Source organism: Carcharhinus amblyrhynchos, chromosome 7 (genome assembly GCF_965287045.1).
Source record: "Carcharhinus amblyrhynchos chromosome 7, sCarAmb.v2.hapA, whole genome shotgun sequence".
NCBI lineage: Eukaryota > Metazoa > Chordata > Chondrichthyes > Carcharhiniformes > Carcharhinidae > Carcharhinus > Carcharhinus amblyrhynchos.
Genome location: NC_137330.1, coordinates 1,975,105 through 2,119,283, shown reverse-complemented (window position 1 = coordinate 2,119,283; position 144,179 = coordinate 1,975,105). Strand labels below are relative to the sequence as shown.

The 144,179-nt window shown below is 43.3% G+C and overlaps 1 pseudogene; it reads left to right on the top strand.

The window, feature by feature from the left end:
* Positions 1-47,154: 47,154 nt before the first annotated feature.
* Positions 47,155-124,474, top strand: LOC145345298 (uncharacterized; annotated as a pseudogene).
* The last annotated feature ends 19,705 nt before the right edge of the window (positions 124,475-144,179 follow it).

Sequence of the window (144,179 nt, the reverse complement as noted above, 5' to 3'; positions counted from 1 at the left end):
AGGACTAGGGGGCACAGCCTCAAGATAAAGGGGGGCGTTTTAGAACGGAGTTGAGGAGGAACTTCTTCACTCAAAGGGTGGTGAATCTCTGGAATTCTCTGCCCGTTGAAGTGGTGGAGGCTGCCTCGCTAAATATTTTTAAGAAGCGGGTTGATGGGTTTTTGATAAGAGAGGGGATTTAGGGTTATGAGGAGAGGGCGGGAAAGTGGAACTGAGCCACGACAGATCAGCCATGATCTTATTGAATGGCGGGGCAGGCTCGAAGGGCCAGATGGCCTACTCCTGCTCCTATTTCTTATGATTTTGACTTATCAGGAGAGGTTGGACAAAGTTGGCATGTTTGCCCTTGTACCTCGAGGGAACTTCATGGAAGTTGGCAAATTGTGAGCAGTATGAATAAAGTGGATAATCGGATGTCTTTCCCAGGGCAGAAATATCAATTACAAAGGGGCATGTGTAAAAAGGGGAATGTTAAAAGGAGATGTGAGTATCATTTTTTAAACCGATAATGGTAAGTGCTTGAACTGCGAGACCAGAGTAGGTGACAGAAGAAGATTCAATGGCGACATATTATTGATCGCTACAACATGACGGTTTTTGCACATCACGATCTTCTACACCTTTATCAGGAAGCTTCCCAGCCATTGCCTCTTCAAGGAAAACAGCCAGAGCCGAACCAATTCTTTTTCATTACTCCGACCCTTCAGCCGAGAAAACATCATCATCAATCTCCAATTCATAACTGATATTTCAGCACAACATTGATTGAGGAAAAAAATCTCTAACATAAAAATAGAATAAGAACATTTTATTGACCAAAAAAATCATCTCAAGCAGTGGCACTGCTCAACTGCGTGGAACTGGACAGGGAGCTGTGTATAAAACTAGCAGGGGATCCTCACTCCTCCATTTGCTTCATGTTTCTTCGAATAAATTTACTCCTGTATGGATCAGCCTATTTGATTTAAATGCGATTTTTTTCCCTTGTTATCTCACAGCCAACCCTTCCAACCCGTCAATATCTGTTCACCGCCAAGACAAAGTTTATCTGAGAAATGAAAATATTCAAGTTACCTGTGAGGCACCGTATTCATATTCAGGCAGCACATTCTATTTGTACGGAGGACTGCAAAATCAAGCGATTGAAACAAAAGCATCCGGAGCAGAACAGTACAGTGTCACATTTACTGTCACAAATATATGGAACACTGTGTCAGAAAGCTTCTTCTGTATGTACGAAAAGACCGTGTCACAGCGGAAGATAATCTCAGGGAGAAGTAACACCGTGACGGTAACGGTAGTGGGTAAGTTCCGGTTCTTAAAACCCATCTAAGTACATCCAATATCACTCAATGACAGTTGACTGCAAGATAATAAGTGAGAGTGAAAGTAATCGTGCGGGTAGCAATGAAGGTGGAAAAAACTCGACCCCCATTACTGAAGGGCCCGTTAGCTGTTCATCTGATGCAAAATGCGAGCGGAGAGTCCACAGTTCAACAAATTTTTTGCAGTTCAATGATGAGAGACTGTGAGATCAGAACAGCAGACGATGACACACAGTCAGCAACACATTGAGGAGAGTGTGAGAGGAGGAAACCAGGTCAAAAATTAAGCTCAGCAACACATTGAGGCGAGTGTGAGAGGAGGAAACCAGGTCAAAAATTAAGCTCAGCATAGAGGAGAGTGTGGGAAGAGGGCACTGGGGCACTAAGAAAGATTCAAATGCACCTTGAAGAGAGTTGAAAGGAGGACACAGAGAATTTATGCTAGTTTTTAAGTATTACAATCCTGGGATTTAAAGTAGAACTAAGGCCATCCCCTACAAAATAGTGTATTTTTTTGACAGAAAACCTAACACAAAGACCTCTCTAGTTAGCAATAAATTAATTTAATAACCATGTATTTTTAATTAAATTGTTGCTCCAGTGTACAAATGGCAGGCAGTGAGGTAGTATGCTTCTCCTGTGGAATGTGGGGATCAATCACTGTTTAAATGACTCTATTAAGCCCATCTGCAGAACGTTTAACCAGTTGCAACTTTTATCAGACAACGTGGTTACATTGGAGCGAAAGTTGGACACCACGCATTGCCGCCAATAGCAAGCAGTGCTTTGCAGGCTTGAGTTTTATAGGCGTGGTGACACATAACTCGCAGGCAGAGAGTGACTGATCACTGGAAGGCGAAGACAGACCACGGTCTGAAATCCTTTTTGCTTTCCCCCTCTCTGACAAGCATACTGGTTTGGATACACTTGAGGGGATCACCCAAGGGGAAGGGCGACAGCAGCTTCCAATGTGCTGGCAACGCAGCTGCCTCTATTTTAAAGCAGGGCATGTCATAATACAGTTGTTCAGTAATAATATGGGACCCTAATGTTCGGGGCACATTTAGGCGTTTCTAGGGCATCAAAATAGATGCATGGTGCCTGGTGCCAGGGTCAAGGATGCGTGAATGAGTGCGGAACATTGTTGAAAGGGAAGGCGAGCAGCCAGAGGTTGTGTTGGATATTGGTAAGATTGATGTAAAACTGAAGTGTGAGGAGGTCCTTCCAAAAGGAGTTGAATGCATTCGTTAGTGAGCTGAAGTAAAGGATTCGAGGCTCCTAATCTGGAGGCAATTTCCTGTTCCACGTGCCAGTGATAGCACATTTACATAATTGTCTAAATCAACTGTAAAGGGAATGTTTTAGATATCTGGATAACTGTGACCCTTTCATGGCAGGTAGGACCTGTGAAAAAAAGACGAGGTGCACCGAACTGAAGGGGAACAAATATCCTGGCATGCAGGATTACTACTAGTACTCAGGAGGCTTTAAGCTTGTGTGGCTGGGATTGGGAACCCGAGTAATAGGTCAACATGTCTAAATGACCAATAAATTAGAGACTAAGAACAGTAGGGCAAAGAGGAAAAACAGAGGGGGAGGTTATTGAACGCGGCACGATTGGCAATCTGAGGTTTCTTTTTAACCTGAGGAATATGACAGGTGAAGTTGATGAACTTAAAACTTGCATTACTATATATAACTATGCAATTGCAGGTATTACAGAGAATAATTGAGAGAGGTAAAAATGTTGGGAGCTTACCGTTCCAGAATTTAAATGCTTCAGGTGTGATAAAGGTGCATGTCCAATAGGTGATCATACTTAATTGCATTACTGATTAATAAGAATATGATACGTGTACTGACGAAGTACATCATGGAGGGCTTATTCAGCGAGTTATATGGTTGATAAATCATGAATAGAGAGACTGCAATCACTTTGCTGGGGTTATACTACAGTTTTCTCATCATCCAGTGGCAAACCAGGCAAAAGAATTATGGAAAGGTGACGGAAAAAAAATGAAAAATCAACAAGATTGCTCTGGCGGGTGAAATTAATTTTGTCAATTCATACTGGGACTCACTCGTGACAGGGACTTGTATGGGTGGTTTATTTACTAGTTGCGTCCTGGAGGGTTTCTTGAAACAATATTCAAATTGGCCAACTAGTGAACGGGCACTTCTTTTGTATTGAGGAATGAACCTGACAAGGTGTTCACAGGGTCCATGGGGGAACATTACAGACAGTGCCCATAATTCGGTACATTTTTATGTGGACGCATTACACACATTGCCCATAATTCCGTAGATTTTTAGTAGCTTATGGATAACGACAAATATTGTCCTTGGACGAAATAAGCAAACGGGGGGAAGGTTAATGCCAGAGGAAAGTATAGAATAAGTGCGAGAACGCTAAGAAACATTAAACTACAGAGGGATTTCGGCATACAGGTCCACAATTCTCTGAAAATGGCAGCACACGTAGACATGGGGGTCAAGAAGGCATATAGTATGCCGGCCTCCATCGGTCGGCAAATAGAGTCTCAAAATGGGCGAGACATATTGCAGCTGAATAGAACTTTAATTAGGTCATAATTGCAAATTTGCGTTCAGTGATGGTCGCCAAGTACCAGAAGAACGGTTATCAGTGCAGACTCAATGGGCGTCCATAATCCATAATTCAGGACACAGAAAATGTCCTGAAGGATGTTAGATGTTTTGGAGAGATTGTTACTGATAAGGAGAGATTGGACCAAGTTGGCGCGTTTGAACATAGAACATAGAACACTGCAGCACAAACAGGCACTCCGGCCAACAAGTTGCGCCGATCACATCGATACCTACCAAGCCATCTGTAACTCCCAATGCCAATAGATCCCATATACTCATCCAGAAGTATTTTAAAAGACCCCAGCGAGTTCGCTTCTACCACCTCTGACGGCAACCGATTCCACTCACTCACCACTCTCTGAGTGAAAAATTCACCCCTTACATCTCCTCTGTAATTGCTTCCCTGCACCTTAAACCTGTGTCCTCTCGTATCAACCATTTCAGCCCTGGGAAATAGTCTCCGAGAATCCACCCTATCTATTCCTCTCAACATTTTATAAACCTCTATCAGGTCGCCTCTCAACCTTTGTCTCTCCAAAGAGAAGAGACCTATCTCCCTCAACCTATCATCATAAGGCATGCCTCCCAATCCAGGCAACATCCTTGTAAATCTCCTCTTCACCCTCTCAATAGCTTCCACATCCGTCCTGCGACCAGAACTGCGCACAGTATTCCAAGCCGGGTCTGACTAGGGGCTTACAAATTTGCATCATTACCTCCCGACTCCTAAACTCAATCCCTCGATTAATGAAGACCAGTACGCCATACGCCTTCTTGACCATATCCTCCACCAGCGAGGCCAAAGAGTTCTATGGACCCGGACCCCAAGATCCTTCTGCTCTTCAACTCAGCTAAGACTCCTACCCTTGATATTGTACTCCTGCATCCCGTTGGTCCTGCCATAATGGACCACTACACCTTTATCCATGTTGAAGTCCATCTGCCACTCCGCCCAGTCTTGCATCCTATCTATGTCACCCTACAACTTCTGAAATCCCTCCAGGCTATCCACAACACCCCCAACCTTCGTATCGTCGGCGAACTTACCAACCCATCCCTCCACTTCCTCATCCAGGTCATTTATGAAAATGACAGAAAGCAAGGGTCCCAGAACAGATCCCTGGGTCACTCCACTGGTGACCGACCTCCATGCAGAAAAAGACCCATCCACAGCCACTCTCTGCCTTCTGCAGGCAAGCCAGTTCTGGATCCAGAAGGCCAAAGCCCCATGGATCCCATGCCTTCTCAACTTCTCAAGAAGTGTTGCATGGGGGACCTTATCAAACGCCTTGCTGAAGTCCATGTACACCACGTCCACCGCTCTTCCTTCGTCAATGGGTTCAGTCACATTTTCAAAGAACTCAACTAGGCTCATATGGCACGACCTGCCCTTGACAAAGCCGTGCTGACTATTCCTGAACATTCTAAACTTCTCTAAATGCTCATAAATCTTGTCCCTCAGAATCCTCTCCATCAACTTACCAACCACTGTGGTCAGACTCACCGGTCGGTAATTTCCTGGGCTATCCCTGTTCCCTTTCTTGAAAATAGGAACCACATCTGCAATCCTCCAATCCTCCAAAACCTCTCCCGTCTCCATCGACGATGCAAAGATCATCGCCAGGGGCTCTGCAATCACTTCCCTCCCCTCCCACAGTAACCTGGGGTACATCCCATCCGGTCCCGGCGACTTATCTATCTTGGTAGAATTTAAAAGTTCCAACACATCCTCTTTCTTAACATCCACATACTCATTTTTTTCAGTCAGCCGCAAACCTGTAGTACAACCTCCCAGATCACTTTCTACCGTGAATACCGAAGCAAAGTATTCATTAAGCACCTCTGTCATTTCTTCCGGTTCCACACAGACTTCTCTCCCTTCACCTTTTATAGGTCCTATCCCTTCTCTGCTCATCCTTTTACTCTTCACACATTTGTAGAACGCCTTGGGATTTTCCTGAATCTTACCTGCCAAGGCCTTCTCATGCCCCCTTCTGGCTCTCCTAATTTCCTTTTTAAGCTCCTTTCTACAAGCCTTATGCTCATCTAGATCCAAAACTTCTCTTTGCTCTCTGAACCTTTTATACACCCTTCTTTTCTTCCTGACCAGGTTCACCACAACCTTTGTGCACCACGGCTCCTGCGACCTAACAAAACCTCCTTGTCTCATCGGAACGTTGTCGAGCAGAGCTCCAGTCAAATATTCCTTGAAAATCCGCCACCTTCCTTCAGTACTTTTCCCCAAGAACACCTCCTTCCAGTTTACTCGTCCAATTGTCTGCCTGATGTCATCATATTTCCCCTTACTCCAGACAAACACCTTCCTAGCCTGCCTGGCCCTATCTAATTCCAATGCTATTATGAAGGAGATAGAATGATGATCTCCATCCCCGAGATGCTCTCCCACCAAGAGATCTGTCACCTCTCCTGGTTCATTAGCCAGCACCAGGTCAAGTACAGCCTCTCCTCTCGTAGGCTTATCCACGTGCTGTGTCAGGAAACCTTCCTGAACACACCTAACAAACTCATTCCCATCCAAACCCCTTACCCAAGGGATATTCCAGTCGACGTTTGGAAATTTAAAGTCTCCCATCACGACAACTCTGTTATTATTACATCTCTCCAGGATCTGTTTCCCTGTCTGCACCTCAACTTCCCTGTCACTATTGGGCGGCCTATAGAAAACACTCAGCAAGGCTATCGACCCTTTGCTGTTCCTAACTTCCCCCACAGGGATTCCGTAGACAGTCCCTCCATGGCATCCACCTTCTCTGCAGCCAGGACACTGTCCCTGATCAACATTGCCACTCTGCCACCGCTTTTGCCCCCCTCCCTGTCCTTCCTGAAGAATCTGAATCCCGACACCTGAAGTACCCAGTCCTGTCCCTGAGACATCCAAGTTTCTGTAATGGCCACCACATCACATTCCCAAGCAGCAATCCGCCCCCTAAGCTCATCTACTTTGTTCACTACACTCCTGGCGTTAAAATAGACACACCTCAGACCCTCGGACTGGGCACTTCCCTTCTCCATTACCCGTCTAACCTCCCTCTCACACTGTCTACAGTCCTTCTCTACCTGGGAGCTAACCTCCTCGATCTCAGTCTCCTCATCTCTATTCCCTCCCCCCAACGTTTCTAGTTTAAAGACCTCCCCCCCCCCCCCCCACCCCAGTAGCCATGGCCAATCTTCCCGCCAAGATATTGGTCCCCCTAGGATTCTAGTGCCACCTGTCTTTACTGAACAGGACACACCTGCTCCTAAAGGGGTCCCAATGATCCAGGAACCGGAAGCCCTGCCCACTGCTTCAATCCCTCAGCTACGCATTCACCCTCCACCTCATTCCATTCCTGCTCTTACTCTCCCGCGGCGCAGGCAGCAATCCTGAGATTACTACCTTGGCCTTCCTCTTTCTCAGCTGTCGACCTAATTCCCTATAATCCCTTTTCATGACCGCTTCCCTCTTCCTGCCTATGTCAGCGGTACCTATATGAACCACAACCTCCGGCTCCTCACCCTCCCCTTTCAGGATGTCTGGGATGCGTCCAGAGACATCCCGGATCCCAGCTCCAGGGAGGCAAACCACCATCCGCGACTCCGGTCTGCGTCCTCAAAAACGTCTGTCTGATCCCCTCACTATGGAATCCCCTATTAACACTGCCTTGCTGCTCATTTTCTGACTTTTTTGAAGTACTGGGTCAGGCTCAGCTCCAGAGACCTGGCCACCGCTTCCTCCCCCAGGTGAGCTGTCCCCCCCCAGCAGTACTCAGGCAGGAGTACTCAGACAGAGGCGCAGATTGGTTGGTAGGACGGCTGAGGAACAGTGGAGGACCTTTCAGATCTTTTTCGGTGCTCAGCAGAAGTATATTCCAATGGTAAAGAAGGAATGTAGGTGAAGGGATATCCAGCCGTGGTTACGGAAGGAAATAAAGGAGAGTATTAAGTTAAAAGCTGGTGCGTTTTGATTGGTAGAAGTAGTGGGCGAGTAGAAGATTGGGAGAGGTTTAAAAATCAACAAAGAATGACTAAGGAGTTGATAAAGAAAGGAAGGATAGACTATGAAGCTAAACTAGCACTAAATAAAAAAAAGACAGTGAGAGTTATACAAATATATGAAGAAGAAGAGGCTGGCTAGAATGGCTGTTGGACCCTTAGAGGATGAGAAAGGGGATTTAGTGGTGGGAGATGAGTAAATGGCGGAGGCCTTAAATAAGTTTTTTGCCTCGGTCTTCACGGAGGAGGACGCGAATAGTTTGCCGGATGTTAAAGATAGAAGGAAGGCAAAGACAGACCACGGTCTGAAATCTTTTTTGCTTTCTCCCTCTCTGACAAGCATGCTGCGTTGCATACACTTGAGGGGGATCAGCCATGGGGAGGGCGACAGCAGCTTCCAATGTGCTGGCACCGCAGCTGCCTCTATTTTAAAGCAGGGATAGCCATAATACAGTTGTTCAGTAATAATAATATAAAACAAGCAAAGGATCCTCACTCCTCCATTTGCTTCATGTTTCATAGAATAGAATTACTTCTGTATGGATCAGTTGTTTGATCTAAATGTATTTTTTTTCATTGTTATCCACAGCTTACCCTCCCAAGCCTTCAGTATCTGTTAACCGCCAAGACAAAGTTTACATGAATTATGAAACGATTGAAGTTACCTGCGAGGCAGTGTATTCATATTCAGACAGCATATTCTATTTGTACAGAGGGCTGCAAAATCAAGAGATTGGAACAAAAACATCCATACCAGGACAATCCAGGGTCACATTCACTGTCACAAATCTATGGAACACCGTGTCAGATAATTTCTCCTGCGCGTGCAAAAACACCGTGTCAGGGCGGGAGATAATCTCATTGAGAAGTGACACCGTGACGGTCACGGTAATGGGTAAGTTCTTATTTTAACATCTATCTAAGTACATCCAATATCACTCAACGACAGTTGACGGCAAGATAATACGTGAGAGTGAAAGTAATCCTTGTTGCTGGCAATGAAGGTGGAAAAACTCGATCCCCATTTTTAAAGGGCCCGTAAGCTGTCCATCTGATGCAGAACGCGAGCTGAGAGTCCACAGTTCAACAAATTATTTGCAGTTCAATAATGAGAGACTGTGAGACCAGAACAGCAGACGATGAGACTGACAGTCAGCAACACATTGAGGAGAGTGCAAGAGGAGGAGGAAGAAACCGGGTTAGAAATTAAGCTCGACATAGAGGAGAATGTGGCAAGAGGACACTCGGGCACTAAGGAAAATTCAAATGCACCTTGAAGAGAGCTGAAAGGAGGACACAGAGAATTTATGCTCGTGGTTAAGTATTACAATGCTGGGATTTAAAGTAGAAGTTAGGCCATCCCCTACAAAATAGTGTATTTTTTTGACAGAAAAACGAACACAAAGACCTCTCTAGTTAGCAATAAATTAATTTAATAACAATGTATTTTTAATTAAATAGTTGCTCCAGTACAATTGGCAGGCAGTGAGGTAGTATGCTTCTCCTGTGGAATGTGGGGATCAATCACTGTTTCAATGACTCTATTAAGTCCATCTGCAGAACGTTTAAACATTTGCAACTCTTATCAGACGACGTGGGTAGATTGGAGCGAAAGTTGGACAGCACGCTTTGCCGCCAATAGCAAGCAGTGCTTTGCAGGCATGAGTTTTATAGGCATGGTGACACATAACCTGCAGGCAAAGAGTGACTGATCACTGGAAGGCGAAGACAGACCACGGTCTGAAATCCGTTTTGTTTTCTCCCTCTCTGACAAGCATGCTGGTTTGGATACACTTGAGAGAACACCCAAGGGGAAGGGCAACAGCAGCTTCCAATGTGCTGGCAACGCAGCTGCCTCTATTTTAAAGCAGGACATGTCATAATATAGTTGTTCAGTAATAATATGGGACCCTAATATTAGGGGCACATTTAGGCGTTTCTGGAGCATCAAAATAGATTCATGGTGCCTGGTACCAGGGTCAAGGATGCGTGAATGAGTGCGGAACATTGTTGAAAGGGAAGGTGAGCAGCCAGAGGTTGTGTTGGATATTGGTAAGAATGATGTAAAACTGAAGTGTGAGGAGGTCCTCCCAAAAGGAGTTGAATGCATTCGTTAGTGAGCTGAAGTAAAGGATTCGAGGCTACTAATCTGGAGGCAGTTTCCTGTTCCACGTGCCAGTGATAGCATATTTACATAATTGTCTAAATCAACTGGCAAGGGAAGGTTTTAGATATCTGGATAACTGTGACCCTTCCATGGCAGGTAGGACCTGTGAAAAAAATACGAGGTGCACCGAACTGAAGGGGAACAAATATCCTGGCATGCAGGATTACTACTGGTACTCAGGAGGCTTTAAGCTTGTGTGGCTGGGATTGGGAACCGGAGTAATAGGTCAACATGTCAAAATGACCAATAAATTAGAGACGAATACCAGTAGGGCAAAGAGGAAAAACAAAGGGGGAGGTTATTGAACGCGGCACGATTGGCAATCTGAGTTTTTTTTTAACCTGAGGAATATGGCAGGAGGAATATTCAGCTCACGAACGAATGCATTCAACTCCTTTTGGAAGGACCTCCTCACACTTCAGTTTTACATCATTCTTACCAATATCCAACAGAACCTCTGGCTGCTCGCCTTCCCTTTCAACAATGTTCCGCACTCATTCACGCATCCTTGACCCTGGCACCAGGCACCATGCATCTATTTTCATGCTCCAGAAACATCTAAATGTGCCCCTAACATTAGGGTCCCATATTATTACTGAACAATTGTATTATGACCTTCCCTGCTTTAAAATAGAGGCAGCTGCGTTGCCAGCACATTGGAAGCTGCTGTCGCCCTTCCCCTTGGGTGATCCCCCTCACGTGTATCCAAACCAGCATGCTTGTGAAGCAGATGAAATTAAAACTTGTATTAATATATATATATATAAAGCTATGCAGTTGCAGGTATTACAGAGAATAATTGAGAGAGGCAAAAATGTTGGGAGCTTACCGTACCAGAATTTAAATGCTTCAGGTGTGATAAAGGTGCATGTCCAATAGGTGACAATACTTAATCGCATTACTGATTAATAAGAATATGATACCTGTACTGAGGAAGGACACCATGGAGGGCTCATCCAGCGAGTTATATGGTTTATAAATCATGAATAGAGAGACTGCAATCACTTTGCTGGGGTTATACTACAGTTTTCTCACCAGCCAGTGGCAAACCGAGCAAAAGAATTATGGAAAGGTGATGGAAAAAAATGAAAAATCAACAAGATTGCTCTGGCGGGTGAAATTAATTTTGTCAATTTATACTGCGACTCACTCGTGACAGGGACTTGTGTGGCTGGTTTATTTAATAGTTGCGTCCTAGAGGGTTTCTTGAAACAATATTCAAATTGGCCAACTAGTGAACGGGCACTTCTTTCGTATTGGGGAATGAATCTGACAAGGTGTTCACAGGAACCATGGGGGAACATTACAGACAGTGCCCATAATTCGGTACGTTTTTATGTGGACGCATTACACACATTGCCCATAATTGCGTAGATTTTTAGTAGCTTATGGATAACGACAAATATTGTCCTTGGATGAAATTAGCAAACGGGGGGAAGGTTAATGCCGGAGGGAAGTATACAATAAGTGCCAGATCGCTAAGAAACATTAAACTACAGAGGCATTTCGACATTCAGGTCCACAATTCTCTGAGAGTGGCAGTACACGTGGACATGGGGGTCAAGAAGGCATATAGTATGCCGGCCTCCATTGGTCAGCAAATAGAGTCACAAAATGGGCGACACATATTGCAGCTGTATCGAACGTTAATTAGGTCATAATAGCAAATTTGCGTTCAGTGATGGTCGCCAAGTACCAGAAGGAGTGTTATCGGTGCAGACTCAATGGGCTTCCATAATCCATAATTCAGCTCACAGATAATGTTCTGAAGGGTGTTAGATGTTTTGGTGGGATTGTTACCTATAAGGAGAGATTGGACAAACTTGGCGTGTTTGAACATAGAACATAGAACACTGCAGCACAAACAGGCACTTCTGCCCACAAGTTGTGCCGATCACATCTATACCTACCAAGCCATAGAACTATCTGCAACTCCCAATGCCATTAGATTCCATATACTCATCCAGAAGTATTTTAAAAGACCCCAGCGAGTTCGCCTCTACCACCACCGACGGCAGCCGATTCCACTCACTCACCACCCTCTGAGTGAAACACTCACCCCTAAAATCTCCTCTGTAATTGCTTCCCAGCACCTTAAACCTGTGTCCTCTCGTAGCAACCATTTAAGCCCTGGGAAATAGCCTTCGAGAATCCACCCTAAATATTCCTCAACATTTTATAAAACCCTACCAGGTCGCCTCTCAACCGTCGTCTCTCCAAAGAGAAGAGACCTATGTCCCTCAAACTATCGTCATAAGGAATGCCTCCCAATCCAGGCAACATCCTTGTAAATCTCCTGTGCACCTCTCAATAGCTTCCACATCCTTCCTGCGACCAGGAACTGCGCACAGTACTCCAAGTGGGGTCTGATTAGGGGCTTATAAAGTTGCAACATTACCTCCCGACTCCTAAACTCAATCCCTCGATTAATGAAGCCTAGTACACCATACGCCTTCTTGACCACATCCTCCACCTGCGAGGCCGATTTAAGAGTCCCATGGACCCGGAGCCCAAGATACTTCTGCTCTTCAACGCAGCAAAGGCTCCTACCCTTGATATTGTACTCCTGCATCCCGTTGGTCCTGCCAAGATGGACCACTACACCTTTATCCACGTTGAAGTCCATCTGCCACTTCTTCGCCCAGTCATGCATCCCAGATATGTCACCCTGCAACTTCTGACATCGCTCCAGACTTTCCAGACAACAACCAACCTTCGTATCGTTGGCGAACTTAACGAACCCATCCCTCCACTTCCTCATCCAGGTCATTAATGGAAATATCAAACAGCAAGGGTCCTAGAACAGATCACTGGGGGCACTGCACTGGTGAACGACCTCCATGCAGAAAAAAGACCGATCCACAACCACTCTCTGCCTTCTGCAGGCAAGCCAGTTCTGGATCTACACGGTCAAAGCTCCTTGGATCCTATGCCTTCTCACCTTCTCAAGGAGTCTTGCATGGGGGACCTTATCAAACGCCTTGCTGAAGTCCATGTAAACCACTTCCACCGCTCTTCCTTTGTCAATGGGTTCAGTCACATTTTCAAAGAACTCAATTAGGCTCGTAAGGCACGACCTGCCCTTGACAACGCCGTCCTGACTATTCCTGATCATTCAAAACTTCTCTAAATGCTCATAAGTCTTGTCCCTCAGAATTCTGTCCATCAACTTACCAACCACTGAGGTCAGACTCACCGGTCGGTAATTTCCCGGGCCTTCCCTGTTCCCTTTCTTGAAAATAGGAACCACATCTGCAATCCGCCAATCCTCCGGAACCTCTCCCGTCACCATCGACGATGCAAAGGTCATCGCCAGGGGCTCTGCAATCACTTCCCTTACCTCCCACAGTATCCTGGGTAACATCCCCACTGGTCCCTGCGACTTATCTATCTTGATAGAATTTGAAAGTTCCAACACATCCTCTTTCCTAATATCCACATACTCAATCTTTTCAGTCTGCCGTAAACCTGCAGTACAACCTCCCAGATTACTTTCTACCGCGAATACCGAGGCAAAGTATTCATTTAAGCACCTCTGCCTTTTCTTACGGTTCCACACAGACTTATCCCCCTTCACCTTTTATAGGTCGTATCCCTTCTCTTCTCATCCTTTTATTCTTCACATATTTGTACAACGCCTTGGGATTTTCCTTAATCTTACCCGCCAAGGCCTTCTCACGCCCTCTTCTGGCTCTCCTCATTTCCTTTTTAAGCTCCTTTCTACAAGCCTTATACACATCTAGATCCTTAACATCTCTTAGCTCTCAGAACCTTTGATATGCCTTTCTTTTCTTCCTGGCAAGGTTCACCACCACCATCGTTCACCACGGCTCCCGCAACCTACCAAAACCTCCTTGTCTCATCAGAACATTGTCGAGCAGAGCTCCAGTCAAACATTCCTTGAAAATCCGCCACCTTCCTTCAGTACTTTTCCCCAAGAACACCTCCTTCCAGTTTATCCGTCCAATTGTCTGCCTGATAACATCATATTTCCCCTTACTCCAGACAAACACCTTCCTAGCCTGCCTCATCCTATCTCTTTCCAATGCTATCGTGAAGGAGATAAAATTATGATCTCCATCCCCGAGATGCTCTCCCACCGAGAGATCTGTCACGGTCTGGTTCATTAGCCAGCACCAGGTCAAGTACAGCCTCTCCTCTCGTAGGCTGATCCACGTGCTGTGTCAGGAAACCCTCCTCAACACACATAACAAACTCCTCCCCATCCAAACCCCTTACCCTAGGGATATTCCAGTTGACGTTTGGGAAATGAAATTCTCCCATCATGACAACTCTGTTATTACTACATCTCTCTGGGATCTGTTTAACTATCTGCACCTCAACTTCGCTGTCACTATTAGGCGGCCTATAGAAAACATCCAGCAAAGTTATCGACACTTTGCTGTTCCTAACTTCCCCCCACAGGGACTCAGTAGACAGTCCCTCCACGGCATCCACCTTCTCTGCAGACATGACACTGTCCCTGATCAGCAATGCCACGTTGCCACCTGTTTTGCCCCCCTCCTTGTCCTGACTGAAACATCTGAATCCCGGCACTTGAAGTACCCAGTCCTGTCCCTGAGACATCCAAGTCTCTGTAACGGCCACAACATCGCATTCCCAAGCAGCAATCCACGCCCTAAGCTCGTCTACTTCGTTCACTACACTCCTGGCGTTAAATTAGACACACCTCAGACCCTCGGTCTGGGCACTTCCCTTCCCCATTACCCGTGTCACCTCCCTCTCACACTGTGTAGTTCTTCTCTACCTGCGAGCTAACTTCCTCGCTCCCAGTCTCCTCATTTCTATTCCCTCCCCTCAACCTTTCTAGTTTAATGACCGCACCACCCCCCCCCCCCCACGCCCCGCCAGTAGCCCGAGCCAATCTTCCCGCCAAGATATTGGTCCGCCTCGGATTCAAGTGCCGCACGTCTTTACTGAACAGGTCACACCCGCCCCTAAAGAGGTCCCAATCATCCAGGAACCGGAAGCCCTGCCCACTGCTCCAGTCCCTCAGCCACGCATTCACCTTCCACCTCATTCCATTCCTGCTCTCACTCTCCCGCGGCGCAGGCAGCAATCCTGAGATTACTACCTTCACGTTCCTCTTCCTCAGCTGTCTACCTAATTCCCTGTAATCCCTCTTCATGACTGATTGCCTCTTCCTGCGAATGTCAGCGGTACCTATATGAACCACAACCTCCGGCTCCTCACCCTCCCCTTTCAGGATGTCTGGGATGCATCCAGAGACATCCCGGACCCCAGCTCCAGGGAGGCAAACCAGCACCCGCAACTCCCGTCTGCGTCTGCAAAAACGCCTCTCTGATCCCCTCACTATGGAGTCCCCTATTAACACTGCCTTGCTGCTCTTTATCTTACTTTTTGGAAGTACTGGGTCAGCCTCAGCTCCAGAGACCTGGCCACCGCTTCCTCCCCCAGTTGAGCATAGAACATAGAACATAGAACATTACAGCGCAGAACAGGCCCTTCGGCCCACGATGTTGCGCCGACCAGTAAAACAATGGCCCACGAACCTAAACCAACCCCTTTTCGTCCATAAACCTATCCACGGATCTCTTAAACGCCCCCAAACTAGGCGCATTTACAACCGCAGCAGGCAGGGCATTCCAATCCCTCACCACCCTCTGGGTAAAGAACCTACCCCTGACATGTGTCCTATAACTACCCCCCCCTTAATTTAAAGCCATGCCCCCTCGTGCTAGCTTTCTCCATCCGAGGAAAAAGGCGATCACTGTCCACCCTATCTAAACCTCTAATCATCTTATATGTTTCAATAAGATCCCCTCTTAGCCGCCTTCTTTCCAGCGAAAACAACCCCAAATCCTTCAGTCTCTCCTCATAGGACCTCCCCTCCATACCAGGCAACATCCTGGTAAACCTCCTCTGCACCCTCTCCAAAGCCTCCACATCCTTCCTGTAATGTGGGGACCAGAACTGCACACAGTACTCCAAGTGCGGCCGCACCAGAGTTGTGTACAGTTGCAACATGACGCTGCGACTCCTAAATTCAATCCCCCTACCAATAAACGCCAAGACACCGTATGCCTTCTTAACAACCTTATCTATTTGATTCCCAACTTTCAGGGATCTATGTACACATACACCTAGATCCCTCTGTTCATCCACACTCTTCAAAGTCCTCCTGTTAGCCCTATACTCAACACATCTGTTATTCCTACCAAAGTGAATTACCTCACACTTCTCCGCATTAAACTCCATCCGCCACCTCTCAGCCCAGCTCTGCAACCTGTCCAAGTCTTCCTGCAAACTATGACACCCTTCCTCACAATCTACCACACCTCCGACTTTGGTGTCATCAGCAAATTTACTAATCCACCCAACTATACCCTCATCCAGATCATTAATAAAAATTACAAACAGCAGTGGCCCCAAAACAGATCCCTGAGGCACACCACTCGTAACTGAACTCCATGATGAATATTTACCATCAACCACCACCCTCTGTCTCCTATCTGCTAGCCAATTCTTGATCCAATTTCCTAGATTACCCTCAATCCCATACATCTGCATTTTCTGCAGAAGCCTACCGTGGTGAACCTTATCAAACGCCTTACTAAAATCCATATATACCACGTCAACTGCCTTACCCCCATCCACCTCTTTGGTCAATTTCTCAAGAAACTCAATGAGGTTAGTAAGGCATGATCTACCCGCTACAAAACCATGCTGACTATCTCCAATCAATTCATTACTCTCCAAATAACTATAAATCCTATCCCTAATAATTTTTTCTAAAACCTTGCCCACAACAGAAGTGAGACTCACCGGTCTATAATTCCCGGGGAAGTCTCTGTTCCCCTTCTTAAACAATGGGACAACATTCGCTATCCTCCAATCTCCTGGTACTATGCCAGAGGCCAACGACGACCTGAAGATCAGAGCCAGAGGCTCTGCAATCACTTCTCTTGCCTCCCAGAGAATCCTAGGGAAATCCCATCCGGACCAGGGGACTTATCTATTTTCAAACCCTCAAGAATATCCAGCACATCCTCCTTATCAACTGTAATACTGTCCATTCTACTCCCCTGCAACCCAGTGTCCTCCTCAGCAATATTCATGTCCCCTTGCGTGAACACCGAAGAGAAATATTGGTTCAATGCCTCTCCAATCTCTTCCGGTTCCACACATAACTTCCCTCTGCTGTCTATAACTGGCCCTAATCTTGCCCGAACCAACCTTCTGTTCTTGACATACCTATAGAACGCCTTAGGATTCTCCTTGATCCTATCAGCCAAAGTCTTCTCATGTCCTCTTTTAGCCCTTCTTAACTCACTTTTCAACTCCCTCCTAGCCAATCTAAAGTTTTCTAGTGCACTACCCGAGGCCTCAAGTCTCATCCGAACATAAGCTTCCTTTTTCTTTTTAACCAACGAATCAACCTTTTTAGTGCACCACGGTTCCCTAGCCCTACCAATTCCTCCTTGCCTGACCGGGACATACCTATCACGGACTCGCAGTAGCTGCTCCTTGAAAAAAACTCCACATTTCGGACGTTCCCAGTCCCTGTAATCTCCTAGTCCAACCTATGCTTCCTAATTCTCTCCTAATAGCCTCATAATTACCCTTACCCCAGCTAAAACTACTGGCCCGAGGTTCATGCCTATCCCTTTCCATCACTAAGGTGAACGTAACCGAATTGTGGTCACTATCACCAAAATGCACACCAACTTCCAAGTCTAGCACCTGGTCTGGCTCATTTCCCAGCACCAAATCCAATATAGCCTCACCTCTAGTTGGCCTATCTACATACTGAGTCAAAAAATCTTCCTGCACGCTCTGTACAAAAACTGACCCCTCTAACGAGTTAGAGCTATAGCAATTCCAATCTATATTAGTAAAGTTAAAGTCCCCCATAACAATTACCCTATTACTTTCACTCCTAACCAGGATCGTCTCCGCAATCCTTTCCTCAACCTCTCTAGAACTTTTAGGGGGTCTATAAAAGACTCCCAACAGGGTGACCTCTCCTCTCCTATTTCTAATCTCCGCCCATACCACCTCAACAGACAAGTCCTCATCAAACTTTCTCTCTGACACTGTGATACAGTCCTTGACCAATAATGCTACCCCTCCCCCCCTTCTACCTCCTTCTCTACACCGACTAAAGCATTTGAACCCCGGGACCTGCAACAACCATTCCTGACCCTGCTCTATCCATGTCTCTGAAATGGCCACAACATCAAAGTCCCAGGTACTGATCTACGCTGCAAGTTCATCCACTTTATTGCGAATACTCCTCGCATTAAAGTATACACACTTCAAACCTTGCTCTGCCCCACCCCCACAATGTTGAGCTGTCCCCCGCAGCAGTACTCAGACAGGAGTACTGATTTTGAAGGGGGACATACACCGGCGTGCTCTCCGTCACGTGCTCTTTTCCCTTCCTAACCTTTACCCACTTGCCTTCGTCCCTTTGCCCCAGTGTGACCACTTGCCGGTAGCTGTTGTCAATTACCTCCCCATTCTCTCCAACGAGAAGAAGCTCCTCGAGCTGCAGTTCCGGTTCCTTAACCTGGTCCCTTAGGGACTGCAGCTCCACACACCGAGCACAGATATTGAAGTCTGGGAGACCAGGAGCCATGATCACCTCCCACGTATTGCTTTGGCAACAACATACTGGCCTCACACTCATACTTGCCCTTTTTAGAAATACAGAGAAAAAAGTAATAAAAACTCATAAACTTACCTTGTCTTGCCCTTTTCGCTTCAGCCCTGTGAGTCAAAGCCCTTACAGCTCACACAAAAAAAACAAAAACAAACTTACCTGTTCTCATTCGGAGCCCCCTTCTCCCTCTCTCTCTATTTTAGGTTAGAGGAGGTGGAAGGGTCGGATACTCTACCTGTGTGGAGTATCGGGATTCTTCACCAGTCCAATTTATGGTAAGGAAAAAAAAACTACCCAAGTCCCTTTGCAAACTGCTTCCGGTTTCCAGTAGAAAATTTAACGATAAAAAAACTAGCCAAAACTAGCACTTGTACCTCGAGGAAACCTGATGGAAGTTGGCAAATTGTGAGTAGTATGGACAAAATGGATAATCGGATGCCTTTCCCAGACAGAAATATCAATTACTAAGGGGCATATGTAAAAAGAGGAATATTAAAAGGAGGTGTGAGTATCATTATGTAAACAGATGGTGGTAAGTGCTCGAACTGCGAGACAGAGTAAGTGACAGAAGAAGATTGAATGGCAACATATTATTGATTGCTGCAACATGACGTTTTTTGCAACTCACGATCTTCTATACTTTTATCAGGAATCCTCCCAGCCATTGCCTCTCCAAGGAAAACAGCCATCGCCTAACCAATCCTTCTTCATTACTCCCACCTTTCAGCTGAGAAAACATGATCATCAATCTCCTCTTCATAACTGATATTTCAGCTCAACATCGAGTTAGGAAAAATATCTCTAAAATAAAAATAGAATGAGAATATTTTATTGGCCAAAAAATCATCTCAAGCAGTGGCACTGCTCAATTGTGTGAAACTGGACAGGGAACTGTATATAAAACTAGCAGATGAAGCTCACTCCTCCATTTGCTTCATTTGCTGAGAATAAGTTTACTCCCGTGTGGATCAGTCTATTTGATATAAATGTGTTTCTTTTTCCTTGTTGTCTCACAGCCAACCCTTCCAATCCGTCAATATCTGTTCACCGCCAAGACAAAGTTTATCTGAGAAATGAAAATACTCAAGTTACCTGCAAGGCACCGTATTCATATTCTGGTAGCATATTCTATTTGTACAGAGGACTGCAAAATCAAGCGATTGAAACAAAAGCATCCAGAGCAGAACAGTACAGTGTGACATTTACTGTCACAAATCGAAGGAACACCATGTCAGATAGCTTCTCCTGTATGTACGAAAAGACCGTGTCAGAGCGGCAGATAATCTCAGGGAGAAGTGACACCGTGACAGTAACGGTAGTGGGCAAGTTTCTGTTTTTTTTTTAAATCTATCCAAGTACATCCAATATCAGTCAATGACAGTTGACTGCAAGATAATAAGTGAGAGTGAAAGTAGTCCTTGTTGGTAGCAATGAAAGTGTAAAAAATCGGCCCCCATTTTTAAAGGACCCGTTAGTTGTTCATCTGATGCAGCATGCGAGCTGAGAGTCCACAGTTCAACAAATTATTTGCAGTTCAATAATGAGAGACTGTGAGACCAGGACAGCAGACGATGACACTCACAGTCAGCAACACATTGAGGAGACATTGAGAGGAGGAAACCGGGTCATAAAATAAGCTCAACATAGAGGAGAGAGTGGGACGAGGGCACTGGGGCACAAAGAAAGATTCAAATGCACCTTGAAGAGAGTTGAAAGGAGGACACAGAGAATTTATGCTAGTTGTTAAGTATTACAATGCTGGGATTTAAAGTAGAAATTAGGCCATCCACTACAAAATAGTATATTTTTTACGGAAAAACTAACACAATGTCCTCTCCACTTAGCTATAAATTAATTTAATATCAATGTATTTTTAATTAGATAGTTGCTCCACTGTACAAACGGCAGGCAGTGAGGTAGTATGCTTCTCCTGTTGAATGTGGGGATCAATGACTGTTTAAATGACGCTGATAAGTGCATCAGCAGAACGTGTAGCCCGTTGCAACTCTTGTCAGACAACGTAGTTAGATTGGAGCCGAAGTTGGGCACGCTTTGAAGCCTATAGCAAGCGGCGCTATGCAGACATGAGTTTTTAGGGACGTGGTGACACATAAGTTGCAGGCAGTGAGTGACTGATCACGAGAAGGCGAAGACAGACCACGGTCTGAAATCCTGTTTGCTTTCTCCTTCCTGACAAGCATGCTGGTTTGGATACACTTGAGGGAGATGACCCACGGGGAAGGGCGACAGCAGCTTCCAATGAGCTGGCAACGCAGCTGCCTCTATTTTAAAGCAGGGAATTTCACAATACAGCTGTTCAGTAATAATATGGGACCCTAATGTTAGGGACACATTTAGGCATTTCTGGGGCATCAAAATAGATGCATGGTTCCTGCTGCCAGGGTCAAGGACGCGTGAATGTGTGCGGAACATTGTTGAAAGGGATGGCGAGCAGCCAGAAGTTGTGTTGGATATTGATAAGAATGATGTAAAAAAGAAGTGTGAGGAGGTCCTTCCAAAAGGAGGTGAATGCAATCGTTAGTGAGCTGAAGTAAAGGATTCGAGGCTACTAATCTGGGGACAATTTCCTGTTTACATATCACATTTACATACTTGTCGAAATCAACGGTCAAGTGAAGGTTTTAGCTATCTGGATAACTGCGACCCTTCCACGGCAGGTAGCACCTCTGAAAAAAAGACGAGGTGCATCGAACTGAAGGGGAACAAATATCCTGGCATGCAGGATTACTAGTGGTACTCAAGAGGCTTTAACCTTGTGTGGCTGGGATTGGGAACCAGAGTAATAGGTCAACATGTCAAAATGACCAATAAATTAGACTCTAAGACCAGTAGGGCAAAGAGGAAAAACAAACAGGTAGGTTATTGAACGCGGCACGATTGACAATCTGAGGTTTTTTTTAACGTGAGGAATATGACAAGTGATGCAGATGAACTTAAAACTTCCATTACTATTTATAACTATGCTATTGCAGGTATTACAGAGAACAATTTAGAGAGGAAAAATGTTGGGAGCTTACCGTTCCGGAATTTAAATGCTTCAGGTGTGATAAAGGTGCACGTCCAATAGGTGATAATACTTAATCGCATTACTGATTAGTAAGAATATGATACCTGTACTGAGGAAGGACACCATGAAGGGCTTATCCAGGGAGTTATATGGTTTATAAATCATGAATAGAGAGACTGCAATCACTTTGCTGGGGTTATACTACAGTTTTCTCAGCATCCAGTGGCAAACCGAGCAAAAGAATTATGGAAAGGTGATGGAAAAATATGTAACATCAACAAGATTGCTCTGCGGGTGCAATTAATTTTGTCAATATATACTGAGACTCACTCGTGACAGGGACTTGTAGGGGTGGTTTATTTAATAGTTGCGTCCTGGAGGGTTTTTGAAGCAATATTCAGTTTGGCCAATGAGTGAACGGGCACTTCTTTCGTATTGGGGAATGAACCTGACAAGGTGTTCACAGGGTCCATGGGGGAACATTACAGGCAGTGCCCATAATTCGGTACGGTTTTATGTGGACGCGTTACACCCATTGTCCATAATTCCGTAGATTTTTAGTAGCTTATGGATAACGACAAATATTGTCCTTGGATGAAATTCGTAAATGGGGGGAAAGGTTAATGCCGGAGAGATGTATACAATCAGTGGCAGGACGCTAAGAAACATTAAACTGAAAGTGGCAGCACACGTGGATGTGGTGGTCAAGAAGACATGTGGCATGCCGGCCTCCATCGTTCGGTGAATAGAGCCTTAAAATGGGACAGTCACTTTGCAGCTGTATAGCACTTTAATTAGGCCACGTTTGCAAATTTGCGTTCAGTTATTGTCGCTAAGTAACAGAAGCATTGTTATTGGTGCAAAATCAATCGGTCAAATGGCCACCTTCTGCAATGTAGGGATTCCATAATCGATAATTCAGGACACAGAAAATGTTTTCAGGGATGTTAGATGGCCTGGAGAGATTGCTATCTGTGAGTAAAGATTGGACAAACTTTTCGTGTTTGCGCTTGTACCTCGAGGGAACCTGATGGAAGTTGACAGATTGTGAGCAGCATGGATAAAATGGACAATTGGTTTCCGTTTTCGGGGCAGAAATATCAATTACTAGGGGACATATATAAAAAGGGGATAGCTGAAAGGAGATGTGTGAAGCATTTAACAAAAAGATGGTGGTAAGCATTTGAACTGCGAGACCAGAGTAGGTGACAGAAGAAAATTCAATGGCAACGTTTTATTGATTGCTCCAGCATGATGTTTTTGGCACCTCGTGATCTTCTACACTTTATCAGGAACGCTCCCAGCCATTGCCTCTCCAAGAAAAACAATCATAGCCTAACGAATCCCTCTTCATTACTCCGACCCTTCAGCCGAGAAAACATCATCATCAGTCTCCTCTTCATAACTGATATTTCAGCTCAGCATTGAGTTCGGAAAAAAACCTCCAAAATAGAACGAGAACATTTTTTTGGTCAAAAATTCATCTCAAGCAATGGCGCTGTTCAATTGAGTGAAACTGGAGAGGGAGCTGTGTATAAAACACGCAGAGGATCTGCACTCCTCCCTCTGCGTCATGTTTCTTAGAATAAATTTACTCATGTATCGATCAGTCTGTTGACCTAAATGATTTTTTTCCTTGCTATCCCACAGCTTACCCTGACAAACCGTCAGTATCTGTTAACCGCCAAGACAAAGTTTATCTGAGAAATGAAAAGATTGAAATTACCTGTAAGGCAGCGATTTCGTATTCAGGCAGCAAATTCCATTTCTACAAAGGACTACAAAATCAAGAGATTGGAGCAAAAACATCTGAACCAGAACAATTCAGTGTCACATTCATCGTCACAAATCTACGGAACATCGGGTCAGATCGCTTCTCCTGTGCGTACAAAAAGACCGTGTCAGAGCGGGAGATAATGTCAAGGAGAAGTGGCACCGTGAGGGTAACGATAGTGGGTAAGTTTGTTTTTAAAAAGTATCTCTAAGTACATCCAATATCACTCAATGACAGTTGATGACAAGATAATAAGTGAGAGTGAAAATAATCCTGTCGGTAGCAATGAAGGTGGAAAAACTCGACCCCCATTTTTAAAGGGCCCGTTAGCTGTTCATCTGATGCAGAATGTGAGCTGAGAGTCCACAGTTCAGCAAATTATTTGCAGTTCAGTACTGAGAGACTGCGAGACGAGAACAGCAAACAATGAGACTGATAGACAGCAACACATTGAGGAGAGTGTGAAAGGAGAAAACCGGGTCTGAAATTCACTGAACATAGTGGAGAGTGTGAAAGGAGGACACTGAGACACTAAGAAAGGTTCAAATACACCTTGAGGAGAGTTGAAAGGAGGAAACAGACGATTTATGCGATTGAGTATTACATTGCTGGGATTTCAAGTCGAAATTAGGCCTTCCCCTATAAAAGAATGTATTTAATAGTCTTTTTTTACAGAGAAAAACTAACACAGGAGCTCTCTAGTTAGCTGTAAATTTATTTAACAGGAATGTATTTTTAATTAAATAGTTGCTCCGCGGTATAAATGGCAGTCAGTGGGGTATTATGCATCTCCTGTGGAATGTGGTAATCAATAACTCTTTCAATCTCCCTGATGAGTACATCTGCAGAACGTGTATCCCGTTGCAACGCTTGTCAGGCAACGTGGTTAGATTCGAGCGGTAGTTGGACACACTTTGAAGCGTAAGCAGGCAGCGAGCTTCACCAACATCAGTTTTAGGGACACGTAAGTTGCAGGCAGAGAGTGTCTGATCTCTGAAAGACGCGGGCAGACCACTGTCTGAAATTCCTATGTTCTCCACCTCCCACCCACCCCCACCCCCTCTAACAGGCATAATGCTTTGGATACATTTGAGGGGGATCAGCTATCAGGGTAAGGCGACAGCAGCTGCCAGTGTGCTGGCACTGCCACTGGCTCTATTTTACAGCAGGGAAGGTCATAGCACAGTTGTTCAGTAGGAATATTGGACTCTAATCTCAGGGGCACAGTTAGGTGTTTCTGTGGCAGCAAAATAAATTAATGGATGATGTATTGCCTCCGTGGTGCCAGGGTCAAGAATGCGAGAGAGGGCGCGTAACGTTGTTGAGAGGGAAGGCGAGCACCCAGAAGTTGTTTTGGGCATTGGTAAGAACGATGCAAGAAGGTTTCGTGAGGTGATCTCTCCAAAAGGATTCGAATGCATTAGTTAGTGAGTTGAAATGAAATATTCGAGCCCATGAATCTGCGGACTGCTTCCTGTTCCATGTGCAAGTAATAGTGCATTTAAATACGTGGCTAAATCAATTGTAAAGAGAAGACTTTAGATATTTGGATAATTGTGATACTTCCATGCCAAGTTGAACCTGTGAAAGAGGGATAAGGTTCACCAAACTGAAAGAGAACTAATATCCTGGCATGGAGCATTACTAGTGGCACTCAGGAGGGTTTAAGCTCGTGTGGCTGAGATTGGCAACCGGAGTAATAGGTCAGCAAGTCAAATTGAACGATGAATTAGATTCTACGATCTGTGAGACGAAGAGGGGGAACAAAGGGAGAGGTTACTGAACACGGTGGGATTGGCAATCTGAGGTGTACTCGTTTTAACGTGAGGAATGTGACAGGTGAAGCGAACGAGCTTAAAGCTTGCATTACTATATATAACTATACAGTTGCCGGTATTACCGAGAATTGGTAAAGAGAAGAACGATTTTGGTATCTTATCTTTCCAGAATTGAAATGTTTCAGATCTGATAAAGGCGGCTGTACAATACGTGATAAAACTTAAGTTGCGCTACTGATTAAGAAGAGTATGATACTATACTGAGGATGGGCACCTTGGAGGGCAGCGAGGTCATACGGGTTATAAATCATGAATAGAAAGGCTGTGATCACTTTGATGGGATTGCACCACAGGCGTCTCAAAATCCTGTGGCAGACGGAGCAAAATAATTAGAGAAAGATGATGGAAAAAAATTGTAAAACCACCAAGACTGTTCTGGTGGGTGAATTAAATGTTGCCTTTATATACTGGGACTCCCTAATGACAGGGTTGGAAGGGTGGCGGATTTAACAGCGGCGTCCTGAAAGGTTTCTTGAAGCAATATTCAAATCTCCCTCCCAAGGAAGGGGCCTTACTTTCACTCGTATGGGGGAAGCAATCCCACAATGTTTTCACAGGTTCAAGGGGGGGGGGGGGGGGGGGGGCGGTATTACAGGTAGTGTCCGTAATTCAGTACGTTTTTTAATCACTTACGGATAAGGACAAGTATTGCTCTCGGGTGAAAATAGTAAACTGGGGGACGATTAATGCCGGAGGGAAGTATACAGTAAGTGGCAGAACGCGAAGAAAGATTAAACTGCAGAGGGATTTCGGCGTACAGTTCCACAGTTCTCTGAAAGTGGCAGCACAAGTAGATATGTAGTCCAGAAGGCGTATGGCATGCCGGCCTCCATCGGTCAAAGCATAGAATATTAACATGGCCCAGTCATGTTGCAGCTGTACACAACTTCAATTAGGCAATATGTGGAATTTTGCGTAAAGTTATGGTCTCCAAGTGCCAGAAGGATTGCGGTCGGTGCAGACCCGATAGACTGAATGGCCTCGTTAGGCACTGGAAGGAATTCCATAATCCATAATTCAGAACACAGAAAATGTTTTGAAGGATGTAAGCTGGTTTGGACTTAGTTACCTATCAGGAGGGAATTGACAAACTTGGCTTGTTTGCACTTGTACCTCGAGGGATCCTGACGGATGTTGACAAATTTTGAGCAGCACGGATAGAATTGAAATTCGGATGCCTTTCCCAGGGTAGAAATGTCAATTACTTGGGGAACTATGTAAAAGGGGGAAAGTTAAAAGGAGATGTGAAAATCAAGTTTATTTTTTGTTAAACAGAGGGTCGTAAGTGCTTGAATTGCGCGACCAGATGAGGTGACTGAAACAGATACAATAACAACATGTTATTGGTTGCTCCAGCAGTGACGTTTTTGCACCTCATGATCGTTTACACCTATATGAGGAAACCTTTCAGCCATCGCCTCTCCATGGAAAACAACCACAGCCCAACCAATCCTTCCTCAATTCCTCGACCCTTCAGCCGAGGAATCATCATGATCAATCTCCTCTTCATAACTGATATTTCAGCTCAGCATTGGGTTCGAAAAAGCCTCCAAAATACAAATATGATAAGAACACTGAATCGGCCAAAAAAATCACCTCGAACACTGCTGATGCGCAACTGTGTGAAAGTGGGCATAGGCTGTTTATAAAACAAGCAGAGGAGCTACACTCCTCCATTTGTCTCATGTCTCTTAGAATAAATTTACTCCTGAATGGAACAGTCTGTTTGACCTTAATGTTTTTTTTTACCCCCTTGATAACCCACGGCATACGTGACAAACGGCCGGTATCAGTTAACCGCCGAGACAAAGTTTATCTGAGAAATGAAAAGATTGGAATTATCTGTAAGGCACTGAATTCATTTTCAGGCAGCAAATTCTATTTGTACAGAGGACTGCAAAATCAAGCGATTCGAACAAAAACCTCAGAACCAGAACAATCCAGTGTCACGCTTATTGTCACAAATCTCTGGTACGCCATGTCAGATAATTTCTCCTGCGAGTTCAAAACGACCGTGTCAGAGCGCGAAATAAACTCAGATAGAAGTGACACCGTGAGGGTAACAGTAGTGTGTAATTTTTCAAAAAAATGTCTCTAAGTGCATCCAGTATCACTCGAAAACAGTTCACGGTGACATAATAAGTGAGAGTGAAAGTAATCCTTGTTGGTGGCAGTCAGGAAGGGAAGGCCTCCACCGCCATTGTTAAAGGGTCCGTTGCCTGTACAACTGATGGAGAATGCGAGCTGAGATTCCAGAGATCAGCACGTTTATTGAAGATCAATAATAAGAGGCTATGAAACGAGGACAGCCGATCATGGGAGAGACAATCAAAAAACACAGTGAGGTGTGTGAGAGGAGGAAACCGGGACAGCAATTAAGCTGAACATAGAGGAGAGTGGAGGAGGAAGATATTGAGGCACGAGGAAAGATTCAAATGCACCTTGACGTGAATATGAGAGGAGGATATAGAGGATTTATGCTCGTGTTTGAATAGTACAATGCTGGGATTTAATGTAGAAATTCGGCAGCTCTCGACAAAATAGTGCGTTTAGTATTTCTGAGAGAAAAAAAGTAACACAAAAACCATTCCCGTTATCTGTAAATTAACTGAGTAGGATTGCATTTTAATTAAGTAATTGTTCCAGGGTATAAATAGCAATCAATGGAGTAGTATACAACAAAAAGAACAAAATCAGCCCGGGAAACAGACCCTTCGGCCCAACGAGCCCGCGCCGCCATCTCAACACCACCAGTCCACCTCTCTACTCATGACCCCTATCTAATGTTTTATGGCCATCCAGATTGAGGGAAACTGATTTAGGAACAATTTATTCCTGCCAATCAGCCTAACAGCACACCTTTGGCGTGTGGGAGGAAACCGGAGCACCCGGAGAAAACCCACGCAAGCACGGGGAGAATGCGCAAACTCCCACAGACACCGGCCCAAATCCATGTGTCTGCACAGCAATCAGCGATAGTCACTGAGCTGTCGTCTTGCCCAGTATCTTGTCCAGTTTAGGCACACACTAACGACATGAAGCACTAGGCCAATCTCGAACAACCAAGAGCAGCCCCAGTACGACCCATCGCGTGTATGCCCCTCGTTGGACACGAGGTGGACCGACTTAAAACCTGTGAATGAAAGAGAAAAAAAATATTATTATCATACCATACCTATTTACATTACCAGGGACGCCCCAATGCTAATGACCCTTATTTAAAAGGTTCTCCTACATCCACCTATCTCCAACTCAGTCATATGCCTGTCTAAGTTACTCGGACTCTAGCGTGTTTGCCTCCACCACCTTACTTGGCAGAGCATTCCACACCTCCCCTACCCTCTGTGTGAAAAACCTCCCTCTAATATCTGTGTTGTACCGCCCCCACCCCCCCGCCTCACCTTAAGTCCATGGCCCCTTGTCCTACGTGTCTCTATTACAGAAAATACCTTACCTCTGTTTACTCTATCTATAACCCTTCATAGTCTTATATAACTCTATTAGATCCCCCCTTAGTCGGCGTCTTTCAAGGGAAAAGAGCCCCAATTTCTTCAATCTTTCCTCATACCCCAGTCCTTCCATACCAGGCAACATCCTGGTAAACCTCCTCTGCACTCTCTCCAGAGTCTCCACGTCCTTCCGGTAGTAAGGCGACCAGAACTGTACGCAGTACTCCAAATGCGGCCGAACCAACGTTCTGTACAACTGCAACATTAGACTCCAGCTCTTATATTCTACACCCCTTCCTATAAAGGCTAACATACCATAGGCTTTCTTCACCACACTCTCCACTTGCACTGCCACCTTCAAAGACTTGTGCACTTGCACCCCCAGGTCTCGCTGCGACTCTATACTCCTTACGGGCTTACCCTTTATCATATAGCTTCCCCCTACATTATTCCGGCCAAAATGCATCATCTCACATTTATCCGGATTAAACTCCATTTGTCACGTATCTGCCCAATCAACCAGCCTATCAATACCCTGCTGTATTGCCAGACACTGCCCCTCACTGCCGGCCAATCCAGCCATCTTGGTGTCATCAGCAAATTTGCTGATCACACCACCTACTCCCTCTTCCAAATCATTTATATACACTACAAAGAGAAGATGTGTCTCTTTTGAAATGTGGGAATCAATGACTGTTTAAATGTCACTGATGAGCACATCTGTAGAACGTGTATCCAGTTGCAACTCTTATCAGACAACATGGTTAGATTGGAGCGGTAGTTGGACACATTTTGAAGCGTAAGCAGGCAGCGACATCACAGACATGGGTTTCAGGGACACATAAGTTGCAGGCAGAGAGGGCCTGATCTCTGAAAGGTACAGACAGGCCACGGCCTGAAATCCCTCGTTCTTTCCCCTTCTCTAACAAGAATACCGCTGTGGATACAATTGAGGGGGATCACCCACAAGAGCAAGGCAACAGCAGGTTCTATGTTGCTGGCACTGCAGCGGCTCTGTTACAGCAGGGAAGATCTTAGTACAGCTGTTCAGGAGTAATATGGGAAATTAATGTCAGGGGCACATTTAGACGTTTCTGTGGGAGCAAAACAGATTCAAGGGTGATGTACTGCCTCCCTGGTGCCAGGGTCAAGGATGCATGAATGGGCAAGGAACATTGTCGAATGGGCAGGCGAGCAGCCAGAAGTTGTGTTGGACATTGATGATAACGATGTAAGAAGGAAGCGTGAGGAGGCCCTTCCAAAATGATTTGAGTGCATTAGTTAATGAGTTGAAATGAAGAATTCGGGGCTTTATTCTGGTGACTATTTCCTGTTTCACGTGTCAGTAATAGTATGTGTAAATACGTGGCTAAATCAATTGTAAAGAGTAGGCTTTAGATTGTTGGATAGTTGTGATTCTTCCATGGTAAGTTAGACCTGTGAAAGAAGGTGTAGGTGCGCCAAACTGAAGGGGAACCAATGTCCTGGAAGGGAAGATTTATGACGAGTTATGACCACAGAAGGCTAAAGAGGTGTATGATGTATTCATCAATTGGTTACAGTGATAATTTACCTTGTATCGCTGTCCCTACTTTGTTTTCCCCAATCTAAAAAGTTTCCATTATCCGAATAGCCGCTATTTTTCTGCCCTCAGTTACAGGCACATTTAAGCGTGGATATATCAATAGTGAGGGTAAAGTTTCGACAGACTCTCTGCAAAGATTGATCAGGTAGCTGACCAGGAATCTCTCCCGAATTTACCGACAACCATTCGTATATTCTAGGAAGATTTCCTGCTCTTGATACTCAAACCTTTGTCCGTCTTTTTGATTCACCTTTCGCATATATCAAGGCTGAAACTCTAAACGGGATATGATGGATCAGAGGGACGGACCCAACCTATTTAGCCACAACGCCGGTCTTGTCATCAAGTACATATCAAAATCAAGAGTCGCATTCAATCTCTGTGATATAGTTCCAACTAAGAGTGATAAGTGATTGAAGTGAAACTTCCAGGTGGTAGTGTTCCCATGTGCCTTCGTCCCTTGCACTTGTAGATGTACACACGGCTGCCACTCTGTTTGGAGAGTGAAGATAGCCAATGCCGGTGCTGAGGTTTAGCACGTCATTCGACGTTTGACCTATATGCATTCGAGCTGCTTGGGTGTTGTTGGATTTCGACCCATCCAGGAAAATGGAGAGTATTCCAAAACCAATCTGGTCTCTGCCCTTGCAGATAGGGGACAGGTTTTGGGGCTGCTGAGCGATGTGTTCCTTGGAATAGAATTTCAACTTTTGATACGAAATTAATGCGCAGTATTTACAGAACTCTTCACAATTCAGTATCTGGCCCTAATAGAAAAATCACTATCCTGTGGATACGGAGATATTTAAACAAAAATAATTGCTATTCAAGAACAGGAATGGAGGCTATGTATGAAGGCTAATTAAGTGGGTGAGATCATTAATGAGTATTTTGCATCGAATTCACCGAAGTTACGGACATGAGGGATGTCAAAACAAAAACAGAAATTGCTCGAAAGCCTGGGTAAGTCTGACAGCATCTGTGGAAAGAGAATAGGGATAATGTTTCGAGTCTGGCTGGCCTTCGTGAGCGTAAAAGACAAAGGAAATAGGATGAGAATTATACTGTCATTGTGAGACACGGGCAAAGATGAGGAAATATCTGTATCGACCAAGATTTCAGAGACAAAAGCAGAAAAGAAATATAAACAGTGTTTATAAAGGTCTGGAAATTTATCTCGTAACATCGGTTGAGATTGGGAAGTGTAATTGCCAGAACAAGAGTGCCAAATGTCAAAAGAACAACTGAGGAATGTGGTGCTTGGCTCAAGTGACGTGGGCGGGGTTGGGAGAGACGATGGACAATACAGAAATAGAGATTTCCAAGTGGCCAAATGAATTATGGATAAATTAAATTTGAAGATAACTCGTGCATAATGAAACAAAATTGGTTTAACAAGTTAAAAATACACACAAAGAAAAGTGAATATAGAGTGCGGAGGAGGTGGAGTTAATGTTCAGATGTCGTTGAACTTATTTTTCAGTCCCACAGTTTGCGATGTGTCTAACTGGAAGATGAGCTCCAAATTGAATTTGGCTTCACAGGAACATTGCAAGAGGCCGTGTGGTCAAGAGAGTGAGATGAGGTGTTGAACTGACAAAGGACAGGAAGGCTTACATTCTGCTTGCAGACACTGAAGATGTTCAGGAAAACGATCACCCAGTCAATGTTTGGTTTCTCCGATGTAGAGTAGAACGCATTAGGTGCAGCAAATGCAATAGACCAAATAGACTGGGATGGTGAGCAGCGAGGAGGTGATAGTATTTGGACAATTATATCACGAGAAAATTGACAATGATGGTCTTTGTTCAGCTTCTGACAGTGTCTCTATAAACAATCTGCTCAGCACATTCATTTTGTCTGTTCATTGCCATTGAGCATGTCATGAGAGACACTGGTTTCTGTGACTCCCATGCTAACACACCAATGTTTGGGGCTAATACTTGGCTCACACATTCATAGAGATGCAAGTGCAAGTGAAGTGAATGGGAACTGCTGTTCGATTTGTTAAAACGGGTGTGAAAATCGGGTGGAGTAAGAACTGGAGGCGAGCTCACTTCATTCCATTCCGCTCCCCCGTGTGAGGTTACTATTCCCATAACGTGCAATCCCATATTAAGCTTGAATGTGTTCTATTCCAATTTTCCAGTCTCCTCCTCACAAACTGTCAGTGTCTGGTTACAACCCGGGAGACTTATTTGTGACAGGCGAAATGAGCGAAGTTTCTTGTGAGGTAGCGTCTTCACATCCAGGCATCAGATTCTATGTGCATAGAGAAGAGGGAACTCACCCAACTAAAACAGAAACAGCGAATTCAGAATAATCCATCATCATATTTCCCATGACGAACACATTGGACGCCACGTCAGAGTATTCGTATTCTGAATGTAAAAATATAGTGTTACAGCTGGAGATAATCACTGATAGAAGTGATACCGTGAGGGTAATAGTATTGGGTAAGTTTCAAAACAATTCATAGTGTCATAGAGCCATACAGTGCAGAAAAGGATCTTCCGTTCATCGAGCTTGTACCGGTAATATCAACCACTAAAGGCATGCTGATCTTATTTTCCTCTTATGTCGCAGATCCTCGAATATTTTGATATTTCAAATACTCAGCCAAATATTCGTTTAAAGGTTGTAAGTTTTCAGGCCTGGACACCTTCCTGTGAAGCGTATTTCAGATTCCCACAACCCTCCAAGCGAAAACGTATTTTCCTAAATCCCCCTATGTCTGCTGCATATTACCTTAAAACAATGCAGCCTCCTGACTGACCCCTCAACCAAGGGGGCCAGCTGTTTCCTTCTCACTATGTCCACGCCCCAGCATCATCTTATGCACGGCGATCATGTGGAGCTTCAGGATTGTCTGCTCTAAGGAAAACTATAAAACCTTAGGTAGTCTCTCCTAAAAGCACTAATGCTTAATCCCAAACAACATCCAGATGCATCTCCTTCATGCCGCCTCTAGCAGCATCGCATCCTTCCTTTAATGAGGTGACCAGAACTGCAGGCCGTACTCGAGCTGTTGCCTAACCGACTCTCTGGCACCTGTAGCGTTGCCTCTTTGCTCTTACAACACGTACCATGAATTATGAAAGCAATCCCCCCATATGCCTTCTTATCTATCATATTCAGGTATTCTGCCGATTTCAGGGATCTGTGAATCAGCAAATCATGATCCAAATACCCTTCTGAACCTCTTAGTGCCCTGTCATTCAGTAAATGCTCCTTCATCTTATTTCTCCTACCAAGGTAGCTCAGCTTGCACTTGTCAGTGTTCACTACCATCTGCCACTGCACCGTCTTGCTGGCAACCCAAGCATGTCTTCCTGAAAACTACAATCATCGTCTTCATTATTAACCACTCCATCAATTTTACTGTCATCGGAAACTTGTCCTTTATTCAGCCCCCAACACCCACCTCCACTCTCCCCCCCAGGCATCCAGTCATCCGAACAGCTTTGTACTACTACTCGTTGTTCCCAAACATGCTTCGTAAGTGCTTGTAGATGGTACACAAGACGACACAAGGCTACACTCGGGACAGATGGACGCCATGATCTGCACTGTTCCCGCTGGTTCAGCTTCAGAGACTAGAATCCTTACAGTGTGGAAGGAGGTCAATTGGCCCATCGGGTTTGTACCGACCAATATCCACCCAGGCTCCCTTCCCTCAAACCCACACATTTACCCTGCTAATTACTGAAACTAGGGTCAATTTACCATGGCCAGTCAAACTAACCAACACATCTGTGGATCATCAATAAACGTCAACTTTTACAGAGGGAGCCAAAGAGCGAATAAACCACAAATGGTCACGCAGCGCAGCAATGGAACATTTAGTGTCAAGAATAGAAACCTGGAAGAACAGTACAGATGTGAGTATGGAGACTCAGTCTATAAAACTTGGTTGGAATCAGGGTTCAGCGAGAATGTCACTTTCACTATAAGAGCATAGTGATGGGAAGCAGAGACTGTTAATATGTCCGTTCTTTTACACTTCATAACAACAGCAAACCTTAACTTTTACAATGTGTAAGGTTTCAGGTATCTCAGAGTGGTTTCACAGATCAATGTCTCTGGGGCATGTACGGCATACTCAACATTCTGGGCAATTATCCACATTGAACTCTAATGAGGATAAGTGTGATGTAATTTGTACTGCTGCCAAATTGGTTGCAATGAGAGGAAGGGTCGGTCGGGGATCAAGGATTCTATCGAACGCCGTCCTTCCAGTTCCCTCCAACGCAATGGGATGAATTGGTCCCTGTGTGTCATCAAGTCGTTCGCATTATTGTCTTTCTTGCTAATGGCCTAGCATCACCTGACAAGCCGTCACTAAATAAGTTAAAAGCAAAATACTGCAGAGACTGGAATAGGAAACCAAAACAGAAATGAAGTCCTGGAAAATCTCAGAATCTCTGGCAGCATCTGCGGAAGGAAAATCGAACCAAAATTATGAGACAAGATAACTGCTTCCACACATGCTGACAGACTTGCTGATGTTTTCCAACGTTTTTCGTTTCCGTCAGTATCTGTCGACCATCCTGAAAAAGTGTATTTCAAAAATGAAGAGATTATAGCTACTTTTGAGGCACGGACTTCATATCGACGGAGCATTTTTTTTATATGGAGGTACGGATTAGGAGAAACGAATCAATCAGAATCAAACGCAGCCATGCCAAGACATTTTGTGGCCGCAAATGACAGTCAGAGGGATAGTATGCTTCTCCTGGGGTATGTGGGAATCAATGACTGTTTAAACGTCCCTGATGAGTACATCCACAGAACGTGTATCCAGTTATAGCACTTAACACACAACATGGTTACATTGGAGCGGTATTTGGACATAGTTTGAAGCCCAATGCAAGCGATAAGCTACACAGACATGAGTTTTAGGGACGTGGTGAAACACAAGTTGTAGGCAGATAGGGCGTTATTGCTAGCAGGAGCAGGCAGGCCACAGTCGAAATTCCCTGTGCTTGACCCCTCTCTGCATTAGAGGGGGATCGTCTATGAGGGTAAGGCGACTGCAGCTTCTGGTGTGATGACATCGCAGCTGACTCTATTTTACAGCAGGGAACATCACTGTATAATTGTTCAGTCGTAAGATGGGTCCCTACTGTCAGGGGAACATTTAGGTCTTTATGTGGCAGAAAAACAGATTCATGGATGATCTACTTCCGCCCTGGTGCCAAGGTTAAGGATGCCTGAGTGGGCGCGGAACAGTCTCAAAAGGCAAGGCGAGCAGGCCGTGTGGGACTTTGGTAAGAATGGTGTAACAAAGAAGCGTGAGGTGGTCCTGCCAAAAGGATTCAATGTATCATGTAGAGAGTTGTCGTGTAGGGTTTGAGGCTATTAATCTGGGGACTGTTTCCTGTTCCGCGTGCCAGTGAGGCTGGGAACAGGAAGATAGTACACTTAAATACGTGGTTATATCAACTGTAAAAGGAATGCTTTAGATATTGAATAATTGTCATCAGTGAAAGAAGGAGAAGGTTCACCTGAACTGAAGGGGAACGAATTTCCTGGAAGGAAGGATTGCTCGTGTCCCTCAGGAGGGTTCATCCTCGGTTGGCAGGGGGGTGGGAACCGGAGTAGTAGGTCAGCAAGTCAAAATGAGCAAGGAGGAGTTAGAGACGAAGGCCAGTAGGATAAATAGGATAAATAAAGGGAGAGGTTTCTGAACACGGCGGGACTGGCAATCTGAGGCGTATTTTATTTTGACGTGAGGAATATGATAGGTGAAGCAGATGAACTAAAAGTTTTAATTACTACATATAAATGTACAGTTTCATGTATCACGGAGAATTTTTGAGAGAGGAAGAAGGTCATTAACATACCGTTCCGGAATTTAAACACTTCAGGTGTGATAAAGAACAAAGAACAAAGAACATTACAGCACAGGAACAGGTCCTTCGGCCCTTGAAGCCTACACCGACCACGCTGCCCGACTCAACTAAAACCCCATACCCTTCAGCAGACCGTATCCCCCTATTCCCATCTTATTCATGTATTTTTCAAGGCGCGCTTTAAAAGTCGCCACCATCTCTGCTTCCACTAAACCCCCCGGCAATGATTTCGAGGCACCCACTGCTCTCTGTGTAAAAAAAAATATTTAAACCTTACCCCTCTCACCTTTAACATGTGCCCTCAGTAATTGACTCTTCTGACTATACATACTGTTCATGCCTTTCACAATCTTGTAAACTTCTATCAGGTCGTATGTATTCTTGACTATCTTCTCTACATGCAATGCCACTTTCAGTGACCTGTGTGCTCGTACATCCAGATCCATTTGCCTATTAGTGCTCTGAAGGTTTCTGTCATTTAGTGCATGATTCCTATCTGTATTAGACCTTCCAAAATGCATTACCTCACATGTGTCCGGATAAAACTCTATCTTCCATCTCTCCGCCCAAGTCTCCAACTGATCTATATCCTGCTGTATGCCTGATAGTCCTCATCGCTATCCTCAATTCCACCAACATTACTAATCAAAACCGTTACATTTTCCTCCAAATCGTTTTTTTTAATGTTACTGATAGGCAGGTGTAAAATAGGTGAAGGAGTTGTGTTACTGATTAAGAAGAATATGATACCTGTACTGAGGAAGGACACCTTGAAGGATTCATACATCGAGGTCATATGGGTTATAAATCATAAATAGGAAGAGTACAATCATTTTGGTGGGGTTATACTACAGTTCCCTCAACATCCAGTGGCAGATCAACAACAGAATTATCGAAAGATGTTGGAGAAAATTTGTAAAATCAGTAAGGTCATTCTGTTGGTGAATTTAAATTTGCCTTTCTATACTGGGAATCCAGAGTGACAGGAGCTTGGATGGGTGGTGAATGTAAACCCTCTTGGGCGTTCCTTGAAGCAATATGCAAATATCCCAACTAGGAAGGGACCTTGGTTTCAGTCGTATTGGTGAATGAGCCTGTCAAGGTGGTCTCAGGTTCCATGTGGGAGCATTACAGACAGTGTCCACAATTTTGCACGTTTGAAGTAACTTATGGATAAGGAGAAGTGTGGTCCTCGGTTGAAATTACTACATTTGTGGAAGTTTAATGCCAGGCCGATTTACATAATAAATGCCAGAACTCGTAGAAACGTTAACATGCAGAAGGATCAAGGTCTACAGTCCCACGGGTCTCTGAAAGTGACAGCATACGTGGATCAGTTGGTCAAGATGATCTATGGCATGCTTGTTTCCATTCGGTCGGAGCATAGCGGAGGAACATGGGCAAGTCATATTTCAGCTGTACAGAACTTGAATTAGGCAATGTTTGGATTATTGCATATAGTTCTGGTCGCCACAATACCAGAAGGATTGTTTCGGTGTGGACTCAGTGGGCGAAATGACGTCCTTCTGCACTGACGGGATTCCATAATCCATAATTCAGGACGCAGAAAATGTGTCCCAGGAGGATATTACGTATCAGGAGAGATGGGACGAACTTCGTGTGTTTGTACTTGAAACTTAGAGGCTGAGCAAAAAAACTGATGGAAGGTGACAAATTTTGGGCAGGATGAATAGAATTTATAATCGGATGTCTTTCAATTACTTGGGGACATGTGTAGAACGGGGAAAGTTCAAAGGAGTTGTGAGAATCTTTAAAAAAAATCAGTGTGGTAAGTGCTTGAGCTGCGCGACAAAGGATGTCACAGAACATACATTTGCAAAATATTATTGATTCCTCTGGCATGATTTTCTACACCTTTATCAGGAACCCTCTCAGCCATCGCCTCTCCAAGGGAAACAGCCACAGCCTAACCAATCCTTCATCATTTCTCCGACCCTTCAGCTGAGAAACCATACTGATCAATCTCCTTTTTATAACTTACATTTCAGCTCAGCATTGAGCAAGGAAATAAACTCCAACGTACAAATATAATGTTAATATGATTGAACATTCCAGTTTATAGCCATTGATCTAAATAGAACAGTGGCAATAATAGCTTTTGATAAAGTTACTGAAAAATCTGGCTAAATCATTCACATTTTCTGTCGATGGACACGGTGCATATGATTAAAGATATGAACTCACGCCGATAGCTATGTTGGCATGGTTACGTTGAGAGATACTAAAGTTTATCTCGCAATATGTTGCCAGAAATCTGTATTAAACTCCATCTGTCGACGCAATTTTTACTGCTGTCAGATTGGCTGCAATGGAAGTCAAAGTCAGTCGGAGGGTAGAGATGATTTCAGAAGTGTGTCTACCCGTCCCCCTACGCCGCATTAGGATGTATTTGCCCCTTTGTGTTATCATGTCATTCACATTATTGTGTTGATTGCTTTCCATTCAGCATTACTTGGCAAACCGTCACCATCTAAGATAAAAGGTAAATACGGCTATTGCTGGAATCTGAAACAAAAAAAAACAAATAAAACGCTGGAAAACAGCTCCGACAGCACCAGTGGTGGTGGAATAGAGCCAACATTTCGAGCCAAGATGATGTTTCCACAGATGCTGTCAGACCTTCTGAGATTTCCCAGCATTTTCTTTTTCCGTCCGTATCTATCGACTGGCCTGACAAAAAAGACAACGATATTGTGGATATTTGTGAGACATGGGTATCATATCGAGGCAGCAGATCGTTTTATTTAGTACAGATTAGGATAGAACGAAACAATCAAAACGAGCACAGCCATCTCAGGGCATTTTGTGGTCACATTAACCATCACAACACTAATGGACACCAGGACAGAGGTATTTTTCCTGTGTATACAAAAAGACAGTGTCACAGCAGAAAATAATCTCAGGGAGAAGTGATACCCTGAGGTTAAATCTAGTGGGTAGTATTGAGCACACTCAAATTTGAATTACTCTGAGATCATCCAAACTCTCTCGATGACAGATCATGGTCTGAATAAAAGTGTTTATGGGTAGGGGGAATTAGGTGGGAATCCATCGCCCACGTACGATACGACTTGTCAACAGTTCATTTCTATTGTGTGTGAAATTGACCGTCTACTCACCAGCAGACGTCCACAGTAGTAAAAGACAAATGGCGCCCGAGCTTGCAGGTTTCAACAAGCTTTGCAATCATATTGGCTGTCTATTAGCACGAAAGACAATTATTTCTGCAAATAATCTGCATTCTATTGTTGTCAGTATTGCATGATTGTACAAGAAACACATTTTTCCCCCTTCAGGGGAAATCATTTGCCCGATATGATAAAATGCAATGACAGGCAATAAAAATCCGATCCACAATAACATTCCAGAGCAATTCGCATTTCTGACCCTTGTAATCACAACAATGGTGAAATCGTGAAGGACTTGATGCCAGTATTAACCTTTCTCCAATCGGTTTATTGGGATCGTTTTTAGTTCAGGTTCGGCGTCCACTCTTTTCTCCAGCAGACACTTCCAACTGTTCATGATTCGTTCCAGCCAGAAAAGCATTTAAAAAAAGTTTTTACAGGACGGCAGCGCCAATTTCTTAACTGTTGTTTCCGATTATTATTCAACAGATCGCCCACGAAGACCAACCATATCCCTTGATAAATGGCATGGGATATACTTAATAGGAGAGTGGGTCACCATTACTTGCACTATTCACGCCGATTCTCCACATCAAGGCGTCGACTTTTACAGAGAGGGCCACAGATTGGATACAATGGAACATGCCGCACAGAGCAACATTAGAACATTCAACGTGGAAGACAGAAACCAGGCAGGGTCGTATCAATGTGGTTATGCAGTCTCGATCTCTGGAAGGCCGTTACAATCAGCACTCAGCGATCCTGTCACTGTCACAATAGCAGGTGAGTGAATGGGTGCAGAAACTGTTGATGCGGCTGTTAATGTCGCTGGATAATTACAGGAAGTCCCACTTGTAAAGTCATCATTTTCTGATAAGCCAGAGCGTCTGACTGTTCCAGCTCCAGGCTGTGTCTCTGAAACGATTTTTGCATTTTCAACGTTCTGGTTGGAAAAAGAGGCGCTTGCAGAATTCCACCAATGGGTACAGTGATTGTTTGAGTTGTATTGCTTGCCCGAATTTGTTCCTCCCTACTCGAAACTCTATCGTTATCTGAAAAGCCTCGATTCAAGGCTAGTAGCTTACCTTTCTGAGATTCAAATGTTTCAGGCGTGATAGAGACGGATGTAAAAGAGCTGGCAGAGTTGTGTTACGGATTAGGGAGAATATCATAGCTGTACTGAGGTGGGAGACTCGCAAGATTGTTCTGGTGGTGAAGTTAACTTCGCCGATTTAACTGGGCTCGCCATTGCCAGCGGCTTGAATGTGGGGTGTGTTAATTAGTTGCTTCCTGGAGGGTTTCTCCGACAAATATGCTGATAGTTCAAATCGCTAAAGAGCCATACTTCACTCGGATTGGCGAATGAACTCGATAATGTGTTTGAATATATCATGGGCGCGTTTCCAGATGGTGCCCATAATTCTTTCCGCTTTAAGTTACTTATCGACCAGGGCAACTGTCGTCATCGGATGAAATTAGTCATTTGGGGGAAGATTAATGCCGGACGAAAGAATACAATAAGTGGCAAAACGCTTAGAAGCATTAAACTACAGAGGGATCTCGGTGTACAATTCCACAATTCCCTGAAAGTGAAAGCACACGTGGATATGCTGTTCAAAAAGGCGGATGATATATTAACCTCCACCGGTCGGGGCGTAGGTTATTAAAACGGGGAAGCCATGTTGCAGCTATGTAGAAATATGACGAGGCCACATTTGGATTACTGCGTACATTTCTGTTCGCCACACTACCAGAAGGATCTGGTGGCTTTAGAGAAGATGCAGAAAAGGTTTTCCAGGAGGACAATAAGGATTTATGCCAGTGGTTGAGTTGTAAAGTGCTGGGATTTAAAGTAGAAAACAGGTTGTGCTCTACAAAAACAGTGCGTTTAATATTTTGGGGGGGAGAAAAACGCAAGGAAGGAGCCCTCCAGTTCGCTGTAAATTAATCTAATGGGAATTTGTGTTTAACTGAATAGTTGTTCTGGGATGCAAATGGTAGTCAGTGGGGTAGTATGCTTCTCCTGGGGAATGTGGGCATCAATGACTATTTAAACGTCCCTGATGAGTCCATCTACAGAACGTGTATCCAATTGCAGCACATATCAGACAACATGGTTAGATTGGAGCGGTAGTTGGACACATTTTGATGCCCATAACAAGTGACCAGCGGCACAGACATGAGTTTTAGGGACGTGGCGAAACACAAGTTGTTGGCCGATAGTCCCTGATTGCGAGAAGCCGCAGGCAGGCCACTGTCGAAATTCCCTGCGCTTGCCACCTCTCTAACAAGGATATCACTTTAGATACATTTGAGGGGGAATTGCCCATCAGGATAAGGCGACTGCAGCTTCCAGGGTGCTGACATCGCAGCTGGCTCTATTTTACAGCAGGGGAAATCATTGTATAATTGTTCAGTCATAATATGGGTCCCTACCGTCAGGGGAACATTTAGGCCTTCATGTGACAGAAAAACAGATTCATGGATGATCTACTTCGGCCCTGGTGACAGTGTTCAGGATGCCTGAGTAGGTGCGGAACATTCTCAAAAAGGAAAGCGAGTACAGAGAGGCCGCGTGGGACATTGGTAAGAAGGGTGTAAGAAAGAAGCGTGAGGTGGTCCTGCCAAAAGGATTCAATGCATGATGGAAAGAGTTGTCATGTAGGATTTGAAGCTTTTACTCTGGGGACTGTTTCCTGTTCCGCGTGCAGTTGAAGCTGGGAACAGGAAGATACTACACTTAAATACGTGTTAATATCAACTGTAAAGGGAAGGCTTTAGATATTGGATAATTGTCATCTGTGAAAGAAGGACAAGGTTCACCTAAACTGAAGGGGAACGAATATCCTGGAAGGGAGGATTGTTCGTGTCCCTCAGGAGGGTTCATGCCCGGTTGGCTGTGGGGGTGGAAACCGGAGTAGAAGGTCAGGAAGTCAAAATGAGCAAGGAGGAGTTAGAGACGAAGACCAGTAGGGCAAATAGGATAAACAAAGGGAGAGGTTTACGGCGGTACTGACAATCTGAGGCGTATGTTATTTTAACTTGAGGAATATTAAGGGTGAAGCAGATGAACTTAAAGCTTGAATTGCTGTACATAAATATAAAGATTCATGTATCACGGAGAATTTTTGAGAGCGGAACAAGGTCATTAACTTACCGTTCCGGAATTTAAACATTTCAGGTGTGATAAAGAACAAAGAACATTACAGCACAGGAACATGTCCTTCGGCCCTGGAAGCCCACACCGACCACGCTGCCCGACTGAACTAAAACCCCATAACCTTCTGGGGACCTTATCCCTCTATTCCCATCTTATTCGTGTATTTTTCAAGACGCGCTTTAAAAGTCACCACCATAGCTGCTTCCACTGCCTCCCTCGGCAATGATTTCGAGGCACCCACTGCTCTCTGTGTAAAAAATCTCCTTTAAACCTTACCCCTCTCACCTTAAACATAAGCACTCAGTAATTGACTCTTCTGACTATGAATGCTGTCCATGCTTTTCATAATCTTGTAAACTTCCATCAAGTCGACCCTCAAACTCCGGCGTTCCAGTGAGAACAAACAAAGTTTCTCCAACCTCTCTTCACAGTTAATGATGTCCATACCAGGCAACATCCTGGTAAATATCTTTCTGTACCGCCTCCAAAGCCCTACTTCCTTCTAGTAGTGTGGCGACCAGAATTGAACACTATATTCCAAATGCGGCCTAGCTAAGATTCGATAAAACTGAAACATGACTTGCCAATTTTTAAACTCAGTACCAGGGTCAATGTAGCCTAGGGTGTCGTATGTATTCTTGACTACCTTCTCTACCTGCAATGCCACTTTCAGTGATCTGTGTGCCCGTACATCCAGATCCATTTGCCTATTGATGCTCTTAAGGGTTCTGCCATTTACTGTATGATTCCTATCTGTATTAGACCTTCCAAAATGCATTACCTCACAGATGTCCGGATAAAACTCTATCTTCCATCTCTCCGCCCAAGTCTCCAACTGATCTATATCCTGCTGTGTGCCTGATGGTCCTCATCGCTATCCTCATTTCCACCAACATTACTAATCAAAAGAGTTACATTTTCCTCCAAATCGTTTTTTTTTGTGTTACTAACGGGGAGGTGTAAAATAGGTGAAGGAGTTGTGTTACTGATTAAGAGGAATATGATACCTGTACTGAGGAAGGACACCTTGAAGGACTCATACATCGAGGTCATATGGGTTATAAATCATGAATAGGAAGAGTACAATTACTTTTATGGGGTTATACTATAGATCCCTCAACATCCAGTGGCAGATCAAGCAACAGAATTAGAGAAAGATGTTGGAGAAAATTTGTAAAATCAGTAAGGTCATTCTGGTGGGTGAATTTAAATTTGTCTTTCTATACTGGGAGTCCAGAGTGACAGGAGCTTGAATGCGTGATGGATTTAAACCCTCTTGGACGCTCATTGAGGCAATATGAAAATCGCACAACTAAGAAGGGACTTTAGTTTCACTCGTATTTTGGCGAATGAGCCTGTCAAAGTGATCTCAGGTTCCATGGGGGAGCAATACAGACAGTGTTCATAATTCTGTACGTTTGAAGTAATTTATGGATAAGGACAAATGTGGTCCTGAGTTGAAATTACTAAATTTGTGGAAGTTTAATGACAGAGCAATGACAGAACACTTAGAAACATTAACATGCAGAAGAATCAAGGTCTACATGTCCACAGGTCTCTGAAAGTGACAGCACATGTGGATCAAGTGATCAACAAGACCTATGGCATTCTGGTTTCCATTCAGTCGGAACATAGAGTATTGAAGTGGGAATTTCATGTTTCAGCTCTCGAACTTGAATTAGGCCATGTTTAGGTTATTGCATACAATTCTAGTCGCTAAACCACGAGAAGGATTCTTGTCAGTGCAGACTCAATGTGCGAAATGACCTCCTTCTGCACTGTCGGGATTCCATAATCCATAATTCAGGATGAAGAAAATGTTCCCCAAGAGGGTATTATATACGACGAGAGATTGGACAAACTTGGCGTGTTTGTACTTGAAATTTGGAGGCTGAGAAGAAAACTGACCGAAGTTGCCAAATTTTGGGCAGCATGAATAGAATTGATACTCGGATGCCTTTCAATTACGAGGGGACAAATGTAAAAGGGGGAAAGTTAAAAGAAAATGTGAGATTTTCTTTTGAAACAGAGTGTGATAAGTGCTTGAGCTATGCGACAGAGGAGGTCGAGAACATACGATGGTAACATATTATTGATTCCTCTGGCATGATCTTCTGCAGCTTTATCAGGAACCCTCTCAGCCATTGCCTCTCCAAGGAAAATAGCCACAGCCTAACCAATCCTTCCTCATTTACCCGACCCTTCAGCTGAGAACGCATCATGATCAATCTCCTCTTCATAACTGATATTTCAACTCAGCATTGAGTTAGGAAAAATCTCTTCAAAATACAAATATAACAAGATCATTATATTGTTCAAAACATTAATTTCAAGCAGTGGTGCTGCTCAGCTGCGTGAAAATGGATATGGAGTTCCGTATAAAACAAGCAGAGGAGCCGCAGTCCTCCATTTGTCTCGTGTTTCTTAGAATGCGTTTACTCCTGTAGGGATCAGTCTGTTTAATCTTAATGTTTTTCCTTGTTATCCCACAGCTTACCCCAACAAACCATCAGTATCTGTTGACTGCCAAGACAAAGTTTATCTGACAACTGAAAAGATTGAACTTCCCTGCTTTGGACAGACTTCATATTCAGACAGCAAATCAATGGAGTAGTATGTGTCTCTTTCGAAATGTGGGAATCAATGACTGTTTAAATGTCACTGATGAGCACATCTGCAGAACGTGTATCCAGTTGCAACTCTTATCAGGCAACATGGTTAGATGGGAGCGGTCGTTAGACAGACTTTGAAGCGTAAGCACGCAGCGAGCATCACAGACATGGGTTTTAGGGACACATAAGTTGCAGGCCGAGAGTGCCTGATCTCTGAAAGATACAGACAGGCCACGGCCTGAAATCCCCCGTTCTTTCCTCTTCTCTAACAAGAATACCGCTGTGGATACAATTGAGGGGGATCACCCACCAGGGCAAGGCGACAGCAGCTTCTATGCTGCTGGCACTGCAGCTGGCCCTGTTACAGCAGGGAAGATCATAGTACAGTTGTTCAGTCGTAATATGGGAAAGTAATGTCAGGGGCACATTTAGGCGTTTCTGTGGGAGCAAAACAGATTCAAGGGTGATGTACTGCCTCCCTGGTGCCAGGGTCAAGGATGCGTGAATGGGCAAGGAGCATTGTCGAAAGGGCAGGCAAGCAGCCAGAAGTCGTGTTGGACATTGGTAATAACGATGAAAGAACGAAGCGTGAGGAGGTCCTTCCAAAATGATTTGAGTCCATTAGTTTTTGAGTTGAAATGGACAATTCGAGGCTTTAATCTGGTGACTGTTTCCTGTTTCACGTGCCAGTAATAGTATACTTAAATAAGCGCCTCAAACAATTGTAAAGAGTAGGCTTTAGATTGTTGGATAATTGTGATTCTTCTACGGCATGTTGGACGAGTGAAAGAAGGTGCAGGTGCGGCAAACTGAAGGGGAACGAATAACTTGGAATGGAAGACTTATGACGATTTAAGACCACATAAGGCTAAAGAGGTGTCTGATGTATTCATCAACTGGTTACAGTGATAATTTACCTTGTATCGCTGTCCCTACTTTGTTTTCCCCAATCCAAAAAGTTTCCATTGTCCGAACAGCCGCTATTTTTCTGCCCTCTGTTCCAGGCACATTTCAGCGTGGATATCGACCAGGAATCTCTCGCGAATTTACCGACAACCATTCGTATATTCTAGGAAGATTTCCTACTCTTGATACTCAAACCTTTGTCCGTGTTATTGATTCACCTTCCAGATACATCAAGGGTGAAACTCTAAACTGGGTATGATGGATCAGAGGAACGGACCCAACCTATTTAGCCACAACGCGGGTCTTCTCATCAAATACATATCAAAATCAAGAGTCGCATTCAAACTCTGTGATATAGTTCCAACATAGAGCGATAAGTGATTGAAGTGAAACTTCCAGGTGGTAGTGTTCCCATGTGTCTTCTTCCCTTGTACTTGTAGATGTACACACGGCTGCCACTCTGTTTGGAGAGTGGAGATAGCCAGTGCTGGTGCTGAGGTTTAGCACGTCATTCGAGGTTTGACCTACATGCATTCGAGCTGCTTGAGTGTTGTTGGATTTCGACCCATCCAGGAAAATGGAGAGTATTCCAAAACCAATCTGGCAGCTGCCCTTGCAGTTGGGGGATAGGTTTTGGGACTGCTGAGCGTTGTGTTCCTTGGAATAGAATTTGAATCCTTTGATACGAAATTAATGCGCAGTATTTACAGAACTGTTGACAGTTCAGTATCTGGCCCTAATAGAAAAATCAATATACTGCGGATACTGGGATCTTTAAACAAAAATAATTCCTATTCAAGAACAGGAATGGAGGCTATGTATGAAGGCTAATTAAGTGGGTGAGATCATTAATGAGTATTTTGTATCGGAATATACCAAAGATACGGACATGAGGGATATCAAAACAAAAACAGAAATTGCTCGAAAGTCTGGATAAGTCTGACAGCATCTGTGGAAAGAGAATAGGGCTAATGTTTCGAGTCTGACTGGCCTTCGTGAGCGTAAAAGACAAAGGAAATAGGATGAGAATTATACTGTCACTGTGAGAGACGGGAAAAGATGACGAAATTTCTGTATCGACCAAGATTTCAGAGGCAAAAAAAGAAAAGAAATATAAACGGTGTTTATGAAGATCTGGAAATTGATCGAATAACACCGGTTGAGATTGGAAAGTGTAATTGCCAGAACAAGGGTGCCAAGTGTCAAACGAACAACTGAGGAATGTGGTAGTTGGCTCGAGTGACGTGGGCGGGGTTGGGAGAGGCGATGGACAATACAAAAGTAGAGATTTCCAAGTGGTCAGATGAACTATGGATAAAATTAAATTTGAAAGTATATAGTGTATAATGAAACAAAATTGGATTAAAAAGTTAAAAATACACAAAATAAGTGAAAATAGAGGGCAGGAGGAGGTGCAGTTAATGCTCAGATGTCGTTGAACTTACTTTTCAGTCTGAGAGGCTGCGATGTGTCTAATCAGAAGATGAGCTGCTGTTCCTCCAAATTCAATTTGGCTTCACAAGAACATTGCAAGAGGCCTTGTGGTCAAGAGAGTGGGAAGATGTGTTGAATTGACAAAGGACAGGAAGGCCTAGACCCTGCTTACAGACACTGAAGATGTTCAGGAAAACGATCACCCAGTCAGTGTTTGGTTTCTCCGATGTAGAGTAGAACGCATTGGGAACAGCGAATGCAATAGACCAAATTAAAAGAGATGCAAGTGACGATCTGCGTCACCTGAAAATAATGGTTGGGCACTGGGATGGTGAGCAGCGAGGAGGTGATAGTATTTGGACACTTATATCACTAGAAAATTGACAATGTTGGTCTTTGTTAAGCTTCTGACTGTGTTTCTAAAAACAATCTGCTCAGTACATTCATTTTGTCTGTTCATTGTCATTGAGCACGTGATTAGAGACACGGGTTTCTGAGACTCCAACGCCAACACACCAATGTTTGGGGCTAATACTTGGCTCACACATTCATGGAGATGCAAGTGCAAATGGACAGAATGGGAACTGTTTTCCGATTTGTTAAAACGGGAGTGAAAATCGGGTGGAGTAACAACTGGAGACGAGCTCACTTCATCCGATTCCCCTCCCCTGTGTGAGGTTACTATTCCCATGACGTGCAATCCCATATTAAGCTTGAATGTGTTCTATTCCAATTTTCCATTCTTCTCCGCACAATCTGTCAGTTTCTGGTAACCGTCCGGGCAAGTTATTTTTGACAGTTGGAAAGAACAAACTTTCTGGTGAGATAGCGTCTTCACTTCCAGGCATCAGATTCCTTTTGTATAGAGAAGAGGGAACTCACCCAACTAAGACAGAAACAACGAATTCACAATAATCCGTCATCATATTTCCCCTGACAAACACATTGGGCGCCAGGTCAGAGTATTCGTATTCTGAATATAAACATGTAGTGTTACAGCTGGAGATAATCACTGAGAGAAGTGACACCGTGAGTGGAACAGTACTGGGTAAATTTTAAAACAATTCATGGTGTCATAGAGCCACACAGTGCAGAAAAAGATCTTCCGTTCATCAAGTTTGTACCGGCAATGTCAACCACGAAAGAAATGTTCATCTTATTTTCCTCAAATGTTGCAAATCCTCGAATATTTTGATACTTCAAATTCTCAGCCAAACATTCTTTTAAAGGTTGTAAGTTTTCAGGTCTCGACACATTCTTGTGAAGTACATTCCAGATTCCCATAACCCCCTGAGCGAAAAAGTATTTTCCCAAATCCCCTCCACATCTGCTGCACATTACCTTAAAACAATGCAGCCTCGTGATTGACCCCTCAACCAAGGGGAACAGCTGTTCCCTTCTCACCGTCTCCATGCCCCATCATCATCTTAAGCACAACGATCCTGTGGACATTCAGGATTATCTGCTCGACAAAAGAAACGATAAAAGCTTATCTAGTCTCTTCTAAAAGCACAAATGCTCCATCCCAGGCAACATCCAGATGCATCTCCTTCGTACCCACAATGGTAGCTTCGCATCCTTCCTTTAATGAGGTGACCAGAACTGCATGCCGTATTCGAGCTGTTGCCTAACCGACGCTCCGGCACCTGTAGCCTTGCCTCCTTGTGCTTACACTCCATTACAGGAATTATGAAAACAATTGTCCCATATGCCTTCTTATATAACATATTCAGGTGCTCTGCCGATTTAAGGTATCTGCGAATAGGTACATCAAGATCCAAATGTTCCTCTGTACCTCCTAGTGTCCTGTCATTCAGTAAATGCTCCTTCATCTTATTTCTCCTACAAACATGGCTCACCTTGCACTTGTCAGTGTTCACTCCCATCTGCCACTGCACCGTCTTTCTGGCAACCTAAATATGTCTTCCTTTAATCAACAATCATCTTCTTCACTATTAACCATCCCATCAATCTTGTCGTCGGAATAGTGTCCTTTATTCCTCCCTCCCCCATGTTATTTTATGTATTGTTTATGGATAAAACGAGCAATAAGAGACGTTGTGGTACATCGCTGGACAGTAGCATCCAGTCACCCGGACAGCGTTGTACTACTACCCTTTTAATCCAATTCCCAACGACATTTCTGTTCCATCTCGTTAAGTTTGCCTGAATTCTATGTGTGTTCACATTCGCAAACAACCTCCCAAACGGGACCTCGTCAAATCTTTTGCCAAAATCCATACAAAATACATCAGCGTCTATTCTGCATTCCAATAACGATCATATTTTCCAAAATTTCTAACCAATTTGTTCCGTACGATCTCCTGCTGACAAATCCACATTGATTATTTAATCACTGATTAGCCCCTGTCATTCCGAGTCGAATTTAATCCTCTCATTCAGAATTTTCTCCAAGCGCTTCCGACCACTGATGGGAGACTCAACAGTCTGTAATTTTGTAGATAAGCGCTACCATCATTCATGAAAAATAGAAAACTATCCGTCCCCCAGAAGTCTGGCAATTTCCCCGTGGACAGATTGGAATCAAAAACTTTGCTCTGAGCCCCTATCAATTCCTGGCTCGCCTCCCACTGCAGGAAGCGATACAATTCATCCGTACCTAGGAATTTGAACATTTTGAAGCCCGGCAGAGTCTCCAATACCTCCCCATTTCCTATGTTAAACTGTGAAATTTCCTCACATTTCCTGTTCCTGAATCCCCCGCCTTGATATGTCCACATTCTGAATGATATCTGAGGAGAAGTGTCCATTTAATAATGTTCCAATAACTGTGAGTTGACATAAAAACACCGATTTTGTCCAAATTGGGCTCCACACTTTCCTTGGTTCATCTCGTCCCTTTAGTAAACTTATAAAATATCTGAGGCGTCTCCCAAAAACTGTTTAAATCTCATTCCATGCCAACTGTTCCTCTTCTTATTGCTTTCTTAAACTCCACCCTGCACTTTCGATATTTCTCCCGTGCTGCAGCTGAATTGCTCCCCTTTGACTGACTAAATATCTTTTTTTCTTCTGCCGCAATCCTGATTTTTTTCAACACTTCCAGGGTTCCTGAGCACATTACTCCTTCATTTTCCCTGTAAGCTATATGTTGGACCTGTATTCTACCCAGACATTTTGTTTTTATCTCTCCCACTGCTCTGATGCAGACCTAACCACAACGATCTCTTCCCAGACAATGTTGGCCAGAGATCCTGCTTTATTTTAATAACTTCGGCCTTACCCCAATCCAAAACCGTCTTTTACAGGCCATCTTTCTCCCTGCCCGTAAACAAATTTTAACTGCAACACATTATGATCGTGATTGCTATCGTGGCCCAACACTGCCACATTAAACTTTGTTCTCCAGATCAAAATCCAGCACTTCACTATCCCTTGTTTGGCCGTCCACGTACTGATACAAAAACTCCCCTGGACCCATTTCAACAAATCAAACCCTTCAAAACGTTTTGCAGCATGTCTGTTCCAAATTAAACAGGGAAGTTTGAAATCCCGTGGTATAATTAGCCGATTATTTGTCTCTGAGATCGCTGAACTGCCTGTTTATTTGATACAAAACCTCCTGCTGACTCGTTTGGAAATTATAATACATGGCCAGTAATGTAGCTGCCCCCTTAAATTATACCCAGATTCCTAATTTAATGACACTTCTAATAGAGCATCTCTCCTTATTTCAGTGATTTAATCCTTAATTCATAAACTGTCTCTCTTTTTACGCCCTCTCCTGTCTCACGTGAAGGTCCTATGAACAGGAATGATGAGTTGCCAGTCCTGCCCTTCCCTCAAACATCTTTCACTGAAACCACAATATCACACTTCCATGTGTCAATCCACATGTTTAATTCGTAAGTCTTACTGATTACACTGTTCACATTAAAGCAAAGGACATCCAGTCTTGCCCTGTTTTTTTCCCCCCTCTCACAGAAAATCCAAGTTCACGCAAAGACAGTTCATGGGATGAAGATATGCGGCAGTGAAATTGCCCGTGTAGTGAAAATGTTGGGAATATGAATCAATCTCTTCTTATGGGCTCCATTAAATACTTATCATCTGCAGAAAGGACTACAGACGAAGATAGAGGGGAGACTTCATAGAGGTCCTCAAAATATTGAGAGGCATAGGCAGGGTGGATACTTAGAGGCTCCGCTCCCCACACCAACTCCCCCCCCCCCCTCCGCCCCCCACCCCTCCCCAGAGAGGAGGAATGTTTCAGTGACAGGCCCAGGGGACGTCTTTAAATCGCTGCCAAAGGAAGTGTTAAACCAGGCACTTTAGCAACATTTAGGAACTCCAGATTTGTGCGGGTTAGGTAGATTGACCATGCTAAATTGTCCGTTTAAGTCAAGGGCATTACCAGGATCAATACATGGGGTTATCGGGATAGGGCCGGGAAGGATAGTTGTCAGTGAAAGGCATGATTGGCCGGATGGCCTCCTTCTGCACTGTAAGCCTTCTATGATTTAACGAATCTATGGTTCAACAGGCATCTGGATGGGTAAATGAATAGGGTGGGAATATGTACTGGGAGATAGCAAATTCCAGTTCTGTCATTATCCTTATTCACATTAGGTAACTGTTTTGTGTATACGGTCGGGTTTTGGAACGATTGCTCTCCCATGTACTGTTGGAAGTGCGCAGGCACTGAACAGCAACCATGCCATCATGCCATCACCCTTAGTTGAATTGGAAATGAATGTTCAGTGAGGGATGGCATTGATGAATATTCAGAGAGATGGTCCACGGACTGTTGATATATTCCCAGCGCAGTAAGGCTGAGAGTATCATTATAATGGGCGAGTGAGGCAGAGCATGGACTTTATTAAAATGTATCTGTAACCCCCGAGCAGTTTGCATCTATTCATTTGTTTCATTGCAATGGCGATTAGAAACATCAGAGTTTCTTTTTGTTTGTTTGCTCAGCTCATTAATGCGCCCTGCAACAAAATTTATTTTGTTCGGTTAAGAGAGCTCACAAATACAGTATGAAAAATGGCATTCACTGTGTAGCACTGGAATTCTGCTGCAGCTAGCGGGTGTTGTGTTCAGGCCACCCAATCTATTTGCATAATTTTCGTTTATACCCAAGTTGCATTTGGTTAAGCGATTTGTAGATTCATCACTGATATTAATATCCCATCTGCGCCTGTGGGAGTAAAGCTCTACATTCTTCGCACACTATGCATAAGAGGATTAACGTCAATTCTCCCATGACATTTATTAGCGGCTGACACATATGGAGACCAACGGACACTCTTCTATTTACTCTCTGAACCAACCTGAATCTTCCATCAGACATTTTTCTTGAACGCAGCAAATTTGTAATTCAGTCACTAGATTTTCACTGTGCAGGAAAATCTGTGGAGAAATCTATGTTTTATTGTGTTCATTTATGTTGTAGATCAGCCAAGACGCCCTGAGATATCAGTTGATAGACACCCTGGAGTGTATTTGGTGGGGGAGATGATAACTGTTCCCTGCACAGTGAGCAGAGTGAATCCTGTTCAAACCTATTTTTACAAAGAAAATCAGCAGCTCTCCTCCAGCCAAACCTTCACGAAGGGTAACATCGGCACATTCACTGTGACCAGGACAACCCAAGGCGGATATTTCCAATGCAGATATATTACATCTGTCAACGCAAGGCAGTTGGAATCAAATCCCAGTAAATCTGTGACTGTCACAATAGCAGGTAAGTGAATGGAACAACAGACACATATGTTAAATTGGCGTTTAATCTTCACAGAAATTTAACCTGCGCTATTTTTATTGGCACTGATTTACCGTGAATTCACATTCAAGCCAATTAATATCATTTCTGTTGTTTATAGTGGATGCAAAGAATGGCACAATATGGAATGCTTCCGTTGTGTCTGTGTCAGTTCTTTGAAGGGAATCAGTGCCATTAAAAATAGAGTGCGGGTTAAATTTCTGTGAAGATTAAATACTGTAAATGAATAAATCTGGTGCGAGTTTTCGGGAAATACAGTGCCAATTTAACACACGTATCTGTTGTTCCATTCACTTACCTGTTATTGTGACAGTCACGGATTGACTGGGATTTGATTCCAACTGCCTTCCATTGACAGATGTAATATACCTGTATTGATAATATTCGCCGTGGGTTGTCCTACTCACAGTGAATGTACCAGTGTTACACTTCCTGAAGATTTGGCTAGAGGAGAGCTGCTGGTTCTTTTTGTAAAAGTAGGTTTGCACAGGATTCACCTGATCCCATTCTAATTATTTTACCTAAAAAGTCTGCAATTCCTCCCTCCCCCCTTCCTCCCCCCCCCGCCCCCCCTCCCCCCCCCCCCCCCCCCCCACAACCAAAGCCCCCGCAAGACCTTATAATAGTCCGCTTGTGAAAGGTGCTGTGCATTTCCTTCCACTGCTCTTTCAGGGAATGTATTGATATCATAACAAATAAAAACCATAATCGAATTATTTTGCCAATTACCCTAAGATTGTTTTATCGTCACCAACCTATCCTCCAGGGTGCTTCGTCATTTGCTGGAGAGATAATAACACCTCATGCTTTTCAAAACGTTTATGAAATCTCGTATTTATTGCTGGTGCTCGTAACAAGGAAAATCCAGCATATCTTCTCGCTCTGCCTTATATCATTTTGTTTTCCACAAATGCAGGAAGTTTTTGACAGCAACCATCCTAAGCTTCTCACATTACCCTCATAGCTTTATTCGGTTATGAACACCCCTTAATCCTCCTATTTCTGCATCCTGTATAAATTTGGATGTTTGTTTTTTTGTTCATGTTGTTTCTTCCAAATCTTCCAATCAAATTACTTGTATTAACACTTCTCTGAGTGAAATCTGACCTTCAGCTTCTCCTGTTTGAAATGTCCTGCTGATGTGCGATCACCCCTGACTGTCCAGGAAGTTCACCTGCTGCATTTAATCTTTATGGCGTATGGTTTCTATTTTTCCTGCCTTTAACAATGCTAACAGCATTTATATATTTTTGCAAAAACATAAGTTTTTTTTTTAACCTTGAGTCAATCATTGATAATTCTTACCATTCCATTCTAGATCTCCCTAAACCAAACATATCAGTGGATTCTGGTGTGTATCTGGGTGGAGAAATCAACTTGAAATGTATCAGCCCCCGCGATTTTCCTGGCGCCACGTTTTACTTATACAGACAAGGAGATGTCAATCACTCGGATGTGAAGACTGCTGCTGCCGGGAACAATTTCGCTACTTTCACCATCAGAAATGTCGATTCCGGAGAAGGAGAAAATTATACCTGTCGTTATGAAGCGAATGTGACTGGAAGATGGCTATCCTCGGAAAAGAGTGAACCTGTAGACATCACTTTTAGAGGTCAGTGACAGGCACACAGTCAATATTGTCATCCAATCTGAATAAAATATCTTCATTTTTAAAATTTAAGTCTGTGCCCTTTACACTCTGCAGCAAAGGTGCATTTAACGCTTTTAACTCCCTTCGCAATGAGAGCCGGAGATTTTTTTTCCTTCACCGTTCGTCGTTTTTGTTCATTCGCCATTGACAATGAAACTTACAGAATGAAACTGATCTTTTTTTCCCGCACTGGGCAGAATTAAATGATATTGTGTCCAATGACAGCTCAATGTCACATGCAGTTAGTAATGATGGAATAATGCTATAAACAATTGGCCAGTGAAAACTACGATATTTGTTGTGTCACAAATCAGAACTGGAATACTGTGAAGAGTTGTAATCTTCTCCAGAGGAATGTATACTAGCATTGTCGCAAAGGTGAGAAGTGCCGCTATTTTGGTGCATGTTATGGAGGGATTACCCTATAAGGAGAAATTGAGTTTGTTGGGCATGTACTCATTAGAGATTAGAAGAATAAGAGAAGTCCTTGTGAGACATATAGGATTCCCACTGAGCTTGATACGATAGATTTTGAATGGGTGCTTTCCCCAAATGCTAGATCTTTGGACTTGGCGGCATTATCTCATAGTAAGATGCAGCCCATTTAAGATAGAAATAAGGAGGAATTTGTTTTTTTCAACTTGTTCTGAATCTATCGAATGCATGACTGCATAGGGACGTAGCCGTTGGATCGTTCAATATGTTGAAGGTTGAAATCTCTACCCTTACAATCAATAACGAATCAAGGTTTAATGAAGGTGCAAAAGTGAGTGCTGAGGACTATCACCTCAGATTATTCATGATCTAATTGAATTTCGGATCATACTGAATTGGCCAGTTGGGATCCTTCTGCTGTGACGTTTTGTCATCTTATGATCTCTGCTAAGCAGATGCATTCCAGCGTTATCCTCATATAAAAATGGGATTGGGAGTTACAGATAGTTCTATGGCTTGGTAGATATAGATGTGATCGGCGCAACTTGTGGGCTGAATGGACTATTTGTGTTGTAGTGTTCTACGTTCAATGTTCTATGTTCTAAAAAATTGCTGCATCGCCGCAGGATCCCTGTTTTTGCAGCACTTGTTCAGGGTGAGTCATTTCCAAGCAAAAAGATATAAAAAAAAATTGGAGGCAGAATGAGAGTACCAAGGACGGGAAAAACCATCAGAACCCTTTAGAATATGGCACATGTTGGAATTGCTGCATCGGAGTACGTGGCAAGGTTGATGAAGCTGGGATTGGTCTCCTCTGGGCACAGCAGCCTGACGGCTGATGTGACAGAATTGTTACAAATAATGAAAGTTATTGATAGGATAGTAAATGGCCAATTTGTTTCTGCTGCGAGGGGTTTTTGTAAATAGAAAGAGTAGTTTTCAGATAATTGTAGAAGGAATCAGGGAAGACGTGGTTCTTCTTTTGTGTTTCTCTGCCAACCCTGCTGAGGGAGACGCCTGAAGTTGTGTGTGTGTGTGTGTGTGCGTGTGCGTGTGTGTGTGTGTGTGTGTGTGTGTGTGTGTGTATACGAATGTAACTTTGAACACAATGGTGGAAGCACAATCATTTGAATCTTTGAGCTGGGTATGGAAAAAACAAACATCAGTACTTTAAGGGAAGAGTGGGGTAGGGACACATATTTCAAAGAAGCATTCAGAATGTTGGCACACAATTCGGCCCAGCTGTTATCACATCGTGAGATGTGGGCTTCGGTGGAAAGATCAACAACTCTTTCCCATCTTTAGTTTCACTGGAGAGCATTTTTATGTCAATCACATTTTTATGGGTCTTGAATCGCATGTCGGGCAGACCAGGAAAGGACGGCAGATTTCCATTCCTGAAGGAGACTAATGAACGAGATGGGCTGTAATAATCAGCCATAGTCTCATGTTCAACATAATTAATATTTATTTCAATCCATTTTTTTAAATTCATTGATTCAGTGATTGACAAAAAAAAATTCCACCCGCTGCTTTACCACTATGATTTTTGTGTCTATATTCAGTTCATTTCTGTTTGTTTTTTATACTGTTCAGGAGCACCATGCCCGTTAAGCCATATTCCAGCTGCAATTAATTTACTACCTGAGACATCAGATTATTCAGCTTGTGTAGAAACGCATCATTTATTCAGTGTTGTTGTACCCCTTTCTCCCCATTTAGCCAAATCCGTTGCATTAGAGGCTGGTGTCGGGATAGAGGGATACGCACGAAGGGTAGAAGTTTTTGTTTAGTTGAGTTAAGGCATCGTGGTCGTCACGAGTTTGGAGGGCCGAAGAGTCTTTTCCTGTGTTGCATTTTTATTTGTTCTTTGTTCTCAATATCGACCGTGACAACACATATTTCATAATGTTAAATTTCAGATTACCTTCCCCAGCCACGATCAAGCTCCTTTGAAGTGACATATTGCTGTTCACATGTCCTGAGAGATACAAATTCCAGTCTGTCATTATCCTTACTCACATTAGGTACTCATTTTGTGTGTACGGTCGGGTTTTGGAACGATTTTTCTCCCATGTACTGTTGCAAGTTCGCAAACACTGAACAACAACCATGTCATCATGCTCTTCCCTTAGCTGAATTGGAAAAAGAAGGTCCAGTGGAGTGGGGATATCAAAGTGGATGGTATTGATGCCTATGCAGAGACTGGGTCCACGGCCTGTTAATATATTCCCAGCGCAATAAGGCTGAAAATATCATGAAAATGGGTGGGCGAGACAGATCATGGAAACTATTAACATGTATCTATACCCCAAGAGTTGTTTGCATTGATTTATATTTATTTCATCGTAATAGTGATTTATAATGTCAGAGTTTTGTTTTTGTGCTGAGCTCTTTAATGCGTCCCGATAGCACAATGAATTCTGTGAGGTTAGAAGAGCTCAGTGATACAGTATAGAAACTGGCAATCGCTGTGCAGCACTCGAACTGCAATTCTGCTGCAGCTCGTGGGGGCTGTGCTGAGGTCTCCTAATTTCCTATCAATCTATTTGCATAATTTTCTTTCATATCCTGATTGCATTTGGTTAGGTGGTTCCTAAATTCATCACTGTTATTAACATCCCATCTGCGCCTTTGGGAGTGAAGCTTGGCTTCCGCCGCACACTATGCATAAAAGAATTAGCCTCAATTCTCCCATTGCATTCATTAGCTGCTGACGCATATGGAAACCAACGTGCACTCTCTTCTAATTAACTCTCTGAACCAATTTGAATCTTCCATCAGACATTTCCCTTGATAGCAGCAAAGTCGCAATTCATTCAATAGATTTTCACTGCACAGGAGAATCTATAGAGGAATCTATGTTTTATTGTGTCCATTTATGATGTTAATCAGCCAAAACGGCTTGAGGTATCACTTAATAGACATTCTGGAGTGCATTTGGTGGGAGAGACGGTCACCGTTACCTGCACAGTGAACAAGGTGAATCCTGTTTAAATCTACTTTTATAAAGAGAATTAACAGCTCGCATCCAACCACATCTTCACGAAGGGTAACAGTGGCACATTCACTGTGAACAGGACAACCCAAGGTGAATATTATCAATAATACGTCTCACAAACCAGGTTAAATCCAACATGGTTATTTGGTAGTAAACGCCAAAGCTTTTGGAATGCTATGCCTTCATCAGGTAAGTGGAGAGTTCTGATCACAAACAGGGCATATAAAGGCACACACAGATTACAGAATACTGATAAGAATGCGAGCCTTTACAGCTAATCTGCTATTCAATTCTTAAAGGTGCAGATAATGTGAGTGGAGATAGCATTGAGCATAGGTTAAAGAGATGTGTGTTGTCTCCAGACAGGGCAGTAAGCGAGATGCTGCAAGTTCAGGCAAGCCATGGGGGTTATAGATAGTGTGACATGAAACCAAGATACCGGCTGAGGCCGTCGTCATGTGTGCGGGACTAGGCTGTCAGTTTCTGCTCAGTGACTCTGTGCTGCCGTACGTCGTGAAGGCCGCCTTGGAGAACGTTTACCCGAAGACCCGAGGCCGAATGCCTGTGACCACTGAAGTGTTGGCCAACAAGAAGGGAACATTCTTGCCTGGTGATTATCGAGTGGTGTTCATCCATCCATTGTTGTAGCATCTGCATGGTCTCCCTAATGTACCATTCCTTGGGACATCCTTTCCTCCATCGTATCAGGTAGACAATGTTTGTCGAGTTTGCCGAATATGCCATGTACCTGGTGGATGGTGTTCTCACGTGGGATGATGTCATCCATGTCGGTGATCTGGCATTTCTTGCCAAGATTGCTGTGGCAGGGTTGTGTGGTGTTGTGGTTAGTGTTCTCCTGAAGGCTGGGTAGTTTGCTGCGGACAATGGTTTGTTTGAGGTTGTCCGGTTGTTTGAAGGCAAGAAGTGGGGGTGTGGAGATGGCCCTGGCGAGATGTTCGTCTTCATAACTGACATGTTGAAGACTCCGGAGAAGATGTTGTAGCTTCACCTCTCCGGGGAAGTACTGGACGACGAAGGTTACTCTGTCCACCATGTCCCGTGTTTGTCTTCTGAGAAGGTCGGTGTGGTTTTTCGCTGTGGTGCGTCCGAAATGTTGATTGATGAGTGGAGCGCCATGTCCTGTGCTTATGAGGGCACCTTTCAGCGTCTGGAGGTGTCTATTGTTATCCTCTTCATCTGAGCAGATCTTGTGTATACGGAGGGCTTGGCCATAGCGGATGGCTTCTTTAATGTGTTTAGGATAGAAGCTGGAAAAGTGGAGCATCGTGAGGTTATCTGTGGGCTTGTGGAGCAGCGAGGTGCTGCGGTGACCGTCGTTAATGGTGATGTGTATGTCCAAGAATGCAACCTATTCCAGGGAGTAGTCCATGGTGAGTCTGTTGGTGGGATAACATTTGTTTATGTCATCATACGGATGTTTCAGTGATTGTTCACCATGAGCCCAAAGGAAGAAAATGTCATTGATGTATCTAGTGTATAGAATCGGTTGAAAGTCCTGTGTGGTAAAGAAGTCTTGTTCGAGCCCGTGCATGAGGATGTTGGCATTTTGATTATTGATCACGAAGGAGGAGGAAATTTTATCTGCCGTTATGGAGGGAATGTGAGCAGTATGTGGCTATCCTCGGATCTGAGTGAACCCGCACACATCACTGTAAGAGGTGAGTGACACTCAAACAGTCAATGTTTTCAGGCAATCTCAATAAAAAATCTTCATTTTTAAAATTTAAATTTGCGCAATTTATTCCATGCAACAAAGTTGTGTTTAATGTTTTTAGCTCCCTCAACAATGAGAGTCAGATTTTCTTTTAAAGTGATCGTTTTTTTTTGCACACTCACCATAGACAATGAAATTTACAGAATGAAACCGATTCCCCCGCAACACCCCCCCCCCCCCCACCCCCCGCACACAATGCAGAACCAAATGATATGGTGCCTCATGACAGATCATAGTTAAATGCAGTTAATAATGATGAAATAATGTGATAAGCATTTTGTTCTGAATTTGAAATACGGAACACTCATTGACCACTGTGCACTTACCAATACTGCAATCCAAATCTGGACTTTGTTTTGGATGTTCAGATTCTGAAACAACTGAATACACCCCAAGGCTCCGAATCTCCGTTTCTATCTTTCATTGTCTTTACACACTGACATCCAACTCTGCTGTTCCCACCCGTTGTCCACACTCCTGGAAAAAAAAAGACAAAAAACCCATTTAACCAACAATTTGATTAAATTAACTGCAGGTTGGATCACCCTTAGAGACGAGTTTGCAAACATGATTGCGGTAGATATGGGAGAGGACTTCATTAATATTCACCCGATTTGATAATCAAACAGGTTCGAACTCATCGTTAGCTTCAAATTGGATTTGCTGGGCTCTCACCATTTTTGTCGTCTTTGGGGTTGTAATTATCATCGGAATAGAGTGCAAGCCAGTCAGGAGAAAAACAGAAGTTGAAGGTAAGTTTAAAGAATACACAATAGCCGGATGATTTCATTTTGGAGTTAAATAATGCATTATAATACATTGGTTATGTCAAAATGCCTGCAATTGACATTGATTTTCATTGGTAAATATCAATGATATGTTTTCGAATGCTAAATGTCAAATATCTTCAGAAATAACTCCATCACGTTAAAAAAAAGTGCATTCCGTATTCTCAGGATGCCACTCCAGGCCAGCTGTCAGCAGAAATACAGGGAGGATTCGGCAGGAAGCATTGTCACTACATATAATCTGACGGTAAATAACTGTCGAATTAAATCCAATTAGATGTGTTTCCTCGCTGTTCGTTTAGTTGGACAACATCAACCATACGTAATGCATTTATGGCATTGCCAAAATCAGTTGCGATTGTCACTTTTGACAGAGACCTGAGATTCGTCAGATCAACTCTATTTTCACAAATAGATGTGCACTCTGTTCCGACTAATGTCTCCCTGGAACTTCACCTGAAACTGCTTTCAAACATACACAAAATCTGAAATTGTAGTTTACTAAGAGGCAAGTATTAAATTGCGGCAATTCGTAACAACCGACAACACACATATTTTTAATGAATTGACGTCCTTCACCCTTTCCTTCCAATGATGGTTTTGTCTGAAATTTAACCAAAATGTTCTGTGAAAGTACTTCACGAAACAATTGAAGCCCAACCGTGTCATGTACGCGGATCCAATCATTGCAGAATACCTAAAATATTAATGTGTACGTGCCGAGGGAATAATTAAACATGATTTTAATACCAGAAATCAATTTCGTGGGATTGAAACAAGATCGAATATTTCACACATACCTTACATTTTCGACTGAACAACACTATTACTGGCCCCTATCATACCACGAATGTTAACTATAGGTCGTAACTAAATGATTGAAACTGCTCTTTAATGAATATGATTCTGCGTTAAACTCGCCAAGAAGGAGGTGAAATTGAAACAGTCGGATACTCTCCGGGAGATGCACAGAGTAGAAACCGTTTTGATTGTGATGCAAGATGTTTATTTGACTTGACAGTTATGTAGATGTGCAAACATCAACGGAATTAAAGCTGCGGAAGTTCTCTCCGAGATCCCCTTCATACCCTGGGAATGAAACTCTGATGCAGACTGACATTGACAAACTGGATAGGGAAAACATGTTATAACAATTTTAAGTAACAGAGCTTCACGATAAATGGTCATACACATGGACTTCAGTTGGAAATACACCTCCTCATCTGAATGCCTGCCCCCTGTAATTGACATGTAATCATATATAGAAGCAGGGTCAGTTAACATCATAAATTGATGAAGGACAGTACTTCACATGATTAAACATAACCAGTTAATTTCTCTTGTTACAGGCGATGTTACTGATGGAAACTATGCCAACGTGCACGTTGATGAAGAGACGACATTTTAAACAGACTGCAATTAAGATAACGCAGGCAGCAGTTTTATAATATGAACAGTGTTCAGTAATATAAAGAAAGAAGAATTATGTTGAGATGATACATACATATCACAATACAGAGATTTCAAGTAGGGATAGAGCCATGTGCCTACTTTTAAAAAGTGTTGTTTTGTAATGCTGTAGCTCACAGCTTCAGCGATATCATTGGGGGTGGGGCTAAGCTGTGACAGTGAGGCGATAGGGCTTTCAGTCTTGTTTGTGGCGGTCAGGTGATGAGGCTTTTATCCTTTAGGCTTCAGTTCCATTTTGGGGAATGTTTTGGCAGAAGATTAGCAGCAAGCTAACAAGCACTGTTCGCTCTCCATGTTCTTGTGTTTGCTTTTGATTCTGAAACTACCATCCATTTTCTGAAGGATAGACTTATTGTCATCCTGCCTCAATGAAACAGTGTTTTTCGAAATGGAGTTGAGTGCAAACGCTTCTAAGTTTCGTTGAAGGCATTTCCAGCAATCAACACAGGAGGCTAGATTTCTATAACTAGTGGCCATTAAGCTATGTATTAAGCTTATTTGGTGGGGGGGTAGGGGGGTGGGAATTGTGTATTGGATGTTGAATTTGGTTGGAACACATTTGCGACATTTCTTAAGAGTTTAAAATTATGGTGCTTGTTGTATGTCTTTGTTGTAGTTGTTAAGAATTCTTGATAATTGTCTGAATATACATGTCAACAACATTCTAATTAAACTTGTTTTTTTGGCAAAAACTCCGCATGAGTCTCTTGAATATCACATGCAGTGAAACCTTTCGGGCTCAACTTTGTCAGTACAACGTTACACATTTCAGGTCAGGCAATTTTCAGAGATAAGCGAAGAACAAAGAAAAAAAGAACAAAACAGTACAGAATAGGTAGAGAGCATTCGGCCCTCCAAGCCTGCACGACCATGCTGCCCAGCAGAAATAAAACCACTTGCCCTTCCATGGACCGTATCCCTCTACTCCCATCCTAGTCATGTATGTGTCAAGACGCCTATTAACAGTCACTACCGTATTGTTTCTATTATCTTCTCCAGCAGCGTACTTCAGGCACCCCACACTCTCTGTGTAAAAGAAAATCTGCCTCGCATATCTCCTTTAAAACCTTGACTCTCGCACATTAAACTTGTGCCCCATAGTAATCGACTCTTCCAGCCTGGTAAAAACTTTCTGAGTATCCACTCTGTCTATGCCTTTCATAATAGATGTCTATCAAGTTGCTCCTCAACCTCCATCGTTCCAGTGAGAACGAACCAATTTTCTTCAACCTCTCCTCATAGCTAATGCCCTCCAAACCACGCAACATTCTGGTAAATCTTTTCTGTACCCTCTCCAAAGCTTCCACATCCTTCTGCTAGTGTGGGGACCAGAAATGAACATTATATTCCAAGTGTGGCCTAACTAAGGTTCTATAAAGGTGCAAGATGAATTATCAATTTTTAAACTTAATGCCCCGGCCAATGCAGACAAACATGCCTTATGGTTTCTTGACGACCTTCTCGACTTGCATTGCCACTTTCAGTGATCAGTGTACCTGTACAGCCAGACCCATTTGCCTATCAATACTCTTCAGGGGCCTGCCATTTACTGTGTGTTTCCTTTCTGTATTAGAGCTTCCAAAATTCATTACCTCACATTTGCCCGGATTAAACCCTATCTGCCATCTCTCCGCCCAAATCTCCAGCAGATCTACATCCTGCTGTATCCTCTGATGGCCCTTATCACAATCCACAAATCCACCAATCTTTGCGTCATTTGCAAACTTGCTAAACAAACCAGTTACATTTTCCTGCAAATCATTTATGTATCTTACAGACAGCAAAGGTCCCAGCAGTGATCCCTGCGGAATGCAAATTGTCATAGCCCTCCATTCAGAAACGCACCATGCCACTACTACCCTCAGTCTTCTTCGATCGAGCCAGTTTTGTATCCACCTTGCCAGCTCACCTCTTATCCCATGCGACTTCACATTTAGCACCAGTCTGCCATGAGAAACCTTTTCAAAGGCTCCTCAAACCGTGAAATATTCAACCATAGAAACACATGTATTTTTTTTTTATCGGAAGAATCCAATATTTTACACGTTGTGAAGGAGACCCAGATTGAGTGACACTGAAAACAGTGTCCAGCATCAAGACTGGGGAGGCGGCGAGCCGATTCATCGCATTCCATTTTGGCATCACTCAAACAAATGTTTTTTTTTGGCAGTTCAATATGATATAGGTTAAGTGAGCGGGGTGGGGGGGGGGGAGGCATGACTTAACTACCTGACATGAACACATTTGCGAATTTAGATGCATTTGTAGATCACTCTGTACAAAACTGTAAATACATTCTGGTGTATATCACAATATTTCTTGTGTACATCACAGGAAAGATAACCAGCTGAGACATGGTACAAACTCTCCCGACACCGTGTGCAATATGTTCCGAAATGCCCCGTTAAGTTCAGTAATGTTGAGTCATTTGATTCACTTGCAACACTTCATATTTTCCTGAAATAAGTGTCCTTCATTGTATGACCAATAGATACAACGCAGCGGGAGGTAAATGCTTGCAAACGAAATCCGAGCAATCCGACACTCGAAAAGCATTTAGCCTATGGCATGTCATTATTATCATCAATTCATTGATTGACGCTGTCATTAGTAGGGTCAACAATTGTTCTCTACCTTTAAATAAGGAGGAACGCTTCCGACGCCAGTAAGTCGTCATTCATAATGATGTGGTCTTGATTCGGAGGTCGGCCGGCAAGATTCACGTTACAGATTTAATAATTATAGTCGCATTACATCAGCGACTGTGGTGAGAGTTGAACCCACGGCCGCAAAGTAATTCCATTGTTCTTTGTATTTCCAATCTAATGAGATTGCGCATCATTTTCGCTCTATTATCACCGTAATCGTCTCAAGTTGGAGCGACACAACTTCATATACTCAGCGTAGACCATGCCAACTCTGGCAGACTGATGCACTCTGACTCAATGCAAAGACTTCCCCTACACGTTACTGTAATGATGTTCACTAAACACAGTGGAATGGAACAAGTAGATGGAATGTGAACAAGTCCAATACTTGTACTTGTAATTCTGCAAAGTCGGATGTCGGGATTTGTCTGTAGGAGGTTTTAATAAACGTAAAGATCAGCGAGGATGGCCATTCGCTATTCTGCTGCAGCATACAATCATGGAGTCGTCAGTTCGACGGCTCAGATGGATGCCAATTAGCCAAACCTTTCTGCGCCTGAAGTATGACACTGCTATCCAGTTTAGTCCCACATCTCAGTTTATTTTTTTCTTAATCATTCAATTGAACGCTCATCATGCCGCTAACCAATCTTGTCTCCAATGATGCTATGAACGACGCATCATCTATTCAATCAGAAAGTATCTTCCTGATCTTGGAGATAATTTTTGTGATAAATAATCTTTTCCACATCATTTCCATTTATTGGGAATGTAGTTTCAAGTTTGTATTTTGTTTTTGAAGCTCTACTTGCCAGTTGAATCTGTCTCATCAGTTACCTGTGAAATTCCATGGTTATTCCAATAGATCTCCCCATGATTTTCTGAATCAATGATGTTCCTGATTCGGATATCCGACTATGGGAAAGTGATCAGAGCTCTTTCGTTTTCTTGGCCGACTGTCACGTGATAACTGAAATCACAGCATCGACCCAACTTGAACAGTAATTCAATTGCTGCGATGCGGCAGGAAAGGTCTTTAGTTCCTGTGAGGCGTCATCGATATGTGCATATCACGAAATTCGCATTTACGTGCACTTGTTACCTAATGGAAACACTTCACTTTAACGCAAAATTGAGTTGACAACCTGATTTTACTTTTTTGCCATAATATTCACAGCTCCATTTACAACTCCGACTGATGTTCATTCTCTCTCAGATCAGTTGCCAGTGCAAGTCATGCTTCTTAATTAGCCGATATGTATGCATTTTGTAAAAGAGACAATATTCATGGCCTAAACTGTGACTGCCGGTTACGATGTTAGATAACCATAATTCTTAAGTAATCAACGTTTCCTGCCCTCTGCCGAAATCGTCAGACGGGGCAACATTGGGCCATGCAATGTGAGCAGTGCCAGCGAAAGGGAGCTGTCGCAATGCATTTATGGGCAGTTACATTACTCCCACCTCACTGACCCTGTGTCAGTCTCTTTTCAAATGAGTGACGGTGATGATGATGGTGATGCTTTTTTTAGGGACTCAGAGTGCTTGTGCTGATAACTTGTCACATGGATGTTGTAGTCTAGACCTATAGATGTTGTTTATGGGGTTTCTAACTTTCCTTTAACCACATGGCTTGTCAGGAATCCTTCCCACTCTGACGTCTAGTTGTTTTTTTTCCCCTCCATTTTAAGGATTTCCACTCGGTAAGAAAGTGAGAGATTGGTTTTAATTACGTAGTGAAGCAGCCATCAGATGGATCTGTTCTGTAAAGGGCATGCCTATATCAATTGAACGGATTTCGTCCGAATGGGAAGGACATCTTTACATTCCATATGCCTTTATGATGGTGATCAGTGAATTTGCGTTTTGAAGGGGAGAATATTCCAATCTTTTAGGAGCATGTCAGACAAAATAATGTGAGACAACAAAGTTGTTGAGGAAAAAGGAGCTGCAGTTTATTTGTTTCCGAATTTTTGCTTTCCGTAAGTCCATTTATGGGATGTGGACATCTCTGAAAATTCCAACATATACAGCCCATCCCGAATCGCTCTTGAGGATGATTAGTAATTGCCATGTCTCTATGGGCCTATGCCACCCGTACACCAGAGAAGTTTGGGGTGGCAGATTTCCTTCCATAATGAACATTAATGTGGCCAGTTCTCTCTTTGGTATGTAACAATAAACTTTCAAATTTAGTACTTGAAAGAGTCGAACGTTTCAAAACTGAAATTCTATCTGACGAATGTTATTCCATTAAAGCCCCCACATTCAATGTTCCCTTAAATTTCCTCAGTGTGCCAAATTTTATTTCGAAACATCAGCAAGACTTTTGCTCCCAAACCTGTCTGGGTAGCAGAACTTAATTGTGAACTATGGTCTGAAACGATCATCCAAAGGTAAAGTTATTCCTCGATAATACTGACAATATTTGTTTATCTGTTTTCTATTTGATAAAAACAAAGATGTTTAAAGCTTTTTATGAAGAGTTTATTGGGGAATTCAGAAACAGTGAAGGAGAAAAAGCGAGGAAGAATGCAAGAGCTAAGCAAGATTTCTTAACAGCATCACCCAACCCCACACAATGTAAAATCTGGAAGGACAAATGCAGCGGACGCCTGGAGAGCAAGATGACCTGGCCGATCCTTTCCCAAGTTATTCACCACACTGACTTGGGATTATGCCACCGTTCTTTTGTTGTCACTGGGTCGAAATCATAAAACTCCATTCCGAACAGCCCTGAGGTATATTTACATGATATGACTTTGAGTAAGCCACGAAAGAGGCTCACCATTATTTGTTTTTTTTTGAAAGGGGATTAAGAATTTGATAACTAATGGTGGGTTTAGCCACTGACACCGAAATCCAATGAATGCATATACAAATTAAAATGCATTTAATTGGATATAGCCAGGAAAGGTGTGAATTAATCCAAACTCACCATAATTCCAATGTCCTATTAATCCTTTGTAGAAACAGTACTGGAGATCTGTAATCTGTTGATCAGTTTACACGGCAATTGATTTCATGAACAGATCGAGGCGGACGAAACAGACCAATAGTGAGAACATGCAAACTCCAAACAGACAGTTACCCAAGGTTGTAATTGAACCCGGGCCCTTTGCACTGTGAGGCAGTACTGCTCAACACTGTGTCACCGCCAAGGCTCACCTAACTAATGATGTAATTAATGAACTGACAAATTACCAATGAACTTTTTTTTCGTTGGGGGGAGTCTAGAGTCTTACACAGTCCAGACTGGACACGGATAACACTTTTCCTTCCCTAAATGCCACGTGTGAATCACATGGAATTTGCTTAACTTAACTGAAGTTTTATATTCCCGGTCATTGGAACTCATTGAAACAACCGGATGCTGTTGGAGTGCATTGATCTATTTTACCATTAATTCTTTTTTTTTCATTTTTCACCCTCTTTCAGAGCTCATTGGAAAATATTCTTCTTGCTATTCGTTTTGTGTATTAGACATTAGAACAACCAGTGAGAAAACAGTTTATTTTCTTAGTTATATTATGCTTTCTTTCTTATATTTAGCAAAAAATGACTTCCACTGTAGGCTGCCGTTGCATTTGATAAGGGTGTAATTCCAATCCTTTCATTCTTGTAATTTGGGTTCCAGAGTAAAAGTAACTTAAACCATTTAAAGCGACCTAACATTGCAGATACACTAAGTTCATGAACTAGTACCTCGTCTTCAGCGTGAATATCCAACAGCGTGAGTCATATACCATTTGACGCATGACCATACTATTAAATGTTATGTGATACAAATCTGAATATAGAATATAGTGAACATCCAATAGATTGGTCTGGATGGTGAAACAAATGGCGGGGCAGAAAATATCATGATCCTCAGTTTTATTTTATCTGGCAATTATGCACCTCCTGTACATCAACAAAGCCTTTTCTTTATGAATAGGTTGCAAAAAGACACATTTTATGCAAGCTGGGTACGTTCCTAGATAAACTACATCAGTTTTCAAGGGCACAATATTACTGCAGTACAAAACACATTATACTGGGTCAACATAGCAGTTCTGGCAGCATCTATGGACATAGGGAAGCAGAATTAAGCATTTTGAATGCATAAGACCATTTATAAGTATATGCGTATGTGTATATTCAAATTATAATATTATAAAAATTATAATATTCTGTATTATATAATTTTAGATATATTCAATGAAGTCAGTTTAAATTAATCCAATTTGTTGCATTACTCATATTGTTTCGGATCAGTATACATAGAATCAGAGAAAACCATACAATCCCTGCAGTGCACAATATCTGCCCATCGTGTCTGCAATGACGGTCCGAAAGAATATCTGACCGAGGTCCTAACACCGGAACACTACATGCTTGCACTGCCAATCCGCCCAGATCTGCGAACAGAAAGGTGTAATTTGACGTGACCGACCACATAATCTGCACACCTCTGCATTGTGGACGGAAACCAGACGACCCAGTGAAACTCACGCAGACAAGAAGAGAATATGCAAACTCCACACATACATCAACCAATTGTGATAGTACCTGCCAGCTGTCTAAAATAATTTCTCTAACTCATCCTGAGTTTCTTCAGCTTCTCACTAAAACCTGCTGTTCTCAATATTTCTGGTATATCATTGAGGTTGTCTTTTGTGAAGACTGAAACAAAGTATAAATTTAATTCCTCAGCCATTTATTTAGTCCCCGTGATGAATTCTCCCGTTCCTGATCTTCAGGGGCACACAGTCTTTTTTTTTGTAAATCGTTTTCTCTTTACGTATCTGTGCCGATTTTTACAAAACAACAAGAAAAGAAAAATAAAGCCGTCCATCACGCAAACCAATCTCCCATCCAGGGACTCTGCCTACACTTCCTGCTACCTCCGAATAACAACCAGAATAATTAAGGTCCCGATGCAACCCGGACATAGATTTTTCCACCTTCCTCTCTCGTGAAATGATACAGAAGTCTGAGGTCACGGGCCGACCAACTCAAGAACAGCTTCTTCCCTGCTGCTGCCAGCCCTTTGAATGGACTTACTTGCATTAAGTTGATCTTTCTCTACACTCTAGCTACGAATGTAACACTACATTCTGCACTCTCTCGTTCACTTCTGTATGAACAGTATGTTTTGCCCCTAAAGCGCGCTCGGAACAATATGTTTCACTGTATATTTATACATGTGACGATAATAAATCAAATCAAATCAAAACCACGGTTCAGCCAAAATTCCCTTCCCACTCTTGCGCCAAACAGGAATAAACGATTTCTGGAGTTCACTATTCGTTGGTTAAATGCCTACCATTGTCTGTACACTGTCTTTCCACTTTTCAATATTTCACAGTCCATCATAGACAATTCATGCCTCACACCATCATAGTCACTTCACTGAAATTCAGGACCCTGGTCTCGGAATCAACTACATCATGATACGCCTTGACAATGAATTCTACCACATTATAGTCAATCATAGCCAAGGGTTTTATTACAACAACTAACCCTTTCTCAATGCACAACACCCAGCCTAAGATGGCCTACTCCCTTATTGGTTCCTCAAATTATTGCTCCAGAAACCACCCCGGATGCACTCCAGGACTTCCTCCTCAATTATACAGTGACCAATTTGATTCTCTTAATCTATATTCATACTAAAGTCGCCCATAATCACATATGCTGTTCTGTGATGGGTAGCAGAGTCACCAGGCAAAATCATTAAGCGACACTGCCTTGTTTTCCTTTTGTCCAGAGATGATGGGTGTTTTCCTGCAGAACGTGGGAACCTCAGGACGGTGTATGGAGAGGGTAAATGTGTTTGTGAATACTCCCATTATCAGCTCAACACAGAATCTGAGTGCTTGTCTGTGTACTCCTTGAAGGCCATTTCCTATCTGTGCGTTAACTTTTATGCAAGCTGCTCTGCTGTTGGAGGTGGTTCGAACGGGTTTTTCACATCTTGTCCATACGCAGTTGATATCCCCCTGTGAGCCTCCCATCTGCGTGTCCATCAAGTTGCGCTTGAAGGAGGAGGAGTCTGCATCCACCCCTACACTAGCAGTGAATGTCCAGCAGCCACCACCCACTGCGTGGAAAACTTTCCTCGCACGCCTGCACTAAATTTATCCCTTCTCACCACGAATCTGTGTTCTCTTGTAGCTGGGATTTCCACCCTGAAAAAACAAAACAAAAAAAAATACTCTGGCTATCCAACCTATCAGTGTCTCTCATGATGTTTTAGGCTCCTATGTCGTCGCTCCTCAGTCTTCGTTTTTTCCAGTGAAAGCAATTCGAGTTTATCCAAACTCTCCACATATCTAAAAGCTGCCAGACCAGGCATGATCCTGGTAAATATTGTGGACACCCTCTTCAAAACATTCAGGTCATTCTGGCTCTGTGGCGACCAGAACTGAATGTAATATTCCAGACGAGGCCTAACGGAAGTTTTTCTTTACAGCTGCTACATAACAGGCTGACGCTCATACACGTTGCCACAGGTGACGAAGACAAATATGCTATATGTCTTCTTGATCACCTTTTCCACGACTGTTGCCACTCTCAGGGAACTGCTGTCCTATAAACAAAGATCCTCTGTAAGTCAATGGATCCAAGGGTTCTGCCACTCACTGTGTAATTCACATCTGAATTTCATCTTCCAAAATGCATCATCTCACATTTATCAGTATTAAACTCTATCTGCCACTTCTCTGGCCAATTCTGCAATCTAACTATTTTCAGCTGTAATATTTGACAATCGTGGACACCATCTCCAACTCTGCAAATGTATGTGTCATCCACGATCTTACTAATCAGACCAGAGTTTTTTTTTCCCTTCAGTTCATTTGTATTGCAAGGACAGAGATCCCAAAACTGATCCCTGTTGAAAAACACTGGTTACTGATCTCCATTCTGCAAACCATCTTTCCACTGCTACTCTCTGTCTTTCATGACAAAGTAAAAAGTCTGACAACACCAGGTTTTAGTCCAACCTATTTATTTGATAATATACTCACTAGCTTTCGGGGTTACCCCCTTCGTCAGGTGAATGGAGAGTTCTGGCCTCAGACAGAGCATATAAAGCACAGACAGTTTAGAGATTACTGATTAAAATGCGAATCCTTACACCTAACCTGCTGTTCAAGACCTGAAGTGGCTGATAATGTGAGTGGAAGGAGCACTGATCACAGTTTAAAGAGATGTGTATTGTCTCCAGACAGTACAGTAAGTGAGGTTTTGCAAACCCAGGCAAGTCATGGGGGTTACAGATAGTGCGACATGAACCCAAGATCCCTGTTGAGACCGTCCTCATGTGTGCGGAACTTGGCTATCAGTCTCTGCTCAGCGACTCTGCGCTGTCGTGTGTCGTGACCTTCGGGTAAGCATTCTCCAAGGCGGCCTTCACGACACACGACAGCGCAGAGTCGCTGAGCAGAGACTGATAGCCAAGTTCCGCACACATGAGGACGGTCTCAACAGGGATCTTGGGTTCATGTCGCACTATCTGTAACCCCCATGACTTGCCTGGGTTTGCAAAACCTCACTTACTGTACTGTCTGGAGACAATACACATCTCTTTAAACTGTGATCAGTGCTCCTTCCACTCACATTATCAGCCACTTCAGGTCTTGAACAGCAGGTTAGGTGTAAGGATTCGCATTTTAATCAGTAATCTCTAAACTGTCTGTGCTTTATATGCTCTGTCTGAGGCCAGAACTCTCCATTCACCTGACGAAGGGGGTAACCCCGAAAGCTAGTGAGTATATTATCAAATAAATAGGTTGGACTAAAACCTGGTGTTGTCAGACTTTTTACTGTGTTTACGCCAGTCCAACGCCGGCATACCCACATCATGACTTTCATGACAAAGCCAGTTCTGTATCCACCAAGCCAGCGCACCTGGCATCTCTTTAGACTTTACCATTTGTACCAGCTTGCTGTGACAGCCCTTGTCAAATGCGTGAATGAAGTCTATGTAAACGACAACCGCTGCCTGTCCCTTTTTAATCATTCGTGGCACCTTCTCAAAAAAAAAACAATCAATTTGGTGAGACATAAATTTGTCCGCACGAAATTAATGCTGCCAGTCACAAACATGTGCATTCACTTCCAAATATAAATACATCCTGTTTAAGAGTACCTACTCAAACAGATTTCCCCACTACTGACATCAGCATTACTGGTCCAAAATTATCTGAATGATCCGATTCCCTTCTTAAACAAAAGAACAAGATTGTGAATTATCTAATCATCTGGAACGTCACCACTGGGCAAAGATGATGTAAAAATAGCTGTTATCGCCCGAGCTATTCCCTCGCTTGTCTACTGCAGATTGTTGGGTTAAATCCCACCAGGCCCTGTGAGATTATATACATTAATGCAATTTAATAAGGCGGTACATTGGCACAGTGGTTAGCACTGCTGCCTCACAGTGCCAGATACCCAGGATCAATTCCGGCCTCGGGTCACTGTCTGTGTGGAGTTCTCCACGATTCTTCCTGGGTTTCTTCCGGGTTCTTCGGTTCCGCCCACTGTCCAAAGATGAGTGCGTTAGGCTGATTGCCAATGTTAATTTGACATTATTGTAAAGGGGAAGAGCAGGAAAAATATGTGGGGGTTGTGGGAGTAGGGCGTGGGTGGGATTGTGGTCTGTACAGATTTGATGGACCAAATAACCTCCTTTTGTATTGTCGGATTTCTATATTTCTTTGAGTCTATGAATACACTCAACATTCCACCTCAGAATATTGGCCTGCTGGGAAGTATTCACACATCCCTCCCTACACTCTGAATCTTACATGTCTCTCACTGTGGTAAATGTGATGTAAAGAATGCTTAAGGTTCTAACCAGTTTTGTCTGGCTCCATGCATATCCTCAATGTTTTACCCATGAGTGGGCCTCCTATTTTCCTCTCTATCCTCGTGTTCCTAATATATGCATCAATTTTCTTGGAATGCTCTTTAACCCTGCGGTCTAAAGAAAACGTAAGAAGGTTAGGGCTTACCTGACGAAGAGGCAAACCACGAAAGCTAATGGCGTTTACTACCAAAAAAATCTATTGGACGTTAACTTGTTGCTGTGAGGTTTCTTACTGTGTTTACCCCAGTCCAACGCCGGCATCTCCACATCATGGCTAAAGACAATTCATGGCCTGCCTTTTACACTTTCAACTTCCACGTTTGAGCCTGTCCGTGCATCATTATCAGTATTCTTCAACGGCTTCTTCTGTTTCGGTATGCTTCCTTATTGATGAATAAGCTGACAATTGGCCCTGTTATCCAGGTTCCCGGATCCTGCAGTTTCATTCTTTTATTTTAACAGTTCCATGCTTTCGTAGCAGTCAAATTGACCGTCTTTCAAAGAATACCGCATGTCTCATAGATGCACAAAAACATAGAATCCCGCAGTGGAGAAGGAGGCAACTCGACCCATCAAGACTGCACCGAACACAATCCCACCCAGGCCCTTTTCCCATAACCCCACAAGCTTACTCCTCTAATCTCGTGGCGCTAGGGTCAATCTCATATGGACAATCAACTTAACCCGCGCATCTTTGGACAGTGGGAGGACACCGGAGCATATGGAGGGAAGCAAAGCAGACACGTGGAGAACGTGCAAACTCCATCCTGAAAGCAATTGAAGCTCGGAATTGAACCCGGGACCGTGGCGCTGTGTGTTAGCAGTGCTAACCACTGCGCCACTCTGCCGCCCACCTCACCTGTGTTTACCATCAAACAGCCGTTCCCAACACACGTTCTCCAATTCTTGCCTTATTTGGATACAGTTGGTCTTTGTCTCAGTTTAATACCTGCAGCGAAAGCCACTTTTGTTCTTAACCACATGTATTTGAAAACTTATAGAATTATGGTCAGCAATTCATTCATCATCCTAACTTGGAACCTTGTTAGATAACTACAAACATAACGATGAATTTTGATGCATATTTGATTATATGTGGATCAGCCTTGTGGCTAAGTAGTTTGTACATCTTCTGCTAACCAGTTTAAGAGTTTACAGATCCAACATGGATTATTTGGACGAAGAATGTGCGTTCATAATATAGACATCATGTTGTTCATCAGGGCAAAAAAAAACAGCTGGATGGGAAAGATGCAAAGACCAACAAATGGTCAGTAAGCAGTTTACACGAGATACTGAAAGAGATTACGCAAGGAAAATTGTAAAGTACAGGTATATCAATAAGGTGGCATTTAAAAGTTGAGTAAACAGAATTTGGGTGATCAGTAGCCATGTTGTCGCAATAAAGACCGAAATGGGGATATTGTCAAGGACTATTGAGAAATTGAAGAAATGATGAATAATTGTTTCGTCTCGATATTTATACAGTAGAACAGGGAAAACAGAAACATGCCAGACGTCCACAGGAGATTATTACTGGATGAGGGCAATGTCTAAATCAAATTAGCGTTAGGGAAACATCCGTTATGGTGAAAATGGAAATAACGAACACAGAAACGTCGATGATAGGAGCAAGAGCCTCGTGAGTACATTAAATGTTTTGGCATCAACTACCTCCTGTGGTAATGAACTTCACAGGCTCACCACTTTTTGAGTTAATAAATGCCTCCTCACCTCCGTCCTAAATGATCAACCCCGAATCCTCAGGTTGTGACCACCGGTTTTGGACTCCCCTACCATCAGGAATATCCTACCTGTTTAGTCCTGTTAAAAGTTTGCAAGTTTGCAAGTCTCCCATTGTCATTTGTCTGATCTCCAGTGAAAGCAAGGCTAAACTAATCTTTCTTATCTCATATATCAGTGCCGCCATCCCTGGAACCAGCAAGGTAAACCTTCACGACAGTCCCTCGAGAACATAGGATCATAGAGTCATAGAGGTTTACAGCATGGAAACAGGCCCTTTGGCACAACTTGTCCATGCCGCCCTTTTTGAAATCCCTCAACTTATTCCAATTGCCCGCATTTGGTCCATATCCCTCAATACCCATCTTAACCACGTACCTATCTAAATGTTTTTAACAGTCAAAATTGTACCCGTCTCTAGTACTACTTCTGACAGCTTGTCCCAGGCACTCAGTACTCTCTGCGTGAAAAAAGCCCTTTTGGACACTTTTGTATTTCTCCCCTCTCACCTTGAACCTATGCCCTCTAATTTTAGACTCCACTAAATTTGGGAAAATATATTGATTATCTAGCTGATCTGTGTCCCTCATTATTTATAGTCTTCTATAAGGTCACCCTTCAGCCTCCTATGGTCCAGAGAAAATAGTCCCAGTCTACCCAGCCTCTCCTTATAACTCAAACCATAAAGTCCCAGTAGCATCCTAGTAAATGTTTTCCGCACTCTTTCCAGTTTAATAATATCCTTTTCTATAATAGATTGACCAAAACTGCACCCAATATTCCAAGTGTGACCTTACCAATGTCTTGTGCAACTTCAATAAGGCGTCCCAACTTCTGTACTCAAAATTCTCACCGATAAGACAAATAATGCTGAATGCCTCCTTCAACACGCTGTCCAACAGTGACTCCACTTCCAACGAGCAACGAACCTGTAACCCTGGGTCTCTTTGTTCTGTAAGTACCCCCAACACCCGTCAATTAAGAGAATAAACTCTGCTCTCGTTCAACCTAACAAAATACATCACCTCACATTTGTCTAAATTAAACGTCATCAGCCATTCATCAGGTCAGTGGCTCAATTTTCAAGATCCCAATGCAATTGGGGATAACTTTCTTCACTGTTCTCTGTGCCACCAATTTTGGTGTCATCTTCAAACTCACTAACTATGCTTTTTATGTATTCTTCCAAATCATTAACATAAATGACAAATGACAGTGGACCAATCACTGATCCCTGAGGCATACCAATGGTCAGAGGCCTCCAGTTAAAAAAAAAATCAACCCTCTACAACCAATCGCTGGCTTCTGTGAAGAAGCCAATTTTGTATCCAATTAGATACCTCACCCTGGATACCATCCGATTTAATCTTATGCAACAACCTACCATGGGGTAGCAAGAACATCCGTCCTCAGAAATAAGAAACCACAACTATACATAATACTCTAGGTGTGGCCTCCTGTATAATTGCAACAACAGACCCCTGGCCTTTACTCGAAACCTCTCGCAATGGAGGCCAACATGGCATCTTTACTGTCTGCTGCGTCTCTAGAAAGTGATCGATGGTCTTTCACGGGTTTTCATAGGATAAACTGTTTCTTCCAGTTCGCGTGTGATAATGCCAGGAATAGGTACATCAACATCTTATTAATCTCTGGTTTCAGCCACTCAGCTTCTAGTCTCACCAGTACAGCAGCAGTCCATGGAGAAGTCATTGCTGGAACATTGATGACAATTCCACGTTTACAGCTGCAATGTTTGATATTGTACTAACGTGGTCATTTGTGCGGATTTCTTATTAGAATACCTGATCTTCGCCCTATGAAAGAGAAACGCAGTTTGCAGATTCTCTTCAATAACTCTGCGGGTCATGTTGATTGTTTCCCCTATTACGGACACTTCAGTTGATTGGTCAAATGGTATCCGCAGCGTTGTTAGTGACTTCTTACTGTTTACCGCAACGTTGTGAGTGATTTCGCGAGGGAAAAAGTGAAGAGAGTAATTAGACGCTGATTACAGGAACGCCTTGCAAATTGGGAGATTCTTCATTCAATAACAATTGAATAGTGTTTCTGAAAGGATCAGTACACCGTTATGAATGTGCAGAAAAGAGAAGCATCAGGTTTGAATATAAAGGACGCAAGTTACATTTCACAAATCTCCTTAAATAGCCTAAGTAGGAACTTTGCAATCCTAACAGCATCAGATCTAATGCAAATTGGGGAATTCCACAGTAATTTCATTGCAGTGTTATTGTAATTCCTAATTGTGACGAATTAAAAAGCATCAATCATCGCTGGCAGAAAATGCATTTTTGTTCTTATGGAGTGGGAAACAGCAGCATGTAGATATGCTGTCGGAGATGGATACATCTATATCCTGCCACTTGCACTCCATAATCAAAACTGGCACTCTTCTTGGTGCCAATACTGAGGGCGTGCTTCTCTCCGGGAGCATTAAGACCTGAGCTCAATAAGCCAGATGGACACGTTCCAAGCACTGAGGAAGCCCTGCATCTTTGCAGATGGATGTATTTAACTCTAGGACTGACTAATTGGCTTGCACATCAACATACAGCAGTGCAGGCCTCCCTGAATTCTGGCACGGGAGGAGAGTGATGACTGGAATACAAAGTGCAAGCCCAAGATTAAACACAATTATAACCGGCAGTGCAACACACTCCCTGTGATGGCACTAGGGGGAGTGCTGCCGTGGATTATGGCCCTCAAACCACAGAGAGTATGAATTTAATTCTAATGGAGCCTCGGTCCCGCAGTAATGGCACTAGTGAAAGTGGTGGCCTGGAGAATTGAGCTCAGCTCCTCGAATATATACATCTACCCTACGTTACATCATTCCCTCACTGGGGCCAGAGTCAGATTACTGGGATCAGACAAGGCGACAGAGTTCGTCGGCAATGCTTAGTGCAGGATTTAAATAGCATATGAAGTGGAGTTGCTTCATGTGAGCTGGATTTGGGCTGGCTACATGTAGACCGTTTATTTTCTCTGATACTAGAGTCCAGAGTAAATTGAGACTATTTCAATTTAAGGACAGTCCATTCACGGCCAGTGTGAATAACGACCACCTCTTCATAAACGTAGAATAAATCATCACTTAAAACATCTTTTGATGCTCGGTGAAATTTCAGATTTTTTGAGGTCCTTTGGAATGTGAGTAAATATAGAGCACTGTTCTGGAATGAATGACAGTAAAGGCGTATCTCCAGTTCTACTGGACAACAGTAGGGAAAACATTGCAACTCTTCAAAAACAAATTCAATTCCCATCGAGAAACGAATTCATTGTGAGGTGAACGGATCAACTTCCTGATTTCAATTCCCACGAACGGTGGCTATGAAGAAACTAGTTCCTCTACATAGCTAGTAATTCAAGGAGCAGCTCATGAGTCTGTCGCCAGAGCCTTATGGCTAGTCAGCCAAATTCCACGTCAAGAAGCGCTGATGAGGAGTCTCTCCATCTCTTACCATTGATTGTAGTCAATCTGTTTGTTTGCATTAGAAATGCACTGCCCTTTGCCATCAAGTCCTGGGGTGGAACCCCGAACCGGGAGTTCAGAGGTTAGTCAGTTGCACAGTGCGGGGCGATACCTCCTGGACCAGCCCTTAGCAATTCGGATTATTACAGTGCTGATTTGTCATCCTCGGTCCAGAAAGGAACTGGATCATGTGGCACTGAAACGTGCTCCGACGCATCTTTGCACTGACCGAGGCTGAAATATAAATCTGCATTAGCGCTACCAATGTTCCAACTACACTGGTACAGCAATTAAATCGATTTCAGCAAATGCAAACTGAATAATTTAACAGTATGGGACATGAGATATCATTGTGATAAATGAGGGTGATGTCCACACTTTCTTTTGCTAACTGCTCAACTTACCTTCAAAGTCAACGGAAAAGAGCGAAGGTAAATGAATTAAATGAATGCCAAAAATTTACCGAGAATTATGGAATCACAGAGCGCTGCATTAAAGGTCAGGGGAGAGTCGTCAGCCCAGCGTAAATTTCTGACTACATTTATTGTGCATTATAATTAAGCCCACTCTACTTTTCAACGTACCCTAGTTTTCGTTTCACCAAGCACTTGGATACTTAATTTTATGTTGAGATTTCCTGCTCTGAGTCGCATTTCAGGAGCTGCATTACCTATGACATTTTATAAAAATGATTTTCCCTTTGTTGTGCCATTGATATCCTTTTGTCAATAAATTCAAATTGTCACTGAGTCTTACGATACCTGAACCAATTTCCTCTGATTCCATCCATCAAATGTCAAAAAGAACTTTCACATAATTCAAAATTCTTCGTAATTTTTTCTGCTCCAAGCAGAACAGGCCGATCACCTGAAGTCCTTCGAAGTAATTATAGTTTTGGACTGGAAGACAAATTCATTCTTTAGGGGTTACCACCGAAAATATTGATTCACCAGAAAGAGATTTACCACCGTGCAGGCGAAGGCCAATTGATCCATCAATTCTGCACAAACTCTTAAACAGTTTATCTCACTCAGCTCCTCTTTGCCGCCCCATCTTTATAGTTCCACAGATTTATCATGGAAACTTCATCTTAGGGTTACATCCTGGGACTCAAAGGGACAATTTTGCGTGGCCTATCAAACTTTCAGCCACATCTCTGGACTCTGGGATGAAACCAGCTCTCCGGTGGAAGCACATGTAAACGCGGGGAGAATAGCAAAGTCGGGACAGTCACTGAAGGTCGGAATAGAGCCTGAGCCCATGGTGGTGTGAGACAGCAGTGCTAACTAGTGTGCCACCATGCCATGCAGTGAGATGTAAAATTGTGTCAATGTTAAAAAAAGGCAATTAATCCGAGGTCAGCTGTGAGTTATAAATCTCGGATTGAGAGGGAATTTTCCAAATACAATGTGTTATTTCGTAGGGGTTAGAACAAAAAGAAAAAGAAAACATAATAAACGTGCAACACGGGCCCTCCGAGCCTGTCCCGATCACGCTGCACTACCTTAACGAAAAACAAGCCTTCTGTCTCCTTGGGTCCTCATTCCTCAATTCCCTCCCTCTTCATGTACCCTTCCAGATGCCTCGTAAATGTTGCCAATGTGCCTGTTTCCACGGCTTCTTCTAGTAGCCCGTTACAGGAACCCATTACAATCTGCATGAAAAAGCATCCTTTGAACATCTCCCTTAAAACTGCCCTTTCTCACCTTGAATCCGTCTCCTCTTTGTAAGTTACACCTCTACCTTTGGAAGTAAAACATCATTGGATATCCGCCCTGTCTACGCCTCTCATAATTTTCTGGATCTTTATCAGGTCAACCCTCAGCCATTGCCTTATCTGTGAGAACAATCCTTGGTTCTTCAATCTCTTCCAATTGTCACCAGCTTGGTGGTTCGAGGCTCTATTCTAATGACACTTCCCTAGATCTTCCACAAAGATTCTGTGCTCTTCCTGCAGTGTGGTGATCCACACTGCACGCAATACTCCAAATGCAGCCTAAATATATTTGTATATTGCTTCAACATATTTCCCAAATGTTGTACTCAATGACATGGCTGATCGAGGAAAGCATGTCATTATCACGATGGCCACATTTGTTGCTCCTTTTCAGAAACTGTGGACCTGCACGCTCAAATTCCTCTTTGCTAATGTTCCTCAAGGCTTCGCCATTTTCAGCATAATTCACATCTATTGATCCTCCAAAATGCAGCATGTTGCATTTGTTGGGATTAAACGCCATATGCCATTTTCGCACCACGTCTCTGCTCTATCCATATTTTGCAGTATCCTTTGAGAATTCGGGCCACTAACGAAAGAGTTTCAAGGGAGAGAGTCGGCCACTAAAGGATCAACAACGTCATCTATGTGCGGATCCACAAGAGATTGGCGAGATCCTAAATGAATGTTTCTCATCAGTGTTTATTGTTGAGAAACACATGGATATTAGGGAACTTGGACAAATAAATAGGGATGTCTTCAGGAATTTGCATTTTACAAAGAAGGAGATTCTTGAAGTTATAAAGTACGTCAAGGTCGATAAATCCCCGGGAATAATGAAGTGTACTCCCACGACATTGTGGGAGGCTAGGATGGAAATTGCGGGTCCCCAAGCCGATATATTTGAATCATCCATAGTCATGGGTGAGGTGCCTGAAGTTCGGAGAGTGGCAATTATGGTGTCTTTGTTTAAAAAGGGCTTCAGGGAACAGCCTGGTAACTACAGGACAATGAGTCTCACATCTGTGGTGGGTAAATTGTTGGAAGGTATTTTGAGACAGGATCTACGGGCATTTAGAGACCCGCGTTCTGATTGGAGACAGTCAGCATGGTTTTGTGAGTGCGCAATCATGTCTCAGAACTTTGATTGAGAGCAGTGCAGTTGATGTTGTTTACGGAGATTTTGGCAAGGCTTTTGACAAGGGACCACATAGTAGGTTGTTGCATAAGGTTAAATCTCATGGGGTCCATGGTGAGCTATCTAAATAGATTCAAAATTGGCTTCTTGACAGAAGCCAGAGGGTGGTTGTAGAAAACTGTTTCTCAAAATGGAGTCCTGTGAATAGTGGTGTGACTCAGGTATCAGTGCTGGGTCCACTGTCATTTGTCATTTGTATTAGTGATTTGGATGAGAATATAGGAAGCATGGTTAATAAGTTTGCAAATGAAACTAAGATTGGTGGCATAGTGGACAGTGAAGAAAGTTCTTGATCAATTGGGCCAGTGGATTTACGAATGACAGATGAAGTTTAATTTAGACAAATGCGAGGTGCCACATTTTGGTGCATTAAATCAGGACAAAACTTACTTAGTTAATGGTAGAGCGTTGAGGAGAGTTACAGAACAAACAGATCTAGGGATATATGCCCATAGCTCATTGAAAGTGAAGTCTCAGTTGGACAGAGTGCTGAACAAGGTATTCGGCAGGCTTTGTTTCATTGGTCAGAACTTGAATTCAGGACTTCGAATGTCTTGTTGAAGTTATACAAGACATTGGTAAGGCCACACTTGGTACACTTTGTGCAATTCTGGTTAGCCTACTATAGAAAGGATACTATTAAGAAAGAGTGCAGAAAAAAAAATACTGGAATGCTATCGGGATTTGATGGATTGAGTTATAAGGAGAGGTTGGATAGACTGGGACTTTTTTTCTCTGGAGCGTAGGAGGCTGCGGGGTGATCTTATAGAGATCAATAAAATAATGAGGGGGACAGATCAGCTAGACACTCAATATATTTTCCCAAAAGTAGGAGAGTCTAAAACTCGAACACATAGGTTTAAGGGGAGAGATACAAAGGTGCCGAGAGGGGCATTTTTTTTCACACAGAGATTACTGAGTGTCGTGAACAATCTAGCCAAAATCATTTTCACTCTGTCCAAGGATGTCACATTATCCCTAAAGGTGGCTGCCTGAATTTCAACACAATGCCATCGGAGGCCAGATCAATAATTTTAAATATACTAGATAATTATCTTCAATATTTCATTCTATTTACCAATATTCATCTACAATTCCAGAATGTGTTGGTCACATTGTTCATCATGTTGTTGTCATCTTGAAATATCGCTAGGCGTGAACACTGCCAGATTGATTAAAAAAAAGTTTTTTTTTCAGATTTTGTTCTACATTGCTCGTTTCCAAATACAGTGGGCGGAATTTTACTGGCACATCCGCCCATAGTCCATGCGTTCCAACCCAAAGCCTAGTAGTAGTAGAGGCGGGTACAATTTTGTCTTTTAAAACGTATTTAGATAGTTACACCAGTTCGATAGGTATAGAGGGATAGGGCAAAACGCGGACAATTTGGATTTGCTTCAGGATTAAAAAAAAGTGACATGAACAAGTTGGGCCGAAAGGCCTGTTTCCATGTTGTAAACTTCTGTGACCCTATAAATAGTTGAAATTTGAGAAATCAGGGAGGAATCAAATAGCAAGCATGAGGGGGCCATTGTCAATCAGTTAAGAAGTGCAACCATATTAAATTGACATTTAATACAGAGAAGAAGGTGATGCTGGCCGGAATTTTGTCGCATGCCGGCCCCAATTCTGGGGCCGGCAAGGCTCAGAATATGGAATTCTCCGTTGGTTTTGGATTGGAACGCATGGACTATGGGCGGATGTGCCAGTAAAATTCCGCCCACTGTATTTGGAAATGAGCAATGTAGAACAAAATCTGAAAAGAAAAACAACTTTTTTTTTATCAATCTGGCAGTGTTCACGTCCAGCGATATTTCAAGATGACAACAACATGATGAACAATGTGACCAACATATTCTGGAATTGTAGATGAATATTGGTAAATAGAATGAAATATTGCAGATAATTATCTCGCATGTTTAAAATTATTGATCTGGCGTCCTTCGGCATTGTGTTGAAATTCAGGCAGCCGCCTTTAGGGATAATGCGACACCCTTGGATAGAGTGAAAATGAGTTTGGCTAGATTTGCTCCATTAAAAATAACATAGGAACGGAGAAAATAGGAGCTGCAATAAGCCATTTGGTCCTGTGATGCTGCTCGAAGAGTTACTTTGATCATGATTGCTGGGTGAATTCAATATCCTGGCCCCGCTTTCCCCCATTTCCTCGGATCCGTTTCGCCCCACGTGTTTTCTCTAATTGGTTCTGGAAATCACACAATGTTTTGACTTTGGCTAGTTTCTGCGGCAGTGGATTCTACATATTCACGAGCTTCTGAGTGAATAATTTTCTCCTCACCTCAGTCCTAAAAGTTTTATTCCATATCCTAATCCATGTCCCCTACTTTGGAACTTTCCCATCACTAGGAACAGCGTCTGTGAATCTCTCATGTCTTATCTTGTTAGAATTAAATAAGTTCACACAAGATCCCCTCTCAGTCACCAGGGACTCTCAGTTGCGTTGAAAGATAGGAAAAAGTGAGATTGATCCCCGAATGTAGGCACTGCCATCAAATCTTAAATATTGCATAGGCTCAGAACGCATGATAGATGTTTTAAATTATAAAATAAATTGCTGAGTATACAAGGAGAAACAGTTTCTGACAGGAAGAATGTTGGGTAATAGATGATGAGATACAAGGGACTGATAAACAAAGCAGAGTGAAAACTGAGTAACCATGGTGTTGTCTGGTTATGTCGACAAGCGGGTTTTAAGGCTAGATGGTTTGAATTGTTTCGGACGATTCATCTGACATTTAATGCAACTCAGGTGTAATGGGAGGGAAAGGCCGCAGGAGCGAGAGTGAGTTGTTGCTTTGTATTGAGCCACGTCGCTCTATCTTCATTCTCAACACTTAACACGTATATGCAGGCCTCATTGTTCACGGCAGACCTTCCAGATAAGAGAAGACATAGTGAACGAGGAACTGGAGCATCCATTTTTTTTCACATTGGTTAAGGCCAATTTGAATCACACTCTTGTGTGTATATCTGTCTCTGTCTGCGCATCACATTGCCAAAGTTTGAGAATTGTTTTTTTTTCTGACTGTGGGCTTTTGTTTGTTTGTGTACCTGTCTTTTTTTTATTATTTGGCTTCAGTCTGTGAGTCTATTTGTCTGTGTGTTTCCTTTGTATGCGAACCCATCTCCGAAAGTGTGACTTCGTCTGTCTGTGAGTCTGTATTTTTCTCTCTGTGCACGTCTCAGTTTGTGTGCCTGTCTACCTGTGTTTGTTTGTCTTTCTCTGTATATGTGTTTGCCTCTGTTTGTATGCCTTTCCATATCTGGGTGCCTGTATATCTGCACAGTTAAAAAAAAAACTGCCTATGTGTGTTTTAGCAACATACAGTTCTTGTAGCGGAAACCTGCGGTCTGAGCTCTGGAACATAACGCCTCAGACAAAAATAAAATTGACACTTGACAGTGAAAATAATTGGTTAACAGAAAACATGTTCAACACACTCAGACAAAATACATTGTGAGAGACCATTTTAAATACATCGAACACATGGATTAATTATTCTGGAGTGAATGACAGATGCTGTTGATGGATTTACAGATTCAATTTCCCAATGCTAATTATTGATGCAATTGAATTCAAGCCAGTTCAAATACCAGCTAGTTAGTAGATATTCCAAACAGAATATCAGAATACGTAAACAATCAGACGCATTAAATTATGTTAATATATTGAGTATTCAGGCAATATCCAAGGTTATAAGACCAAGTAGGCAATCCTTCAAGAACTACATGGAAATTGAATAAATACCTGAAGTGAGCATTGGTTACAGTTCAAAAATCAAGTATAATTAAAGAAGCAACTGAATGATGGATGCTTTGAAGAAACATTTTTTTAAAATCTCAAATCTCTCCGGATGACAGAAAAAAAAATCCATAGAACGTCAGGCGATAAAAAGGGAGGAAGTTGGAAAAACAGACTAATAGTCAAAAAAACGGTGGACATATAGGCAGAACAAAAGACAGCCAAGACTGTTGGGATCGTTGGCCTGCATCGCGGACTTGTTAGAATTGTCAGCAACGAGATTGGATGGATTGATTGCAATATTCCAAATTTCATGTTATTCTCGTAGGTATCAGCTTCTTGCAACCTGAGCAATGTAATACTATATTCCAGAAAGGAGGGAGAAAGTAACCAGAAAACATAGACTATGACCTATCGTCATCCATTGAAAAGAGAGTTCGTGTTCACATAACTTTCAAGTGGCATATGCAGTTAATGATTCTTTGAAACAAGTAAAATTACAGGATCTCAAATGAAATTAATAACACAAGAAGCACAAAAGAAAATCGATGTAAAATGCATATATCATGAAATCAATGTTTAGACATTAGCTAGGACATTGTGTCTACACCTGAATAAAGCACTTGAGATAGAATGCCCAGAACCCTAAATGGTGAAAGGGAGATTGTGACAAAATTACACTCGGGCTGAAGAACGTCACTTGCGTCGAGACAAAATGACAATTTGAGCTGTTCCTCTCGAAAACACGGCAGGATAAGATAATGCTTGATTGATGACTGTTAAAGAATTAAATGTTTTATATGGGTAAAGGAGGAGAGTGCTTCCAGTGGCAGGGCCGGCTGTTAATCGATTAGTGAGAATAAGGTGGTGGGGGCGGGGAGGATTTTGGAAACAGGGCACATGTTACCAAGCGAGTTCTGAATATGGTGGTGTGAGTTGTGAGATCGTGACACTCTCAATATCGTGACCCACTTCTGTGATTTGTAAGTTGGTTGTTCACAAGAAGGAGTTCCATGTTTTAACATCGAATGTGGTGCGTCTCTCCGTGAACCATAATGTTCATGTATCTCGAATCACAACTTCCTCAAGGAGCCCAGTGTGTCAATGACATCAAAGGTTGAAAGAAATGCAACAATGGACACAGTGGCCGTGTGGCACTGTGGCATAGTGATTAACATTGCTGACTCACAGCAGCACGGACCGGTTCGATTCCCAGCTTGGATCACTGACTTCTTGGAGTTTGCACATTCTCCTCGTGTCTGCGTGGGTTTCCTCTGGATGTTCCGCTTACCTCCTGACGTCCAAAGGTGCGTGAGATAGGCAAATTCGTTCTTCAAAATTGTCTCTTAGCGTCAGGGGGACTAGCAGGGTAAATGTATGGAATGATACAGATAGTATCTCGGTGGGATTGTGCAGATTCAATAGGCCGAATATCCTCCTTCAGCACTGTTGGATCCGCAGCAAACTAAAGTTTATTTATTAGTCACAAGTCGAGCTTCCATTAACACTGCCAGGAAATTACTGTAAAATTCCCCTAGTCGCCACATTCCAGCGACTGTTCGGGTCAATGCACCGAACCAGCCCATCTTTCAGACTGTGGGAGGAAACCGGAACACCCGGAGAAAACCTACGCAGACACGGGGAGAACGTGCAAACTCCACATGGACAGTGACCCAACTCGGAATTCAACCCAGGTACCTGGCGCTGTGAGGGAGCACTGCTAACCACTATGCCACCAAACTGCCCTATTCCATGATATTGTCAGAAATGTGGCTCCATGCAGAGGGAACCATTTTTGTTAGCTTCTCATGGTGTTTTACTGTCTCTTTGCGTCGAGCCCATTCAGTATGTACATCTGACTCAATGGGTTTGCCCCTTTTTTGACTCTGTCAATATTTCTGTTCGCATATCTGTCTCATTCTGTATGTCTGGATACGTCTCTGGGGTTTTGCCTATCATTATTTGTTTGTCTCTGTAAATTTGTATCCGCCGTCACGTCGGTCTCTTTGTCTCCATGTATTTAGAAGTGCTTGTCTCTGCCTGGATAACATTGTCTGCCTGTGTCTTTATATCTCAGTGTCTTGTCACATTATCTGTATGCCTGATTACGTATGCGGATCTGCATCGCTGATGTATCTGTTTGTCTTTGTGCCTCTGTCCTTTCAATTTGGCCTCTCAACCAGCACAGCTACTTCGGTCTGTGTCTGTCTGTCTCAGTGCCTTTGTTTCTCTTTGTACGTCTGGTTATGTCTGTATTTGGTCTCAGTCTGTGTCAGTAATTGTCTCTCTGGCTCTTTCCATTTCTGTTTATCTATATCTTCCGAAATATCTGTATCATTCTGTGTATCTGCCTCACAATCTGTCTCTCCCTCCTTGTGTGCCTATTTCTGTGTCGCTAACTCAACCTGTGTGCCTGCCTCTGCCATGGTGACTGCCTCAGAATTTGAGTCTTTCCCAGAATGTGTGACTCTCTTTGTCGCTGTGCCTGTCTAAGTTCATGAACCGGTCACAATCATTGTCTCACCCTTCCTGTGTCTCTGTCGTTGTATGTCTGCCTTTATGACTCAATCCCTCTCTGTTCCTGAGTGTTTATTTGCGTTTGCCTCGTTTATTTTGTCTGTTTCTGTCTTTGTGCATGCTGTTGTCTTCTTGTCAGCCGCTGTCTGTGTGAGTGTCACTGTACGTGTTTCTTGTCTGTGTGTTGGTCTGAGTCCATGCGTCACTTCATGTCTGTGTTTGCGCCCAACATCATTACATGAATTGCTGCATTAAGAGCAAACTTTTACATTGCACACAAGATGGTTCCAGGATTTATGTTGACCACATGCACAGCAGCTGCCATATTTATTTTGACCACACACACAAGCTGCTGCGCTGGGTTCACGAAAGGACATGAGTTTCCGCCCTCTGCATTATTGTTGACCTCAAAGACGTGACCAATTCAAGCCATTTGATGGAGTAAGCATTATTTGGATAATGAGAGCCGCATAGTGTTTAGATACCCGTTACGACAGCAAATTTCTACCTTGTTCAAATGTCAAAGCTGGTGTCTGAAACGAAAGAGTGGTGCAAGAAAATTATCAATAAGCAAAAAATTTGAAAATGTAACTTGGTGACTTTACAGATAAAGTAAGTGCTAGTAACAGAAACCTGTGGTTTCACATCAGAAAAAAAAGTCGCCTTACACAGAAAGCAACTTAACTCTTGACTGGAATGCGTCTGACACAGAAATGTGTATCAACAGGATGAATGACAATGAACTGCTGCAATCTTCGCCCAAAACTATGACCAATTTTAGAATTAGTTCTTGCATTGACAACGATTAATGTTGACGGACTTCAAGCATAATTTATTCTGCACTTAGTTAGATTTAGAACTCAGAATAAAAGACCCGAAGAATTAGGCGCAGTATTAGACCGTTCGGCCCATCGTGTATGCTACCCCATTCTATGAGATCGTGATTGATCTGATCTGATAATCCCCACTGAGCTGATCTGATAGCCCTCAACTACCACTGTAGAAATTGATGCAATCAGGATCCGCGCTACGTCATTGAGAGAACGATCTAAGTTGTCCCTCTTAGATGTCCATGAAACGCAGTATGGGTGTCACCCATACTCAAGATGACTGCAATATACTTTGCATGCATCTTGAGACTGATTGAAACTTATATAAAAATAAACAAACGTTCCAGCCAGATGAAGCGTGTGCACGAATCCTGAACATTTTTAACATGACACCAAACAGAATGTTCATTAAAATTTGAGAGGTTTCTTGATGGACTGGATGTAGCGGCGGACTGTAATAATATAGTTGTTGAAAGATACAAATTGAGAGATCCGTTCTGAGGACAGTAGAAATGAAAAGAACTGATCTTAACGAAAGGCACTTGGCTCCATCCACTTGTTGAGTTCGGATATTAGTGGTGTCCTCGTTTCTCACAGAATGAATTGGGAATTGGAGTTAGTAGAAGTTCCCAGATCTGAAGGTTGACTCAGTTGTATGCTACAGGCCAGATGGAAAACAAATAGAGTATTCAGCAAAAATGCGAAATAACAATGTGTATTTTGGAATAGATTAGGATGGGACTCAGCATCATCGAGTTCAACATATGTTTAATAGAATATTGGAAAGTTTAGTGAAATATTTCTCCCCTAAATGTCTGATTGATATCTCCTGAGGCAGGTTATTCGTCAATATAACTGACACCTCTTCAGTCTACCGTTCTTAAGAACGTGTCCTGTTTGTCCCGTTTGTTTGCGGAGACTGAGTGGGCTGTTTGGATTGAGAGTAGTGGTGACACTGGAACAGGTACAGCCTCCAAATACGCATGCCCACTGCCTTACATGGGACAGACATTAATGAGCTCTGTCATCGCAGTTGACCGTTATTCCTTCAGCAGTTTCTGAGTTCTGAGATCAATAGTCCAGAAGGGTTTCAAAGTGCCCAGAGGATGTTCACAAGAATGATCCCCTGAATGAAGAGCTTGTCGTATGAGCAACAGTTGTGGGCTCTGGGTCTGTACTCGCTGGAGTTTAGAAGGATGAGGGACGATCTTATTGGAACTTACAGGATACTGCAAGGCTTGGATAGAATGGAATTTTAGATGATGTTCCCACTAGTAGGAAAAACTAGAAGCAGAGGTCACAATCTCAGGCTAAAGGGACGATCTTTTAAAATAGAGAAGAGGAGGAATTTCTTCAGCTAGCGAGTGGAGAAACTGTAAAATTATTCGCCGCAGAAGTCTGTGGAGACCAGGTCATTGAGTGTCTTTAAGACAGAAATAGATAGGCTCATGATTAATAAGGGAATCAGCGGTTATGGGGAAGGCAGAAGAATGGGGTTGAGAAAAATATCAGCCATGATTGAATGGCGGAGCAGACTCGATGGACCCAGCGGCCTAATTCTGCTTCTGTGTTCTTGTGGTCTTTTGGCATCGCGTCTCAAATGAATTGGGGGTGGGGGGAGGGGGGGTTCACTGGGAAGATAGGTGCCCTTTTTTATTAAATAGATTAAATAAAAAAAATCACTCTGGCAATCTGACTTTTCGGTCTATGATGAACCTCATGTTAATTGGTTCCAGAAGTTTACCAAAGTTGCAGTTGTAATTGGGATATCACATCGGGTTGGAAACTGTTCACAGTATGCAGTCGGAATATGGAGATGGTGGAAAGCATCACAGGTGAGAGTCAGCAAATAGATCACCCCCAATGATGAGGCACGTAAATGGGTGATGGTCACGATGTGCAGGCAATAACATAGGGTATCCCTGTGCTTACCCCAATCTCAAACAAGTTTTCAGTTTTGTATATTTTTTGTATGTGTGAGGGTGTGGGTTGGCATTACAGGGGATAGTGACAACAATAGTCAGAACAGTGGAACCACAACTGGCCCTATTTTTCAGCAGAGAGTGTTGAAGTGCAGGAGAACACTGGTATTTCGGGACTCCATATTCAGAGGCACAGACAGGCCTTCCTGTGGCCAAAGTCAGAACATCAGGATGGTGTGATTCTCCCTGGTGTCGGGGTTAAGGATGTCCCTGAACCGGCACAGGACATACTGAAGCTATGGGCTGAAAAGCAAATTGTTCCAGTTCTCCTTGAAACAAACGACATAGGTCCAAAGGGAGATATTTTCTTTCAACGAGAATAAACAAACAGGATCTCGACAGTTGCAATCTTAGAATTACACCCTGCGCCACGTGTTGGGGAAGCCAGTAAGAAGATGATAGTACAATTAAAAACGTGGCTAAATAGCTGGCGTAGAAAGGAGGGATTCAGACACTGGAACCATCGGTATTTTTCCCAGTGTAAGTGAGACCTGTACACGAAGCCGGGATCCATCTCAACTGGAGAGGCACAGATATTCTGGAAGTTTTGTCAGTGGCACTCGAGAGGATTTAAAATGATACGGTGAGGGTTAGGAAAGCAGCAGAAGGGCATTTAAGGTGAAAGTGGATTTCAAAAGACAATCAAGCAGCCAAGCTTAATTTGGAAAATCGGGCCCGAAATGCAAAAGGCAGATTGAGTGATCCAGGAGGGAGGAACAACAAATAAAGTGTAGTGCAGAGTCCGTATCCAAACTAAATAAAAATGTTTCAGCCAATGCATTGAGGGTTGGAACAAACTGAAACAGCTGCAGGCACAGAATCAAATCGCTAACTCTTTTGTAGCAAGCATGAAGAGACAAGGCTGCAGAATGCTCAACGTGGGAATTAATCATACCAGATTATATGAAATACAGGAGAGATAGAGGAAATGGCAGGGGGATGGAATAGCACTTCCAATCACGAATAGAATCCCTGCTTTGGTGAGAGTGATGTAACAAGGAGAAAAGACACAATGCAGATCATATTGTTGGAACTGAGTGGCTGTAAAGGAAGCAAAATGACAATAGGTATCATATATTGACCACCTGGTAGTTGCACAGAAGGGCGAGGCGGAACGAATGCTGAAATTATGTAGGCGTATAGTAACGGAATAACAGTAAAAATGGTTATTTTAATCTTAGCATGGTGGAAAGATAAATACCTGCCAGAAAGATTGTTAAACTTTGGATTGTGATCAGGATAGTCTCCTCCAGCAGAATATCTTGGATGTAAAAAGCGGTCAGGCATTACTGGGTCGAGTATTGAACAATACCAGATTGAGCGGCACAGTGGTACAATGGTTAACACTGCTGTCTCGTAGCGAAGTGGGCCTGGGTTCCAACCTCCAGTCATTGTCTGTGTGAATTGTGTATGTTCTCCCCATGTATGCGTGGGATTCCTGCGGGTGCTCAAGTTTCCGATCCAAAGATCTGCGCTTTAGGTTCATTGGCCACGCTGAATTATGCCTGAGTATCAGGGAATATCTAATGTAAATACATGGGGATAGGGGGAGTGGGCCTGCGTGAGATTGTGGATAGCACAGATTCAATAGGCAAATGGTCTCCTTCTGCACAGTAGGGATTCTATGATTCTCTTCTATTATTCAATGAACCTGAAATAGTTAGTGACCTGGATGTTCTTTAACACTTTTCAAATAGTGACCATTTCATGGCTGAGTTTTATATTGCATTTGAAAGAATACATCATATATTATATTTTCCAGTGATATGCTGTGCCCCTCCTTATTGAGGAAGGGGATATTTCTGGATCCTCCTTGTATAGTGAGTTTTCTAATTGACCACTACCATTTAGGACTGGAGGTGGAAGGACTGCAGAGCTTAGATCTGATCCCTTGTTTGTGGAAACGCTTAGCTCCGTCTAAGACTTGTTGTTTATTTATTTACTTTTGCCGTTTGGCATGCAAACAAGTCCTGTTTTGTAGCTTCTCCAGGCTGACACCTCATTTTTAGGTGTGCCTGGTGCTGATCTTGGCATGCCCTCTTATACCTTTTATTGAACCAGGATTGATTCACTGACTTGATGCTAATGGTTGAGTCGCGGATCTGTCGGGCCCTGAGGTTGCAGATTGTGCTGGAATACAATTCTTCTGTTGTTAATGGCCCACAGCGCCTAATGGATGCCCAAACTTGAGCTGATAGATCTGTTTGAAGTCTGTTCCATTTAATATGATGTCAGTGCCACTCAGCACGATGGAAGTTATTCTCAATATGAAGGGGATATAACGGAGATTGGTTAAAACCAACATTCACACACTCATATGAAGAGTAGTTTTGTTGTCTACGGCCATGGGGAAATTGCAGATTTGGGATCGAGAATGTTGCTTCAGTACTCACAACAGAAATGTGGAATGGTTTGGTCGAAGTCCTCATGGAACTCACAGAAGATCAATGACTGGGTGTCAACATAATCAGCTTAAGTGAAGTGTCAATAATGAGGAAACATATGGAAGCGAAGACTGGCAATTCCACAAGATCAGATAGCTTCCAGCCGTGAGTCAAAAGGAAGGTAGAAAAACACAATTCTACCTCCCTAAATACGTTTTTTTCAGAGGTATCTTGATTCAGAACTTTCAATGCTGGACTGGAATTTGGCTCATACCACTCCATTATTTGAGAAATGTGACAGCGAGAAGCCAGGCAATTGCAGATCAGGTTGCCAATGCCTGTGTTGGAGAAATTGCTGGAGTTATTAATCAAAAATAAGTTAACTGATCATCTTGTGAAATTTCAGATAATCAGTGAGAGTCAACATGGAGCATTGAAGCGTCAGTCATGCTGATAAATCTCATAGAATTATTTGAAGATGCAACAAAGTTGGAGAGCAGAACCAAGTCGATGGATGTCGCTAGTATGAAATTCCCCCAGGATGTCACTAAAGTCCAACAAAAAAAAAACTTGAGCTCAGGCGGAAACCCATGAAACTGAATATAGCTCGCAGACGTAGCTTGGAAAATACTTGAGCAACAGGACACAGAGAGTTGTAGCAATGGGTAAGTACTTGAGAGTTTGTGACCATTGCTGCCCCGTAGGGATTTGCCCTGTTGCCAGCAACTGGAAATCCTTAGGGGGTGGTAAGATGTTCAAACCATTTGATATTACGGCTCTGAAGAAAAGAAAAGCTTTCAGTTAAATGACTTTTAAAATATGCTTATGAGTTAACAAGGAACAACATACATATATGGAATGCAGTAAAATATTTAAATGAATGATTATGATGCTTACGCATCATGACCATTAGTGGTAAACCATATTTCTAGAGAATATTTGGACCTGGAAAATATGCGAGAGTTTTCTGTAAAGTTTTGGAGGGAAGGAATACCTAATAACATTTCATGAATAGGGTGTAGCCGAACGGGCCAACTGAAATGGCGTTTTGTAAAGCTCTCTGGGACAATTGTGCAAGAAACAAAACGGACAGGCTGCAGTTTAAAGACAGATACAAACAGGCAACCCTGACAAGTGAATAAACAGGATATGGGCCATCTCCAGGATGAAAGGGACTTTACAGTCACACTGGTTTTGTGTCATCTCCAGGATGAAAGAGACTTTCTGGTCGCACTGGGTTGTGTACCAGACATAGGGGCACCGTGAACCCTTATTTAGGAGGAAGGTTTGTGACCAATGTGCCTCCAACACCTGCAGACATGGCCGCTGGGGACAAACCCAGAGATCGGTGTGGTAGCACCTGATTGGCCTCTTATCGATCAGGGCGATCATGTCCTGATCAACTGATTGGCAATGGCCAAAATTGGCGTGAAACCAAACGGTGTATAAAGGGTGCTGCATAAACAGGAATCTCTCTCTCTCTCTCTGACCCCACGAACAAGCTACAACTATGGTGAACATCGCCAGCACGAGGGGAGCCACCACGCCCGAGAATGAAGGAAGGAAGAAAGACCAAAGCCAGAGTGCCAAACCAGACCAAAGGACCAGACTCCGCAGACGACTACCGAGACCAGCGCACAGATAAAGGCCAATATCTGCTTGGGTACTAGCTAGTCATGCAAAGTTAAGTCAAGGTCTTGCATTGGACTTGATTTCTAGTATTTTCTGTAAAATAGCTTGTTGTTGGTCGGGTGGGTGAGTATCGATTGTGTAGGTTTAAACAAATATTGGTTGTACTAACAAGACGTTTGCTCATAGTTATTTGTCCACCGTATAAGGTGGACAAATAACTATGAGTATGTGGCAGGCAACACGGCTCTATTCACTGTACAGGTTTGATGGATTAGTGCCCAAAATTGGAGTAATGAGTTAATCTTGTTTGGCAGCAATCATTTGGAACGCCCATGGAAACGTTTATTTGAAATTTAAGCAAAGCACTTGTGATATCTAAGCAACACGGCAAGTGGGGTTAGTCAAGAGAGAGGTTGGCTTCCGTAGTCTGCGGAAGAATAAAATACCTTTACCCAAGAGAGTGGGATGCGATTCGCTAATCTGACAGGAATTCCTGTTGCTTTGTGCCTGTTGAAGCTAATTGCTTTAAAGCGAAGGAAATGTGACAATTATTGACGAGAAAAATCAAAGATTCGTCAGCGAGGTCTTGCTGCTCTATATCAGGGCGACGTTGTCCTTTGGCGAACTCATGGCAGCCGCTGGATTAATAAAGTTACTTTTTTTTGTATGCAGAGACATCTGCCTCGGCAGTCGTGTATTGTCTCTATTTTGAGTATAACTACTCGCCTCGGGCCTTCTACTAACATGGCCCCAATTATTTACAATCGAAATAAAATACTTCGATAATGACATAAAATGTCAAATCTCTAAATTTGCCTATGACACAAAATTAGGCAAAATTTGGAATAGAATTGAGGACAGCAAAACTGATAACAGGATATTCTTGATTTGATCAATTGGACCTGGCTTGGCAAAACAATTTTAGAAAAATATGAGCTGTGATGTTATCCTCACAAAAGTACAGATAAGCTTCTTTTTTTCAGAAGGCACGAATTTAAACGCAGCTGGTGTCCAATGAGATTTCAGATTTCAGGTGCATCGTTCCTTGAAAATCCACAAATCGTTGCAGAAAATAGACAAGAAGGACAATAGAATGTTCGCCTCCCTTTCTAAAGGGCTGGAGTAGAGGGATGCAGAATTTCTGCAGAAGCTGTTCAAATTCCTGGTTAGTTCGCACTTACAAGGTTTTGAGCAGCTCTGGGCACTGCATCGGAAGAAAGATGTTTTGGCCTTGGATGGATTTGAATGCAGATTTACAATAACGATATCGACTTCAGGGGTTACATTGTCAGGGTAAATTTGGCAAAATAGGGCATTGTTTTCTGCAATTCAGAAGGTTGATGGATTACCCCATAGAAGTCTACAAAATATTTGCAGGGAAGGACAATGTTGCCATATGGGAATTTTCCTGGGTCTTTCCGCTGGGCAGGTCATGCATTTAGACAATCTCAGTTAATACAATGACTTGCAAAAGAGTGTATGCAGTTAAAGAAGTTCATTATTTGATCAACACGTGTTGGGTGAGAGACAGCCAGAGGATTCCAATGTTTCACTCACATCAAATGACGTGAGTAAAACGGATATAATCTTTTGAAAATTCGTTTCTCCAACCCAACCTGTCGTCCAATTTGAATAATTCAATGACTATAGTACACATTGTTTACTTGGCCAATATCATTCTGTCCCCAAACAGAATTAATAATTCCCTGGACTACCGGAGTTGAAGTATTCCCCGATTGCTGAGCAGCCTGATCCACACATGTGTGATAGGTTCAAAGATCTCCCTTGCCTCTGCAAGCCATGGGAATGATAAGCGAGTCTCTCTCTTTGTTTCCTAGGTGTCGTCTTACCTGTGAAAGCTGAATACATCTATTCACTGCAAGTAGACTGTGAATACTTCAATTCATTTTATAATCTTGGCACTTCCCAACTACAGGGCTTTCACTGACAATGTTCGATGCTTTATTATTTCCAAAGAATGTGTCCTGTCCGTTTCTGCTTTTTCCCATTATGTTTTAGGGCAGGTTATTTTTGGTCAACGTTTACACAACATTTAAAACTGCATTTTAAAAATGCAATATTTCTTCAAAACTGCTGCTACAATTTCATATGTGTCTATATAGATAATACCTTTGTATGATATGTAAGGGAGGCACATTGTGAGACTTTATATGTGTGTGTGTGTGTGTGTGTGTGTGTGTGTGTGTGTGTGTGTGTGTGTGTGTGTGTGTGTGTGTGTGTGTGTGTGTGTGTGAGAGAGAGAGAGAGAGAGGGGGGTACAATGTGGTGCCCATTCTAAACTAAACTGCTTGATTTAATATTTCCTAAAAACAAAGATTTCTTTACCCGCCACCCCCCGCCCCGCCCTCCCGCACCCCCCACCCGCTGCAATGGATGAGTATACTATGTTTCCACTCTTTGGAGGCCCCAAAAACTGGGTTGAGAATCTCAAAATTGGCCTTGATTTTTTGGAGATGTGTTAGAGAACACCACATGCAGATTGGTAGAAGTGTAGAACTCCCTTCCTCGAATGGTGGTGAATGACAATTTTGAAGTTTAAGCCTGAGATGCGATCGGCTATTTATCTCGGGTATAGTCTGCATGATTCGATATGGCAAATCAAAAAGAGATGCGAGAACATTGCAACAGAACTTTGTGTTTTTAGCTTGGAGACATTTCAGCTCGAGCAATGAATTCAACCTTTAATTGAATGGACATGGCATCAGAATGTAAATTTGAAATAAATAAATCGATTTTAAAGAAAGAATTGCCACACACTTCCTCATCTGTTTAAGCCGAATTGAACATCAAACATTTTGAATACTTAAGTTAGAACAACGAAGTTACAACGATTGAACGTGGAGGAGGCCATTTGGTCTTTTGAGTCACTGTTGGGTGATTTAAAGTTCAATCCAATTTATACACCGCATATCCTTTTTCCGGATATCCACGCATTACCAAGAAGGAGATGGAATAAATACATGTTCATAAATTTCACGGGGACTGAAAACGTCACCATTTTCTCTCGAAAAATAAAACAAAAGAAGTGAAAGTGCAGAACATTCAGGATTCCACAGCAATAAGTGTTCCGAATTCAACCCTGAAGTGAAACCAACACATTGCTTGTGACACATTCCAGTAACTTACCGCAGTTATAAGATTTTGTGATAGCAAAATTAATAAATTGCTTGCCTAAGAATGGAATCCGTGTATTTTAGGATTTAGACGTCCCTTTAGAAACGTAGCAACATAGGCAACAAGTGCAGCAGTATGTCATTCTGCTTTTCGAGTCTGCACTACCATTCAATGTGATCATGGTTCATTATGCACTTTCAGTATCCCACTTCCGGTTTCTCTCCATGCCCTTTGATCCCTTTAGCCACTCGGGCTACGACCAGCTCCTTATTGCCCATATCAAATGACGGAGCCACAACAGCTCTCTGTGGCAAAGAATCCCGCATTTTCGCAACTCTCGGAGTGAAGAAATTCTTCATCATCTCAGTCCTGACTGACTTACCCCTTAGCCTGAAACTTGACCCCCTTCTAGAATTCCCCATCATCAGGAGCATTCTTCCCGAATCGAATCTGCCCAGTCCCATCAGTATTGTATATGGACCTATGAGGTCTCCTCTCATTTGTCTACATTCCAGTGGTTACAAACACACTTGTTCCAGTTTCTCTTTCTATGCCAGTCCTGTGATTCCAGGAATAAGGCTGGTGAGCATTCACTGGAGTCCCTCAATATCAGGACTATCCTTCCTCAGACTACGCAATTAAAACTCCACACCATACTCAAGGTGTGGCCGCAAGAAGGTTCCGTAGAATGGCAGCAAGACATCCTTATTCATATAATCAAATCAACTTATTTCAAGGACAGTCCCTCTTTTCTGCATTAGCTACAAACCAGCATGCAGTAAGAAGAATACAGAGTCTTAAAAAAGAACTTTCCGTTTCACCCTGCAACCCAGACTATCAATTCCATCCAATTCAATCCAAATCATTTCAATTTGATAAAAACCGTTCAAAATTGCAAAGTTCGATATGTTTAATGTTGGATATTAGACAATGATTAGTGAATGAAGTGACCTGATTTGGGTTGTTTGTGGTTTTGTTTTGCCTTCATCTGAAAGATATGACAGCTGTTCATGCTAACACTGCGAGAATGAGGTTAACATAAACACTATCACCAGACACTGGGCACTTGCAGCGAAAACGTCCGATACAAAGTTCAATTGTCACGCTGCTGTTTGAAATCTACAGACTATCAAAGTCGTTCAATTCACTCATTGCTTTCTAAGATTCAAAGTCTGACATTTTGAAACATGCAACGTTCTCTTCTATAGGTCGCATAATGATCTACAAAACCAAGATCTGTTTCTTAAACTGTGGTGACCACGTCACTTCCACCATATCTCTGTATGCTCCCTCATTCAAAGTTCCTGGTTTTGAATTCTGAATTTGGAGGAGGATTCTCAGCCGCCGTTCCTTGCAGTTCGCATGCATCAAGATAGCTCCGACTAAAACATGGAGAAAGGTGCCTTGTTACTACTCCTTGGTGAGTTTTGAAAACCATGTTGTCAAGATGCGACACAATTCTTGGGGCAGGGCAGAACTGAGGCAGCAGTGTTTTCATCGCCGGTGTTTCGTTACAAAAAAAAACTGGTAGTTTAGTGTAGATCATTTTATGTTCAATTTTCAGAACAGAAATTTGACTGTGTTGAAGTATCTGTAAGTAACGGTAACGGGATGAAACTGGTTTAATTCTTCGGGACCTTTGAGTGTTAGAGGCGAGTGCAGCAAGAGAAAGTCCGCTGAGAGTGACCTCCTGGACACGTTGTAAATTGTTGATATGTGGATGTGCGCTGAGGACATTATGAGGGTATCTGTAACCAGAATGTACAGATTCCACAATCAAACATCAAATCGGATGATGTGGTATGTTTGGGGGCGCCAGTGGTGGACTCCTGGCGTGATCGTGAATCTTCAGGAGATATGGAAATCAAGATGGTGAAGGACAGTCACAGTACATTCTGCAAACTATATATTTAGCTCGTCTGTGATGGGAACCTCTGCTCGCTGCCCGCAGCTAAGTTCCCCTTTCTGTGAAAAAAAACACTCACTAATTTGAACCACGGCTTTCGTTTTAACACCTTGTGTTATACTTGTTCTCTTCGATTTTGTGCATTTCCCATTCGTATACTTATTTTTAATTTCCATTTATATCTTGTAAGAAAATACCTCGCATTTTGTGGAATTTATGAATGTCTGTCGAAGTTTCCTATTTAAATAGAATTATCTAATGAAGAGTTTAAACTGTCATTATATTTAGAAAGTTATTAAAATCCAGTTCCTCATTCACTCTGCTGGAAATGATCTCACATTTCAGAAACCAAAGTCCAGAGTTGGTGGAGACTGATGTCCTCCAACAAACACAGCGCTGTTGCTGTCACCTCGTGCCTAGAATTTATCTCCCAAGCTCCTCATTTAATCTCCTCAAATAAATGCAGTGCTGCAGCTCTCCCCTTGTGCTCAGAGTTTATCTTTCAGTGTCTTCAATTAATCTCCTCCAGTATACGCATTGCTATCGCTGTCGGCTATTTCCAGAGGTTATCTCTCAATGTTCTCAGAAATGTTCTTCTTTTGCAAAACAAACCTGCTGATGGAACTGTTTTCTTCATCCAATCAAGTTGCACTATTTCCTTAAATAAAATCAGATGTAAGAACTGTTTGATGAATATTACAAACGCCTCAATTTATTTGAAACCACTTTGTATTTATCTTGGGTGTGATGTTCGGGCAATAACCTGTTTTTTCCCATCGAATATGTTTGTTTTCAAAGAGCAATTTTTCATCATTCAAACTTACAAGTCGAACTTGACACGACTTTAAAGTTTTTTATCTTATGAACAGCATTTTAGCTAGCTCGCTTTCTCTCATCTCCCTTTTAATTGATCGCTTCATATACCGCCGAAAATAGAATAATCCCCCCGTGAAATTCAGCCCAAGGGATCAATCTCAGATTCACATAATGTCCGACTACACAACTGCCTTCATCCCTGATGCCATTCAGATGAATCTCCTCAGCACACCCTGCGAATTGAGACATTCTCCTGGTCTTGAGAAATAGAAAAATCTCTTCACAGATGAACATCAGTAGATTTGGAATGTTTTAGGACAACAAATTCTCTTTTTGTCTTCTTGCCTCTAAAATAAATTTGCAGATCTGAAATATTGTTCACCAAATTCTGACTACTAAAAACCTGCACTCTTCTATAATGCTTAATGTCCTGTAAATTTCATATATCCTGTGTCTTTGGATTGTTCTTTCATCATCTTTCACATTTCATCACCTCAGTCGTTTGCTTTATTTATTTGTATGCATGATATATCTGCCGATTTAAGTATCTTATCTCTATATTTGAAATAGGGTAACAATCTCACTGCTAACCACAATTAACTGACAGATTTACCAACTCTGCGTCAGTCAAACGTGTTTACAATAGATTTAAATATTTAAACTAAATTACATGAACTTAATTTCTGGAGAAATTGAACTAAATTGTTGTAGTCGCAATATACTTTAATGTCAGTACTCATCATCGCATTTGATTGTAAGCCAGGGTTAATCTACAGCATAATATTCACTTAGAAATCAGCAACATTTTTCCGTGCACAAAAGCAGGCAAATTTATTTTATCAGGAGATCCTAAGTTCTGCATGGATTTTAGGAGACTTAATTGCAATTCTAGTTGTTGATGAATGGCGCGCAATCATCCTGTCACTTTGTCTCAAGTTGTATCTCTAACGAATAGCTTGGTTTATCAATGAAAGTAGAACGTTCACAGCCGCTGTGGAAAACTGAAAAGGTTGCAAGAAAGACATTTGATGATAAAGAGGAAAGATGGGAAAGGCAGGATTCGAGAGCCGTGAATTACAGGGGATATTGAGGACTTGGTCAGGAAGGAGAGAGAGGCACATGTTAGGTCTAAGCAATTGGGAATGGAGAGAGCACTAGAGGAACATAGAGAGAGTAGGAGGGAGCTCAAAAGGGAGGTTAGAAGGGCGAAAAGGGGGCATGAAATGGCTTTGGCGGATAGGATTAAGGAAAATCCAAAGGCATTTTACTCTTATATTAGGAACAGAAGGATGGTTCGAGGGAAAATCTGTCCTCTTAGGGACAAAGGAGGGAAACTGTGCATCGAGTCTGAGGGAATGGGGGAGATCCTGAATGAATACTTTGCATCGGTATTCACGAAGGAGAGGGGCTTGGTGTCTTGTAATGTCTTGGAGGGAGCTGTAGGCCAGTTGAAGGAAATGTCCATTTCGAGGGAAGAAGTGTTAGGGTTTTTCGGGAGCATAAAAACTGATAAAGCTCCGGGGCCTGATGGCATTTATCCCAGGCTGCTTAGGGGTGTGAGAGATGAAATTGCTGGGCTTCTGACGCAAATCTTTGTCTCTTCTTTGGACACAGGCGAGGTCCCAGAGGACTGGAGGATAGTTAATGTGGTACCGCTGTTTAATAAGGGCAGTAGGGATAACCCTGTTAATTCTCGGCCGGTGAGTATGACGTCAGTGGTCGGAACGTTGTTGGAAAAAAATCTTAGGGATAGGATGTATGCGCATTTGGAGCATTGTGATCTGATTAGGGATACGCAGTATGGCTTTGTTAAAGGGAGGTCTTGCCTTACGAATCTGGTAGAATTTTTTGAGGAGGTGACAAAAACAGTTGTCGAAGGACGAGCCGTGGATGTCGTCTGTATGGATTTCAGTAAGGCGTTTGACAATGTCCCTCATGGTAGGTTGGTTGAAAAGGTTAAGACTCATGGGATACAGGGACAGGTATCTAGATGGATTGAAAACTGGCTAGGTAACAGGAGACAGAGAGTAGTAGTAGAAGGGTCCTTTTCTAGCTGGACGTCTGTCACCAGTGGTATGCCACAGGGCTCTGTACTGGGACCTCTTCTATTAGTGATATATATAAATGACTTGGAAGAGGGTGTACGTGGTGTGATCAGCAAGTTTGCAGATGACACAATGATGGCAGGATTGGCGGACAGTGAGGAGGAGTGTCAGGTGACACAGCAGGATATAGATAGGCTGGTATATTGGGCAGACAAATGGCAGAAGGAATTTAATCCTGATAAATGTGAGGTGATGCATTTTGGAAGGAATAATGTAGAGGGCAGTTACATGATAAAGGGTCGACCTATTAAGAGTATAGAAATGCAGAGGGACCTGGAAGTGTAAGTGCACAAGTCTCTGAAGGTTTCAACACAGGTGGAGAAGGTTGTGAAGAAAGCTTATGGTATGCCAGCTTTTATAGGAAGCGGTATAGAGTACAAGAGCTGGCGTCTAATGCTACAGTTGTACAGAACGTTGGTTAGACCGCATTTGGAGTATTGCATCCAGTTGTGGTCATCTTACTACCGGAAGGACGTGGAGACCCTGGAGAGAGTGCAGAGGAGGTTTCCCAGGATGCTGCCTGGTATGGAAGGACTGGGTTATGAGGAAAAATTTGGTAAATTGGAGCTGTTTTCCTGAGAAAGACGGAGATTAAGTGGGGATCTGATAGAGGTGTATAAAATAATGAAGGATGTAGACAGAGTAAACAGTGGCAGGCTTTTTCCTAGATTGGAGACAAATATCACAAGGGGCTATGGGCTTAAGGTGATGGGGGAGACGTATAGTTTGGATGCTAGAGGGAGGTTTTTCACACAGAGGGTCGTGGGGGTATGGAATGTACTGCCAAATAAGGTGGTGGAGGCAGGCACGCTGGACTTGTTTAATGTTTACTTAGGTAGACACATGAGCGAACAGGGATGGAGGGTTGTAGGAGACTGTTTTAAATAAGGATCAGAGCCTCTGGACGTTCCTGGAAATCAACTGTTACATGTGTTGATATTTTTCTCTTTTATTCCGCAGGTGCTTCGGTCCACCTTGTTGTCTAACGAGGGGCATACACACTGTGGGTCGTGCGTGGGCTGCTCTTGGATGGTTCGAGAGTAGCCTAGTACTCCGCGTCGTTTGTGTATGCTTAAAACTGGACCAGCAGATGGGCGCCACAACAGCTCAGTGGCTATCACCGTTAGCTGTGCAGATACATGGATTTGGGCCAGTGTCTGTGTGAGTTTGCACATTCTCCCTGTGGTTGTGTGGGTTTCCTCCGGGTGCTCCGGTTTCCTCTCACACCTCAAAGATGTGCTCTTAGGCTGATTAGTGGAACAAATTGCCCCTAAATTATTCTCCACTTAATCTGGTTTCCATTGGGGGTACCATAGGCATAGATATGGGTCAAGGGTGGAGGAGGAAAAACACATAGTTAAGATGGCGGCGCGGGCTCGTTGGGCCGAAGGGCCTGTTTCCCGTGCTGTGTTGTTGTTTTGAAGACTGAGGTAGGGTCGGGGGAGGGGGGGGGGCGGTGTAATGAAAGAGGCAGACACTCGCGATTCGTTCTTCTAATATCAGTACAATTATGATAGGTCGTCTGCTCTCTGTCTCGGCACCAACAGTCGTTTAATGTATTTCTGCAGATGTCGAGCTCATCGAATAATTTACAAATACTGCGAGTTAAGCCATGGCTGAAACATTCGAACAGTTAACTGTCCGCCATGAAATTGAGCTCTATGCAGTGAGCAGTTATTTCCGTAAATAAATTTAGTTCATCTGTTAATTTTGAGGGTAAGGTATGTTTGAAATTTTGGAACAATTAATGTTCAACTCATTGAGTTGATATCTCAGTAAGTTTATTGGGACTATTCTGTTGATTTTCAGGGAAGGCACGCCTGAACTACTGGAAAATAAAATGTTATTAGCTTGTAATGAGCTCCACGCTATTAACGGGTATTCCCGTAAATGTGCATGGCCCATTCTGTCGGTATTTCAATTGGACAAATTCCCTTTATAAACTGAAGCGCCTCCCTCAAAAACAGCTGCGTTTTAATGCTTTGTTCATTAATACTGACAATTTTCACAGCTTCTTCATTTTTTTCTCTCTCTCTCTGATTTCGATCCTGCTTCTTGATTAAAGGCTGCCAATTTATTGCTAGGCGAATTTTTATGTTGTTTGCCGAATAATAACTTGCTAGTGCGTTATGATGAAATAGCAGAAAATGTTGCCTTTTCGAGCGAGAACACGATGTGAAGTTCTGGTGGCCAGACTCTCTGAAGGATATGATTACACCAGAAAGGATGCAGAGGAGATTCTGCAGGATGTTGCCTGGTGTGGAGAAATCCAGATCTGAAGATGGTCTAGTTAGTCCGTGATTGTTCTCAGAGTAGAGAATCCTCAGGGCGCCCTAAGTGAGTTCTCCAAGATTGCAAAAGTCCTAGACAGAGTATATAAAAAATACCCGTTCCTTTTCGTGGAAGTGGCAATAACCAGGGGATATCGATTGAAAGAAAGAGACAGCAGATAGTTTGGAATAACTGAAAAAACTGTATTCACACAGTGTGGTGAGAAGATGGAAAACAATGCTTGGTTGGTACAGGCCCAAATCCTTTCAGCATTTTTGAAAATGCAATTGAGCCCTTGAAATGCCAAAAAATAAAAATAAATAAAAGGTGATGGAACAAGCGCTGGCATGCCCTCCTGCACCCTTCATTGAACCCGGATCTGCAAATATGACCAACATTGCCATCGACACCGCATCCAGGTGACCAGCTTTGTCTTTCGCAGAAACGTTCACTCAGTCAGTAAATGGTCAGTTTGAGATATTAGATAATGTTTCAGCCAGGTTGTGTCCTGAAATCGAAGAAATATATGTTGATTTTTGCCTTAGATTAATGGCAGCATTTTGAACCAGAATGTAGCCAAAGCACAAGGAAAAGGTCTTGCAGAAAACAAAGCTCAAGAAGTGGCCACATGGTCTCCCCTTCTTTTGGTGCTTTGAAAAGTCACTCAAATTCTGTTCATCCTCACTGATACTAACTGCAAGCCTGGAAATAATTCCACTTCAGTTATCTGCACAAGCACAATTGAAACTTTGCGTGGAATATGGTTGTCGCGTTTTCAATTTTTTTTTCACAATGACAAATACTCCATTTGTTTAGACGACGATTCTATAAATGGTGCAGGATTGGTCAGCTGGTTGCACAGTGGCAATATACCCACTCATGGCCTAATAGCTAGATGTCATGTGGAAGGTTGTTTTTAACTTGCTTGTATGTCAAGAAATTGAGTGAAAAAACAGAAATGAATGTATGTGGGTTCAGTCTGATTCTTGACATAAGGAACAAGGGACGAGACAGAAAGTGGAATTACTGCAACACTTCACAATGGAGGCTGCTATTGTACCGTTGTCTGAATAACGTACTTGTGTTCTATTGTTCAATAATTCTGTGTTTCGACTGATGTTGTTTTTGAAACATTAATCAGCTCATATTTCCTGTTTCTAGCGTTCTCTGGAATTCGGCTGAGCGATTCTGAAGGTTAGTGTGGATTATTTTCTAATCTGATAAAAGGTTTCATTCGTCTTTCATCAAATTTGAATGGTTTGCATTAAAAAAACTCCTGCCCAACCCATAACCTCGGTCATCTGTGAATCCAATGAGTGCCTTATCCTCCTCACTTCCAGTCCGAGAAACGCACCTCTGTCGCTCTGACAGAAATGATTATTCATGCATACTTTCTAGGTTTAGAAAAATACTGACAAACGAAGATCTAAAAAAATGTCTTCAGCCGGGGAGAAATGATCTTATCGGTTTGATTTAACACTACTTTTTTAATGAATTTCTGGAATATCAAGCGAATCAAAAACAAACTTCGATTTTCAGTTGTGCCTTGGACAACTGTAAGAGGGAAATGCATGGAATGACATAATTTAGTTCACTTTTTTGAAACAATATATTCACCTGCGTTCAAGGAATTTCATTGGGAATCCACAACCCTCGTTTGTCATTTCAAATCGAACACCTCCCCCGCGAAAGCTCGCTGTCAGCAAACAAGCTGACGTATCTGCCTCTTCGCTGCCGTTTGATGTCATAATTCCCAGTAGTAAAAACACTTGAAATGTTCATCATTGAAATAACTCTCAAGTTCGTCTCTCTTTTGCAAGCGCTGTAGTGTTCCATATTTGCCCTTGTACTTATGCGGTTAAATTTACATACCTGTTGTGCCTTCAATCTCTATGATAGATGATAACATTTGACATCAAGGCAGTGGTATGTCACATGCACATCTACAGATCTCGTTCTAACTGTTTTGTTTTTATATTCCGCCGCTGACCCTGCACCACAGGCAGTGATGCCACTTGGCAATGCGAGTGGAGTGTATCTGCAGGGTGAAGGTTTCAAACTTACCTGCAGAGTTACTGGACATTAGCACAATAAACGATTCGATTTTTTTTAACCGAATAAAACATTTGCCGCACTATTCTCAGTATAATTCAGAGAATAATAGTGCAACAATCATTGTGACCGTAACTGTAGCAGGTAAGTGAGAGCAAACCGAGATTGTGAATGTGTTGATTTCTCACCCATGCCAGTTCACATATCCCTGCGTCATTAGTGTAAGAAAACTTAGCATACTAAGAAGAGCAGAGAGGCAGATGAGGTGTCAGGTGTGGATCTGGAGCACTAATCCCTCATTTGAGCCACATGGTCATCCAGTCATGATGAAGTCAATTCATGTATCCTTTCGGTTTAACTCCTCGTCCAATTTTAACCTCTGTTTAATCTAAAGGTGTATAAAATTATGCTGCTTTCATCGATTCAGAGATGTCTACAGCACAAAAGGAGGCCATTTCGTAAATCGTGTGTCCACGCAGTTAAACATGTCTCTGACTACACTCATACCATTTTCCAGGGCTTGGCCCTTAGCACTCGATAACGCAGCAACTCAATGAATATCTAATTCTTTTCTGTAATGTTACAGGAGTTAGTGGCTTAGTCATGGTCTCAGTCAGTGCATTCCTGACTTGAACATCCAAATGAGTGAAAAATATATTCCTCAAGTCCCCTGTAAACATTCAGCTCCTTTCATTTCATCATTGTCCATGTCGTTATTGACCACTCTGATAATGGACATCTATGCAACTCATGAACTTCTGCACCTCGAACAGGAAACCTCATGGCCATCTCTTCTCCAAGTAAAAGATTCACAGCCTAACCAATCTTTCCTCTTTTAAGCAGAGCAGGCAGCATCATGACCAATCTCCTTTTCATAACTGGCATTTCAGTACTGAGGGAGTCAAAAACCTCTCAGATATAAAGTAATGAGGAAACTTTATTGGTCAGGAATTACTGTTAATCAGTGTTGCTGCTCAATTCCGTGAAGGTGATATGGAGCTGCCTGTAAAACATCCAGAGCACCCGAACTCATAGATTTGCTTCATGACTCTTAGAATAAATTTAATGCTGAGAGGATCAATCTGTCTGAACTTAACTTTTTCAATTGTTGTCCCACAGATTACCCTCAGAAGCCAACACTTTCTACTGACCGCCCAGATAAGGTATACCTCAGAACTGAAGAGATTAAGCTTGCTTGTAAAGCACCGTCTCCATATTCCGGCAGCAAATTCTACTTGTACAGAGGTCAGCAAAATCAAGAGACTGAAAGTAAAACATGCAGTCCAGAACAATCCAGTGTCACATTTACCATCAGAATTCCATTGGGCACCGTGTCAGAGGATTTCTCCTGTGCGTACGAAAACACTGTTTCACAGCCGGAGAGAATCTCGGACAGAAGTGACACCCTGAGGGTAACAGTAGTGGGTAAGTATTATAAAAAACTAAGAGCATCCAATTTCACTCAGCGATAGTTCATGACAAGATAATAAATGGCATTCAAAGTAATCTTTTGTCGTGGAAATCTAGAGTAACAACCACAATTCCCATTGTTAAAGGCCCTATTAGCTCTTTAGCTAATGCAGAAACCGAGCTGAGATACCACGGTGATATATCTTATTCCAGTTCAATGTTATGAGAGTGTGAGAGGAGGACATCAGGCCATGGGGCAGTCAGTCAACAACACATTGAGGAGAGCGTGAGAGGAGGACACTGGGGCAAACAGTCAGCAGGACCTGGAGAACAGTATGGGAGGAAAACATTTTGGCAACAGGACAGAGGCAGGGCCACCTTGAGGAGAGTGAAAAGCGAGGACAGACAGTATTTATGCCAGTAGTTCAGTACTACAGTGCTGGGATTTGAAGTAGAACTGAGACTGCCCTCTACAGAACAATACATTTAGTATTTTTCGAAAGGATCAAGCAGTAGGATCTCTCTAGGTGGCTGTAAATTAACTTAATATGAATGCATTTTTTAAAAACTAGTTGCTCTGGGTGCAAATTGCAGTTACTGGGATAGTGTGCTTCTCCTGTGGAATGCAACAAATCAATGACTTTAAACGTCCCAGATGAGTATGTCTGCAGGACATATGTCCAGTTGTAACTCTTGTCCGACCACATGGATCGATTGGAGCTGCAGATGGACACACTTTGGAACCGATAGGAGGCAGCTAGCCTGAAACTCAGGGGTTTTGGTGAATTGGAGACCCCAGGGTGTAGGCAGATAGATGCATGAGCCCAAAAGTCGAAGGCAGACACTGTCGAAATTCGCTGTGCTATCACCCCCTCTAATAAGCAGACTGTCCTGGATACTTTTGAGGAGGAATGTCTGTCGGGGAAGGCGACAGCAGCAGACAGTGTAGCAGCACCGCAGCTGGCTCTGTTGCACAGCAGCGAAGGTAAAAGTTCTATAGTAGCAAAATGGAAATTCAATGTGTGTCACACAGACAGAAGTTTCTATGGCAAAATAGACTTCGGCATGATGTGTTGCCTCGCTGGTGCCAGCGTAAAGGATGCCTGCGCAGCATGGGACACCGTTAAAAATGAATTCGAGCAGCCAGAGGTCGTGGTAAGAACGACATATGCAGGAACGGTGAGGAGGTCCTGCAATAAGAGTTCAGGGAATTCGGTAGTATGTTGAAATCAAGACATCTAGGCTATTAATCTTGGGATTAATTCATGTTCTACCTGCCCGTGAGGCTAAAAATAAGAATATACCACAGTTCCATATGTGCTTGAAGAGACCGTGCAGTGGGGAAGGGGTTAGAAAGGTGGATAATTGGGATCCTTCCATGGCATTTGGGGCCTGTACAAGAAGGACGGTGTGCACTAACGTTGGAGAGGAAAAAATATGCTATCGGGGATGGCTACTGGTGTCGCACAGGAGGGTTCACACGCGTGTGCCAAAGAGTAGGAACCATAGCAGTAGGTCAAGAATTCAAAATGAACTAGCAACAGTCAAGACTAAGGCCAGAAGGGCGAAGGGGAAGAACATAGGAAATGAATACTGAACCCGACTCGACGGGCAATCTCAGATTCATCTGTTTTATTGAGACGACTACGGTACGTGAATGAGATGAACTAAACGCTTGGATTGTTGCAAGTATCTATGATATTGAAGACATTACAGGTAATCGATGAGAGAGGGACAAGGCTGGTAGCTTACTTTTCTGGGATTTAAATATTTCAGGCATGATTGAGGCGGGTGTAAAACAGGTGGAGGAGTTGTTTTACGGATTAGGGAGAATAAAGGAGAGGGTACATGTGCAGGTAAATGTTCAGGATGTTCCGGTAATAGAAGGAGTAGGGGGCATGAGAGAGGTTAGTAGCGTTTCTCCAAATAAGGTCGAGATGAAGGCTGGTATAAAGACACTTTACCTGAATGCACGAAGCATTCGGAACAAAGTGAACGAGCTGATGTTGCAAATCAACACAAATGGGTATGATCGAGTGGCCATTACGGAAACGTGGTTGCAGGGTGACAGGGACTGGAAGCTGAATGTCCAGGGGTATCAAGTGTTTAGGAAGGATAGACGGGAGGAAAAAGGGGGTAAGGTAGCTCAGTTAATTAAGGATAATATCAGGGCGGAAGTAAGGGAAGATATAGGCTCCAAAGAGCAAAACGTGGAATCGTTGTGGTTGGAGATAAGCAAGAGTAAGGGGAGGAAGACGCTGGTGGGTGTGGTCTATAGGCCCCCAAATAATAACTTTGAGGTGGGGCGGGCTATAAACAAGCAAATAATTGACGCGTTCAGAAACGGAACAGGGTTAATTATGGGGGGTTTTAATCTGCATGTTGATTGGATGGCCCAAGTCGGGCGCTGTGGGCTTGAGGAAGAGTTTTTGGAATGCTGTCGGGATAGTTTCCTTGAACAGTATGTAACGGAACCTACGATGGAGCGAGCTATCTTAGATCTGGTGTTGTGTAACGATGCACGTAGAATTAAGGATCTTCTTGTGACGGATCCTCTTGTGACGAGTGATCATAGTATGGTTGAATTTCTGATGCAGATGGAGGATGAGAAAGTAGGGTCCAGAACCTGTGTCCTCTGTTTGAACAGAGGGGAGTATGATAGGATGAAAGCGGAATTGGCGAATGTAGATTGGTGGGGGGGGGGGGGGGGGGGGAGGCGCATATTGGTTGGTAGGACAGCTGAGGAACAGTGGAGGATTTTTAAGGGGATCTTTTTCAGTACTCAGCAGAAATATATTCCGATGGTAAAGAAGGACTGTAGGAGAAGTGATAACCAGCCGTGGTTATCGAACGAAATAAAGGAGAGTATTAAATTAAAAGCTGGTGCGTTCAGAGTGGCTAAAAGTAGTGGGTGATTAGAAGATTGGGAAAGATTTAAAAATCAACAAAGAATGAATAAGGAAGTGATAAAGGAACGAAAGATAGACTATGAAGCTAAACTATCTCTAGATATAAAAAAAAGGCAGTAAAAGTTTTTACAAATATATAAAGAAGAAGAGGCTGGCTAGAGTGAACGTCGGACTCTTGGAGGATGTGCGAGGGGATTTAGCAGTGGGCAGTGAGGAAATGGCTGAGGCTTTAAATAAGTTTTTTGCCTCGGTCTTCATGGAGGAGGACACAAATAGTTTGCCGGATATTAAAGATAGTAGAATGGTAGGAGATGAGGGCCTAAATGCGATTACTATCACTAGAGAGATAGTACTTGATAGACTAATGGGACTGAAGGTGGACAAGTCCCCAGGACCAGATGGAATGCATCCCAGGGTTTTGAATGAAAGGGCAGAGGTGATCGTGGATGCCTTAGGAATTATTTATCAGAATTCGCTGGACTCCGGGGAAGTGCCAGAAGATTGGAAAACGGCTAATGTTATGCTGCTGTTTAAGAAAAGGTAGCAGACAAAAGGCAGGGAATTATAGGCTGGTTAGGTTAATGTCTGTAGTTGGGAAAATACTAGAATCCATCATCAAAGAAGAAGTAGCGAGGCACCTAGAAAAGAATGGTTAGATAGAGCAGACACAGAACGGATCCATTAAGGGGAAGTCGTATTTGACGAATTTATTGGATTTCTATGATGATGTGACTCGTGCAGTAGTCAGAGGGGAAACAGTGGATGTGGTCTTTTTCGGTTTCCAAAAGGCGTTTAATAAGGTGCCACACAAAAGCTTGCTACAGAAGGTTAGGGTTTCCGGAGTTGGCGGTAAGGTGTTAGCATGGATAAAGGATTGGCTCTCTAATTGGAAGCAAAGAGTTGCTATCAATGGGTGCTATTCTGGTTGACAGTTGGTGACAAGTGGAGAGCCGCAGGGATCGGTGCTGGGGCCTCAACTCTTTACCATTTACATAGATGATCCGGAGGAGGGGGCTGAGTGTAGGGTGACGAAATTTGCTGATGGCACGACGATGAGTGGAAAAGTAAATTGTGTAGAGGGTGTGGAAAGTGTGCAGAGAGATCTGGATAGGCTGAGTGAGTGGGCGAGGACCTGGCAGATGGAGTATAATGTTAGCAAGTGTGAGGTCATCCAATTTGGCAGAAATAATAGTAGGAGGGATTAGTATTTAAAAGGCGAAAAGCTGCAGCTTGCTACGGTGCAGAGGGATGGGGGGGGGGGGGGGGGGGGGGGGCGGGTCCTTGTGCACGAGTCGCAAAAACCCAGTCTGCAGGTGCAGCAGCTGATCAAGAAGGCGAATGGAATGCTGGCCTTTATAGCGAGGGGGATAGAGTATAATAGTAGAGAGGCCTTGCTGCAACTGTACAGGGTAATGGTGAGGCCGCAGCGGGAGTACTGCATGCAGTGCTAGTCGCCGCACTTGCGGAAGGACACATTGACCTTGGAAGGAGTGCAGGGGAGGTTCACTAGGCTGATACCGGAGATGAGGGGTTGTCCTATGTAGAGAGACTAAATAGACTGGGTCTGTACTCGTTGGAGTTTAGAAGGCTGACAAGGTTCTTATAGAGGCGTATAAGATAATGAAGGGGATGGATAGAGTAGAGGCAAAGACATTCTTCCCGCTTAGAAAGGATGGCAGCACTGGACGACACAGCCTCAAGATAAGGGGGTGGAATTCTCTGCCCGTTGAAGTGCTGGAGGCTACCTCGCTAAATATATTTAAGTCACGGGTAAATAGGTTTCTGGTAGGCAGGGGAATTAAGGGTTTTGGGGAGAAAGAGGGAAAGTGGAACTGATCCACTTCAGATCAACCATGATCTTATTGAATGGCGAGGCAGGGTCGTAGGGCTAGATGGTTTACTCCTGCTCCTATTTCTTATGTTCTTATGTTCTTATGAATATCATAGCTGTACTGAGGGGGGAGGCACTGGAGGGCTCAAGAAGCGACACCATTTGAGTTCGAAATCAGGACTGGGAATTTGTAGTCACTTTGATGGAGTTGTAATACAGCCGTCCCAACAGCCAGTGACAGACAGAGCAACAGGTCTGTGAACAGATGATGAAGAAAAATGTAAAACCAACAAGATTGTTCTGGTGATGAGGTTAACTTCGCCTGTATTAACTCGACTCCCCATTGCCAGCGGCTTGGATTCAGGGCGAATTTACTCCTGCACACAGGAAGGTTTCTTCTACCAATATGTGAATAGTCCAACTCGCTAAAGAGCCTTACTTTGCTGAGGACTGGGGAGTAAACTCAACAATGTGTTTAAAGACTTCATGGAGACATTTCCAGACATGCCAACAATTCCATACGTTTTAACTTACTTATCAATCAGGACAACTCATGTCCTCGGATGAAATTAATAAATTGGGGAAAGGCTAATGCCGAAGGAAAGTAAACGTAAGTGGCAAAACGCTTAGAAACATTAACCTTCTGAGGGATCTCAACGCACAGTTCCACAATTTCCCGAAAGTGCAAGCACACCTGGATAAGGTGGTCAAAAAGGCGTATGGCATGCTGGCCTCAATCAGTCGGGGCATATGCTATTAAAGTTGGTAGGTCATGTTGCAGCTATGTAAAAATATAACGAGGCTATATTTGGAATATTGTGTATGTTCGCCACACTACCAGAAGATGTGGAGACTTTGGAAAGGATGTAGAAAAGGTTTTCCAGGCGGATAAAGGATTTATACCAGTGGTTGGGTACTACAATGTTAAGATTTAAAATGGAACGTAGACTGCCCTCTACAAAATTGTTTGTTTAGTTTTTTGGGGGGAGAAAATGCTAACACAAGAGCCCCTCTAGTTCGCTGTAACTTAATAGGAATTCATTTTTAAATAAATATTTCCTCTGGGGTAATGACAGTCAGTGGGGTAGTATGTTTCTCGTGGAGAATCATAGAATCAATGACTGTTTAAACGTCCCTGATATGCTCATCCACAGAACGTTTATCCAGTTGCATCACATATCAGCCAACACGGTTAGATTGGAGCTGTAGTCGGACACATTTTGAGGCCCATAACACGCGGTGAGCTGCAAAAGGCATGAGTTTTAGGGACGTGGTGAAATACAAGTTGTAGACACATAGCGCCTGATCTCTGGAAGGCGCAGACGGACCACGATCGAAATTCACTGTGCTTTTCCCCTCTCTAAGAAGCATACCACTTTGGATGCATTTGAGAAGCAAAACCCATCAGGGCAGGGCGACTGCAGTTTCCAGTGTGCTGGCACCACAGCTGGTTCTATTTTACAGCAGGGGAAGTCATAACGCAGTTGTTTGTTAGTAATATGGGACTCTGATTTCAGGGGCATATTTAGGCATTTTTGTGACAACAAAATAGACTCAAGTCTGATGTATTGCCTTCCTGGTGCCAGGGTCAAGGATTTCTGAGTGGGCGCGGAACATTCTCAGAAAGTGAAGGCGGGCAGCCAGAGGTCGTGTTGGAAATTGGTTTAAAAAAATCATTTAAGAAGTGAGTGTGTGGAGGCCCCGCAAAAATATTTCAATGCATTAACTAGTGAGTTGCGGATTCCAGATTGTTAATCTGGGGACTACTTCCTGATCCGCGTTCCAATGAGGCTGGGAACAGGAAGATAGTGCAGTTAACTACTTGGCCAAATCATTTGTAAAGACAAGTTTTAGATACTTGGATAAATGTGCTCCTCCTACGGCAAATTGGACCTGTGAAAGAAGGATGAGGTGCGCCTAAACTGAAGAGGAACAAATATCCTGGCAGGGAGGATTGCTAATGGCACGCAGGATGCTTTAAACTTGTGTGGGAGGGAGGTAGGAAAGGGAGTAGTAGATCAACAAGTCAAAATGAACGAGGAGATTTTAGAGACGAAGGCCAGTGGGGCGATCCTGGCAGGAAGGATTGCTAATGACACTCAGGATGCTTTAAACTTGTGTGCGAGGGTGATAGGAACCGGAGTAGTAGATCAACAAGTCAAAATTAACAAATAAATTTTAGAGACTACGGCCATTCGGGCAAAGAGGAAGAACAAAGGGAGAGGCTAGTGAAAACGGTAGGATTCCCACCTGAGGTGTATTTGGTTTATAGTGAGGAATATGACAAGTGAAGCAGCTGAATTAAACGCCTGGACTACTCTAGATAACTATATATTTGCAGTTATTACGGAAGATTGTTGATAATGGAACAAGGTTGCCACTTTAGCGTCCCATAACTTAAATGTTTCAGGTGTGACAAAATGAGGATATCAAATCGGTGACAGAGTTGTGTCACTGTTTAAGAAGAATATGGTACCTGTACTGAGGAAGGTGGAGGGCTAATCCACGAGGTCATATGGGTTATAAATCATGAATAGGAAGGGTGCAATCACTTTGATGGGGTTGTACTAAAGGTCTGTCAGCATCCAGTGGCAGATCGAACAAAAGAACTATGGAAAGATGATGGGGATTTTTTGTAAAACCAGCATGGTTGTTCTGGTGGGTGAAATTAAATTTGCCTTTCTATACTGGGACTCCCTAGTGACAGTGACTTGGATGGGTGGTGGATATTTGCGTCTTGGAGTTTTTTTTGAAGCAGTATGCAAATAGCCTAACCATGGAAGGGGCCTGAGTTTCACTCGTGTTGGAGAATGAGCCCGGCAAGGTGTTTGCAAGTTCCATGGGGGAGCATTAAGAGCAGCGCCCTTAATTCTGTAGGTTTTGAGTAACATCAGTTAGGACAAGTTTGATGCTTAGGTGAAGTTAGTAAATTGGTGGAAGGTTAATTCCAGAAGGAAGCATATAAGAAATGTCAGAACACTTAGAATCATTAACATGTGGACGGATCCAGACGTACAGGTCCATAGGTCTCGGAAAGTGTCAGCACACGTAGATCAGGTGGTGAAGAAGGCGTATGACATGCTGGCCTCTTTCGGTCATTCACTCAGGCTTTCCACTTTCCGTTGTAATGATATGCTATCATCTGCACTGTCTGCAAAGACGCCTATATTTGCATCATCAAATTTGGACAAAGGTCTTTCCATACCAGTATCCAAGTTCTTAAGAAACAATGCTAATAATGGACGTCCTAACACAGATCCGTATGGGAAACAACGAAACACATACTGCCACTTTGAATATCTACCCTTTATCCGTACTTTGTGTCAGCCATCGCTCAATCAATTACTATTCAGGTGAATAATTTATCCTCAGTTCTGCGGGCTTTTACTTTATTTAACAATCTGTGTCGTGCGGCTCAATCGAATGCATTCTGGAAATGCATTTATACAACATTCAAAAACATCCCCTTTTTCATTAACTTAGCCGCCCCTTTTGTATTTTTTGGGCATTTTCTACCTTTCTTGAATCCAAGCTACAATGTGTTTCGGGTGTTCAGGTCCGCTAACATCGAATATAGACTGCAATATTTTCCCCAACATAGTCCGAAGGCGAATTGTCTGCAATTCCTTCATTTTGTTTTTCAACCGTAATTAATAAAGGATTGGCATGAGGAATCTTGCAATCCAGTTGGATGACTCCTGAATCTAAAGCAATTTGAAAGGTGAGAGTTGGAGCAACTACATTGTACCCTTTTAAATCCTTTAGCACCTTCGGATAGAAACAGTGAGGCCTTGGGGATTTGTAGATCCATTGGTTTCATCCTTATCAATCTGTTACTCAATGTTTTGCGGCCTTTTCAGAGAGGAATTGTCACCATAAACTTCAGCCAATGAAAAGACTCATGAAGCCAGTGTCCCAGTTAAAGACATGTTTACATTTGATCAATGATCAGTGGGAGAATGAGAATTGTGCAGTCCTGTGTCTGAGAAGAAAAGGCCTAGGACATTACAATACCACTCGGAACTTACAATGAATTGGCTAGATCAATAATTGATTTCTCAACTTTGTTTTTTTTGCGCCTCTCCAGCAATTATTAACCAATCCTCATGACACAAATCAATCACTATTACAACAGTCATGCACCTTAGACACTTGCATTTTCTGACATCATCAGGTTTCACTGATCAGTAGAATCCGTATCCCTTCTCCCCCTGTCGCTGATGCTTCTTTCTCTGTTGCTTCGCAAACCTTGAAGCATGGCTACAATGGTCAAAGTTTCTGTTCCAACCAACTTTCATCCACGTGAGTAGCTGAACCAGAAAGGTGAACTTCTCACCTCTGTGAACGGCCGTCTTATTACAACATTTCAACAGATCTAATCAGTAACTCGCATTCAGAACATACTTCCGTAACATTTGTTGATACAACTGTGCACATTCTGTGGTTTCATTGTTCTAATGAATATTTTTCTGTCTGCCAAGGCATCACCTCATCATCCTTCACAGAAGCTTGCCTTTGTCTATATTGAGCAATTGCTTTAAAAATACAGATTATACATTTTGTCATATTAAAATGCATATATTAATCATAAAAAAACGTGTTTACATATTCTACTTACTATGTTCACACCGTTTTCATGTGGACAGTTCCCCTGTTAGATTGTGTGCCTGATCTGAGGCCATTTCACTCAGTGCTGGTGGGTGGTATTAGTGTCTTCAATCACTGACTATTTAAAATGTATTTAACCTACTATGAGTTTCTCCAGCGCTTAAGGTATTCTTTTAGACCCTGCCACGGTACACGATTAATTTCCTTGAGTCTTCCGACAAACCGTTCCCCATTCCTACTGTAAACACTGATTAAAAATAATCATTCAACGTGTCTGTCATTTTCCCATGCTCATTAACAACATCCTCACTTTCCGTCTTTGGCGGGACAGCGTTGCTTCTTTAACTCCCGCTTTCTCTTTATACAATTATTTTATTTATTATCGATATTGATGTCACATGCAGACGTACATTCATAATCCTTATTTGCAGCGTTTTCATCTGCTTACTTACCCTTTACTGTTATCCATTCCCTTCCAATTCGGCAGGAGCTGTGGGGTGTGTGTGTGTGTGTGTGTGTGTGTGTGTGTGTATAATAGCTTTATTTGAGTTTACATTTTTCCTCTCACTTTAATTCTCCATCGCTCGGTTTTCCGTGGATTTGTGCTTCTCAGCGGCACGAACTGGTTATTTTGTGCCATGTACGTTTCTTTAAACACACTCCACTGACGTTCAGTTGTTTTACACATGAGCAGATTTTCCATGTTGATCGTTTTCTGTCTCAAGCAATTAGCCTTCCTTATCAAAATCTAAAATTCGAATAGTTGATTCGTGTATTTTTTTTTCGCGGCCAAATGCTGCATTGAAACCCAAATGTTGATCGTTATTTGACAAATCGTCATTTACAACCTAATTGATAACCCAGCACGACACAGTACCACATTCCTAATTCCAGTATTCCTTGTCCCGTTCCCTTGCTCTCTTCACTGATACTAGTTTTGCATTTTCAATAGTCTGGTTGGAGAAAGAGGCATCGGTTGGATTCTATCACTGGATAGAGTGATTGTTTCTGTTGCATTGCAAGCTCTTTTTTTTTGTTTTCCCCTATCCATTATCTGAACAACGTCTATTCGTTCTGCCCTCTGTTACAGGCACAGTGAACTCTGGGCATATGAATATTGACAGCAAAGTGTTGATGTACTCTGTGCAAAGATTAATCTCATTGCAGACCAGGAATCTCCCCCGAAAATACAGACAGAAATAACTGTAGTAGTAAAAGATTTGCAGCTCTACATCATCAACATTAGTTCGCTTTATTGATGCACCTCCCATCTACATTAAGGGAGAAACTGTATAACGGAGGTGATGGATAAGAGGACCGGACCCAAACTATTTAGCCACACGGCGGGCCCAAATATCATCAAACATATATATCAAAATCAACTGTTGTACTATATCCCTGTAATCAATTTCCAAGTAACAACGGTGAATGACTTCAAGTGAAATTCCAAGTAGGAGTGTTCTCACGTGTCTGCTTCCCATATAATTGTAGATGGTGCACACGGTTACACACGGGGCGGATAGTCACCACTACCTGCACTGCTCCCGCTGATTCACCCTCGGAGAATAGAAACCCTACAGCGCGGAAGGCAGCCAATCGGCCATCGAGTCTTACCGACCAAAATCCACCCAGTCCCCCTTCCCTTAAACCCACACGTTTACCCCCCTAATCCCCTGAAACCAGGGTCAATTTACCATGGCGAGACAAATTGACCCACAGATCTTTGGACCATCTATCAGCTTCAACTTTTACAGAGGGAGCATTTAGTGCCAGCAATAGAAACCTGGTAGAACAGTGCAGATGTGAATATGGAGCCTCAGTCAATGGAACTTGGTTGGAATCAGGGTTCAAGAATTAGCAATCTCTGCTCCCCATCACCTTCACTATAACAGCTGAGTGATGGGGAGACAAGATTGCTAATATAGCTGTTACTCTGCATAACAGCAAGCCTTCACTATTACAATGTATAAGACTTCAGGTATCTCAGTGTCGCTACTTAGATCAATTTCTCTGGGGTATGTACCGCATACTTACGATACAAGGCAATTATCTATGTTGAACTCTGAGGATAAGTGTGTTGTAATTTGGATTGCTGCCAAATTGGCTACAATGGGAGGAACCGTCTGTCGGGGGGTAAGGATTCTACCGAAGTTCCCTGCACCACAATAGGCTGCATCCGTCCGTGTGTGTTATCAAGTCGTTCACATTATTGTCTTTCTTGCTAACCTTTCAGCATCACCCGACAAGCCATCACTAACTAAGTTAAAAGCAAAATACTGCAGAGACTGGAATCGGAAACTGAAAGAAAAATGAAGTGCTGGAAAATCTCAGAAGCTCAGACAGCATTTGTGGAGGGAAAATAGAACCAATATTATGAGAAAGGTTGGCTGTTTCCACAGATGCTTTCAGATCTACTGAGATTTTCCAACGTTTTCCGTTTCCGTCAGTATCTGTCGACCCTCCTGAAAAAAATATCAAAAGTGACGAGACTGTGATTACTTTTGAGGCACGGACTTCTTATCGAGGGAGCACTTTTTTAACGGAGGTACAGATTAAGAGAAAACGAATCAATCAGAACAGACACAGCCAAGTCTGGACAGTTTGTGGTCACATTTACTATTGCAGCCCTGATGGACAAAGGTTAGTGTTATTTCCATGAATCCACTAAAATGCAGTGTAACGGGAGGTAGAAGTGAAACCGTGATGGCAAATCTAGTGGTTAGATTTGAACAACAGTAACGCTTGAAATCTAACTACTCTATGATCATCCAAAGTCATGCTCTGAAATTCGGCCAGAGTGAGAATAAATTTCAGGCCGTAATGTTCCCATGTCTCTGCTTCCCATGTACCTGCAGGTGTTACGTACGGCTACACATAGGAGGGATGGTCACCACGATTTGCACTGCACTGCTCTCGCTGAATCACCCTCATGAATAGACTCCCTTCAGTGCAGAAGGCCATTCGACCTATCGAGTCTGCACCAACCATAATCCCACCCGGGACTTATTCCCTTATACTCACATATTTACCCTGTTAGTCCCCTGACATTAAGGTCAATTTACCATGGCCTCTCAAACCTTTGGACTATCTCCACGCTTCTACTTCTCCCACAGGAACCAAAGGCTGGTTGTACCTCAGATGGCCACGCAGGAATGCATTGGAACATCTCCTGTTAGCAATAGATTCCTGGAACGGCACTATAAATGTGAATGTATAGATTCAGTCTATGAATAATGGTTGCATTCAGCGGCCAGAGGGTATGTCACTCTCACTGTAACAGCTGAGTGAAAGGGAGCAGAGATTGTTAAAGTGCTTGTCAGTTACGCTTCATAACAGCAGCAAGACTTAACTGTTACAATGAGTAAGATTTCAGGTATTTCAGGGTCGCTACTGGGATCAATGTCTCTGAGGAAATTGCCGCATACTCTGCATTCTGGGCCGGAAAATACAAACAACTTGATGCAACATTCCGCCACATTATATATTGATGCTTATTTGGAATTTATGGCAACAACTTTGTCCTCCTTCAAAATTATATGCCGATGAAAGTTATTTTACGATGTAAAAAACCTTATCAAGTCGAGCCTCTCTAACAGACATGTTGCATCCCTATATAGGAATAGCGAGGGTAAAGTTTGCAATTTCCTCACCATTACATAGCTGACCAGAAATCTCTCCTGAAGATACGGCCATCTGTATGTAATGGAATGGTTGCACGATCTAGAGATTCGACCTGTTTGTCTGCGTTATCAATGCTCCTTCCTTGCCAGCAAGCGTAGAGGAAAATTACAAACGGAAGGTGTTGGATCAGAGGAAGGGACCAATCTATTTTGCGAAAGAAAATATGTGAACCGATGTACTTGCACATTTGCAATCCATTTTATCATCTGGAAGTAACATTTCAAGTCGGGAGATTGAGCAATATTTCAATAACATTCTAGGTCGTAATGTTAGGTTTCCCTTGTGCATCTAGGTGGTACCTGTGAGTTCCTGGAATTAACTGTCAACGTAGCCTTAGTGTGTTACGGCATTGTATTTGTATTTGTTGCCATTGTGTACCTCAGGTTGAGGTGGGTGGGTGGGGGGGAGTGGTGAATGCGTTTTTTTTCACTGGTTAGCAAACGATCGGCGGTTCCTTGGTTCTGAATGGTTTCGAGCTTCTCAGGATGTTCTGGAACTGCAGTCACCCCGGCAAGTGGACAGTACTCCATTATATTGCTGAACTGTGCCTTGCCGATGGTGAACAGGCTTTGAGTAGGCAAGTGTAGCGATACTCGCTACAAAATTCTCAGCTCTTACAAAATAACATAAGAACATAAGAAATAGGAGCAGGAGTAGGCCATCTAGCCCTTTCGAGCCTGCCGCGCCATTCAATAAGATCATGGCTCATCTGTCGTGGCTCAGTTCCACATTCCCGCCCTCTCCCCATAACCCTTAATCCCCTCGCTTATCAAAAACCCATCAACCCGCGTCTTAAAAATATTGAGCGAGGCAGCCTCCACCACTTCAACGGGCAGAGAATTCCAGAGATTTACCACCCTTTGAGTGAAGAAGTTCCTCCTCAACTCCGTTCTAAACCGCGACCCCCCCCCCCCCCCTTTATCTTGAGACTGTGCCCCCTAGTCCTACTGTCCTTTCTGAGCGGGAAGAGTCTCTCCACCTCTATCTTACCCATCCCATTCATCATCTTATATGTCTCAATGAGAAATCAGGCTAATATCGATAGTACAGTCCTATTCGTAATCATCGCTCTAAATCAAATGGACAATGATAGTCTATTTGTTTAGGTTTCGACAAAGTTACTAAAAAATATCTGTCTGATGCATCAATATTGTCTGATCATTGACACGGTACACGTGATTAGATATATGAATTGACTTCGACAGCTATATTTGTATAGTTAGGTTGACAAGTGCTATTTGTATCTGGCAATACTATTGACGAAGTGAAAATGAACAGAGGAATAATGCAGCATAGGATTTAATAGTAGATGTCGGCAAATTCAACCCACTCAGCCTGCTTCGCCTTTCAGTCAGATCATAGCCGATCTCTTCCTGGTCTCAAATCCACCTCCCCACTTGCTCCTTATACCCGTTTAACATTTATTTTTATGAGATATTTATCTATCTTACTTTTTATTTTTCAAACCGTTCAATGAATCCTACTGTACCGCGTTATGGGGCAGCGAGTTCCACAAAGTCATTATTTTCAGCAAGAAGTAGTTCCACCTCATTCCATTTTTAGATCTACCATCACTCAACCGATTCTTGTGACGTCTTGCTCTAGGTTGCCGCTTTGGAGGAAATATTTCATATATATTTATTCAACAATTCTTTTTTAAAAGGCTAGGATCGGACGTCCTCTTATCAATCTAAATTCGAGCGACTATAAGCACAGACTGTTTACTCTCTCCTCATAGCACAAAATCTTCATTCAGGGAATCAATCTGGAGAATCTCCACTAATCTGCCTCCAATGCCACCACATCCATCTTCAAATAAGGGGGAAAAATCTGGAATGGTACTCCATATGTGATTTCACCAGCACACTTCAGAATAGCGAGAAACGTATCTTTTTCATGCTGAAATCTCTGAAATCCGATAATCATCAGCATTGTATTGTGGACAGTATTGCATAATTGTGCAAAATGCACTTTGTTCCCTTCCAGTGGTAACAGAAGAAATCATTCGCCCGATACGAAAAAACACAATGACGGGCAATTAAAATCCCATCCACATACACGTCCCACAGCAATTTGCAACCCCGGCCATTAGAATTTCAATCATGGTGAAATTGTGCAGGACTTTACGCCAGATTTAATCTTGAGTCAAACGGTTTTATTGGGATTGATTTTTTAGCTCAGGTTCAGCGCCCAATCTGCTCTCCAGCAGAGAGTCCCAATGGTTCATGAAACGTTCCAAAGAGCAGGGCGTGAAAAAAGCGTTTCCCTGGAACAGAAGCACCGATTTTTTTTTTAACTGTCGTTTCCTATCATTATTCGAGAGACCTGCCATGAAGCCCAACCATAAACCTGGACGAATCGCGTGGTTTATACTTAATAGGGGAGAAGTTCACCATTACCTGCACTATTCCCACCGCTTCTCCCTCTCCAAACTTGTACTTTTATAAAGGAGACCAAAGATTGGATGAAACAGAAATGGGCGCTCAGAGCAGCATTGGAACATTCCGCGTGGCCAATAGATACCAGGAAAGGCGATATAAATATGGTTATAGATTCCTTGCCTCTGGGAGAAAGTTAGAATCAGCGCTCAGCGATTCTGTCACTATCAATGTAGCAGATGAGTGAAGGAGTGTAGAAACTTCATGTGATTGTTAAAGTCGCTGGATAATTATAGGCAGCCCCACTTTTAATGCCGCTGTTTTGCGATGAGTCAGAGAGTCTTGCTGCCGCAAGCTCCAGGCTGTGTCTCTGCAGCTAATGTTGCATTGTCAAATTTTGGTTGGAAAAAGAGATGCACGCTGTATTGCCCTCCCTACTTTGTTTCCCCAAGCCTAAACGTTGCCATAATCTGAACAGCCTCTGTTTTTTCTGCCCTCAGTTACGGACACATTTAAGCATGGTTATATGAATAGTGAGGGTAAAGTTTCGACAGACTTTCCGCAAGGATTGACCAGTTAGCTGAGCAGGAATATCTCCCTAATTTACCGACAGCCAGTAGTATATTATATAGTATATTAATAGAAAGATTTGTTGTTCTTTATGCTCAAACTTTTGTCCGTGTTATTGATTGGCCTTCCTCATACATCAAGGGTGAAATTCTAAACTGGAATGATGGATCAGAGGAACGGACCCAACCTATTTAGCCACAAGGTGGGTCTTGTAATCAAATACATATCAAAATCTAGAGTCGCATTTTACCTCTGTGATATAGTTCTAACTAACACTAGTAAGTGATTGAAGTGAAACTTCCAGGTGGTAATATTCCCATTCGTCTTCTTCCCTGGTACTTGTAGATGGTACACACGTCAGCCGCTCTGTTTGGATAGTGGAGGTAGGAAATGCTGGTGCTGAGGTTTCGCATGTCAATCGAGGTTTCCCCACATGCATTCGAGCTGCTTGTTTGTTATTGGATTTGGACGTATCCAGGAAAATGGAGAGTAGTCCATTACCAACCTGACCTGTACCCTAGCAGATTGTGGACATGTTTTGGGGCTGCTGAGCGGTGTGTTTCTTGCCATAGGATTTCCATCCTCTGATACAAAATTAATGCACGGTATTTACAGAACTGTTCCCAATTCAGTAACTGGCCTTTAAAAAAACAAAATACAGCGGATACTGGGATTGTGAAGCAGAAGTAATTCCTATTCAAGAACAGAAAGGGAGGTTACTTATGAAGACAAATGAAGTGGGTGAGATCATTAATGAGTGTTTTGCATCGGAATTCACCAAAGATATGGACATGAGGGATGTCAAAACAAAAACAGAAAACGCTCTAAAGCCTGGATAAGTCAGACATCATCTGTGGAGAAAGAATAAGACCAATGTTTCGAAAGTGGATTCCCTTCGTGAGTGCAAAAGGCAGACAAAATAGGATGAGAATTATACTGTCAATGTGAGAGGCAGGGAAAAGTGTGGACGTTTCTGTATTTACCAAGATTTCATCGACAAAAGTGGAAAAGAAATGTAATTGGCGGTTAAAAAGGGCGCGTCAAGTGTCAAACGACAAACTGAGGAATGTGGCAGATGACTCCAGTGACTTGGGTGGGACTGGGGGAGGCGATAAACAATACAGAAATAGAGATTTCCAAGCGGTCAAATGAACTATGGATTAAATTAAATTTGAAAATATATAATGCATAATGAAGTAAAACTGGATTAATAAATTAGAGATACACTTAATAAGTGAAAATAGAATGCAGAAGGGGGTGGAGTTAATGCTTAGGATTTGTTGAACTTACTTTTCATTCCGACGGGCTTTGATGTGCCTAATTAGAAAATGAACGGTTGTTCCTCCAAATTGAATTTGGCTTCACAGGAACACTGCAAGAGGCCATGTGGACAGGAGAGCGGGGCGATATTTTGAATTGACAAACGAAAGGAAGGCCTAGATCCTGCTTGCAGACTCTGATGATGTTCTGGAAAACGGTCACCTAGTCAATATTTGGTTTCCTCGATGTAGAGTACAATACATTGGGAGCACCGAATGCAATAGACCAATTAAAAGAGGTGCAAGTGACGATCTGCTTCACCTGAAAATAATGCTTGGGCACCGGGATGGTGAGCAGCGAGGAGGTGATAGCACTTAGACAATTATATTACTAGAAAATTGACAATGATGGTCTTTGTTCAGCTTCTGAAAGTGTTTCTATAAACAATCTGCTCAGAACATTCATTTTGACTGTCATTGAGCATGTGATTAGAGACACGGGTTTCTGTGACTCCTCTGCCAACACACCAATGTTTGGGGCTAATACTTGGCTCGCAGATTCATGGAAATAACGACTGATAGAAGTGGTAGCGTGAGCGGAAGAGTCTTGGGTTGTTGTTGTTCGTCCATCGTCATCGCTGAGGACATTGACACCATTAATCATTTTGAGTCTGGTTGCGGTGTGTCCGAAGATGACTGATCAGGCCAATTCGGGCACGGAATGTTCTGGCACACATTGGACAGAGCTGTGTAGACACAGTAGTTGTTGCTCTCGTGGCTCTGGACTTGTGCAGCTCGCGCTTAAATTGCGCTTCAGCAATACACCTTGCTTCGTGAGCTTGACAGCCTTCGTGGATGAGGCGCCAGGTAGGGCGGTTTTGTGTCAGCGTTTCCCACGTGGTCGTGTCAACGTCAAGCGACTTCAGGGAGGCTTTGAGTGTGTCTGAAACGTTTCTTCTACCCTGCGTGCGAGTGTCTTCCAGCACAGAGTTCCCCAAGAAGGAGCACTTTGGGTACGCCCTCGTCTGACATATGGATGACATGACCTGCCCACCGGGTCTGCGCTCTCATCAGCAGTGTATGGGCTGATGGTAGACTCGCTCTAGAGAGAACTTCAGTGTCTAGTAGTTTGTCTTGCCATCGGATGCGTAATATTCTCCGATGACAAGTCATGTGGAAATGATTGAGTTGTCTTTCATGCCTTCGATAAACAGTCCACGTTTCACAGGCATACAGGAGGGTAGTGGGTACCACGGCGCTGTGGACCTTCAGTTTTGTTGCTGAGCTGATTCCTCGTCGTTCCCATACAGTGGGGTGCAGTCTACCGAAAGCAGAACTTGTCTTTGCTATTCTGCAGTTGAATTCTGCATCAATAGTCACTGCTTGGGAGAGGATGCTGCCAAGATAAGTGAACTGGTCCACTGCCTGTAGTTTCTGCCCTTTGATTGTGATTATGGGTTCTGTGTACGGTTCATGAGCAGCAGGCTGGTGCATGACTCCGGTCTTTTTAATGCTGATGGTGGGTCCAAAGTTGCCACAAGCCGTGGAGAATTTGTCCATACTGACTTGCAACCCTGGCTCTGAGCCAGCATACAGGCAGAGTCATCGGAAAAGAGGAAATCTCCCAGAACAGTCTCTTTAATTTTGGTAATAGCTTGAAATTTCCTCACGTTGAAAAGCTTTCCATCCACTCTGTACTTGAGGCCGATTCCAGCAACACTGTCCTGGAAGGCATGATTCAGCATGGCAAAAAACGTCATGCTGAACAGTGTGGGTGCGAGCACACAGCCCTGTTTGACGCCATCGGTGACTGGGAATGCCTCAGAGGATTCTCCGCCATCAAGTACTCTGGCCATCGTGCCATCATGGAACTGGCATACCATCTGAATGAATTGGGAGGGGGGACGGGTGGAGAGGGGGTGCAGCCGAGCTTTGACATGATCCTCCACAGGCTTTGTAGGCTTACATACTGAAGGCTTTTGCGAGGTCAACAAAGGTTGTGTAGAGCTCGCGATTCTGCTCCTGACACTTCTCTTGAAGTTAGCGCACAGCAAAAAATCATCTCAGTAGCCCCACGACCTTTGCGGAAGCCACACTGTGACTCTGGAAGCAGGCCCAGCTCCAGATGAGTGACCAAACGATTTAGCAGGTCTCTTGTGAGGGTTTTTTTTTCCTGTGATGGAGAGCAACAAGTTTCCTCGGTGGTTGTCGTACGTGCCGATTGCCCTTCTTCTTGTAGAGGTGTACAGTGGAAGCATCTTTAAGTTCCTGAGGAATGGATCGTTGCTTCCAAAAGGACTGGAACAACTCGGTGAGCTTCTCGATAAGTGCAGTATCAGCAGCTTTATAGATCTCTGCGGGTGTGGCGACTGCCCCTGGGGCTTTGCCACTGGATAGCTGGTGACAGCTTTAGTGACTTCGGCTTCTACCAATGGGTCATCCATGGCGCTGTTGACATCAACCTGGGGAATCCTGTCTATTGCCTCATCATTAATAGATGGCGGTGGGCTGAGGATGGCTGCAAAGTGTTCAGCCCATCTCTACAGGATCTGAGCCTTCTCTGTAATGAGAGTTGTACCATCTGTAGTCAGGATGGAGGAACTCCCGAGAGATTGAGGTCCACAGAGAGTGTTGACGGCTTCATGGAACCGTTTCAAGTCGTTTCTGTCAGCATACCCCTGTATTTCATCTGCCTTGGCGCTCAGCCAGGCATCCTGCATTTTATGCAGGTTATTCTGCCAGCACTGGTAAAAGTATTTTTCTTGGCAGCTGAAGATGGGTCCTTCTGACAGGCCCGATGAAGGCGGCGCTTTTTAACAAAAAGAATAGCAAAGGCAATTTCTGCTTTTGGTAGACTGCTCTCCATCGTATGCGAACGTCGAGGAATCATCCCACCAACAAAACTGAAGGTCTACAGCGCTGTGGTACTCACTACCATCCTGTATGCCTTTGAAACGTGTACTGTGTATTGAAGACATGCAAGACAGCTCAATCATTTCCACATGACTTATCTTCGTAGAATATTACGCATCCGATGGCAAGACAAAGTACCAGACACTGAAGTTTTCTCTGGAGCAAGTCTACCATCAGTCCACACACTGCTGATGAGAGCGCAAACCCGGTCGGCAGGTCATGTCATCCTTATGCCAGACGACCGCATACCCAAGCAGTTCCATTTTTGGGGAACTCTCTGCTGGAAGACGCTCGCATGGAGGGCAGAAGGAACGTTTCAAAAACACACTCAAAGCCTCCCTGAAGTCGCTTGACATTGACACGACCACCTGGGAAACACTAGCACAAAACTGCAGTACCTGGCGCTGCCTCATCCACAAAGGCTTTCAAGCTCAAGAAGCAAGGTGCATTGCTGAAGCACAACGTAAGCGCGAGCTGTGCAAGTCCAGAGCCGCCAGCGCAACAACTACAGTATCTACACAACTCTGTCCAATATGTGCCAGGACATTCCGTGCCCGAATTGGCCTTATCAGTCATCTTCGGACACTCTGCAACCAGTCTCAAAATGACTAATGGTGTCAAGGTCCTCATCGATGACGATGGACGAACAACAACAGGAGCCTTTAAGTTTGTGTGGCTTGGATTGGGAACCGGAGTAATAGGTCAGCATGTCAAAATGACCAAGCAATTAGAGACTAAGACCAATAAATCAAAGAGGAAAAACAAAGGAAGAGGGTACCAAACACGGCGGGACTGGCAATCTGAGGTGTATTTTTTTTAACCAGAGGAAAATGACAGGTGAAGCAGATGAACGGAAATCTTGCATTACTGTATATGACTATACGATTGCAGGTATTGCAGAGAATTGTTGAGAGAGGAAAAAGGTTGGGAGCTTACCGTTCCAGAATTTAAATGTTTCAGGCATGATAAAGGTGGATGTACAAAAGGTGATAATACTTAATCGCATTACTGATTAAGAAGAATGTGATACCTGTACTGAGGAAGGAGACATTGGAGCGCTTGTCCAGCGAGTTATATGGTTTATAAATCATGAATAGAGAGATTGCAATCACTTTACTGGGGTTATGCTAGAGGTTTCTCAGCATCCAGTGGCAAACCGGGCAAACGAATTATGCACCGGTGATGGAAAACAAATGTAAAATCAACAAGGTTGCTCTGCTGGGTGCAATGAATTGTGTCTATATATGCTGGGAATCAATCGTGACAGGGGTTGTATGGGTGCTTGATTTAGTTGTTGTGTCCTGGAGGGCTTCTTGAAGTAATCTTCAAATTGGCCAATTGGAGAACGGTCTCTTCTTTCACTCGATTTGGGGAATGAACCCAGCAAGACGTTTACAGGTTCCATGGGGGAACATTACAGACAGTGCCCATAATTCCGTACGTTTTTTGTAGCTTATGAATAAAGACAAGTATTACCCTGGAGTGAAATTAGTAAATGAGGGGAAGGTTCATGCCGGAGGGAAATATACAGTAAGTGGCAGAAAGCTAAGAAACATTAAACCACAGAGGGATTTCGGCATACAGGTCCACAATTCTCTGAAAGTGGCAGCACACGTGGACATGGGGGTCAAGAAGGCATATAGTATTCCGGCCTCCATTGGTCAGCAAACAGAGTCTGAAAATTGGCAAGTCATATTGCAGCTGTATAGAACTTTAATTAGGCAATATTTGCAAATTTGCGTTCAGTTATTGTCGCCAAGTACCAGAAGGACTGTTATCGGCGTAGACTCAATGGGCTTCCATAATCCATAATTCAGCACACACGAAATGTTTTGAGGGATGTTAGATGTTTTGGGGAGATTTTTGCACCTGCGCAAAGATATTTTGGCCTTGGAGGGAGTGCAGAGAAGGTTTACTAGGCTGATACCGGAGTTGAGGGGGTTGAGCTATTAAGAGAGGCTGAATAAACTAGGCTTGTACTCGTTAGAGTTTAGAAGAATGAGGGGAGATCTCATTGAGACGTATAAGATGATGAATGGGATGGATAGGATAGAGGTGGAGAGACTCTTCCCGCTCAAAAAAGACAGTAGGGCTAGGGGGCACAGCCTCAAGATAAAGCGGGGGGGGGGCGTTTTAGAACGGAGTTGAGGAGGAACTTCTTCACTCAAAGGGTGGTGAATCTCTGGAATTCTCTGCCCGTTGAAGTGGTGGAGGCTGCCTCGCTAAATATTTTTAAGAAGCGGGTTGATGGGTTTTTGATAAGAGAGGGGATTAAGGGTTATGTGGAGAGGGCGGGAAAGTGGAACTGAGCCACGACAGATCAGCCATGATCTTATTGAATGGCGGGGCAGGCTCGAAGGGCCAGATGGCCTACTCCTGCTCCTATTTCTTATGATTTTGACTTATCAGGAGAGGTTGGACAAAGTTGGCATGTTTGCCCTTGTACCTCGAGGGAACTTCATGGAAGTTGGCAAATTGTGAGCAGTATGAATAAAGTGGATAATCGGATGTCTTTCCCAGGGCAGAAATATCAATTACAAAGGGGCATGTGTAAAAAGGGGAATGTTAAAAGGAGATGTGAGTATCATTTTTTAAACCGATAATGGTAAGTGCTTGACCTGCGAGACCAGAGTAGGTGACAGAAGAAGATTCAATGGCGACATATTATTGATCGCTACAACATGACGGTTTTTGCACATCATGATCTTCTACACCTTTATCAGGAAGCTTCCCAGCCATTGCCTCTTCAAGGAAAACAGCCAGAGCCGAACCAATTCTTTTTCATTACTCCGATCCTTCAGCCGAGAAAACATCATCATCAATCTCCAATTCATAACTGATATTTCAGCACAACATTGATTGAGGAAAAAAATCTCTAACATAAAAATAGAATAAGAACATTTTATTGGCCAAAAAAATCATCTCAAGCAGTGGCACTGCTCAACTGCGTGGAACTGGACAGGGAGCTGTGTATAAAACTAGCAGGGGATCCTCACTCCTCCATTTGCTTCATGTTTCTTAGAATAAATTTACTCCTGTATGGATCAGCCTATTTGATTTAAATGCGATTTTTTTCCCCTTGTTATCTCACAGCCAACCCTTCCAACCCGTCAATATCTGTTCACCGCCGAGACAAAGTTTATCTGAGAAATGAAAATATTCAAGTTACCTGTGAGGCATCGTATTCATATTCAGGCAGCACATTCTATTTGTACAGAGGACTGCAAAATCAAGCGATTCAAACAAAAGCATCCGGAGCAGCACAGTACAGTGTCACATTTACTGTCACAAATATATGGAACACCGTGTCAGAAAGCTTCTTCTGTATGTACGAAAAGACCGTGTCACAGCGGAAGATAATCTCAGGGAGAAGTAACACCGTGACGGTAACGGTAGTGGGTAAGTTTCGGTTCTTAAAACCCATCTAAGTACATCCAATATCACTCAATGACAGTTGACTGCAAGATAATAAGTGAGAGTGAAAGTAATCGTGCGGGTAGCAATGAAGGTGGAAAAAACTCGACCCCCATTACTAAAGGGACCGTTAGCTGTTCATCTGATGCAGAATGCGAGCTGAGAGTCCACAGTTCAACAAATTATTTGCAGTTCAATGATGAGAGACTGTGAGACCAGAACAGCAGACGGTGACACTCACAGTCAGCAACACATTGAGGAGACTGTGAGAGGAGGAAACCGGGTGAGAAATTAAGCTCAGCATAGAGGACAGTGTGGAAAGAGGACATGGGACACTAAGAAAGATTCAAATGCACCTTGAAGAGAGTTGAAAGGAGGACACAGAGAACTTATGCTAGTTGTTAAGTATTACAATGCTGAGATTTAAAGTAGAAATTAGGCCATCCCCTACAAAATAGTGTACTTCTTTGACAGAAAACTAACACAAAGACCTCTCTAGTTAGCAATAAATTAATTTAATAACAATGTATTTTTAATTAAATTGTTGCTCCAGTGTACAAATGGGAGGCAGTGGGGTAGTATGCTTCTCTGGTAGAATGTTGGGATCAATGACTGTTTAAATGACCCTATTAAGTCCATCTGCAGAACCTTTAACCAGTTGCAACTCTTATCAGACAACGTGGTGAGATTGGAGCGAAAGTTGGACACGCTTTGACGCCAATAGCAAGCAGTGCTTTGCAGGCATGAGTTTTGTAGGCATGGTGACACATAACTTGCAGGCAGAGAGTGACTGATCACTGGAAGGCGAAGACAGACCACGGTCTGAAATCCTTTTTGCTTTCTCCCTCTCTGACAAGCATGCTGGTTTGGATACACTTGAGGGGGTTCACCCAAGGGGAAGGGGGACAGCAGCTTCCAATGTGCTGGCAACGCAGCTGCCTCTATTTTAAAGCAGGGCATGTCATAATACAGTTGTTCAGTAATAATATGGGACCCTAATGTTAGGGGCACATTTAGGCGTTTCTGGTGCATCAAAATAGATTCATGGTGCCTGGTGCCAGGGTCAAGCATGCGTGAATGTGTGCGGAACATTGTTGAAAGGGAAGGCGAGCAGCCAGAGGTTGTGTTGGAAATTGGTAAGAATGATGTAAAACTGAAGTGTGAGGAGGTCCTTCTAAAAGGAGTTGAATGCATTCGTTAGTGAGCTGAAGTAAAGGATTCGAGGCAACTAATCTGGAGGCAATTTCCTGTTCCACGTGCCAGTGATAGCACATTTACATAATTGTCTAAATCAACTGTCAAGGGAATGTTTTAGATATCTGGATAACTGTGACCCTTCCATGGCAAGTAGGACCTGTGAAAAAAAGACGAGGTGCACCGAACTGAAGGGGAACAAATATCCTGGAATGTAGGATTACGAGTGGTACTCAGGAGGCTTTGAGCTTGTGTGGCTGGGATTGGGAACCGGAGTAATAGGTCAACATGTCAAAGTGACCAATAAATTAGAGACTAACACCAGTAGGGCAAAGAGGAAAAACAAAGGGAGAGGTTGTTGAACGCGGCACGATAGGCAATCTGAGGTTTCTTTTTAACCTGAGGAATATGACAGGTGAAGCAGATGAAGTTAAAACTTGTATTATTACATATATATAAAGATATGCAGTTGCAGGTATTACAGAGAATAATTGAGAGAGGTAAAAATGTTGGGAGCTTACCGTACCAGAAGTTAAATGCTTCAGGTGTGATGAAGGAGCATGTCCAATAGGTGATAATACTTAATCGCATTAATGATTAACAAGAGTATGATACCTGTACTGTGGAAGGACACCATGGAGGGCTTATCCAGCGAGTTATATGGTTTATAAATCATGAATGGAGGGACTGCAATCACTTTGCTGGGGTTATACTACAGTTTCCTCACCATCCAGTGGCAAACCGAACAAAAGAATTATGGAAAGGTGATGGAAAAAAATGAAAAATCAACAAGATTGCTGTGGCGGGTGAACGTAATTTTGTCAATTTCTACTGGGGCTCACTCGTGACAGGGACTTGTGTGGGTGATTTATTTAATAGTTGCGTCCTGGAGGGTTTCTTGAAACAATATTCAAATTGGCCAACGAGGTAACGGGCACTTCATTCGTATTGGGGAATGAACCTGACAAGGTGTTCACAGGAACCATGGGGGAACATTACAGACAGTGCCCATAATTCGGTACGTTTTTATGTGGACGCATAATTCCGTCGATTTTTAGTAGCTTATGGATAACGACAAATCTGGTCCTTGGATGAAATTATCAAACGGGGGGACAGTTAATGCCGGAGGGAAGTACACAATAAGTGCCAGAACGCTAAGAAACATTAAATATAGAGGGATTTCGACATGCAGGCCCACAATTCTCTGAAAGTGGCAGCACACGTGGACATTGGGGTCAAGAAGGCATACAGTATGCCGGCCTCCATCGGTCGGCAAATAGAGTCTCAAAATGGACGAGACATATAGCAGCTGTATAGAACTTTAATTAGGTCATAATTGCAAAATTTGCGTTCAGTGATTGTCGCCAAGTACCAGAAGAACGGTTATCGGTGCAGACTCAATGGTCTTCCATAACCCATAATTCAGGCCACAGATAATGTTCTGAAGGGTGTTAGATGTTTTGGTGAGATTGTTACCTATAAGGAGAGATTGGACCAAGCTGGCGTGTTTGAACATAGAACACAGAAGATAGAACACTGCAGAACAAACAGGCCCTTCGGCCAACAAGTTGCGCCGATCACACCTATACCTACCAAGCCATAGAACTATCTGCAACTCCCAATGCCATTAGATCCCATATACTCATCCAGAAGTATTTTAAAAGACCCCAGCGAGTTCGCCTCTACCACCACCGACGGCAGCCGATTCCACTCACTCACCACCCTCTGAGTGAAAAACTCACCCCTAACATCTCTGTAATTGCTTCCCAGCACCTTAAACATGTGTCCTCTCGTAGCAACCACATCAGCCCTGGGAAATAGCCACCGGAAATCCACTCTATCTATTCCTCTCAACATTTTATAAACCTCTATCAGGTCGCATCTCAACCTTTGTCTCTCCAAAGAGAAGAGACCTACGTCCCTCAACCTATCTTCCTAAGGAATGCCTCCCAATCCCGGCAACATCCTTGTAAATCTCCTCTGCACCCTCTCAATAGCTTCCACATCCTTCCTGCGACCAGGAAATGCGCACAGTACTCCAGGTGGGGTCTGACTACGGTCTTATAAAGTTGCAGCATTACCTCCCGACACCTAAACTCAATCCCTCGATTAATGAAGGCCAGTACACCATACGCCTTCTTGACCACATCCTCCACCTGCGAGGCCGATTTAAGAGTCCCATGGACCCAGACCCCAAGATACTTCTGCTCTTCAACCCAGCAAAGGCTCCTACCCTTGATATTGTACTCCTGCATCCCGTTTGTCCTGCCAAAATGGACCACTACACCTTTATCCACGTTGAAGTCCATCTGCCACTTCTCCGCCCAGTCTTGCATCCTATCTATGTCACCCTGCAACTTCTGACATCGCTCCAGACTATCCACACCACCACCAACCTTCGTATCGTCGGCGAACTTACGAATCCATCCCTCCACTTCCTCATCCAGGTCATTTATGAAAATGACAAACAGCAAGAGTCCTAGAACAGATCCCTGGGGCACTCCACTGGTGAACGACCTCCATGCAGAAAAAAGACCCATCCACAACCACTCTCTGCCTTCTGCAGGCAAGCCAGTTCTGGATCCACACGGCCAAAGCCCCTTGGATCCCATGCCTTCTCACCTTCTCAAGGAGTCTTGCATGGGGGACCTTATCAAACGCCTTGCTGAAGTCCATGTAAACCACGTCCACCGCTCTTCCTTCGTCAATGGGTTCAGTCACATTTTCAAAGAACTCAACTCGGCTCATAAGGTAAGACCTGCCCTTGACAAAGCCGTGCTGACTATTCCTGAACATTCTAAACTTCTCTAAATGCTCATAAATCTTGTCCCTCAGAATTCTCTCCATCAACTTACCAACGACTGAGGTCAGACTCACCGGTCGGTAATTTCCCGGGCCTTCCCTGTTCCCTTTCTTGAAAATAGGAACCACATCTGCAATCCTCCAATCCTCCGGAACCTCTTCCGTCTCCATCAACGATGCAAAGATCATCGCCAGGGGCTCTGCAATCACTTCCCTTACCTCCCACAGTATCCTGGGTTACATCCCAACAGGTCCCGGCGACTTATCTATCTTGATAGAATTTAAAAGTTCCAACACATCGTCTTTCTCAATATCCACATACTCAATCTTTTCAGTCTGCCGCAAACCTGTAGTACAACCTCCCAGATCACTTTCCACCGTGAATACCGAGGGAAAGTGTTCATTAAGCACCTCTGCCATTTCTTCCGGTTCCACACAGACTTATCCCCCTTCACGTTTAATAGGTCGTATTTATAGGTCGTATATTTATAGGTCGTATCCCTTCTCTTCTCATCCTTTTACTCTTCACATATTTGTAAAACGCCTTGGCATTTTCCTTAATCTTACCCGCCAAGGCCTTCTCACGCCCTCTCTGGCTCTCCTAATTTCCTTTTTAAGCTCCTTTCTACAAGCCTTATACATATCTAGATCCTTAACATCTCTTGGCTCTCAAAACCTTTTATATGCCTTTCTTTTCTTCCTGACCAGGTTCACCACCACCTTCGTGCACCACGGCTCCCGCAACCTACAAAAACCTCCTTGTCTCATCAGAACGTTGTCGAGCAGAGTTCCAGTCAAACATTCCTTGAAAATCCGCCACCTTCCTTCAGTACTTTTCCCCAAGAACACCTTCTTCCAGTTTACTCGTCCAATTGTCTGCCTGATGTCATGATATTTCCCCTCACTCCAGACAACCACCTTCCTAACTTGCCTGATCCTATCTCTTTCCAATGCTATCGTGAAGGAGATAGAATTATGATCTCCATCCCCGAGATGCTCTCCCACCGAGAGTTCTGTCACCTCTCCTGGTTCATTAGCCAGCACCAGGTCAAGTACAGCCTCTCCTCTTGTAGGCTTACCCATGTGCTGTGTCAGGGAACCCTCCTGAACACACCTAACAAACTCCTCCCCATCCAAACCCCTTACCCAAGGGATATTCCAGTCGATGTTTGGGAACTTTAAGTCTTCCATCACGACAACTCTGTTATTACTACATCTCTCTAGGATCTGTTTCCTTATCTGCATCTCAACTTCCCTATCACTATTGGGCGGCCTATGGAAAACATCCGGCAAAGTTACCGACACTTTGCTGTTCCAAACTTCCACCCATAGGGATCCATAGACAGTCCCTCCACGGCATGCACCTTCTCTGCAGCCATGACACTGTTCCTGATCAACAGTGCCACGCCGCCAACACTTTTGCCCCCCTCCCTGACTTTCCTGAAGCATCTGAATCCCGGCACCTGAAGTACCCAGTCCTGTCCCTGAGACATCCAAGTCTCTGTAACGGCCACCGCATCACATTCCCAAGCAGCAATCCACGCCCTAAGCTCATCTACTTTGTTCACTACACTCCTGGCGTTAAAATAGACACACCTCAGACCCTCTGACTGGGCACTTCCCTTCTCCATTACCCGTCTAACTTCCCTTTCATACTGTTTACAGAGCTAACCTCCTCGCTCTCAGTCTCCTCATCTCTATTCCCTCCCCCCAACCTTTCTAGTTTAAAGATCACCCCCCCCTCCCCCCAGCAGCCCTAGCCAATCTTCCCGCCAAGATATTGGTCCCCCTAGGATTCAAGTGCCACCCGTCTTTACTGAACAGGTCACACCTGCCCCTAAAATGGTCCCAATGATCCAGGAACGAGAATTCCTGCCCTCTGCTCCAAATCCCTCAGCCACGCATTCACCTTCCACCTCATTCCATTCCAGCTCTCACTCTCCCGCGGTGCAGGCAGCAATCCTGAGATTACTACCTTCGCGTTCCTCTTCCTCAGCTGTCTACCTAATTCCCTATAACCCCTTTTCATGACCTCTTCCCTCTTCCTGCCTATGTCAGCGGTACCTATATGAACAACAACCTCTGGCTCCTCACCCTCCCCTTTCAGGATGTCTGGGGTGCGTCCAGAGACATCCTGGATCCCAGCTCCAGGGAGGCAAACCAACATCCGCAACTCCCGTCGGCGTCTGCAAAAACGCCTGTCTGATCCCTTCACTATGGAGTCCCCTATTAACACTGCCTTGCTGCTCTTTTTCTTACTTTTTGGAGGTACTGGGTCAGGTTCAGCTCCAGAGACGTGGTCACCACTTCCTCCCCCAGGTAAGATGTCCCCCCCAGCAGTACTCAGACAGGGGGACTTATTTTGAAGGGTGGGATCCACTGGCGTGCTCTCCATCACGAGAGCTTTCCCCTTCCTAACCATTACCCACTTGCCTTCTTCCTGTTGCCCCGGTGTGACCACTTGCCGGTAGCTCCTGTCAATTACCTCCTCATTCTCTCTAATGAGAAGAAGGTCCTCGAGCTGCAGTTCCGGTTCCTTAACCTGGTCCCTTAGGGACTGCAGCTCCACACATCGAGAACAGATATGGATGCCTGGGGGACCAGGAGCCATCGGGACCTCCCACATTTTGCATTGGCAACAACATACTGGCCTCAAACTCATACTTGCCCTTTTTAGAACTGCAGACAAAACAGTAATAAAAACGTACAAACTTACCTTGCCTCACCCTTTTCGCTTCAGCCCTGTGAGTCAAAGCCCTTACAGCTCACAGGAAAAAAACAAAAACAAACTTACCTGTTCTCACGCCGAGCCCCTCTCTATCTCCCTCCCTCTCAATCTGTCTTTTAGGTTAGAGGATGTGGGAGGGTGGGATACTCTACCCGTGTAGAGTATTAGGATTCCTCACCAGTCCAATTTATGGTAAGGTAAAAAAAAACTACCCAAGACCCTTTGCAAACTGCTTCCGGTTTCCAGTATAAAACTTAAAGGGAAAGAAAAACTTGCAAAACACTCACACTTGTACCTCGAGGGAACCTGATGGAAGTTAAGAACATAAGAACATAAGAAATAGGAGCAGGAGTAGGCCATCTGGCCCTTCGAGCCTGCCCCGCCATTCAATAAGATCATGGCTGATCTGTCGTGGCTCAGTTCCACTTTCCCGCCCTCTCCCCATAACCCTTAATCCCCTCTCTTATCAAAAACCCATCAACCCGCTTCTTAAAAATATTTAGCGAGGCAGCCTCCACCACTTCAACGGGCAGAGAATTCCAGAGATTCACCACCCTTTGAGTGAAGAAGTTCCTCCTCAACTCCGTTCTAAACCGCCCCCCCCTTTATCTTGAGGCTGTGCCCCCTAGTCCTACTGTCTTTTTTGAGCGGGAAGAGTCTCTCCACCTCTATCCTATCCATCCCATTCATCATCTTATACGTCTCAATGAGATCTCCCCTCATTCTTCTAAACTCTAACGAGTACAAGCCTAGTTTATTCAGCCTCTCCTCATAGCTCAACCCCCTCAACTCCGGTATCAGCCTAGTAAACCTCCTCTGCACTCCCTCCAAGGCCAAAATATCATTGCGCAGGTGCGGCGCCCAAAACTGCACACAGTACTCCAGCTGCGGCCTCACCAATGCCCTATACAGCTGCAGCAAGACCTCCCTACTTTTATATTCAATCCCCCTCGCTATGAAGGCCAGCATCCCATTCGCCTTCCTGACCACCTGCTGCACCTGCAGGCTGGGTTTTTGCGACTCATGCACAAGGACCCCGAGGTCCCTCTGCACCGTCGCCTGCTGCAGTTTTTCGCCACGTAAGTAATAGTCCTTCCTACCATTCTTCCTACCAAAGTGGACCACCTCTCACTTGTCAACATTAAATTCCATTTGCCATTTCCTGGCCCATTCGCCCAGCCTATCTAGATCCTTCTGCAGACTCTCCACACCCTCCGCACAATTTGCCTTTCCCCCAATCTTGGTGTCATCAGCAAATTTCGACACCCTACACTCGGTTCCCTCCTCCAGATCATCGATGTAAATGGTAAATAGCTGAGGCCCCAGCACCGACCCCTGGGGCACCCCACTAGTCACCAACCGCCAATCCGAATAGCACCCATTGACCCCCACTTTCTGCCTCCTATTTGACAACCAATCCTCTATCCACGCTAACACCCTACCCCCAACTCCATGTCCTCTGACCTTCTGCAGTAACCTCTTGTGAGGTACCTTATCAAACGCCTTCTGAAAATCCAGAAAGACCACATCCACCGGCTCTCCTCTATCCACCGCCCTAGACACATCCTCATAGAAAGTTGGCAAATTATGAGCTGTATGGATAAAATGGATAAGCGGATGCCTTTCCCAGGGCATAAACATCAATTACTAAGGGGTATATTTAAAAAGGGAATGTGAAAAGGAGATGTGAGTATCATTATTTAAACAGATGGTGGTAAGAGCTTGAACTGCGAAACAGAGTAGGTGACAGAAGAAGATTCAATGGTGACATATTATTGATTGCTACAACATGACGTTTTTTGCAACTCATGATCTTCTACACCTTTATCGGGAATCCTCCCAGCCGTTGCCTCTCCAAGGAAAACAGCCACAGCCTAACCAATCCTTCTTTATCACTCCGAACCTTCAGCTGAGAAAACATCATCATCAATCTCCTCTTCATAACTGATATTTCAGCTCAACATCGAGTTAGGAAAAATAACTCGAACATAAAAATAGAATGAGAACATTTTATTGGCCAAAAAATCATCTCAAGCAGTGGCACTGCTCAATTGTGTGATACTGGACAGAGAGCTGTGTATAAAACTAGCAGAGAATCCTCACTTCTCCATTTGCTTCATTTTTCTGAGAACAAATTTACTCCTGCATGGATCAGTCAATTTGATTTAAATGTGTGTTTTTTTTCTCCTTGTTATCTCACAGACAACCCTTCCAAACCGTTAATATCTGTTCACCGCCAAGACAAAGTTTATCTGAGAAATGAAAATATTCAAGTTACCTGTGAGGCACCATATTTATATTCAGACAGCACATTCTATTTGTACAGAGGACTGCAAAATCAAGCGATTGAAACAAAAGTATCCAGGGGAGAACAGTACAGGGTCACATTTACTGTCACAAATCTATGGAACACCGCGTCAGATAGCTTTTCCTGTACTTACGAAAAGACCGTGTCAGAGCGGAAGATAATCTCAGGGAGAAGTGACACCGTGACGGTAGCGGTAGTGGGTAAGTGTCTGTTTATTTTAAATCTATCGAAGTACATCCAACATCACTCAATGGCAGTTGACTGCAAGATAATAAGTGAGAGTGAAAGTAGTCCTTGTTGGTGGCAATGAAGGTGGAAAAACACGACGACCATTGTTAAAGGGCCCGTCAGCTGTTCATCTGAAGCAAAATGCGAGTTGAGAGTCCACAGTTCAACAATTTTTTTGCAGTTCAATGATGAGAGACTGTGAGACCAGAACTGCAGACGATGACACTCACAGTCAGCAACACATTGAGGAGAGTGTGAGAGGAGGAAACCGGGTCAGAAATTAAGCTCAGCATAGAGGAGAGTGTGGGAAGAGGGCACTGGGGCACTAAGAAAGATTCAAATGCACCTTGAAGAGAGTTGAAAGGAGGACACAGAGAACTTATGCGAGTTGTTAAGTGTTACAATGCTGGGATTTAAAGTAGAAATTAGGCCATCCCCTACAAAATAGTGTATTGTTTTGACAGAAAACCTAACACAAAGACCTTTCTAGTTAGCAATAAATTAATTTAATAACAATGTATTTTTAATTAAATAGTTGCTCCAGTGTACAAATGGCAGGCAGTGAGGTAGTATGCTTCTCCTGTGGAATGTGGGGATCAATCACTGTTTCAATGACTCTATTAAGTCCATCTGCAGAACGTTTAAACATTTGCAACTCTTATCAGACAGCGTGGTTAGATTGGAGCGAAAGTTGGACACCACGCTTTGCCGCCAATAGCAAGAAGTGCTTTCCAGGCATGAGTTTTATAGGCATGGTGACTCATAACTTGCAGGCAGAGAGTGACTGATCACTGGAAGGCGAAGACAGACCACGGTCTGAAATCCGTTTTGATTTCTCCCTCTCTGACAAGCATGCTGGTTTGGATACACTTGAGGGGATCACCCAAGGGGAAGGGCGACAGCAGCTTCCAATGTGCTGGCAACGCAGCTGCCTCTATTTTAAAGCAGGGCATGTCATAATACAGTTGTTCAGTAATAATATGGGACCCTAATGTTAGGGGCACATTTTGGCGTTTCTGGGGCATCAAAATAGATGCATGGTGCCTGGTGCCAAGGTCAAGGATGAGCGAATGAGTGCGGAACATTGTTGAAAGGGAAGGCGAGCAGCCAGAGGTTGTGTTGGATGTAAAACTGAAGTGTGAGGAGGTCCTTCCAAAAGGAGTTGAATGCATTCGTCAGTGAGCTGAATTAAAGGTTTCGAGGCTACTAATCTGGAGGCAGTTTCCTGTTCCACGTGCCAGTGATAGCATATTTACATAATTGTCTAAATCAACTGGCAAGGGAAGGTTTTAGATATCTGGATAACTGTGACCCTTCCATGGCAGGTAGGACCTGTGAAAAAAATACGAGGTGCACCGAACTGAAGGGGAACAAATATCATGGCATGCAGGATTACTACTGGTACTCAGGGGGCTTTAAGCTTGTGTGGCTGGGATTGGGAACCGGAGTAATAGGTCAACATGTCTAAATGACCAGTAAATTAGAGACTAAGACTAGTAGGGCAAAGAGGAAAAACAAAGGGAGAGGTTATTGGACGCGGCACCATTGGCAATCTGAGGTTTTTTTTAACCTGAGGAATATGACAGGTGAAGCAGATGAACTTAAAACTTGCATTACTATATATAACTATGCAATTGCAGGTATTACAGAGAATAATTGAGAGAGGTAAAAATGTTGGGAGCTTACCGTTCCAGAATTTAAATGCTTCAGGTGTGATAAAGGTGCGTGTCCAATAGGTGATCATACTTAATCGCATTACTGATTAATAAGAATATGATACGTGTACTGAGGAAGGACACCATGGAGAGCTTATCCAGCAAGTTATATGGTTGATAAATCATGAATAGAGAGACTGCAATCACTTTGCTGGGGTTATACTATAGTTTTCTCAGCATCCAGTGGCAAACCAGGCAAAAGAATTATGGAAAGGTGACGGAAAAAAAGGAAAAATCAACAAGATTTCTCTGGCGGGTGAAATTAATTTTGTCAATTTATACTGCGACTCACTCGTGACAGGGACGTGTATGGGTGGTTTATTTACTAGTTGCGTCCTGGAGGGTTTCTTGAAACAATATTCAAATTGGCCAACTAGTGAACGGGCACTTCTTTTGTATTGAGGAATGAACCTGACAAGGTGTTCACAGGGTCCATGGGGGAACATTACAGACAGTGCCCATAATTCGGTACGTTTTTATGTGGACGCATTACACACATTCCCATAATTCCGTAGATTTTTAGCAGCTTATGGATAACGACAGATATTGTCCTTGGATGAAATAAGCTAACGGGGGGAAGGTTAATGCCGGAGGAAAGTATACAATAAGTGCCAGAACGCTAAGAAACATTAAACTACAGAGGGATTTCGGCATGCAGGTCCACAATTCTCTGAAAGTGGCAGCACACGTAGACATGGGGGTCAAGAAGGCATATAGTATGCCGGCCTCCATCGGTCGGCAAATAGAGTCTCAAAATGGGCGAGCCATATTGCAGCTGAATAGAACTTTAATTCGGTCATAATTGCAAATTTGCGTTCAGT